This window comes from Lactuca virosa, chromosome 9 (genome assembly GCF_052849685.1).
Source record: "Lactuca virosa cultivar CGN04683 chromosome 9, Lactuca_virosa_CGN04683_v6, whole genome shotgun sequence".
In the NCBI taxonomy this organism is placed as follows: Eukaryota; Viridiplantae; Streptophyta; class Magnoliopsida; order Asterales; family Asteraceae; genus Lactuca; species Lactuca virosa.
In genome coordinates, this window is record NC_136434.1 from 101388507 (window position 1) to 101532685 (window position 144179).

The following is a 144179-nucleotide window of genomic DNA, read 5'->3' on the forward strand; positions in this document are numbered from 1 at the left end:
ATTAGTGTGTTAATGAGGGTGTTTATATAGCAATAATGTAAGAAGGAATCATCAATTTTTATCGGGTTAAGTTGTTGTTTGCGGGTTCAAGGGGTCCCTTCCGGAAGGGGAAGTATTCAAGAAATCATTGTGTGTTTATTTTACATTTAATTTTTGTTATGAATTACATATATTTATGTATGTTTTTCAATTCATTGGGTATATATTAATCTTTGAATGTCGGGATTTATAGGAGGCGAAGGCTTTAGCCGTTGAATCAGACCTGGAAATTGTTTTTGGTGGTATGGTTTGAAACATAATCAGTGAATTAATTAAATATTGTTGATTTTTATGTTTGTTTTGAGGACTAGACATCATTTAATTGAAAAAAAAAAAGAAATAGGGCATGTGGTAGATTATGTGACCCGTGACTTTTACAGCCACTTCATTAACCACTATTACCCTTGACACATTTCCAAAGCTTCATTAAAATTGAAGCTAGACTTGATTGATTCTACAGTTTTGAGAAACATTAGTCTGGGATTAGGTTATTTACTTTTTGGCTTACAAGAGTGAATTAGTGGGAATTTGCAAGTATCGGGTAATAACTTGATTACTATTGTGGGTATTATATGTTATTATAATTTATTAGGTTGTTTAATGGTTTTATGCTTGTGTGGTAGGTGAAGCCAATTGCCTTAAAGACGGAATTAAGCTGCAATAAGTAAGAAATGGAAAAAGAAGAGAGATAAGTTCCAGCATTGGCAGCGAGAGGCCTGTAAAGGAGTAGATACTTCCATCTGGTTACATCTTTATAGTGCACTGCTATTATTGGTGCATTAATGTTATGTATGTTATAACAATATTCAATTTTTTGTTGTTTGTTTTTTTTACAGTTTGTGTTTAGCTTGTTGGCCTTCTCTAAAAAAATTATTACGTTTCTAAAATAAATGATTGGTTTGCATTTAAATTAAAATATGATTTTAGCAAGTGAATTTGGCTTTAGCTTGAAAAACCTATCAAATAATTTAAAAATAGAGTTTACATGCTACTGTAAAAAAAAACTAATCGTCGTGTAGAAACTATCTGCCAAAAGGAACTGACGCACAACCATAAAAAACCAATTGTTGTGTGGAAACTATCTGCCGAAAGAAGCTAGCTTGCGCCGCTGCATCGCGCGGGTGTAATATATATATTTACTATCTTATAAAAGAAATCTAACTATTTCTAAAAATAGATTGAATATAATAATATTATATTTTTAAGACGTCCAAACCGTTAAAGTGATAGTACAAGTAACCAACAATAAAATAATAATATTACTTTTAAACCTTTAAAATCAAATTTACCTTTAGCAAATCGTCCAACTTAAACAGCTATATGTTCCAATACATGATGCATAGTTTGGATTGATTTCCTTTATCTTGATCTGCGCCTTATCCCCTCCCCATATGTCGACCCCTTTCCCTAATTTGCTAACAAAAGTTGAATCATTTGTCCAAATCAAATGCACCAGTTGAACATTTTACGTTTCAAATTAAAATTAAAACCCATAAATTCTAAACTCTCTCAATCGGAGACCATCGCAAGCCAGCTTTGCACTCTCCTCGACCACCACCGCAATGAGAAATGTCTTGCAACATCCTCTCGATCTCTATTCGTCCCCCCCCCCCCCAAAAAAAAAAAAAATCGACGATTTCCCCTTTTTCGTCAGTGATAATTGAATTGATCATACACTACATCATACGGACAACACCTACGCACCACCGCCACCACTGTACTTCTCCTTCTTCTTCGTTCTTCTTTCTCTCTCTTTCTGAAAATCACAACCAAAACACAACCCACCATATGTCTTGTCGCTTCATTTCTCTCCGTCTCTGCTTAGTCGTCACCGTCACTGCCTTCAACCACCAATGACACTACTGAACACCTCCCCTTATTTCTGAGAAACCCTATAAATTATAGAATCTTGGCCCAAAGAGGTCTCTCTCTAAATGTGTATGTTTGTATTTACATGTCCTAAATCTTGATCGCATCTCCGTATTCGTCCATATCTAGGTACGAACAAATCAAATACGATCATCTTTTTTATGTTATGTTGATGTTTTTGGTCTATAATTTCCCTTTTATTTTAAATTCATATCATCCCATATCGAGTTAAAAAAAATCGAATTTGTTTGTATTTTTGTGTAAGCGTCTAAGTTCAACTATGCAATGGGTTTTTTGTCTGTATATTTGTATGTGTTTTGTGCGTATTTGTGTTTATTTGTATGTATTGGTATGTAACAGGAAATCTTTTTTCTTACAGTTTGCGTTTACCTGGTTGAGTGGAAGAGAATCCTTCATAATATAAAGTTAAGTTATTTGTTTTTGTGTCTTTATATCTAAGCTTTACACTCCGAATCTTTAATTTTATTGTAATCTATTGGTTTTCCTTGCTGTTTTCAGGTACTGAACGCAAACAACAACACCTCATCACATATCCATCTACTCGGACACACATGATCTAGGTATGTTTGTTTTTTCATTTGTATGTGTAATATGTATATGTGGATAGTTCTATGTGTGTGTGTATTTTCTTATGCTTATATGTGTGCATTAGTGTCTATTTGTAGGTAAATCATGTGTATATGTGTGCATTTGTACGTGTGTATCTATGTTTAATGATGTTTACATTAATTTTTTTTATATTTTGTCCAACATTTTCTCAAAAGTTTGATTGACTGTGGATGGATTGAAAGGAGATCATGGAAGTGCAGATGTTGAACCTTTTCTGGTGCAATTTTGTTGTTGTAATTTGTACTGTTGTTTGAAGAAGGAAGTGGCTTAGTTCAATAGAAATACATCGATGTGCCTAAATCACTGGACTGATAAACTTTCACTTTCATGTTTAACAAGTTTTGTTTTTTCATTTGCCAATTGTCCGTTGTATGATACTTTGGTTTATATTTTGTTGATACTTTGGCCATTATTGTGTAGTTGAAATATGTTTTTTTTATTTTGATTAAGGCAGTAGAGAGTTTGCAATGTAATTTTGGATGTTAACTTCATGAAAGTTACTTGATATTCATTTGGCATTGATTTGTATTGATTAGTGTTGGGCTATAGTGTCTATATCTTTTTTGATATCTAATCCAGGTTAATATGCAATACTCCCACCTATTTGAAAATTGTAAAATTTCTACCAGAGTTTTGTTTTTAGTAAACATGATGTGTTGTGTTTAGACTATTGTTTTGTGTTTCATGTTAACTTCATATGGATGGTGCATCTTTACGAGGCTTTATGGTTTCTCACATGGTTATTGGTTAAGACTAATTTTCTCGACTAAGCCCTTCAAATTTCAAGGATTTCAACTTTTATTTCACTATGGAAGCTTTAGTTAAACAATTGTTTAGTTTTTTTATGTCAACACATGGTTCATAATTGACATCCATAACATGTTTTCATATGTGTGACAGTGAATCAATTTGATATCTACATATTGCTGATGTTTGAAAACACCATAGGATCAATTTTTATTTTTTATTATTTTGTAAAAAGTTCAAGTAACTATCAGCATTTTTAATACTTTTTCATGTGTGTATACTTTTTTCTTGTGTGTACATGTTCAGATTTACAAATGGCACATGCTTTATTGGTTGGTCAATATTATTTATAAAACAGAACGATTAAGCCTCTTGTTTCGAAACGAGGCTTATAATGGTTCATTATTTTTGATCAATCTCACCATTTCGATTAAGCCCTCAAATTCCAGAGGATATGCAAATTTTATCTAATGCCTACACTACAAATTTCAAAGATGTTGTAGAACAAGAGAAGAAATTAAAAAATAACTCATGGAATCTAAAAGTATTATTAGGAAGTAATAGAAAGTACTCAAAGAACCGAAAAGCTCAATAAGCTATAGTTGGAAAATAAAGATGTGAGACTCATTTCAACAAAAACCTATTAACTAAACAAAAAAAGTCTTCAAATAAACTATACTAGAAAGAACTTTAAAACTGAAAAATAAATATACATTACAATGAAAATATAACAAAATTACACAAAAATGTTTTGATAATTGAGATATAGATAAGCTTCAATAAATCTCTCAAAAATATATTGCTACATAATCTACTTTTCGATTTGGATAATGACTTTTATAGATTTATTATTGTTTAAATAATTAATATAACATATTAATTTTTTTTAACTTTTGGCCAAAAATATGAGTTTTTAAAAATTGTTGAAATTGCCGCCTAATCCTATTACAAGACTATTATCATTTTCGTTATATAGTCTTTAACTTTAAAGTGATATATTTGAAATTTTTATGTTGTGTTTTACTATTTTGTATGGAGGTGAGAAATTTTATAGTTTCGGTTCTTAAACTAATCAATTTTGATTACTTTACTCCTTAAATTTACTAAAAGTTTCACATTCAACCGTCGTATACAAATATATAGCATAAAAGTCCAAAGTTAGTAATAAAATCATAAAGAAGACAAACTTTAATTTTTTTTTACATAATATTGTTTGTGCTAGGAGCACAAAAGTATTAGTGAAGTCTAACGAAAATTTAAAAGGTAATGAAGTTTATGTTGGATTAGGTGTCTAAGCTCATAACTATAATTGGTATGTACTTGAATTGATAGCAGCACAGTCCTTTTGGGTTGCCCTCAACGTAGCAACTGGACAAGGAAATTATGAAAGGAGATATATTAATTTATAAGATTAATGAATTAATATAAATGATTTATTAATATGTTAAAAGATTAATATATTAATTATAAATCATTATGTTTAATTAATAGTTAGCCAGAAATTAATCAGAATTAATTTTGGGGTTAAAAGAATTAATTATAAAGTGCAGGGACTAGTTTGCAATTAACTAATAGTTGAGTGGAAGGTTCCAGAACCCCTTTGGAAGGAGGTGGACGAAATTCTTAGGGGAAACCCTAGAGATTTCGTCCAAGGGGTCCAAATAAGGCCTTTGGATCTTGCTTAGGCCCTAAGCAAAGGATAATTAGGGTTTTTCTCTAAACCTAGATCCCTCAGCTATTTAAGGAGCCTCCTGGCTCACATTTGAGGTCACCGATTTCTTTGGAAGAAACCCTAAGGCCGAAATTGCATACTCTCTCCATCCTCTCTCCTCCAAGTTTCCTTCTTGCTAGTTCTTGGGTGTGCTTCCATTAGAGGCATTACATTTGTGGTGCTAAGCTTCCAAGAAGATCAAGATCAAGATCAAGAGGATTATCAATTGTTTGCTATAACAATTGAAAGGTATGTAACTCCTAAACCCTGGTTTGTTAATTTCGAAATTAGCCTCTCTCCTCTAGGGTTCTTGTTTTGCAATTCAAAGTTATATGTTCAATAGTTAAAACATAGATCCAAAGTAGGTTGCATGTGAACTTAGGAATTGTTTTCTAGTTTATTTGTTTTACCTAATACCCATCAGTGGTATCAGAGCCATTGTTTGTTTTAAATTGAATTGCTATAATTGTTGAATTGCAAATCAGGGTTTATAGCTATTAAACCCTAAAGGCCAAATTTTTGATTTCTAGGGTTTTGGATAAAAGGGTTTTTTCGAAAACCCTAGCCTCCAAAGAACCCTAATCGAAATTAGGGTTAGGGTTTTGAAAACCCTAGCCTCCTCCCTTGTAAATTTCGAAATTGCTAGAAGTTTTAGGGTTTCTTGTTTTGGATAATTGTTACTTAATTATATTAATTGGATAATTATCCTTACCCTATTTTTCGAAATTTAGAGGGATAAGGATTAGGATTAAATTAATTGATTAATTTAATTAGATAATCATTACAAGATTTAATAATTTGATTAATAGTTAATTAAAAGATAAATATTAAATCTAGTTAATTGGTTTATTTAAATTTAAATTTAATAGTTTGAATTTCGAAATTTATATAAACCCTTGAAGTTTTAAAATGTTTTAAAACACACCCTATATATGTATTATGATTAAAAGTTTAATATTATATATGTATAAGAATATGGTCAGTCAAATCGCTAGTATGCCTCATTCACGAAGCTAATCTATAAGGGGGGGTATAAGGAAACTGCCTATAAAATGGTAGTTGAATGGGTGTCCACTCTCACCCACCGCTTCCTTGATTAGTGGAGGGTCGTTAGCAGAACGGATTTGATAGGACAACTACTTCTCATTAAAAGTATAATGACATTAAAGAAAGTACTAGAACATTATTTTTAAAATCCCAACTCTAGTTACTTTAGGAAAAATATGAAAAGTATGCTAATCCATGAAATTGCACATTATGCTTTATTGGTCGTTAGTGGAGCGTGTGTGGTTAACCAGCACACTAAAGGGCACTAATAAAGAGTAGTAATGGGTATCTCATAATTGTCATTTTGATGGAGCGTGTGTGGTTTACCAGCACATCAATAGTTAATGATAAAGACAATGAGGTTACCAAGCATATTTGCATGGTTATTCACATCTTGTTTGTGATCCTCGGCATCCCAGTCACAAATAGAAGAGCATAATCTGAGATTAAAACATGCCATTGAATAGTTTCAATGTATCTCAAAAGAATTAGGAATTTCACTTCGTTTGTTTCGTCTAATGGTGGAATTGGTGAATCGTCATTCACCTACCTTTATGAAATTTACACTTGGATCTCGGCATCCCATTTCTAAGTTGTGAATCTTCATAGTTGGATCCTAACCTTGATATTTTATCTTTGGGTTATTATATTGAGGTATCTTGAAATCTAACTAAAACTTTCTTTCTTTTCAGATGTCTACTCCTGGAAACACTTCTGCTTCATCCTCCTCCAACCAGAACTTCTCTTTGCTCAATATCTGCTCCAAAGTCGTTATGGATGGCTCAAACTATAACGATTGGATGCGCAACATCAAGATGGCTCTTCGTTTTGAGAACAAAGAATATGTTCTTGAAAAGGAGCTCAAAGAGCTTGATGAGTCTGAAGCTACTCCTGAAGATCTTGCTGCCTACAAGAAACATTACGATGATGCTACCAAAGTGGCGTGCATCATGGTGGCAACCATGTCCCCATAACTGCAGAGGTACTATGAGGACTACTGGCCTTTTGAGATGAACAAGGACCTTATAGAAAAGTACCATAAGCGAGCTCGTCAAGAAAAGTTTGAAGTAGTCAAGTCACTCATGGCTTGCAAGATGAAAGAAGGGGGATCGGTTGTGTCACATGTGCAAAGAATGTAATGCTACATAGAGCGTTTGGTCAAGCTCAACATTCACTTTGATGAGGAATTGGCCATTGATATGGTCTTGAACTCACTACCTGATTGTTATGGTCAGTTTATTCTAACTTACCATTTGAACAATATTGAGCAGACCTTGGCCCAATTGCACAACTTGTTGCAGACAGCTGAGGCAGGAATGAAGGGTAAAAGTATACCCTCCACGCCTACAAGTGCCCCTGTGTTGGCTATTGGACAGGGAAAGGGGAAAAAGAGGAAAGGTCCTCCCAAGCAAAACTGGAAGAGCAAGGCTCAAGCTGGGTCGTCTAGTAATGGCCCAAAGGCTAAGCCCAATGGTTCCACTCCCCATGTTTCTGATCCAAAAGAGGCCGTTTGCTTTTACTGCAATCAAAAGGGGCATTGGAAGAGATCTTGCCCACAATATCTGCAAGATATCAAGGATGGCAAAGTGAAGCCATCTTCGGCAGGTATTTACACTATTTCTGCTAATAACTCATTATCTTCTCGTTCATGGGTCCTTGATACATGATGTGGTTTTCATATTTGTTCTAATTTGCAGGGACTAAAGGAAAGTGAGGAGATAGAGCGAGGAAGGATAAACTTGATCATGGGAAACAGAAAGTCTTCACCAGTGACCAAGATCGGAGTTTATCAGCTTCTGCTTAGCAATGATGTTAGATTAGATTTAATAAATTGTTGCTATTCGTCTGAGATGACGAGAAACATTATTTCATTTCATGCATTGTTCAGACAAGGTTTCAAATATTCTTTTAATGATTTGAATGGTTCAATTTCTGTTTATAAGAATGGTGTTTTTATGTTTGAAGCTTTACCTTGTGATGGTGTGTATGAAACAGTGACTTGTGTTGATAGCTTAGGAAATAGTGTACTTAATATTGACTTGTCTAATAGTGTAAACAAGGCATGCTTGTGGCATTGTCGTCTTGGACACATTAACAAGAAACGCATAGCCCAACTCCAAAAGGATGGAGTGTTGGAATCATTTGACCTAAAATCAGATGATATGTGTGAATCTTGTCTTTTGGGAAAGATGACAAAATCACCATTCACAGGGTCTTGTGAAAGAGGTGAAGGTCTGTTGGATCTCATACACACAGATGTGTGTGGGCCCTTCAGATCAACTACAAGAGATGCTAATCGATTCTATGTGACTTTCACTGACGATTATAGCAGATATGGATATATCTACTTGATCAAGCATAAGTCAGAAACTTTTGAAAAGTTCAAAGAGTTTAAGCATGAAGTCGAAAATCAATTGGGCAGAAAGATAAAGATACTTAGATCCGATAGAGGCGGGGAGTATCTTAGTATCGAGTTTAACGACTATCTGAAAGAATGTGGGATAGTCTCACAATTGACTCCTCCTAGGACACCACAGTTAAATGGTGTAGCTGAGAGGCGTAATCGAACCTTGTTAGACATGGTTCGTTCTATGATGAGTCGGGCTTCGCTTCCCATTCACTTTTGGGGGTATGCCTTAGAGACAGCCGCCCACATCCTCAATCTTGTCCCTACAAAGAAGGTTGCCAAAACACCTCACGAAATGTGGACAGGGAAAGTTCCCTCGTTAGCACATATTAAAGTCTGGGGTTGTGAAGCTTTCGTAAGACGAGAGACTCACGACAAGCTAGAAGCTAGAAGTGAGAAATGTGTTTTCATTGGTTACCCAAAGCAGTCTTTTGGATATTTGTTCTACAGGCCTAGTGAGAACGTGGTCTTTGTAGCACGAAGAGGAGTCTTTCTTGAAAGAGAGCTCATATTCAAAGAGGACAGTGGGAGCACTATTGACCTTGAAGAAATTCAAGAGTCAGCCAATGAAGGAACCTTAGATGACACTAGCACTCAACCAGAGGAAACAATTCCTGTTGAACCAATCGATAACTCATTACCTCTTAGAAGATCCACTAGGGTGAGTGTGCCACCTGAGTTGTATGGTTTTCATATTACTTCAGATGGTGACACATTCATAAGTGACAGGACACTGGTAAACTTAGATGAACCAGTCACTTATAAGGAAGCAATGGCAGGCCCAGAGGCTTCCAAGTGGAAAGAGGCAATGGACAGCGAGATTAAGTCCATGTATGACAACCAAGTTTGGAATTTGGTTGATAGTGCACCAGGTCGTAAGACAGTTGGGTGCAAATGGATCTTCAATAAGAAGACAGACATGGATGGAAATGTGCACACATTCAAGGCTCGACTGGTTGCAAAAGGTTTCACTCAAACCCCAGGGGTTGACTATGATGAGACCTTCTCGCCAGTGGCTAAGATTAAATCTATTAGGATATTGCTCGCCATAGCTGCCTTTCATGATTATGAAATCTGGCAGATGGATGTCAAAACTGCTTTCCTTAATGGGAAGTTGGCTGAAGATGTTTACATGAGTCAGCCAGAGGGTTTTGTTGATGCAAAGTTCCCCAATAGAGTGTGCAAGCTTGAGAAATCCATTTATGGATTGAAACAAGCATCTCGCAGTTGGAATCTTTGCTTCCATGAGAAAGTCAAAGAGTTTGGTTTCTCTAGAAGTGAAGATGAGTTCTGTGTGTATATCAAGGCTAGTGGGAGTATAGTAACTTTTCTGGTGTTGTATGTCGATGACATATTACTCATTGGTAACGACGTTCCAACCTTGAAAGAAGTTAAGTCTTGGCTTGGAAAGTGTTTTGCCATGCAAGACCTTGGAGAAGCTGCCTATATTCTTGGGATTAGAATATTGAGAGATAGAAAGAAGAGACTAATTGGACTTAGTCAGAGCACATACTTGGATAAGGTACTAAAGAGGTTTAGTATGGAAAATTCCAAGAAGGGAGAGCTACCTATCCAGAGCAATACCAAATTGAGTAAGACTCAATGCCCGAGTACAGATGTTGAAATAGATGACATGAGTCGTGTACCTTATGCTTTCGCTGTCGGATCGATCATGTACGCTATGACATGTACTCGCCCTGATGTGGCATTTGCTTTGAGCATGGTCAGTCGCTATCAGGGAAACCCAGGTAGAGCTCATTGGATAGCAGTTAAGAATATACTCAAGTATTTGCGAAGGACAAAGGACTGGGTCCTTGTACTTGGTGGCAATGATACTTTGAGAGTAGATGGTTACAGTGATGCCAGCTTTCAGACGGATAGAGATAACTTCCGTTCTCAATCGGGCTGGGTATTTTTACTGAATGGAGGAGTAGTTACTTGGAAAAGTTCCAAGCAAGATACGGTGGCTGATTCTACTTGTGAATCAGAGTACATAGCAGCGAGTGAAGAGTCGAAAGAAGCAGCTTGATTGAGGAACTTCATCGGAGATCTCAGAGTTGTTCCAACCATCCAGGAGCCTATGGAACTGTTCTGCGATAATGAAGGAGCGGTTGCCTTGACAAAGGAACCGAGAGATCATGGTAAAACCAGACATATCGACAGAAAGTACCATTTCATCAGACATAGAGTAGAAGAAGGCCATCTTATAGTAAAGAGGGTGTCATCTGAAGATAACCCAGCAGATCCCCTCACAAAGGGTCTGAGTAGGGCTAAGCATATTCAGCATGCTCGGAGCATAGGACTGAAAGATGATATTAGTTTTAGTAGTTAGATTAGTTTTGTTCTGAAACTTGTAACAAAGTAAATGTAATTGACTTTTGGTGATTAAATAATAAAGTATTATTTATAAGTTTGGTTTCTGCCTTTTGCCAATTGTTTATTATTGTGTTTCATTTTTGCATGTTTTACTTCCCGAATAATAAGATTATTCAAACTCCACAGTCGCTCATACTTTTGGAAGTAAGTAGTGAATCAAGACTGTCATGAACTGGATTGTAGATTGTCTAAAGGATGACATGGCAATAGAATTGCTGCAACATTCATGAGTACTCAGAAATTGAGATTTGAGTATTGGATAAACCCTCGCTCAGAGTATCACTTCATGGAATTCATCACTAGTAATACTGAGACGATAATATCTTATAATTTTGAAACGAAGATATATGAGTTGTGATTTACAAGTCGGTCATGCATTGGTGATACGAAAACGCATCAGTAACTTGATGTTATAAAACGTATTGTCATGCATAATTTGATGAGTAAAAGATATGAGTCAACGTTTATTCGTTCCTTTTGCCCTAACAGGAAAAACGATATTTGTGGGCCCCTCGATGATTTGGTGTTGACTTATGTGCTGGGCCCAGCCAGGACTAAATTGATGTGTTCAATTAGAAGTCCTACATCATCACAAATCAGGAATCGAGAAACATAGATTCTGGACAAAGAGATTGATTACATTCCATGTCTTATGTCTAGGGATATCTAGCAGAACGAAGGATTATATGATCACTTATCTTAGGACACGTAACTGACTGGGTCAGAGTTCGGCAGCAGCTTTTGGAAGCTACAATTTGCTGGTCAAATTTAGAAGGCATACTAGCAATTATAGTTACAGACTTATCCAATTGGGAGACTGTTGGATTAGGTGTCTAAGCCCATAACTATAATTGGTATGTACTTGAATTGATAGCAGCACAGTCCTTTTGGGTTGCCCTCAACCTAGCAACTGGACAAGGAAATTATGAAAGGAGAGATATTAATTTATAAGATTAATGAATTAATATAAATGATTTATTAATATGTTAAAAGATTAATATATTAATTAGAAATCATTATGTTTAATTAATAGTTAGCCAGAAATTAATCAGAATTAATTTTGGGGTTAAAAGAATTAATTATAAAGTGCAGGGACTAGTTTGCAATTAACTAATAGTTGAGTGGAAGGTTCCAAAACCCCCTTGGAAGGAGGTGGACGAAATTCTTAGGGGAAACCCTAGAGATTTCGTCCAAGGGGTCCAAATAAGGCCTTTGGATCTTGCTTAGGCCCTAAGCAAAGGATAACTAGGGTTTTTCTCTAAACCCTAGATCCCTCAGCTATTTAAGGAGCCTCCTGGCTCACATTTGAGGTCACTGATTTCTTTGGAAGAAACCCTAAGGCCGAAATTGCATACTCTCTCCATCCTCTCTCCTCCAAGTTTCTTTCTTGCTAGTTCTTGGGTGTGATTCCATTAGAAGCATTACATTTGTGGTGCTAAGCTTCCAAGAAGATCAAGATCAAGATCAAGAGGATTATCAATTGTTTGCTATAACAATTGAAAGGTATGTAACTCCTAAACCCTAGTTTGTTAATTCGAAATTAGCCTCTCTCCTCTAGGGTTCTTGTTTTGCAATTCAAAGTTATATGTTCAATAGTTAAAACATAGATCCAAAGTAGGTTGCATGTGAACTTAGGAATTGTTTTCTAGTTTATTTGTTTTACCTAATACCCATCAGTTTATACAGTAAATGTGATGTATAAGGAAGTGTTGAACGATGAATAATATATAATCAGTAATGTGTTATTACACATTTTCATATTTTGTGTATTCTTACATAATTCTATTGTTTTTGAACGGCTTAAACATTTCATATTTTATGTCATCTTGACCGATTTCTTTTTATCGGTTATTTGATGTATCATGTAACAAATAACACCATAGTTTGATTATATTGTCTTCGACATGTACTTTCTTTTGGAACATAACATTTTTGTAAAGGAAACATATCACTGAAATAATTTACACGCCCCGCCGCTTTGCGCGGGTACACTGCTACTATATATATATATATATATATATATATATATATATATATATATATATATCCTTACTCATTTGTAAACTTAAGGAAAACTTTATTATCGTATATCAAATTATTGGGTCTAGTTCTAGCAAATAACTAAAAAAACGAAAGAATATCAATTCATGATCATCAAGAAACATGTAACCATATTAGATCTGCAAATAAACACATATAAAGTAAGCTAACTTAACAAAAATTTCAGCAAATCGATGTGGTTTTTACCTCAAGTTACTTGGCAACACCACGAACTTCTTTGTTTTGAAGAAACATTTGAGAAAATGACATTTCAAATTGAGAGTTACCTTCGTATGATTTGAGAGATAGTGTGTGCGCGAGAGAGGGGAGGAGTGAAAGGAAAGGGCTATGGTTGTCATCGAAAACTCTATGGAGAGCGCCATCATGGATGGTTACATAGAGATCATATGGTTATGTAATGCTATCGATGGAACGTAGGAGAAAGGACTTCTACAGTTTGGGAGAAGTATTTAGAAGGTTAAGAAGATGTTAATTAACCAAAAAATGGTGAATTATAAAAGTTATGATTTAATTCAAAGGCTGGAAAACTACATCACAATTAAATGATTCGTTACAGCTATATATAAATATAATTTACAAGTTATCATGGTCTAATACTCAAAATAAAGATAAAAACTAACGAAAATAAAATATCAATAAATATTATTTTTTTAAATTAACACTTACTTGATTTAGATTTGAGCAAATTACAAAATTAGTCCATGTGCTTTGGTTAAATTCACTGTTTTGGTACATATTTGAAAAAAACTGATATTCTAATTCCATGTACAGCATTATCATTGTGATGTCTCAAACCTTTCATTGAAGTTGTAAATTCATTTAAAACCTTAAAACAAGCTTTACACTTCAAAATCGTTATATATTCGCATCATTTGATTCATTTTCAAATTAAAACCATTGTTTTGAAGTATGAATTTGTTACAAACCCACCTTATTTCATTCCAATGGTGAATCACCATTAGAACTGCCCATTACAATCATAACTTCAAAGGAAAACATGGATTTACAACTAGAATCAATTTATGAACTACTATTCACATAAATTAACATGAATATAATGATTTTGGCTTCATTAACACTTCTAGAACAAAAGGACATACTTCAATGAAAAACGTACTACTTTTTCGTCAAACTAGGATTCCAACACCCAAGTTTATTGTTTAAAGTCAGATCAACCATTTATAGGGTCAAGTGGTGATTGTTTGATGTTCTAAAACGAATTTATAGCATCAAAACATGTACAAATCCACACGTAAAATTAGAATGTCATATTTGGTGATTACACCAAATCCTAACTCAAACTCTATAAGAAACTGAGACAGAGTTATACTTTTCCAAGCTCTACAACACTTTCTAGATTCAATCTTTCACTTGTTGTGTAGTTAACCCCTTTAAATTATGTTATTATCTCAAGTCATTATTCCTCATTATATACGTCTCTCTCTCTCTCTCTCTTATTCATTTGGTATGGGGTAAAGAAGAAAGAACTAGCTTATATATATATATATATATATATATATATATATATATATATATATATATATATATATATATATATGGGTGAACATTTGGACCAGACCGGACCGGCTCTTGGATCAGACTGGTTACGGAGAATATTGTGGACCGTGGACCGGACCGGATGACTTGTTTCCGGGTCCGTGTCCGTGTCCGGGTTTTCCGGTTCTTCGACCCGTTTGGACCGGTAACAATTTAACACAAACATACATATATTGTCATCTAAATTTAACATGTTTACCAACTAACATATATATCAAGTTTACCAACAAAAGTTAACAATCTTATGTTCTTAACACAAACATACAAAAGTAATTACCGTAACACCAAAAATCATAGTATAAACTTTAACATTAATCCAACTAACAAACGATATAATCTAATCTTCCATTGCCCTCCTAACTTTGATATTTTGATATCCTGAAAAGCTGAAATATTTCAGCTTTGATATCCTAAGTTTGATTGATTGTAACTCATTGAATATAATATCAAAAACGATGAAATTATAGTCTAAAATCATCTACAAACTCTAAATTACACGTTGAAAAAAAACCGCATGTCAATCCGACTAAAAACGAATGAGATATGTTTGTTTAAATAATTTTACAGAATACACAATTTTAATTTTGTTGCTGAAAAGCTGAAATATTTCAGCTTTGATATCCCAACTTTGATTGATTGTAACTCATTTAATATAACATCAAAACAACAAAATTATAGTTTAAAATCATCTACAAACTCTAAATTACACGTTGGAAAAAAGTGCATGTCAATCCAACTTAAAACGAATGAGATATGCTTGTTTAAACAATTTTACCGAATACAAAAATGTAATTTATTGCTTAAGAACTAAAATATTTCAGCTTTAATATCCCAACTTTGATTGATTGTAACTGATTGAATATAACACCAAAAACAACAAAATTATAGTATAAAATCATCTACAAACTCTAAATTACACGTTGAAAAAAACCACATATCAATCCGACTTAAAACGAATGAGATATGCTTGTTTAAAAATTTAACTTTTTTTTATTAATAAGCCGGTCCAACCGGTTTTTACCCAGAACCGGCCAAACCGGACCTGTAAAAAAACCGGACCGGACCGCCCTCAAATCCTAGAACCGAGAACCGGACGGGGGGTCCAAAAAACGGTCCGGTCCGGTCCGTTCCACATGTCCAAATGCTCACCTATATATATATATATATATATATATATATATATATATATATATATATATATATATATATATATATATATATATACTTACTCATTTGGAAACTTAAGGAAAACTTTATTATCGTATATCAAATTATTGGGTCTAGTTCTAGCAAATAACTAAAAAAACGAAAGAATATCACACTATCGTGTCTCTCTTTCTCCATCTCCCTCTCTTTCTGTCCATCCATTGTCTTCTTCCATTTCTCTTTATTGTGCAAATAACGTTCATAAATTAACACACACCCATATATACTTAAAAAAAACAAAAACAATCAAATTAATTAAAACTACCGTGAAAATACAAATTAATTGAGCAACCACAAAAGGAAACAAAGAAACAAATTAGTTAAGTAGCGATTTGAAGAAATCAAACATGTAATTCAAAAAAAAGTAACAAGAACAATCAAATTATGAAAATTACCATGAATGAAATAAATACATCCTAATCTCATTGAATAAATCAAAGATGTAAATATCTACAACTGTGAAACCACACAAAATGAATCACATTAAGCTCATTAACAATCTACATTACATGAAATATGTAACGTCCTCAAAATTAAAAAGAGATTTTTCTTTTTCAAAATAAATAAACCGGTTGAACCTTTTCTTCCAAAACCATTAAGTAACATTTGTTTGTTTCAAACCATACATTATCAGAGTTAAGTTTGCAAAACCACATAACCGAATATCTTCGATGCGTATGTACAGTCGCGCCGAGTTCTTCTCACGAACGACCTGTAAAATGTTTAATCCAAAAATGTAAGCATAAAGCTTAATGAGTTCCCTAGTATACCACATATTCCATCATACATACAATGCATCCACATAAGATCTCGACTCTAGCACTGAGCAACCAAATCTCCTAACCATATACATACATCATATACAATAGGCCCAACCCAACTCACATAACGGGCCCCGCCCAACCATACATAACGGGCCCTGCCAAAATGTACATAACGGACCCCATCCAACATAACGAGCCCCGCCTAACATAACCGGCCATGCCCAACCATACATAACGGGCCACGTCCAACTGTGCATAACGGGCCCCGCCTAGGGAGTAAACGGCCCCCGCCCAATCGCCACTGCCAGGAGCCACCTCCTAGTATTCCATACAAGACATAAAGTCGAATGTAGCTAGGGGTCAGATAGACAGTCGACCATATGATCCACCTGAAAGCGAACAATCAGACAAGAACATAACAATCAAGCATTGGTCCAAGAGTTCTCAGGCTATCCAAATTAGACTACATAGGACCCAAGCTATCACTACCACGTAACCATATAACATAAGCACATGCATAACTAACATAATATATTCCCTTGGCAACTAGCCCTACCAGACTAGCATACGAAATCACCGAGTGCTATAAAATAAAAGGAAAATCAAGGGGCTTCCCTAGGCCACTAGCATACTTGTACTCTAACAATATCTCTATCCTACCATGTAAAGGATATACAATGGGATATACGGCATAATGAGAAACTCACTTGAATTGATGAATCGAAGAAGCACAACAACACTCTCATACCTTGCACTACTCAATCCCACGAACCGTCTAATCACCAAAAGAAATGAATCCTCAATTAACAAGACAAATCCTCTAAGTTTGACCCCAAGTCAAACTGGTCAAAAGTCAATGGTCAAAGGTCCACAAAGTCAATGGCCAACCTAGTCAACGTCATGTCGTGGCACGCCACGTGTCATGTTGTGAGAAGGCAAGGATAAAACAGTCGCGACTCCGAGCACCGTTACGTTGTGAGAAGGCAACTGAAGTCTCACGAGGCTAACTATCTGACACATGATTTAGAGTTGGGGGTTGTGGTGTTCGCCCTCAAGATTTGGCGGCATTACCTCTACAAGGTCCGTTGTACCATCTACACGGACCACAAGAGTTTGAGGTACCTCATGGATCAGCCGAATCTAAACATGAGGCAACGTCGGTGGTTAGATGTGGTAAAGGATTATGATTGTGAGATCCTTTATCACCGGGCAAGGCCAATGTGGCGGCTGACGCCCTGAGCCGCAAGGCGGTAGTGGCTCTGATTAGAGATATATGTTTGAGGATGATAGTGATGACTACACTGCTGGAGCAGATTAGAGAGGCGTATGTTGAGGGCCTGAAGGAAGAGCACCAGAAGTGTGAGAGGATTGTAGGCCGAGTGGCCTCATTTGATTATGATATCCGAGGGTTGCTGACCCTGCATGGGAGGGTCTGGGTGCCGTACTGGGGCGGAGTATAGCAGGTTCTAATGGATGAGGCCCATAAGTCGAGGTTCTCCATCCATCCTGGGGCGACGAAGATGTACCCTGATCTTTGCTCTGATTACTGATGGACCTGCATGAAGCGGGACGTAGCGTAGTATGTGGAAAGGTGCTTGACCTGCAGGAAGGTCAAGGATGAGCACCAGAGACCACACGGCAAGATGCAGCGCTAGACATTCCCGTGTGGAAATGGGAGGATATCCCCATGGATTTCATTACCAAGCTTCCCATGACCGCACGTAGAGTAGATTCGATATGGGTCATCGTGGATCGGTTGACCAAGAGCGCTCATTTTATCCCGATCCATGAGAGCATATCGGCCAAGAAGTTGGCCGAGATATATGTGCGTGAGATAGTGGCACGGCATGGGATGCCTGTCTCGGTGGTGTCAGACCGAGATGTCCGTTTCACTTCCAGATTTTGGAAGCGGTTTCACGAGGAGATGGGTACTCGTCTCCACTTCAACACCGCTTTCCACCCTCAGACAAACGGACAGACCGTGAGGACGATACATACTCTCGAGGACATGCTACGCACATGTGTTTTAGATTTCGGTGGCAGTTGGGATACATATCTTCCGTTAGCAGAAATTTTCGTATAAAAACAGTTACCACGCCAGCATAGACCGACCTCCCTTCGAGATGCTTTATGTGAGGAAGTGTATGACCCCAATATGCTGGGGTGAGGTCGGTCAGAGAGTCATGGGGAGTACTGAAGTGGTACTCAAGACTACAGAGCAGATCCAGCAGGTCCGGAGCAGGCTCCAGACTTCTCAGAGTCGGCAGAAGAGCTACGCCGACAAGAGGCATTCAGATTTAGAGTTTCAGGTGGGTGACATGGCCCTCATGAAGGTGTCACCATGGAAGGGTGTCATTCGGTTATGGAAACGAGGCAAGTTGGGCCGCAGGTACATCAATTCGTTTAGGGTTTTGGCCCGGGTGGGTCAGGCTGCTTACCGGTTAGACCTTCCAACAGAGCTCAGCCAGATCCACAGCACCTTCCATGTTTCTCAGTTGAGGAAATGCTTAGTGGATGATTCAGCAGTGGTACCCCCGGAGGACATTCAGGTTGATGACAACATGAACTACATTGAGCGACCTGTAGCTATCCTTGACAGGAAGTCGAAGGATTTGAGGAACAAAAGGGTGGAGTTGGTAAAGGTGCAATGACATCACCACAAGGGCTTTGAGTGGACTTGGGAGCCCGAGGAGGAGATGAGGGAGCACTACCCAGAGTTGTTTTCAGATGCAACAGACTTCGAGGACGAAGTCTAAGACAAGTGGGGAAGAATTGTAACGCCTAGTTCCTGGTATGCATTTAACTTTATTATTTATTCATTTTGGAAGGGCTGATTGACGAGTTGGTGGCCCTAACTCGTCGAGTAGGAGGCAGAATATGCGCGGGTTTTAAGTGAGCTACTCGACGAGTAGGACAGTCTGGATGAAACCCTAATCTTTAGTGCTTGCACCCTATTTAAGCATCATATATGGCCTCCATCCCAGCCTCCATCACCTCCAAACCCTAATCTCGAAACCCTAATCAACCTTGAGTGATCTTGAGCTATTTCCTTGCAATTTTTGTGATTTAAAGCTAGAAGAAGGAAGCAAAGGCTTGGAGTTGCAAAAGGAAGGTTTAAGATCCAGAGCTAAGGACTCATTTCTATCTTGATATAGGTATAAGGCTTATACCTTGGCTTCTATTCACTTAGATCTTCATTTGAGCTTGTATGTTGTCATTTTTGGGCCATTTCCAAGGTCATTCCGAGATTTGAACTCTTGGGGATGAAAGGACTTCAGATCTGGGCACTCTTGAGCTTTAGAAGCTTAAAGTTGCCACCTTTATTCAGCCATGACCCTATTCCACGACTTAGACCTTCATTTTAGCTTGTAATGGGTGTTTTAGCTTCATAACACCATGCATGCACGTAAAGTTAGCAACTTTACATGTAATACTAGTCTAAGGAGTCCATATCTAAAAGTTGGAAACATTAGAATGGATTAGAATCGACTGAATGAATTTGTAATATGGAGGACTCGACGAGTTGTTCTTGGACTCGGCGAGTCGGGTCGCGAACCCTTAACCCTTTTTTGGTTTTGAGTGAAACCATTGAGTTTAGGAGATGACTCAGTGAGTTGGACAAGATTAGGACTCAAAATCTGAAGAACTCGACGAGTCTAAGGAGGGACTCGACGAGTTAAAGTTGTTGTGTCCCAATTATATGACAGGAAGAACTCGACGAGTCTGGGAAGGGACTCAACGAGTTGACTCTGTTGACCACGAGTCCGAGTAGTACATGAACTCACCGAGTTGGGAGATAACTCGACGAGTTGAGGTTGACTGAGAGTTGACCTTGACTTTGACTTTGACCTGGATGTTGACTTTGACCAAGGGTAAAATGGTCATTTTACCCTGAGAAGGAATATCAGATTTTGATTAAGTGTATTATGTAGTTGATAGCCGGGGAGTCGCCGGAGCAGTAGTCAGAGATTCTTCACTCGAGTTTCAGCAGTCAGCCGTACCAGGTGAGTTTTCTCTTGTAGGAACGAGTCTACAGCCACAATGCCGACCCGTTTAGATGTTAGTAGTTCCGGACTATGGTCCGATGCCGGGGCGGTCCCGAGAAGCGTTTATGTATGCTTGATGTCTTTGTGATTCTTGCATGTTATGTGTTATGTGTTCCGGGCTACGGTCCGATGCCGGGGCGAGCCCGATGTATGTTAGTTTATATGTTATTGTTATGAGTTCTGGGCTTCGGTCCAATGCCAGGGGCAAGCCCAATGTGTGTTAGCTTATATGTTATGTGTTATGTGTGTCGGGCTTTGGTCCGATGTCGGGGCAAGCCTGATGAATGTCTATATGCTTATGTTATATGTTATGATATATTATATGTTGTATGCATGCCGGGGCAAGCCCGATGTCAGACGGGGTCCAATGCCAGACGCGGTCTGATGCCGCGAGGGGCCCGATGCTGGGTAAGCCGATGCCGGGTTCGTCCCGATGTAGCTGGGCGGAGTCCCAAAGTTATGTTATATGTTATGTGTATGATATGTGGTAGTTTGTGGAGACTCACTAAGCTTCGTGCTTATAATTTTCAGTTTTGGTTTCAGGTATTTCCACTAGCAAGGGGAAGGGCTCGGGATGATCACATGACACACACCACAATTTCAGCCTGGGATTATTTAGACTCTGATATTATCTCATATGATTTGATACAGTTTTTGACATGATGTTTGAGATACATGATTATTGATTTTTCTTTATGATGATGGATGATTTATGGTTTTACTAACAATTTTAAAAAGAAATTTTTGGTCTGTATTTTTGGGATGTTTCAGTTTTCCTCAAAAATCATGCACTTGACTCCTTTATACCATCCCCTGATACAATTTGGGAAATGAGTGTTACAAAATAAAGGGTAATTTATAAGAATGTGAACCATGTGAACATATATACCCTTTTTTGGGAGCTTTCGTCAAACATATCATGAGTACATCTTAGACTCTACAAAAGGGCAATCTACCAAGAATAATACATTGAACATGTAGATTTTGTTGATCATTACGCAAATGGTAAAGGTCATCACATGAGATTAAGTTTTGTTAATAGCTTATCTTGTCACATTTCATAAGAAAAACAAGGAAATCGATATTAATTTTGTGAGAACATTTGAGATAAATGGGTGATTATTTAATAGAGAAATTACAATTATGCAAGAGGCAATGTTTGATCGTCATACATTTGTAGATCATCAAACAACAAATCCAATCACTAAAAAGCTTTGGAATTGAGATTTTATAAAGATTAAAATATGCTGTTATCAGACAGTATATGATTATAATGACCACATTAGAAGGTGAAGAAGAGTTATTGGATAAAATGGCATAAATAACTGCACTAAGGGCTTGAGATAATCCGCTACCAAATACCACATATCATCCTTTAGTTTTTTCATTACCTACAAGGGAATGTAATTTATGGATGTATTTTTCCACCTCCGATGACATCATAGTGCGGTGATTAATTTTTTTTGTGTGTGTGTGTGTGTGTGGGGGGGGGGGGGGGGGGGAGAAAAAAGACGAAGCCAAGAGAGAGGTGGAGGTTTAATCAGGGAGTGTAAAATGTTTGAGGAGATTGGGTCGCTGGTGGTAGGCGGTAGAGTTTTTGAGTTTGGGTGATATAAAGAAAAAAGAGACAATAAGAAAGAAAAAAAATGGGAGAAGAAAGGGTGGGTCTGAGGTGTTTTTTATCATACTATTGATAGGTAAAAGAACTTCAAAATGATAAAATAACTAATGTAATTTCTATAAATTATAGGGATGTGTTTTGTCTAACTTTTAAAAAGTTAGACAAAAAGTAAGATTCTAACCAAACTTTAGGAAACAATATTTTAAATAAATAAATAAACGAAAATTTAGAAAATACAAAAAAATATTTTTATAAATGTACTATAGTCCATTAAAAAAATATTTTTATAAATGTACTATAGTCCATTTAGGTCGGTGAGGGACTACAAAGAAAATCCAAATTAAAAATAAATATTTGAAACCAAATTTACAAATTAACTCAAAGTACAGGGACCATATGTGTTATATTTTTGTAATAAGATTTCATTATACAATCCAAAAAGCGTGTCTTTCTATACTTTTCTGTCAGAGCCCAGAAAGCCCAATCGCTTGAGCAATCAACGACGGCGTAGTTCTTTCCCGCCAATTTTTTCCTAATCGCAGAGAAAAGTCAGGAGAAAAAGAAAGCAACAACGACAACAGCTTGTTGTTGATGATGACGATGCGAATTGAAATCGGTTCTGAATTCTGCGTGACTCGTATAATCAGTAGTTAACATATTGTAGTTCGCGATTAAACCCTAAAGATGGCCGATGCTAGGGTTTCCAATGGACCTGCCGGGGCTTTGCAAGCAGGCATCATCACCAAAATCCGATTAGAGAACTTCATGTGTCATACTCATATGGAAATTGATATTGGCGACCGTGTTAATTTCATCACCGGACAAAACGGAAGTCAGTCTATCTTTGTCTCTGTTACTCTTTCAATATCATCTGCTGTCTGTTAAATTTTTTTCACATTTGAGTGGTCTTTTTTGTCTTATAGGTGGAAAGAGTGCGATACTTACGGCATTGTGTATTGCTTTTGGATGTCGAGCAAAAAGTACAGACAGGGCAACGACATTGAAGGAGTTTATAAAGACTGGTTGCAGGTTTGTAAGTCATTGGTGTAGTTGGTGAAAGTTTGTTTCTCATTTATGTGATATCTTTAGTTTGTTTCAGAAATCCAGATATTGTAAGCTTTGTGAAAGCTAATTTTGTCCTCTCTATCGTCACTCTTTGCTTTTCTGCTGTTGCATATATCATATGGATCTAAACCTTAGACATGGGGCTAGTTTTCTTTATTCACACGATCTATGTTTTGATACTATATACTTGTTTCCAGCTACGCCCTTGTTCATTTGGAAATAAAAAATCAGGGAGAGGATGCTTTTAAGCATGGCATTTATGGAGATGTTATAATATTAGAGCGCAGGATTACTGAATCAACCAGTACTAGCGTCCTTAAAGATCAACAAGGTTTTGGGTTTACTTTCTCCTTTCTCTCTATGATTTTGAATTTTATGTCCATACTTAAAAATTCATATGCTGGAAACAAAATCCATCTTTTGATTCTTATCTTTTACTCAATGATATGTAACAGGGAAAAAAGTAGCTACCCGAAAAGAAGACATCCGTGAGCTTGTGGAACATTTTAACGTGAGTATCTCTGCCTAAATGGCTAAATCTCACATAGTCACATGTTACTTTTATTATATATACCCCATATTTTAATCTTATGTACATCTCATATTAAGATCCATTAAACCTCATACATGTTCTAAACATCATGCATTTGCATGTGCAGATTGATGTTGAGAATCCTTGTGTGGTGATGAGCCAGGACAAGAGCAGAGAGTTTTTGCATTCAGGGAATGACAAAGATAAATTCAAGGTCTTTTTTTCATTGACATGCATATAATATCTGGATGTAAAATCTTTATATGGTTCTTTTTTTGACATATTGTTTTTCAGTTCTTTTTCAAGGCTACACTTTTAAGTCAAGTGGATGATCTACTGAAAAGTGTTAAAGACAATCTTGACAAGGCAAATAGCGAGGTTGTTGAATTGGAAAGGTCAATAGCACCTATAGAAAAGGAATTGAATGAGTTACAAGGAAAGATTAAAAGCATGGAACATATTGAAGAAATTTCACAGAAGGTTCAATTGTTGACCAAAAAATGTGCATGGTCACTGGTATATGACATAGATAAACAAATCCAAGAAGAAACTGCAAGGATTAAAAAATTTGAAGAGAGAATACCTCAGTGTCAAGCCCGAATTGATCAACAAATTGTAAGTAAGAAGAGAGTTCATATACTTTCTTTATGAATTTTGATTTATGGGTACTTCTTAAAAACTTATATTGATGTATTTGGTAGGCAAAAGTAGCAGACTTGCAGGATTGTTTAGACAAAAAGAAAGCTCAAAGTGCAGTTATGATGGAAAGTACTTCAAAAGCTAGGAAAAGGAAGAGTGAATTAGAGCAGAAACTATCTTTGGTATGTTTTAAAAAACTGAGGGTTTGTTTCTTTTTTTTTCCCCATTAAGTTCTGTATAGATAAATTGGCTGAATTGGTAATGATGTCTGTTTGGATAAAGTGTTGTATACATAAAGACTTTTTTTGGACTAAATGAGCTGTCTGAATCTGAGTAAATGACTATTTATCTTTATGTTAAGAAATGAAGATAATATATCAAATGACTATCTATTCAAAAACTGTTATAAATCACTGTTTATTTTCCAAAAAATTGAGTTTTTATACTAATAAAAATATCAATTACAAGGCTACCAAGGAGAGGATTGAGCTAGAGCAAGAATATGGCAGAAGAAGGAACAATGTTGCTAAAATGGCTAAACGGATCAAGTTACTTGAGCAACAAATCAATGATGTCAGTGAACAACATATGAAAGACACACAGGTTTTAATGTCTACATCATCTTCACTTGTATAAATATTTAGCAATTTAGCATAAACATGGGTATCTAATATCATATCTGGATTTTGTAGGCTGAAGAACATGAGATGGAGAATAAACTGAAGGAGCTTCAAGAGGAGATCAATGTTGCTGAGTCAGATTGCCTAAGGTTTTGTTTGTTTCATGGTTCTTGTGTAACATAGGAGTATATTTATTAATAATATTTTCTTTATGCTTTGTTAATTTTATCAACTTTCAGATTGAAGAATATCGAGGATGATTTATCAGAAAGATTAGCGATTGCAAGAGATGAACTTAAAGAGATCACTTCTGAGGTATGGAATTGCTTTCATTTATTTCTTTACCAAATTATTTATTTATTTATTTTCTTTCAGATTGATGAGTATGAAAAGAAGATAAGTGATAGTCAACGCCGAATTCGTGACCTACGCCTGAATCAGACAAACAAGGTCTTGTAATTTCTTAATTTAACTAAAAATAACAACTCACATATCTTCATGTTTTATTAAAAATTGTAGCTTTTGATGTATTTCTTTTTCAACAGGTGACAGCTTTTGGAGGATACAAAGTTACCAGTCTTTTAAAAGTTATTGAGAGGAATCACCACAAGTTCAAAAAGCCTCCCATTGGTCCTTTAGGAGCACATGTGGTCAGTACTAAATAAATAAATAATTAGTTATCTTATCACCCCTATTTTTCTTATATCTTTATATGATGATTTAATTTATGATCACAGGCATTAGTCCATGGTGACAAATGGGCTGTTGCTGTTGAAAATGCTGTTGGAAAATTACTGAATGCTTTCATAGTAACAGATCATAAAGATTCTCTTTTATTAAGATCATGTGCTAGAGAAGCAAACTACCACCACCTTCAGATCATTATATATGATTTTTCTATACCAAGGTATGTATGTTTCTTTATTAAATTAGAGAAAATTCAGAGAGTAGCAACATAATTTACTCGATTATGTTAACATCTGAAAATTAAACTTTGAATGTAGATTACAAATTCCAAATCACATGCTTCCTCAAACAAATCATCCAACTGCTATTTCAGTAATGCAATCCGATAGTCCAACAGTAGTCAATGTCTTGGTGGATGTGGTAAATAATAATGACTTTCACTTTCACTTTCACATTTTTCTTATTTTTGATTTATATTTAATGAAAAAAAATAAAATAAATGTTGGTGTGGTTTATGTAGGGTGGGGCTGAGAGACAAGTGCTTGTAAGAGACTATGATATGGGAAAAACGGTTGCTTTTGATCAAAGGATTCCAAATTTGAAGGAGGTTTATACGTTAGAGGGTCAGAGGATGTAAGATTAATATAATTTTTAAATTTCTTTTTTTATTTAATTAATTGATACAGAATACTGAAAGTAAAGAAGTATTGGTTTCTTTTTTCTAGGTTTTCTCGTGGTTCAGCACAGACGATTTTGCCCCCGAATAAGAATGCAAGGAGTGGGCGTCTTTGTAGTTCATATGATGATCAAATTAAAATTTATGAAAGAGAAGCAATTCACATGCAAGAAGAAGCTAAACAAATTCGGGGAAAGAAAAGGACTTTTGAAGAACGGGTTAAGAATCTTCACGATGAATTACAAAATGCAAAAGTAAGATGCTTTTTAGGGTAAACTACATTTTTGTCCAACAAGTTCTCTTGCAAATTTTGTCCTTATGAAGTTTCCTAGCAATGTTTATATAACAAGATATGTTAAATTGTTAATAATATATAAGTAAGAACAATATGTTTTAGAAAAGCAAGATATATTTATATATGTTGTAGCACATGATTCATTTGACATTCAAAATAGGAAAAGTTAAAAAAATCATATGCACATTTAAAATGTTATAGACCTCAATTACAGATCTGGTTCATGTGGTATACTGTTTCTTTTCATAAGTTTGGTCCAAGGGCAAAATGGTCATTCTAAATTTTGTTACAGCTAGGCTAAGACAAAGGGACCAAAGTCGTTAGGAAATTTCAAAATAAAGACCAATTTTGCAGAAGAACTTTTTTGGGACCAAAATTGCAAAGATAAGCTATACTAAGGGACCAAACATGTTAATATTTATATCTTAGTAATTATGTTTTTCATGATACATTTTTTTTTTTAATCTTGATTTAGAGACAACGCATGAGCTCAGAGAAGCGTGTAATGAGCAAGAATTTTGGACTTAAAGATTTGAAGAATTCACTTGCTGCAGAAGCAGAAGCAGCAGCTTCATCCGTATCTAATGTTGATGAGCTCCATCAAGAAGTTTCGGTTTGTTTTCTAAATTAAATTTCTATTTTACCCCTGTAAAACATTCATGTTCTCAAATGTTTTAAATTAATTAAACTAATTTCCAGAAATTACAAAATGATAAAAACCAATTTGAGATGTCACTTGAGAAGATTCAGGAGAGATTGCAGGAAGCCGAAGCCAAAGCAAATGAACTGAAAGTATCATTCGAAGAGCTTTGTGGTATGCTTTTTATTTTTATTTTTATAACAATTATATAAAAATTACATTTTTATTACCCTTTTTTCTATACAGAATCGGCAAAAGCTGACATCAGCGCTCTGGACAAAGCAACGGGTGAGTTGACTCAGATTGAGGAGGATTTACGTGCTGCTGAAGCGGTAATTCACTTTTCTGATTTGATATTTTTGCCCTAATTTATTTATTATTATTTGTACTAAATATTGTTTTGTATAGGAAAAACGTCATTATGAAGGGCTTATGCAGCAGAAGGTCCATAAAGGAATTGAAACTGCAAAACAAAATTATAAGGCTTTGGAAAGCGAGCGAAAGGTGTCTACTTTTATAAACATATATGAACTTTTTTTTTCTGTAGAAAACTTATTCAACAATCATCTGATAATGGTTATAATAATAAACATAAAAATACAGGCGAGTTATGAGAAAGCTTCAATCATATGCCCTGAGAGTGAAATTGAGAGTTTAGGAGGATGTGATGACACAACTTCTGATCAACTCCAAGCCCATCTCACAAGGCTTAAACAGAGGCTTCAACAAGAAAGCCAAAGACATCAGGAATCTATTGATGAGCTTCGAATGATGCATGATAAAAAACAAAGAAAGATTATCAAACAACAGAAAACTTACAAAGCTTTTAGAGACAAACTTTCTGTAACCCTTTTCCCCTTCAATTCAATTCAATTCAATTCTTTTATTTTATATATAATATGAAATTATTTCATTATTTCATTATCATTATTCAGGCTATTCATACAGCTCTTGACAAACGATGGAGCAAGTTTCAGAGGAATGCCACTCTTCTAAAGAGACAGCTGACGTGGCAGTATGTTCTTCCTACTTTTATCTGTTAAAATTTCTAGAGAATTACTTGATTTGTTTTCTCACTAATATCTGTGGTTTAGATTTAATGGGCATCTGAGAAAGAAGGGGATCAGTGGGCTCATTAAAGTTAGCTATGAGGAGCAGAAGCTTTCAATAGAGGCAAGTAACTTCACGATATAATTCATGAGTAAAATACAATTCCGGTCCTTGAATCTAGCTGATTTTTGCAATTTTGGTCCTAAAAAGTTTTCTCTTGCACTTTTGGTCCCTCCTTATTTGAGGATTTTGTTACCATTTTGGTCTATGCTTCTGACTATATTACCCCTATCTATTTTTATAAATAACAAATATTTATTAGAGAGGATGAGTTTACATGGGAACAAAATTGCAAGAGAAAACATTTTAGGACCAATATTACAAAATTCAGATAATATTGTAAATATACCTAAACCCTAATTTATTTGGTTGGTTATTACTTTATTATTGTTCAGGTTAAGATGCCCCAAGATGCAACTAGCAGCAACGTTCGCGACACTAGAGGCCTTTCAGGTTTCCTTTTTATTTCATTTGACATTCTTAAATCTTTTTTTTTTTTAATTTTAATTTATAAAAGTATGTTTATAATAACAGGAGGAGAGCGATCATTCTCAACACTATGTTTTGCACTTGCACTTCATGAGATGACAGAAGCTCCATTTCGAGCTATGGATGAGTTTGATGTCTTTATGGTAAAATTACCTCTTTTTAACCACATTAAAAAAACACAATCACTGGTTTGGTTTGGTTTTAAGTTTTAAGTTTTAAGTTTTAATAATTTTTATATTGATATTGCAGGATGCTGTGAGTAGGAAAATAAGCTTGGACACAATTGTGGATTTTGCTTTGGCACAAGGATCCCAGTGGATATTTATTACACCCCATGATATAAGGTAAATCATTTCTTTATTTACTTACAAAAGAAATGTTTTTAACAATTTAGGACAAGTTCACATTTTATTTTATTTAATTTAATTACTTGATTTATTTGCAGCATGGTAAAACATGATGAGAGGATAAAGAAGCAACAAATGACAGCTCCTCGCTCATAAACAAAGCTTTGGTTTCGTTTGCTTTTTGTTAATGCATTAATTGTTTGCTTTTGTTAACTCACATCACATCTATCTATTCTATCTTTGTTCCAGTTTTTATAACTGAATCTTACCTTTTTTTTTTTTTTTTTTTTGTGTATGAATGTAGATATTGGCTCTACTTAATTTTTACACTGTTATTATGGGTTGGTTAGTATAAAATGTAACACGATCCCTATCTATGTTACATGTGTGTTTATTATGCTTGTGAATTGTTTTGTTTACTTAGGCATCTCATATAACGCTAAACATTTAAAAAGTAGTTGATATAAAACTGATTATTCGACACAAAAGACACTGTTTTTCATTTTTTTTTGACAAAAATAAATAAATTAATTCGACTATGTATTTTTCAATTTTGTTCAATGTTGACATTTTCATTTCCATTTAAATAAAAGTGACACGATGTTAAAGAAATTATTTGACTTGTTCAACTTGTATTCTTAGTCTCCTGTGTATTTAGGGGTTAGTTAATTAGCTAGTGATTTATTTCTAGCTGTATATATACCCATGTTACTTTGACATATTAAGCATAGAAGAAAATACAGAGCACTTCTATTTCTATACCATTCAATGACATAACTCACTAAATTTTCATTTTTTATTTTATTTAGACACTACATTTTCCAGTTTTGTTTCTTAAAAAAAAACTGTTTTTCATTGTTTTTTGACATTGTATTTTCCAACTTAACATGACAAACCGGGTACCCTAAGAGCCGAGAGGGTCTTGGTGAAGTTTTTCAAGTTGAACAAAATTTGAAAATACAATGTTCCATTTAGAACAAAAATAATACAATGCCACAGTGAAAAAAAATAAAAACATAATGTGCCATTTTATCTTTTTATAATCTATTAGTTCATTGTATGATTAGAATTTATCAAAAATTTTAACCAACTGAACATCTAATTATTGAAACTTCAAGGGACAAGCAAATCGAAACATTATCTCTTGTGACATGTTATATTAAAACTAAACTAGTGTTCTCTTTGATGCGTATAAGCTAGTTTATTGCAATTTATCGTTTGGTAAGGCCACAAAATAGTTTATTGAAAAGCTAACATTTTGATAAGCTATCTAAGATAGTTTATTGATAAGTTAGCTTATAAGTTAAAAACTAAACCGTTTATTAAATTTGTTCCAACTACTTTATTGTAAAAACTAGTAATCAAAAATCATTTTCAATTGATCAACACTTTCATATTTTTATAAATGTAACTTATTTATCAATAAAACATTTATTTCAAATTTCTAAAAATATATCACTTGACACTAATATTCAAATAAATAAAAACAATAGAAATAAAAAATAAATAAAGATATTGATATTGTAATGTTTTTTACATTCAATATTTATCTCATTTTGATTGTTTTGAAATTTAATGATATACTTTTTCATAAATTATATTCGTTTTATTTTGTATATTTAACAAAGTAGATTAATTAGTTAAAAATAATAAAACTTTTATATGCAATATAATTATATTATTAAATATAGGGGCAAAATGTACAAAATAAATAATTGCAACGATATTTTATAGTTTTCTAAGAGTTGATTTGACATTTAAAAGACTCATAATAGTAAAAAAAAGGATATTATATATATATATATATATATATATATATATATATATATATATATATATATATATATATATATACTAGTCGTTTACCCGCACCAAACGACGGGTGCGAATAGTTTTTTCAAATATTAGTTTCTTGAGACGATTAGTTCTTTTGTGCAAATAGTTTATTACATCAAAACAATTATCAATAAAAGTCATGATAGCAGAAACAAAATCAATAAGAATTAAAAATGAAAATATTAGATTCTTTACAAATGTATATGAGTACATGATTGATTGTACATTATTAATCGTGCAACACTTCTTTATACACCACATTTGATGTATAGACTTCACTGTCGTTGAATTGTTCGTCAGGGTTCACTAATACTTTTGTATTAACACATTATATGAAGTAAACTAACTAATATAAAGGAGTTTTTTTAAAAAAAATACCAATTTTTTCAGTTTTTGAAAAATGTTCACTTACTACCGAATGCCTCATTTTATATTTTATCATCAAATTTCGGAGTTCTTTTTTGTTTTTTTTTTCAAAGAAATATCACTATTTATGTCTGAAATGTCCAGTTTGAAGTGTTTAATGACACAACTTTTCCATCAAATGTCTGATTTTCGTCAATTAGATTCTATTTGTCGAGCGTTAGATAGTTTTCATTAAACGGATAATTCCCTTTAGACGAATAGCTTTGTTTTAGAAACATGTCATATTACAAAAATACGTAGTGTATCAGTCAATTGTTTTTGTAAGGTATAAGGTTTCGTGTTTCGCATTTATGGTTTAGTGCTTAGGACTTAGAGTTTAAAATTTAGCGTTTAGTAAAAAAGAATTATATCCGATCCAATATAAATTTAGCTTTGTACCAAAATAAATATCCAATCCAATATAAATAACTTTTGTTGATTCGTAAAAAAATATAAAAAAAATAGATAAAAAAATCTTTATGCATATTAGATAGAAATTTTCCATAAAAGATGGAAATACTACAAATAACAACTTTAAAACGTAATTTGTTTATCTTTTTAATAATATCCTATTATTATTTAATAAGTTTTATTAATTTGAACTTTAAAAAAATTTCAATCACAGTCATTAAATTTGAACTTTAAAAAACAAATATTAATGCAATTCAAAACTTATTACAAAAAGAGGCAAATACAAACACTAAATCAACACAAAATTAGTTTATTTATATATACATAAAAGCTTAAAAAGTTGGCCTACAATATACTTTTTTCTCTTTCATAATCCGACACTCGACTTTTTCCTCTTTAAAATTTGACACCGATCTTTCATTCTGCTTCTTTTCTCTACGCATCTCAATCTCTTTTCTTCTTCTTATCTTCTATTTTTGCCATTGCCGCCCTCCTCGTCCAGTAGTATTTCTTTGGGAAAATTTCATTCATATCCTTATAAACTTTAAATATTACATCAATATCCTTATATATTTTAAAATTACGTATACGTCATTTTAAAACTATAATAGTTATATATATATATATATATATATATATATATATATATATCCAAACTCATACTTTAATTAAAATTAATCTAATATAATATTAAAAAACTTAACTAAAATTCAAATTTATATATAATATTACCAAAATACCCTTACTAAAATTCCTATTAAATGCTACAGATCTAATTTCTATATATCATCACTATTAACAAAAGATAAACATCCATTGCTATCCCGATTGATTGTTGAGTTAAAAGATATTTTAATCATAAATATTCATACATTTACAATTTTCCAAGAATCCATAGAGGCAAATTAAGAGAAAATTACATTTCTTAACGTACAAGCTTAGATACAAATTATGAAGTTTTTTTGGAACTTCAGTGGAATAAAAATCATGTAACCAGGAACTTAAAAATCCAACATCTTCCATCTACCAAACTGCCATCAAATCTTCACGTCTCAACAAATCGCACGCAATGCAAACATACAAATACAAAAATTGGACATTATCTCAACACAATAATAGATGAATAAATAATGTTTTCAAACACAAATATTAAAATATGAGCATTTGTTAAAGAATTTGTGTTGATCGAAGGAGACTTGACCCTTCATTCATGGTCCATGGATATATCGGCATATATAGACTCTATGATCACGACGTTTCCTTGTATTTAAGAGGGGTATTTTAGTAACATCATATATAATTTTTAATTTTAGATAATTATATTAGTTTAATTTTAACTAAAATATGAATTTGGATATATGTGTAAATATAATAGTTTTAGAATGATATATACGTAATTTTAAAATTTATAAGGACATTGACATAATATTTAAGTTTTAGAAGGATATGAATGAAATTTTCCCTACTTCTTTCGCTTTTGCTTATTTCTTCTTTCTTTCTTCCTCTTCCGGATCCCACCGCCTCATCTCTCTTCCTCCACTCAGAGTGTCGTTCTAACTCGTCTTTCGATCTTTCTTCTTCGCACCAATTCTCCGTCTCCTTCCATCTTTCTCCCTTTAATCCTTGTTCGTCTTCTTCTCTCAAAAATCTATTTGTGTCTTGGAGTCCCAAAGGCGGAGTGAGATCGAAGAGAGAGAGAGAGAGAGAGAGAGAGAGAGCGAGTGAGAGAGAGACATCGTAAATAAAGTTTGGGGGTATTTGTTCTTGTGGATGGTGGTGACGGTATAAGAAAGGCTACAAACTAAGAGGTTTGATTTTTCTCATAAAGGTTATTTGTTTTCTGTTCGCTTTTTCTAAATCTCATCTCGGCGCTGTTGGTGGTGGTGATATGGATAAATCATGTTCTGTATCCTTATTCCTTCCCTATTATTTTTACAGATTCCCCAGTTCAATTATGAAGTTCTTCAAGGTAAGGCTTTGCTAAAAGTAAGTTAATTCATCATACCATTCATTACTTATGTTTGTTGCGAGTTCTACCTGTCAATGATATATTTCAACCTATGAGAGCTTCTTTGGCTTCGTATAGTTCTTCAACCAATATCGCCTTAATGGCACCTGTCATCTTCAAATTGGTTAGCGTAGTTGTGGCTTCAAAGAGAAAAGAAGTAAATTCGAAGCGATGGTCCATTTCTCAAACCCAGTTTTGAACTCTTATTGTTTTGTTAAGTTTTAATCTTTTTTTTTCAGGTGACTTTCAGTTGTTCGACGTCTACACCACAGACGATTTGCGATTTGCAGGTAAGCAGACTTTCATTTCGGATTTTAACGAAGCTATTGTTCGATTTCAATATAATTTGGATTTTGTTTTTTTCATTCTTTATAGTGAAATTTGAAAGTGAGTTTGATGATGCACACCAAGTGCTCGATGAAATGTTACAACCAAATGTTAATGTTTCCTACATCTGTTGTACTCTGTGAATGCAAGGATTTCCAAGCACTATGATCTTGTCGATCTATTACTGTGTCCCTGGTAAATATGTGGAATTGAGATAAAGCATTGGTGGTTTTCAGGTAATTTTATATCATTTTTTTTACTGAATCTTTACACTTTTATTCACTCCATTTATTGATAATTATCTGCTTTTGTATTATTGACAGTGCTGATTGGAGATGTGTTGTTGACAACCTTTTAACCAAAAAGAGGTGCTGCAAAGGCTTCAACAATTAAACTATATACTCAATCATCAACTACACATGATTCTCTCCAAACGAATCCTTTTGAATGAGGGTAAAACGGTAATTAGTTTGCTATTTTATAAATACATCAAATTTTATTTCTTTTTAACTACAATGTATAAGCCACTAACAATGATGTGTTCTTGATTTTTAAGGTTTTTTTTTATTATTTTTTTTTGTTGATGCTTCCTGTTACACGTCGACAACACTGTCCTGTAAAGCAATCACAAACTTATCTGGTATTCTAAAATCAAGAAAAAGACCAACTTGAGTTGTTTCTTATTGATAGTGTTTTTGTTTTATGACAGACCTTATTCATTCTCCCCTTGGGCAATTACCACTAACCATTGAAGACCGTATGCAAACATTCTCAAGATACAGGAACAAGAAAACAAAGAGGAATTTTGGCAGAAAAATCAAGGTATTATATATTACGTTATCACATATTTTAGATTCTTAATGCACATTTCTTGACGGGTTACCAAGATTATTTTTAGAAAAACTTTGCATCTTTAACATTATTTTTTTTTCTTTCTAGTATGCTTGCACAAAGGCTTTGGGGGACAGTCCGCATACAAGGATTTTGCTAAGAGGTAAAAGGAAAATAAAATAATTATTAATCCCAATAATTATTTTGTGAAAGTGAAATGATTAGGTACTTGACTGGCAAATCCCTTAACAGAAGTATTCCAGCATGGATCAATAGTGGAGATACTGCATAGTATGTTTTCTGTTTTCCTTTTCTCATTTCAGAAATAGTTTTTCATGTGACATAATTTGATGTGGTAGATGCATGATTGTAGACTTGGTTATATACGTACAATCTGTAAATTTGACCTGAAAATGTTCCTCTTAATATGTAATTTTACTCACAAAAGTTATATAATTCATGAACGTTGATATGTGGTTTATTGACAACAGATGGAGCAGTATGATAGAAGACACAATGACTCTAGGAGCCGAAGCCCTGGCGTGGATGGACAATGTGGTATGTGAAATTACTAGGTGTACTATTTGTATTCCAAATAGTAAAAAAAAGTTCTTTTATCACTTAAAAAAATTATTTACTCAAAAAAGAAAAAAATTTTAATTGGCAGAATATCTAAAATAGACTTATGATTAATAAAATATTTATTTATATTTTGTAATTGAATGTTATCAGGGCGTTCGATAAAATCGATGACGATCAACTTTTTTTCTATTGATGAGCTGGTGGGACAGAAAATGAAGAGAATGGTAAAATTGTCCAAATGATGAGAAAACCAACTATAAACCTCTCCATTCCCTAAGATCAAAGTAGGATGCCTTAATATGAGCATTTGAGAAGTACAATGCAATATTTTAGTTTCAGAATTTTTTTTTAAAAAACAAATCTTTTTAGTATTCTAAAGTTTATTGTTATTATTATAGTAATGAACTATTAAGAAGGGGAAGGTCATTGTTATTTTAAGGGGTTTGTTTGTTAATCTCACAGATTTCTTTTTGTAAAGTTTATGTTGAAGGGTGTTGAAACAAAAAAAAGCAGATGTTGTTCTTGGATGTTATTTGTTGGCAGAACATCCACCAGAAGCCATAGATACAAATGACGGTTGCAAATTTAAGGTTTGATAAAATATCCATGAAAATACATTTTTGATGCTTTCATCAAATTTCCACACCTGGACGGAGTGGTGACTTTGAGAGGTAGAGAGATTTTAAGCCTAAGCACTAAGCAGAGACCTTGCTTGGCTCTCTCCTGTTGATTATGCCTGATCTGATATGGTTACTTATCTGCTACAGTTTCAAATAATGAAAAAAGGGTACACAACGCCTTTGGCGCATCTAATTCCATCTAGTTAACATCAAAACATAAAATTAAATTAAATGTCAACGGGAAGATGGATGAAATACAAAATATTTGAATTGCATAAATAGAAAACGATCACCAATGTAGCAATGAAAAATGTTAGAAATATACACAACGTCAATCAAAAATAACAGCACCAACACTAAGCCAATGAGGACAGACAACAATCCTTTGAACCAGCAAAAAACCTACAGGTCACTATTATAAACAACACTTATATAGATTTCAAAAAAACACCAAACAACACCCCAAAATAACAAAGGCATTGAATTATATTATTCATTTGGAAAGGTGAAAAAGATAAAGGCATCCCCAAAGGTGTGATGAAAGCCAACAAAATCCCCAACAATTGTAATTCTTTTTTCGATCAATTTATAGTTTTAATTGTTGATTTTTGTATATTTAGTACCAAAAAGTTTTCTGTTGTGAAATTTAGTCCTTTTTTGGGTTCATGATTATTCTGGTCTCCATGTTGTCTATGTCAATAGCCTTGTTTTTTTTTTAATAATGACCATTTTCCCTTGAAAAGTTGAAACAAATTATACACAGTAACAAAATTATAATTTATCTTATCCTTTAACTTTGATATAAATTTTGAAAAAAAAAATGACAAATTTTACAAAAATTATAAAACTTAATTAAAGTATAAGAGAATATTACCAATGCTGGTCCTATCGAACCGTTCTTTTTCAGTTTTTGTCCAAGGTTATAATGGTCAAGATTAAAATTGACAGTTAGACTATTTCCTACGTAAATTTTAGTCATAACTATTTTTAAGTATAAAAAACTACTTATTTTTGCAAGTCAAGTTGCCTAGTCATGATAAAACAAATTCCTAAAAGTAGGCAAAAGAAAAAATCTAGTCAATGAAGTAACTCACTCAGCTTCATTTCGATCTTTGACAGGAAAGCTGTAATATCCTGATGTCAAGGTACTTCTAATTTCAATCCTTTAATTATGTTGAATTTTGGTCCCTTTGTTCAAGAAAGTATGCAATGGAACCCTAATGACATTATTGTAATTTTGAGGACTTCAGAGTACGCCATGCGTACATGGTGTACGCTGAGCGTACTAGAGCGCGCCCTAGTACGCTGGGCGTACATCAGTGTATGTTGGGTGTCCATCAGTGTACGCTGGGCGTACTTGCCAAATTGGGAAACCCTAGTTTTTAGGGTTTGGCTAGTATTTAAGCATCCTTAAGTCCCATTCTTTCCCCAATTTTTAGCCTCCATTAGCAAAAATGTGTTCTCTTGTAAACCCTAGCCTCTTTGGATTCCTTGGAAGGTTGAGTGTGGGTTGTTGAGTGTTCCAAAAGAAGAAGAAGGTGGCGGTGAAGCTTGGAAGCTTGAAGTAAAGCTTGGATCTGGAAGTTTTGCACCTTTCTCCATCATTTCAAGGTATAAAGTTCATACCTTGATGGCTAGTTTAATAGATCTTGCTTATGTGTTGTTTTTATGTGTTTTTTGGTCCCAAATGTCTCATCTTGAGCATGACATGTTCTTGATGATTTGAGTTGTCTTTTCAAACCCTAGGAGGGGTCCTAAGTTATAAAAATGAAGTCTCATTGATTAGTTTTGCTCCATGCATCTTGTAGAAGGTCTTAATGGATTAAGACCTTGAGTTAAGCTCTTATTAGGCATGTAAAGTCATAAAGTTGGAAACTTTATGACTCTAGAGTGTATTTTGGCCATGGATCTGAAGTTGGGACATAAGAGCTTAAGCCATTAAGCTTTTAACAAGATTTTTGGGCTTGCGAGGGTACACCCCGCGTACTCGATCAACCACCCCATTGATGGTCAATCTGTGAGGCCTCGTGTATGCCCTGCGTACCTCAGGAGTACGCCCCGCGTACGCACCCTGAGTTGACTCAGTTGACTTACTAGGTTTGACCAGTTGACTATTGAGGGTATTTTGGGATTTTAATGGAATTGGTATTTGGTGGGATTAGGTGCCGGTTAGAGAGCTGAGTTTCGGAGTCAGGGACCTCATCAGCTTCTGTTCAGTCTGTGAGGTGAGTTTTCCTCACTGTACTTTTGGCTCAAAGGCACCAAGGCCGGCCCACTAGATTGTTATCATGGTTTATCGCATGTTGGTATGCTTTAGTGATCTATTAGATTTGTATCCTGTTAGATAAGATGATGCTATGCTTAGTGATCTATATGATCTGATTGATTATCTATTGGCTGATTATATGAATGCTTATCTGTTATGTATATGTCGACATGGTTTATGTGTGGTTGGGTTGAGGCGTACCAGTGTAGACTGAAGGCCAAGAAACCTAAGGCGTCCCGGATAGACTGCAGACCCGAGAGGCGTACCAGTCTGTTCGAAGGCCCGGAGAACATTCTAGATAGGTGGCCCAATGAGGCGTACCAGTCATGCTGAAGGTTCTGTGAGCGTACCAGATAGACTGTAGGCCGGTGGGGCGTTCTCTGTATGCATGTTGTCTGTATTATGCTTATGTTATGTGTTGGTAGTTTGGAGGAAACTCACTAAGCGTTGGCTTACAGTTTGGGTTATGTTTGATGTACTTCAGATGATCGCAAGAAGGTGAAGGCATGACCGTACACATCCTCATGTTTTGACTTGTGATTTTAGGGGACTTCGATGTTGAACATGTTTTGAAAAATATGTTTGTAAACAATTTGTGAAATTGGTTGGTTTTGAAAAAGTTTAAATTTATCATGATTTTTATGAGTGTTACAAGTTGCTATCAGAGCCTTGGTTTGAGTGAATTGGAGGAACACTTGTGTGAATCTAGTCTCAAACTAAGGAAAAGATTTTAAAAATGATTTTCAAATTGTTTTCAAAATTAATAAAAAAAGGATGCAATGTGTACGATCAGCTGGAGCTAGTAAGTAGACCCCAAATTACGACACTGTTATTTGATTTTTGTGATATGTTAGAACAACATGCTAGTGATAGGCTAGGGATCTTCAGGAATTGCATGATAGAATTTCCTGATTATATGATGCCTGATAGCCTTGGGTTCTTCCTTATGTGAAATTGACATCGTTATTGTAGTTTCCTAGTATATGCATCACAGTTATACATAACTAAGATTCTATAGCTTGAGAATGTTTGGTTTGGCTGTATTTCTTGTTCTTGTTTGATGAAGGGCTTGGTGGAAGTTTCATGGATGAGTTGTGTGGGGTCAGCCGACCAATTTCGTGATGTTTAGCCTTCCTCTAGGGAGTGTGGGTTGAGTGTATGCGTATGCTAGTATGTATTTTTAGGGTTGTTGTGATGATCCCCGAGACAAATATGGGTAGGTGTGGAAGGTAGTATGGGCCCGTACTACTGAAAGCACAAGACTCGTACGCGTAACAGGGAAGTCACAACCTAGGGCTTTGTTGGGAGTTGGTCCCATGATGTGATATGCGTGTTATCTGATATCTCCATGGTTTATTTTCAGTATGGTTATGACGAGGCGATTTGAGGCTGGATCCGGATCGGGATCGGGGGTTGGCAGTCAGGGTGGGCCTGCTGTGTCCGAGGACAGGATTGGGGATATTATTTAGGAGGAGGTTGTTGCTCACTTTTGAGCACAAATTCCAGAGATGTTCGGGTCTATCAAGACCGCCAAGGTGGAGTATTTTGATAAGCGTTATGCTACTTTGTCTGAGGCTGCTACTGTTGCATCCGTTGCCGCTGTTGGGGTTGGTGCTAGGAGAGTCTTCCAGTATCGAGACTTTGATAATACGAAGCCCCCGACATTTGATGGAGTTCAGGACCCGATCATAGCCATGAGGTGGCTGTCTGACATTGATGGGTGTTTCTTCACCTGCTCTTGCCCAGCTCAACAGAAGGTCAGGTGCGCTTTGAACCTTTTGAGGTCCGAAGCGAAGGATTGGTGGAGACTTATTATTGGTTCGTATTCTACTGAGCAGAGAGCTGCTGTGTCTTGGGATCAGTTCTCGGAGATGTTCCGTTCTAGATATGTGCCATTGGTGGAGCGTGAGAGGTTGGCCCAAGAGTATTTGGATCGTCGATAAGGGACCGAGTTCGTGACGGAGATCACCAAGATGTTCACGAAGAGGACCATGTTTTGTTTTGAGTTTGCTGCTTCTGAGCAGGCTCACATGACCCGTTACTTGAGCATGCTCAAGACGGATATCAGGCAGTTTGTATCCACTCAGCGTTATGGTTCCTTTTTGGAGTTGCAGGAGGCCGCCAGGCGGCATGAGATTGAGATGGAGCTCTAGACGAGGGAGCAGAGACCGGCCCCAACGCAGTTGCAGCCTACACCGAGGCGGTTTTGGGCCGCTGATTCTAGATCTGGAGGGCAGAGGGGCTGCACTTATGGGAAGTGCGACACGGTTCATGAGGGGTCCTGTCGATTAGGAGGCGTATGCCACAAATGTGGCAATGAGGGGCACTATGCGAGGGATTTCCGCCAGCCGGCCCCAACTCTGAGTTCTAGGATTTTCTATCATTGTGATCAGGTTGTCCATGTGAAGGTCAACTGCCCATTGCTCGCCGCCAAGTCGATGCATGCCCTGACGCCAGACACTTTGAGGATCATCGATGAGCGCCAGTGGAGGGCGGAGCCCTCGAGGGCTCGGGGTCGTGCTTTTCAACTCACTGTCGAGGAGGCCAGAGCAGCTCCAGATGTTGTGATAGGTATGTTTCTATTTATTATTTTGTTGATAATGTTTTATGTTATGCTTATATGTATGCCCCTGATAGGTACGTTCCTAGTGAACTCTTTGTCTGCTCTTGTGTTGTTTGACTCAGGTGCGAGTCGGTCTTTTGTATATCGATCTTTCAGTAGAGATTTTGATATGCCTATTGGGGAGTTAGAGTGTCCGTTGCGGGTTTCTATCGCCAACGAACACGAGGTTTCTGCATCTACGATATATTAGGGTTGTGTGATAGAGATCTTCGGGGTGCCTTATCCGATTAATCTGATCCCGATTCCCATGGGGGATGTGTGCATGATAGTGGGTATGGACTGGCTGAGCAGTTTTGGTGCCATGATTGATTGTGAGGGCCAGTGAGTGGTAGTTCAAACCCAAAGTGGGGGAGAACTGGTTATTTATGGAGAGGGCACCTGGGTTGGTTCAGGGTTTTATTCGGCAGCCATGGCTCGTTAGTATATTTAGTACGGGTGTGCAGGTTATTTGGCTCGTGATAGGAAGGACCCCCATTGGTTAGATACCTTAAATAGGGCTCCAAACCACGAAAATAAGGTTTTTACTCTACGGCGGTATGCCCAACGTACCTAAAGTTACGCCCAACGTAACGCCCCAAAAACTCGACTTCCTCAGCCTAGTACGCCCAACATACTCCTAGTGTACGCCCAACGTACTACCAGACTCTCTAGCTTAACTTCAAATAACCATAACTTCTTCGTTCCAACTCCGTTTTCGGCGTTCTTTATATACACGGAAATGTATTGATGAGCCCCACAATCCTATATAACTAATTTTAACTTAAAACATACCAAACTAAAATCTTTATTCCAAAAAAGAAGTTCAAAACATTACTTTTCCAGTTTTACCCTTTGACTCCAAAACACAAACCAGGGGCTTGGATCGCATAACCAATATTATAAACATTCAATAGGATCTAAAACTTATTCCCTTGAAACCCATGTCCTTCACTTGATCCATTTATTGTTCACTACCCCGAAATAAGAAACTTCTCGAAACAGGATGTTACACACTTCCATGTTTCTTTACTTTCCACTGCAACCACAACCCAAGCTTCATCATCTGCACCCACCACTACCCATCCTTCATCATAAAGTGCTTCTTAAACGGGAGGCTTCCGACCACCGAGTCTAGCGACGATCTTACTCTTCACGTTCCTAAACTTCAAAATCTGGCAATGAATTGTGATACCACTGGGAAGTCATGATCGTATTCCTCCTCTTCCTTCATCAACAACTGCCAAAACACAAGATAACAGGCACCAACACTCTCTAATTTTCAGGCGGTGATGAGGTAGACCTAGATGCAATCTTTGATCAAACTCCAACAGAGGATGTAGATCCAGATGTCGGTATCCGGTGGGACGACTTTAAACCCAAAAGAAACTTGATTTGGGTTAATTTTTGGATGAAATCAGAAGAAGATGATGGAATTAGAACTTCACATCTGCTTTGTTCTCTGCCACCAAGGATAAAGAATTTATCCATCGCTTTGGTTATATTAGGTTATAATACGAAGTTGTGATAACAACTGTAGGTTTGATTTGAAGCTATTTCTACAATAATTTGTTTATGAACTGTAAATTGTTTGTTTTTACAATTGAAGAATTTGGGGGTAGTTGGTTGTTCGATCTACTTCATTGATTATCATTGGCTCATATATCGGGATTCAGGGATTTGCTTACATGAGAAACAAACGATCCTTAACAAGTGGGTCCTTGACCCCCATCGTTTTTGAGATCTTTGATTTTTTTAGCAAGCCCGATCATTCTTAGCATATCTAATAATTATAGTTTTGAGATCTTTGAGTTTTTTATGCATATAGATGAGCACATGAATTGTTCCACTTGATTTTCTTTTCCACCGATAAATCGATTTGATACAAAGAGGAACTATGGAAGATGAGAGAGAGAGAGAGAGAGAGAGAGAGAGAAGTAGACCTCTTTTTTAATTATTAAAATAAATAAATAACTATTAGATTTTTTAAAAAATGAAAGAAAAATGAAAAATAAATACCCCAAGGGTATTACCGTCATTTCACTCTACCGAGGGACCAAATCCGCAACGAAACTAGCTCAAAAGAACCACGAAGCCAAAAAAGTCGAGGTTTGGACTAGGCATGAGCAAAAGGACCGAACCGGCCGGAACCGGCCCGACCCAGACCCGGACCCGACATGGAACCGGCTTCGGCCAAAATCAAGAACCGAACCGGCCGACGGTTCTACCGGTTCCGGGTCTGGTTTTTGCTGGGTTTTCGATTTTGGAACCGGTTTTCGACAAATAGCAACATATTTTGGGGTTACGGTTTCGGTTTATGCCCGGTTATTGAATGTGATTATAAGCTCGAAGATCAATAACATGAATGCAAAACTGTTATGTTTTTTATATACATATACTGATATACATTGAGTATATACATATACATGGATAAATATTATTGTATTTTGTTTGTTTTTGTTAAATATCCGATTCCAAATGATTTATGTATAAAATATTAGCATGGAACTTGTCAAAAACTTACAACATGTAAAAGGCGGCTAACCTAAGTTTTTGTTTTAAAGTAGGTAGCCTTTAAAAGGAAATATAAAATTTTTTAAAAAAAAAAAAACTTTGTATTGTTTCAAAGTATTAATGGAAATCTTATACTTACTTTGAGTTTGAGATAAACAAATAAGGTGAAAAAGGTGGAGGAGTAATAAGAAGATTAAGGTGTTGTTTGTTTTTTTGAACCTAAAATGTCTGAAGTCTGCGGACCACATCTGCAAGCCTCTGCGGCAGAAGAGATGGACAAAATGTCTGCAGTCTGCAATAAGAAGACTGTTTGTTTTTAACGTCTGCAGATGTTGAAATAAATTGATTTTTCAAACTTAATTTCATGTCATAAACAATAAAAATGCATTTTCAGCAAAAAAAAGAAAAAAAGAAAGTGGCCTATGTTTTTTTTTTTAGGTTAAAATGAGGTCTGAAGACCTTTGAAGACAGTGGCCCATGTCTGCGCCAGGAAGACCTCGCGCATACGTTTTTTTATCTGCGCACTTCCAAAAAACAAACACTCTGCGCGGCGCAGACAAAAGTGGTTGCCCAGATCTTCACAAAAAAAAAAAACAAACAACCTCTAACTGTTCTAATATACATATACTTGGAGTCGCCGTGCAGTGCTTATTGAGTTGTTTCCGTGGCTTTTCTTTTACGATTGTTTTTTTTTACGTCCAGTCCAACATAGAAGATAGAAGTCCAAACGACATAAAGGTTTGGGGTTTTTTTTAAAGACTATCCGGTCCGGTTCCCGGTTTTGGGCCGGTTCCAATGACCGGTTTTTACCGGGTCCCGATTCCAAAAATTGCCGAGATTATGGTATCGGTCCCGACCCGACCGGTTCCATCGGGTTCCGGTTCCGGCAGGTTCCCCGATCCATATGCTCATCCCTAGTTTGGACTAAACCTCACAAAAATGCATACCGCAGGAACCATTTTTGCAGTTTTGTCTAGAAAATATATCAGAAGGGCATTACAATCATTTCAGTTTACCGGAGGATCAAAACCATAAACAAACTACCTTAAAAGAACAATGAAGCCAAAAAAAAATTCAAGATTTATATATTAAACTTCAGAAAAAATACGCACCACAGGACATTTTTACAGTTTTGTCTTTTTAGTTAACATGAGAGACCAAATAAACGAAGCGGTAAATTTCTGTATATAAAATAATCCATTTCGAAAGAGTTGGCAAATGGTTTTTCATTTTACACACCAATCTACACTAAGCCTAGGACACACCAATCTAATACCTATCTACTAATATCCACTGTACAAAAATCAATGCACCTTTGTTTTAAGAAAAAAGCCACGCGCCTTTTTGGCTTATAAGAAGCTACGCATCTTTTAAACTTTTTTTTTTTTTTTTTTTTTTTTTTTTTTTTTTTTTTTTTTGCAAACTAACATAGATACATCAAACCTTTAATCTAAACATTTAAATTTTATGATATTTATTATTAAACCTTACCGTTAAATTAATTTTATTTACTATAATTTTAATAATAAAGTATTTTCCAGTGACTTTTATTTAATTTATAATATATTAAAGCAAAATATTTCCTATTGCTTTTTTTTTCTTCTTTATTTACAAATTAACCCTTAGATACATCAAACTTTTAATTTAAACCTTTAAATTTTATGATATTTATTATTAAACCTAGGTGTTAAATTAATTTTATTTACTACAAACTTAATAATAAAGTATTTTCCAATGATTGTTATTTAATTTATATTATATTAAAGCGAAATACAAATAAAATATTTTGTAATATCAACTAAGTTTTAATTAATGTCATTTAACATCTATAACATTTATATTTTTAAACATAAAGTTGTAACTAAAATATAAAGGTAAACAAACAAAACATACATCCGAACGTTAATAAATTGTTTGACAAAAATAAATTTATTGTTTTTTATTTGATAAACGAATGTACATATGTACAAATGCATTACTTTTTTGAGGTAATTTTTTTTTATCAACGGACATGGAAAAAAATTATGGGTTTATATATATTTTTTATAATTAATGATATTAGGTTTATGAAAATAAAATAAAAAAGTCTAAAAATATGTCAAACAACTTTTGACTTTTTTTTATAACTTATTTTCTAAAAAAGTCACGATATTTTTTTTTGCTATTAAGTTACACAACTTTTGACTTTTTTTAGTCTAATTATTAAAGATATGTCATACAATATATTTATTGATTTTCTTTAAAAATATAATTTTTTTCCCATGCAACATTAAACCTTTTCGTTTTTTATAGATGTTTGTGGTTTACTTCTAACAAAAAATAAAATGTATTGAATTTTTAAAGTGGAATATATATATATATATATATATATATATATATATATATATATATATATATATATATATATATATATTAAGTTTGTGGGTTTAAGTCTAAAAATCAGGTTTAAAAAATTGATGAAGATAAGGTTGAAAAATTTAATGAATTTTTTTTTATAAAAACAGTATTATTGTTATCTTTTTTTTATCTTATTAAAAAGTAAGTTTAAAATTAATAAATTAATAAAGTTAGTAATAAAAATTTATTAAATAATAAAGATAATAATGATTAGGTTATTATGAAATATATGTATAAAAGTTAATCTAATGATTATTGATGTGATTATTATAGGATAATGATATAAAAATAGAGGTATAAAATAGTGTATGATAGTAGACTGATGTTGTCTCTAGTACCCGATCCATAGAGGTATAGAATAGTGTATGATAGTAGACTGGTGATGTGATTATTATAAGATAATGATATAAAAATAGAGGTATAGAATAGTGTATGATAGTAGACTGATGATGTGATTATTATAGGATAATGATATAAAAATAAAGGTATAAAATAGTGTAGGATAGTAGAGTGTGTTGTCTCTAGTACCCGATCCATAAATCCAGGAAAACTTGATCATATGATAATTCACAGAAATCATGTGTCCCAAGAAAATAATATACAAAAAATATTAAATAAAGAATATTGGGACCCACATAAAACGGCCGTTGCCCGTTGGCTGCAAACTCGATTCAAAAATCCATAAATCGAGAAGAAAAAAGCAGCTCAAATCCCTCTACACAGATTCAAGAAAAAAGCCACCAACTGATTCACACAAAAATTAGCACACAAGTTCTAAAGATCTTTGAATCAGATGTGAAGCGGAGAAGAAGGAACAAGTTTCCAATGTCGTCGTGTTCTGTGGAGAATCAAAACCCTAACCATTCTTCCCCGTTAAATTGGTCCAACCTTTGGTTGAAGAACAAGAAAGCTCTTGATCATGTCTCTTCAACTATCCGCCGTCGTTCATTCTACAGAAAACCCCCACCACCACCCACTCCCCAATCACCACCGCCGCCGCCGCCACAACAACAACCACATGAAGTGACCGTTGTTCCTCCTTCTCCCCATTTTCAACAAACCGATAACAACGAAACCCTACTTCCTGATTCCCCCGATGTAGTCCCCTCTCATGATTTCATTTCCCTCCTTTCTGATGAAACACTCCTGCAAATTCTCTCCAAACTCCCTGACAAATCTCAAAGGAATTCGAGTTCATTGGTCTCCAAATCGTGGTTCAATCTCCAAGGTAGTTTGGTAAGGTCAGTTAGGGTTTTCGATTGGAGTTTCCTTACATCTGGTCGTATGCTCACGAGATTCCCTAACCTCATTGACATTGATTTACTTCACGGAAGCGTAATTTCTAGCAGCCATACAAAAAGCTGTGGTCTCTCTTTAGGCCCTGAATTTGGCCCCTTTTGCATCGATTCCGATGTCTTTTCACCAAACAACCATACTTTCCGACCTGTTAACGAAGTAGATTCTGTGTTGAAATCTCTAGCTACTGCATACCCCAATCTTCAACGACTTGTACTCCTAAATTCTTCCGAGATTGGGTTACTAAATCTCGCAGAAGGGTGTCCGAATTTGCAAGAAATGGTTTTGCATCATTGCCATGATCAGATTTTACGTGGGATTGCTGGGTTTACAAATCTGCAGATACTGAAGTTGATTGGAACCATTGACGGATTCTATTCCTCTTTGGTTTCAGACATAGGGTTAACAATTCTTGCTCAAGGGTGTAGAAGGTTAGTGAAACTTGAACTCAGAGGATGCGAGGGGAGTTATGATGGAATCAGAGCAATCGGACAATGTTGTCAAATGCTAGAAGAACTCACCTTCTGTGATCATCGAATGGATAATGGGTGGTTGTCAGCTCTTTCCTACTGTGAAAATTTGAAAACTTTAAGCTTAGTTTCATGTAAAACCATCGATCAAAGCCCTGGACTTGATGAACACTTGGGAGCTTGTAGATTGCTTGACAGATTACAATTGGAAAAGTGCAGATTATGTGAAAAGGAAAGTCTGCGAGCACTTTTTCTTGTGTGTCGATCTGTTAAAGAAATGGTTGTAAAAGATTGCTGGGGTTTGACAGATGGCATTTTTCTCAATGCCAATTTGTGCAGGTAGTTTCTTGTTTTCTTGATTTCTTAATTTCACTACTTATCTTCTCATAAAAAAAACAACTTTTTTTTGTGCTATTTGATGTTGATACAAATTATGATTGTGTGTTGATAGGAGGGTTAAATTTCTGTGGATAGAAGGATGCTCAAGGGTAACAACAGAAGGTTTAGAATCTGTTGTCCTTTCTTTGAAGGAGCTTGAAAGCTTGAAGGTGATATCGTGTAAAAATATGAAAGATGATGAAGTGAGTCATGTGCTTTCTATGTTGTTTTATAGTCTTAAAGACTTGAAATGGATGCCTGATAACAGATCGGTTCTCTCAACAAGTCTTGTGGGGTCCGGAATGGGTAAACGAGGGGGTAAGTTCTTTAAAAAGTTGCAAATTTAAACATGTGAACAACTCTTTCAAGACTTTTGTTGATTGTAAAGATAATGTAGCACTTGCACTTGTTGTGTATTAATGTGTATTAATTACTAACTTGATAGAATTCTTGTTGTATGAAAGAATGTCAATGCTTTATGCAATCACTACCTTTTGGGTTTTTTTTTTTTTTTCTGTATTTAAAGTGACTAAATGGATGATGACTCTTGTATATATGAAGTATGTTTTCTTTTTCTTGAACTGAATAAACTATCTGGATGAAACTAATGATGAGTTTTATCCTATGTTTATGGATGATAAATAAAGTATGTTTCTTTCCTCATGTTTCCTTCGGTACCTTCCTTAAAAAAACTGGAGAATATGGCGTTAAGAAGGAGCTTTGATGGTAGGGGTATTTTTGTAAATGGTGATGGATGGATGAGTAAAGCTCTCATTTCTAACTTAACACACAAAGTAACGACATGTATCTATTAAATCATCAAGTGAAAAACAAACTCCTTAGGCCCCAAATGTGTTGGAGATGGGCAAAAGAATTAGGACCTCAAGGGTCTTGAACTCTTGATACTCTTTTTATATATTTACAGTATTAGTAATATTTAGAGATTGACAATTTCAACTCATTCAAATCAATGGATAATATTAGTGGCTTTTAAATTTAATGAAAAAAACATATGAAACAGGTGGAAAATGGGGGCATAACGTGTTTTCAAATGCTTATAACTACAAATCATCTTATTTAAAGAAAATAAATTATTATTAAAAAATATGATTTTTAATAAGATTCATGTGTTATAAAGACAAAATACATAAAACATGATAATCAAAACTTGTTATAATTCATCAATATTTTAATTGTTATTTATTATTGTATGTAAAGGTAGACCATGATATATTAACCAATATGGTTAAAATGTAATTTAAAATAACTAGCATCGTATTAGAAAAACTAGCTAGCAGCTAGAAGTAACTTTTATTTTTATTTATATAGAAATATTTGATAAAAGGTAGACCATGATATATTAACCAATATAGTTAAAATGTAATTCAAAATAACTAGCATCGTATTAGAAAAACTAGCTAGCAGCTAGAAGTAATTTTTATTTTTATTTATATAGAAATATTTGATAAAAATAGTTGTTATCTTTTAAATATATAAAACTATTTACAAACAAAAAGTTTCCAAAAACTACTCCCAAGTAATTTTGAATTCGAAGGTTTTTGTATAAAATAAAAAATAATACCTCCCACTGCCAAATAATTTTTTTTTCGAGCTTTTCATTAAAAACTAAAAAATCCTAACAAGTTTTTAAAAACTCCTTTCCAAATACGCCCGTAATAATAAAAAAGTATTTTAGTCTTTTCTTCATGCAAAATGCAAAAAACTGGGGAAAGAACAAATGCGAATACCATTTGTAGAGTGTCACAATCGTCGAATTGAAGGGAAAGCTTCGCTTTTTGTGCAAATCTCATTCATTTGTTCATCATCTTCTTGATTTTCAGTGTTCGCCGTTTGATTCTCTGCAGCTGCACGGATATAGAGGGACGATGAAGAAGGATAAATCAGTAGTAATAGAGAACCCTAGCGGAAGTGGTGTAGCTAAATCATCTTCTTCGAACAGGTTATTTGTACGAGAAGAAGAAGAATCAGAGAGAAAACAAACTACTTACGACTTCCCCTTGCCAATTGTTACTCGTAATGGTTCCTCCAAATACGATTTCGTCAAGGTTTGATTCGTTCACGTTGATCCGATTTCTCCGTCCTGATAAGATACGTTTTGAGTTTCAATTTCGGACCTTGTAATTTTCAAATGAAAACCGATACGAATGTTCTTGCAAATTTGGACCCTGATCAGTACTTGTTATAAATTAAAAGGTGGCTGGATACGAAATTACTCCATTGCTTAATCTTTCCAGTAAAAACAACGAAATAGGTGTTTGGAATGAAAACGGTCCCAAATGAAATCAACTTGAAATTCGAAGAGTAAACATATCTGATATCTCACAGTTTGAGTTAAAATGTAGCATTTGCGAATGAATAAGTACTATATCAACGTCCTGGGTTATGCACATGATTTTATTATTGGCTGAGTTTTGTTTCATTGATTTCAGGTGAAAGTATGGTTGGGTGATAATGCTGATCACTACTATGTCCTCTCAAGATTTTTGCTTAGCAGAATGTTGACTGTTACTAAGGTTCGGCCTTCAATCCATGGTTTCTTACAAGGTTCAATCCACTAGTTGTTATATCTTTAGAAGTCTTTATGCATCAAGAAACCTTTCATTTGCATGTCTAATCAGAAAATTGTTCACCATTTCATCTTGATTAATGATAATCAAGAATGATAGGTCCAATAGAAAAAGCTAAAATAAACTTTCAATGTCCTAGAAATAGAGAAAAGAAGAATTACCTGTGGATGAAAAAAAAGCATGCACCTACCACCAGTGTTTATACTTATGTTATATTTTAAGATAACCTTAAATTTAAGATTATCATGCTTTATTTTCAGATTCCCAATCATACTGCTCTCAAAATTGCACTTGAACTGAAGAAGTTGCTGGTAGACAATAGCCTTCTTGATGTGTATGTCATCATATTCCATCTTTTGATTGCTATCTTTTGTTGCTTCAAATATCTCATTTAAGTTGTTCTGCAGCTCCCAATCTGATCTGGAAACTAATTTGTTTAAGGTAATATATCTGCAAGATCCATGTTTTTCCTATATTATGCTACTTTATCCATTGACTGAATTACAAAGTTCTGATTGACCTAAAACTTCTGCATGAAACTTCATTGCTTATCTCTATTTCCAGCTCATGAAATGGCGTGGCTATGGGCAAGAGTATATAAGTCGTTACAGGATGATGACAAGGTAAAATGAAAGAGTATGAAATAAATAGACTTGGTGATTGTTTATAATTTTTTGATTATAATTACATCCTCCATAGATTTCACCATCAAAGGGTACCACTGGTCATTCTTGTATGTGGGACAGCATGTGTTGGAAAGTCTACAATTGCTACCCAACTTGCACAAAGGTTAAACTTGCCAAACGTATTACAGGTGAACCCTTTTACATAATGTTTTCTTTGACAAACTTATGTGCATAAAAGATACATAAACTCCATTCGGATTGACATTCATTATTCATGAATCTTTGATATATGACAGACTGATATGGTCTATGAATTGCTAAGGACTTCAACAGAGTAAGTAAACTATCCATACTTACTTTTTCCTTCCATAATCTGCATGATACATATAACTTATGCTCTTTTTATTACTTATTACCTCAGTGCACCATTGGCATCTTCACCTTTATTGGCACGTGACTTTAGCTCCTCTGATGAGTTAATAACTGAGTTTTGCAGAGAATGTAGAATAGTCCGAAAAGGTAAATTTATAGATACAGATAATAAGTGGTTGTTTGTAGCATTATGGAAACATGTCCTTATATAAGTTCATGTTTTGACTTTTGACATAGGTTTGGCTGGTGATTTAAAGAAAGCAATGAAAGATGGAAAGCCAATCATTATTGAGGTATTTCATATGAACACAAAGATTCACCTTTTTGGGTTATGCAACAGAAAATAAAATGTTTATGGTTGTAGGGAATGCATGTGGATCCAAGCATATACCTAATCGATGATGGAAATACCAACAAGAATGCTGAAAAGATGAATAAGGGTCCTGAAAGTGTTCCTGAGAATATTACTATAAGTTAGCTCTTAATTTGATCTCCTGCATTATTTTTATAGTTTTTTTTCTTAATTCTAATTGGTTATTTGGCTATTCAGTTAACAGTATGAAAGATCAAGTGTTGGAAAGAAAGGCTATTCATAAGAGAGAAAAATCTGGAGCCCCAGAGCCAGTTGTAATTCCTATTGTCCTAAAGATGGCTGAGTTTGATCATAAGGTGAAAACATGTTAACTTTTTATGAAATGTACCTTTGATGCATTTTTTTAGTTTTTATTCTTGACTTCCTATCATCTACAGGCATTACTAGAAGAGTGGATATCTACACGTAAATTCAGCAGATATCCAATCAAGGTAGAATGTTTCTTTTTCTTTTAACTTATTTGTAATTATATAAGGATGTGTCTTTTTCACTTTGAGTTGTATATTAACTTAGATAGTTAAAAGTTATTTTTTTTGTGGACTTTTTCAGGATAAAGACAAACTGATTAGCAACCTAAATACCATTCAAGATTATTTGTGCTCTTTCACATCACAAGTACACTAGCATCACTTGTTTTTTCTCTTAAACTAACGACACCTTTTTTTGGTCAACTTTTCATATTTTTATTCATGTTAACAGGGCTCAGAAGTAGCCAACATATCCGCAACAACTTTCCCTCAAACACTTGACTGGCTCCATAATCATCTTCTTCAGGTAAACATCAGTTTCCATTCATGTTTCTTATCAATTAATTCTTAATGTTATGTTTCTCCAGCGTATTGAACAAGGTATATCCTCCGCCTCTAAAGAAAATGTTGGTCAACATGATGAAACTTAGATTCGGGATTTCATCTCCAAAGTCAATGTTACAATAAAGACTCAAACTTTGTCAAGACTCATCTCATTTACAATAATACAAAATGGTGACAATTGTACATTTATATTCATATTCATATAGCAAATATATGGTTCTCAAAAGTGCCACTTGGGTCTCGTTTCTTCTTCTTTTTCTGTCAAATCTCTGTACTGATACCATTCTCCTCCCACTTTACCAACCGGAAGTGGGGCCCGGACAAAAATCTCAACAGGTTTAGGAACATGAACATCTAATGAAATCTCCATCTCCTTTTCTTCAACTAAAGTTGACCCCACTTCTTTGACCCTTTGACCAAGACCAATGGGTTCAACTGTTATCCACCCAAGACCCGAGATCGCCACATCACACGCAGGTCTACACATGACCCAAATCATAACATAAAAGATAGCCTTTTAATGGCATAAAAATATAAAATTCAACAGATGTTATAATAACAGTCAAAATAGTTAAATACATAATCATATATCATACCTTTGTGTGTCATCGAATCTTATTTGTAACTGGCGAATAGTTTCGAGTCCTGTCCAAGTTGCTACTTGTTCTCCACTTGGTGGTGTTAAAGCAACTCCTACTTCTTTCTACACATGTTATACAAGCTTCTTCAATTTTTAACATAATGTTTAGCATAATACATATGTTTAAGTCGAACTATACCTTGTAGAATTGTTCTGCTTTATTTGTGGGTAGAATATGAAGCTTTAAGGCTTTGGGTCCATAAAATGTTAAACATGTTTCCGGAAGGACCTAAAGAATAGAAATATAACATTAAAAAAAAAAAAAGAAGTAAAATGATTGTGGAACTTGGTTATGTAAAGATAGTGAAGATTAGAAAGTCAAAATACCTTCAAAATATCGATTCGAACAAGGCCTCCCCAAAATATGGAAAAGCCAGTTAAGTCATTGAACTCCATTTTCTCACTTACCCATTGATCCAAGACTACCTGTTTCTGTTAAATCCAAGAAATAGCAACATACTTTCACTTTCAGTGTTATATAGTTTCAAAACATAAGTAAATGAAAGTACATTGCTATTACAAGAAAGGAAAACATACTGTAAATGATTGACCTCTGAGTCGACTCCTGGGAGCAAGAGCAGGTAGATCTTGTGAATGAACCACTGCAGCTTGCCTATGATGGAGATGAACTCCAGGTGTGTCATATAATTTCTGAATCAATTATCCAACAATTTCAACTTTTACAAAAATGGCCCTTCTTCATTTATAATATACTAAAAGTTGAAACAAAATGACATGCATACCCCTCCTCCAAGGAAAGCGTTAATTGGAATTGGGCCAACTGTGGTTCCAGGAACAGCAGATTGTATTGGTTTATATTTTCTTGCCATTGCAGCAACTGGATCTTTATTTGAAAGCATCTCTGTGTATGTTAAATTGGTCATTAACATAAATATAACTGCAACATTCTTTTTTTTTTTTATCAAACTCCAAAAATTAACTTACTCAATAATGCATTGATAAATGCAGATTTCCCCACATTAGCTGCTCCCTGAAGAAACACAGAAAATTGTCACTTTTTTTAGTAAAAAAAGCTAGCATTTTGTTTTGGCAGTTTAAGAACTTAATTTTGTGGGTCCCTTGTACTGAATAACTAACCAGAATGTACACATCCCGCCCCTGCAAAAATAAAAAAGTGTATTATGTATCTTTTTTCAACATCATTTATCCAAACAACACTTTGATAAAAAGAAAAAAAAAGGAAAGTGGATCTTACCTTCTTCTCCTTCTGGATTTCAGAGATAACTCCAGCAAGTCCAACCAATGACTTTGAACTTGTCATATGGACACTTAAAACACTACAACAAAAAAAAAAAAAAAAAAAAAAAAAAAACAATATATGAATGTTTCTTTTTCACTTAATGCAGAAGGAATGCAAAATCAGAAAATTGAGGCTTCCCCCATGAAAACAGGGCCTTACTTAAGCTTCTTTTTCATGGTGGCTTCCACAACCCAATCACCAACACAATTAAAATCCGTCCCTTTTGGAAGAAGATCAACCTTCATCAACATTGTTAACAAACATAATACAAAAAAATTAGCAACAAGAATCAACCAAGAAACGGAGAAAAGAGAAAGAATATTCACCTTAGTCACAACTAATATAATCGGATTTGCTCCAGCAAGATCACGTACATGAGCCAAAAAGCTGCCATTGAAATCCACTATATCAACCTAAAAAACAATCAACCATTCACCATTAAAGCTATTTACAGATTATGATTCTACAATTGAAATCCATGATAAGCCTCACCAGTTTTACAATCAAAGCCTTTTCATGGCGTAAATGGCGTAACTTTTCTCTAAGCTCCTCCGCAGTAACAAACTGTTTTCCACCGGCGTAACCTCCATTTCCGCCCACCGCGGTGACCATATGTCCATGAGATAACAACCGACACCTCCCACAAAGAATTGTTCTAAGCTGACGATGTTTCTTCTTCTGCAATTACGCTAAACAAATCAGTTATATGAAACAAACAATTGTCCGAACACAAGTACCCAAATTTCAATTCTTATACCAATTCATAGGTTTCCGGGTCAACATAACCCGGGGCATCCGATTCTGAAATCTGCAACGGAGCTCCACACCCGTAACAGCTGTAAGTTGATGTCGAAGTAGGTTTCAATGAACCATTGATTTTCTCTTTCTTCTTCTTCTTCTTTTTCTCAAGAACGAGAGCTGAAGCTGCTAAGTGTTGTTGTCGTTCAAGGAAGATATCGCCTCGGGTCGGGGCGGCAGCTCCGGTTCCTTGTGATTCAGGTGCTGAGACTGATAATTGGGTTTGAGTTGGTGGTGGATTTTGTTGTTGGGACTGTGAATTAATGGCTTTGCAAATGATTATGGTTCGACTCGAATTGCAGAATTTAAGGGTTTTGAAATGGTGAGGAAGGAGGAATGTGGAGAAGGAGGTGAGGGAGAGGGTTTTAGGAATCATTATCGGAATCAGAAGTGTTGGGGGTGGGTTTTTTCGAGCTAAAAACGTTTTTGAGAATCTTGTTGGCTTTTATGGCCCCTTTACTTTTATTTATTTACGTTTTCGCCCCTTCACTTTAGTCCTATCAATAGTGTTGCTCGAATATTAATCTATTTGGCTTGTTATTTCTCAAATCGAAAAATACATTGTTATGAAAAAACTATTTAATTAAATAAAAAGCTTCATGTGTATAGCTTATAATTTTACAAGCAAAATGAAAAGATTCATGGTGAAAGAGTTTCCACAATAGCTTGTTTGACTTTGACAAGCTTATTGATCCAAAAAAAACTCTCAATAAGCTTTTATTATGGATGTTTTTAGTATTGTGAAGTTTATAAGATATATTGAAAAATAACAACGCACTTAAAAATGATTGAGAGAAAAATTAAATAAGGGCATATATGTAAAAACTATAAGGTTGAAAAAAAATAATAATGGGAAATTTTCTTTTCATTTACATTTTATATTGAGTTGTGTTGTTCAGAAGCTATGTTATGCAATCAAAACATCCTAAGTGTTTATTAACGGTGTCACACCGTAATAAGTTAATAAACTGAAATGAAATAATTTATTTAAAAATGTTTATTAGTTGTATTTAGATTGTGTTTGACTCACTACTTGAAAAAAATAGTTTTTAACGGAAAATCTACTTTTGGTTTGATAATGCTATGAAGTATGAAGATGGGGAAGTATGCAAAGAAGACAATGTGGCATACGGTGGAGAGGGAGAACACTCCCTCTCCCCTATGCAATGTCCCGCACTTACACCTCCTTTGTGGGAGAATTGAATGACAACCAACATCTATCTTCTCTCCTCTATTTTTAAATGCTATATTTTTAAAAGTTGGATTCAAATGAATAAAGGTCAAATGAATTCCATATGAATCCACTGAAAAATAGTATTTTGGTACAAACTGATCATGTCCGGTTTGAAAAAAATGGTATGTACTATATAGACAACTATATTTAGGTACAAACTAGTTTATAAGTTAGATGACAAATATAAAATGATATAAAAGAACGTTTAGAATAATTAAAAACTAAAAGACAACTATATTTAGGTTTAACACATTCTCTTTGTACTATATATCATATTTGCAATATTATTATGAATTTCTCATTTCTAATGGCTCCACTCTCGAGCGTTAAACAATTTTGTTCATCTTAATCAATGAAAGAAAGAATCAAATTTATTGAAAAACACTCAATTTTGTTTCTTCGCGGTAAATCTTGATCATAAAAGTTGAATTTTATTAAAATGTATTAATAACTTTTATTTCAAACATTAATTTACATTTTTTTTCCTATAAACATATGTTGCGTATACTTATCTTATTACTAAAGTTTTTAATAAAAAAATATAGAAAACCAATTATTATATTTATATTTATAACATATACTTATCTTATTACTAAAGTTTTTAATAAAAAAATATAGAAAACCAATTATTATATTTATATTTATAAAATATAGTGTCGCACCTAAAAAAAAAAAGTTTAGATCATTTTATAGTAACTATCTCAAATATATTATAAAGTCTATCTCAATTTTTTTTTTTATAAAACTAGCTTATAAGCCATCATCATGAGTACCTTAGTTGTCTCACGAATTCACAAAACAGAGCATAAAACACAACATAAACCATTTTGTACAATCTAAACATTCAAAGTAACTTATTACCAGTAACAAAACCCCAATAAGCTAATAAACACTTTAAATAAGCAAATTTCAAACACTCCCTTGCTAGATAAAATCATGTCCACATTTAGCTCATTAAGTAAAAAAAAAAAAAAGAACAATTTAGTCATTAAACCCCAACCAAAAACATAAGATGCTAGCCATCAATCCAAGGGTAAAAACTAAAATGAAGTTCATACTTATACTCCCTCCTATCAAATAAAAATCATAAAATCATAAAAATAACCATATTTAATCATATGTGTAGAAGCAAAACCAACTTCATACTTATAATGCCCGATATCATAGAGGTTGCATCTCCAAATTGGTATGATGTTCATGTCCATTCACAGCTGATGATGATGATGATGACTCTTGATTATTATCATCAGCAGAATTCATCTGCTGAACAGGAGGAGCATTAACAAGAGTCATTGGCATCACAAAGTTATCAGAAAGCCTTCCCTTCATCTCCCTATGTTCTTGACACAACGCACACCAATGCATACAACAATGCACCAAACACGGATCACATGGTGAATTCTGCAAATTCAAATAAACTAAATACATTAATTACATCACAGCTTCAAATAACTACATTACAACAAGGGCATTCATGTCTTTTTTTACCTTAAGATGGTATTTCTTCTGCAACATTTGTCGAACAATCCCAGTGTATATACCACACATCCACCAACTAAACAGCAGCCCTTCACAAATGAGAAATGATGTTCTAGGGTCAATAACTCCATGCAATGCTGCTGTTGTTGCAGCAAGTGCAAGACCTCCTTCAATGAAAATTGCATGAAGAACACATGGAGTTGTTGTAGAGCCATAGTCATCTCTTAGGGTTTCATAATTGCGCCCAAAAAGAACACATGGACAAAAAAGTCCTGTCCAACCTGAACATATGGTAATATAAAAGGGAAATCAGATGAGATTTATATATGCTGTGTAGTGTGGTGTAGAAATTTGGTTTAAGAGAAAAGCTTACAGCTTTCTGGATCTTCTGCACAAGCAAATATACCAGTTGTCCATTGCTCAACAGCAGGAGGCTCAAAGCTCTCAGGTAATGGTTGTCCACATTCATTGCACTTGCGCACATTTAACTGTAAATTAAGTGAGATTAAAAGGATGTAAGGAATTTGTAGAAAGAAATATGTCATATCGTAACAAAAGAACTAAAGAATTATCCTGAATTAAGTTGATTTAGATAAGAAAGATCTAAACCACGTTGCCACACAAAAAAAGCCCTAAATTTTGAATTTTCTGAAGAGGTTTACTTTTGAAGTAGTGTGAAAGTTAAATTTCAAGGATTAGAATGCATCCAGATCTCGAAACATGCTTCAGAATTTCTAAGAACTAATATAACTTATACAAGTAATTGAAATTGGTTGATTGTATTCTTCCGAACAAAGGGCTTTTTAAGCTAACAAGTGAGTACGTTCACATCAAGCAATGTCCATAGCTCCATACCACGTAATCACACTCATCGTCCTTAAAATCCGAAAAACCCTAAAGTTAATTGATTAAACGTTGAACGCTAACCGGATCGGTCAACTGACTACAATTGGTACACAAACATGCCGTGATCAAACCTGAGGGACTTCAATAGGCTGATTGAGCTCTCCCGGATTAACCTCGACAGGCGCTTGATCTTTGTTCAACTTTACATACCGCGATGGATTATCTCCATCCGCCATCTGATCTGAAACAACGAGTGATCAAATTATAGAAAAATGAAAAGACGAAATTCTAAAGTAATCAAGCGAGTTGAATACAAAGACATCGACCGGAGCTCCGGCGGCTTGTCCATACCCTTGACTGAATTCAGCAACTAGTCAAAGACAAAATCTGTGATACGAATGCAGATGATCTTCGGTCCGGAAGTAAACGGATATTGGAGGAAGATTTAACAAGGAAACAGGTCTCTGACTTCTACGGAAATCCAAGCGAGTTGCAATCTACTGCTTGTAGAGCACCCCCAGTTTAGAGTTAATTACATAATGAGTCCCTGCACTATATTTCAATATGCGGTATTAGTTCATTTGACTTTTTCTATTTTTAGTTTTATTTGTTCTCCGGTTATTTTAAGAAAAGAAAATTTTGAATGAGAGAAAGAAAGAAAGAAAATGTTTATATTTTCATTTGTTGGAAATACTTTACTCGGACCCACTCAGGTTCGACTTGGCCCATAGAACTGTTTTGTAATTGCCATTAAGGAGAGGTTTATGGAAGTTTCGTAATTGTCATCGAAGGTCTTCTTATGCTTATTTAAAACAACTTATGCTTATTTGTAAAAGTGTATTAGTTTTATCAGGTGTCAAAACGAAGTTTTAGAAATAGTGTTTTGATTAGTTTATCCGGTATTAAAACGTAATAAGTTGATTAGTTATTTTTTAGTGTTTTGTAATTTCTTCTTATAGATGTAAAATGTCAAATAAGGGTCGGATATATAGAGACATATATTTACAATAGGGTTAATATGGTAAATTGGTTTAAATGAGTCATAAGCTATTTTAGATAAGTTAGTATCCATTAACATATCAAAAACTCATTATTTAAGTCAATCAACACTTTTAGTTTTAATCTATTCAAACACTAAAAACTACTTATTAGCAGTGTCAAACCATTATAAGCTAATAAACACATTAAATAAACAATCCCAATAATCTTATAATTCTTTTTCTCCTTTTACGTTTTATCCTCATAGATGGTAGAATTTGAGATTTTAGTTTCAGATTGTTGTTAATTTCTTCTTCAATAGTTCAAACTCATCAATAGAGGTGAGCCTTTTTTTCGGTTTCGTTTCGTTTACTCCCAAACTCTTTTGCTTGAGAGCTTGAGAAATTGTGGTTTTTAATTGAGGTTTAAAAATTAAAATTGTTATTGAATTATTCCTTATAGTTAAAGCAAATAACACCGAAGTTGATAGTTTCTTAGTGTCGTATCATAAATGATTAGTCTTAATATTCTTTTAAACTATTTAATCATATCATTAACTTCTATATGCTTATTTACTTTTTTGAGCTATTTAACCATGAAATACGGTAAAAATATTTATATACGATCAATTACCTTTTTATGTCATTTTTGTGGGATTTTAGGATCCCAATCCCAATTTTACATTTCTAGTCTTGCAAACTTGAAAACGATTATACGTAGGATCTTAATCTTGACAACTTTGGTTGGACAAAATTTATTTACTTTAAAAAGAAAAACTAAAATAAAAGATTGGATCGAATACAATGAATATACATAAATCTCTTTATCCAATAATAAAGAGTTCATACTTTTCAAACTATAAGGCCTTCTGGTATAGATAGCACGAGAGTGCTCGTGGTCTAGGTGGCCACGAACCACGACCGTGCACACCACCCCGGTGGTTCGTGGTGGGTCGTGGTCGTGACTCTCCGTGCTCCCGACAACGAACCCAAACGGCCAATAGTTTAATTTCTTGCATTTAAATCTCGTTTGACCACTTTCTTCCTTCCCTAACGGCTCCTTTTCTATTTCTTCAACATTCTCCTATAAATACTACCACTCGTCTTCTTATTTTCATACAATTCTTCTCCCCTTTAGATACATTTTTGTTGTTTGATCCTTCAAAAACTATGCCTCCCAAAAATAAGAAATGGTCAGAAGAGGAAGAAGAGAAATTAGCACAAGCATGGGTGACAGTTTCTGAAGACAACGCTGGTAAAACTTCCGATTCTTTTTGGATAAATGTTGAAAGTGTTTTCCATGGTTTAATGGGTTGTGCAATTCGAAATGTTGATGAAATATGCTTGAAGTGGCGCGATATAAGGCCCAAATGTTCTGAGTTCAATGGAATTTACAATTTTGTTGTAAACAACATACACGAAGCTGGTATCGATCCGGTTAATGTGGTCATTGAGCAATATGAAAACACAAATCATCAACGTTTTAGACATGTCAAAGCTTGGCAAAAATTGAATAATTCTCCAAAATGGAACACAAATTAGAAGTTTGGTATTTTTAGCCTTTTAATTCTTAATGTTATTTTTATTGTTTTTTATTTTAGTTAATGTAATTTTTAGTTTTAAAGTTATTTTTATTTTTTTCGTTTTACTTAATGTAGTTTTTAATTAATGTAATTTAGTATTTTAAATTAATGAAAATTAGTATTTAAAAAAACAATTATATGAATTTTTATGTATTTTTGAATTAAATTTAATTAAAAAAAATGATGTGGAGTGGTGTGTTAGTGGTAGGTATCTCATGTTAGTGGTAGGAGAATGTGGTGTTGATGCGGCACCCACCACATATGTGGTATGTGGTGGGTATAACGGATGGCCTAATAAGCTCAAGCTTTACTTCACTTTTTTCTAGAAGATTTTCCAACGCACTCTTCACGGACCAAAAGGTTGGAATAGTTTATTTATTTTTTAAACATTAACAATACCATGATACTGAAAATATATGGATTGCAAAGTATTGCATAGTAAATATGTGTCTATATTTGATCTTATAAAAGTGAACAATCCTTGTTACTTTGTTGAAAATTATCTACGTGTGATGTATTTGACTATTTATAGTTAAAAAAAATATAAAGCTTACATGTTTGAAATTATTTTAATGAAGAGTGGGATTATAAACATTTAAACTCTCATAATTAATCATATTTCGATTTCCTCCTTACTGTATGTGCAGGGCCGGCCCAGGTACCTGGGCGGCTTGGGCCTTGGCCCAGGGCATCAAAGTTATTGGGGGCATAAGTCTGAGCCCAACTATTATGCATATATGTAAAAATTTCGGCCATTCTTTTTAATCAGTAGATCCGTATTACGCTCGATGGGAGTGAGGGCGGCAAAAAGTAAATTGGGCGCGCGGTAGAACAGAAGACGAGGAGACAAGTCGAAAATTCTGATCCATTGGAAACGGATTGACACACCATTATTTACGCCCCTAGCCAGACGGTTGGAGATTTCATAGATGCAATGGACGTTAACTTGTGTGTTTGTGATTTCTGATTTTTCTTTATCAGTATGAATCGAAATCAGTATCTCTAATCTCCACTTCCGTAATCATCTGTAATTTGTTAGGCTGTAATCTTCATCTAATTATCTAAGCTTTTAGTCTCTCACTCGCAAAGGCACAATATCACCTTCTATTCTCCCTCATGTGATTTTTGTGTGCGGGTTGTTCTTATTATAATAAAGATTTTAGAGTTAATTTAGAGTCTAGCTTCCCATCCTGAGTTATTGTGTGGTTGAGCGAAACTAAGTCCAAATGTGTTTTCCAGCTTTTTTAGACATTGGCATCTTTTTGTTTTTTTTATATCAAAAACACATTTGTATTCGAGTGAAAGATGTATCTTCCGCCACTTTTTGTATTCAAGTGAAACACATTTGTAGTCACTACATGAGCTACGTTGTAGCAAAAAAAATTAACTTCATATTTGTTTAGTTGTATTTACAGTTTTAGTTATCAATTGTTTAGCATTAATATGCTTGTCTTTAGACATTTTTTGGTTGAACGCTAGAGTGTTTAGTTTTTTTTCAAGATCTTAATCCTTTGATTGCTTAGCACTAACTTAGTAACTTATAACTGTTTAGTTCTTAATCCGATTGAAGGATTTAACTTGTAATTGTTTGGTTATTTTGGGAATTGTTCATCTAGACTTCAAGGAAGTAAATAGAGGATTTGAAATTCTATACAAACCAACAATACTTATTCATTGTGTGTGGGATTATACACATCATAAATTCTTCATATCAAGTTTGCATCTGTATATTTGAGAGAAATGATGCACACTAGAAGACGATGCTAAAGATAATGAGTTTCATATGGAGTACACTAAAATTTTGATTTGACAATAGAGTTGGTGTTTACAACTCTAGATGTTAATTTTTCAAACTCTAGAGTATAATCACAAGAATGTTATAATCACAAGAATGCAAACACTTCTATGATTAACATATCACCGGTATTTTGTAGTTTAACTTTATAAAAACGGTATTTTGTAGTATAATATATCACTGGTATTTTGTATTTTGTAGTTCAACTTTATAAAAACGGGGCATAATTATGCAATTTCGCCCGGGGCATGAAAAACCTTAGGACCGGCCCTGTGTATGTGTACACAAAAAATCATACAAGAAAACTTACATGAAGACCAAATTCAAAGCCAATAAGAAGTGACTATTGAGTCAAACTTCAAGTGGTGCATTTGAGAGCTACTCGAATGGAAACAAAAAATGACTATTCTTTGAACCACTTGATGTTGATGTGTCACATCATTGTTATTAATAAGGAAATTCAAACCACATTCAACCTATTTCAAATGGTAGCGAATCAAATTATAAGATCCTTGGTGAATGTATGTCAAACAATCATTTAAAGAAAAATATGGATTACATTTGGAAAGTTTTTCTTGCACCAAAACCTGATTATAAAACCTTAATTTTGAGTTATTTCATTTATTGGCATACAAAGTGGTAGTTTGAAAACAATTATTTAAAGAAGACAAATCATTTCTTAGGAATTTGTTTCTTTGTATTTTGGTTGATGTCTTTCCTAGTCAATGAGAACTTAGGGTATCTCGTTAATGTTTCTAGCATAGATCGTGACATTTATATCAATTTAATGTTAGGTATTCTTAGTTGTATTTTTTTTATACAGCTGAATTTTTATTGAAAAAAGTTAGCAAAACACTAACGAAAAATCATTATAAAGGAATAGCCAAAATTGGGTTTGAAAACCATGGAAACCTACTAACACTTATTTTCCTATTCTTATAAACAAATCAATTGTATGGATAATCAACCAAACTCTCGGTTAACGTATTACGTCTAACATTATTACCACCAAAAAGAATTTCATTACTAAAATTCCACATAAGCCACAACATAGTCGTGACAATTGATTCCAACGTTAGATGTTTCATAATATACATCCTTATTGAGTCTAATCAGAGGATAACATCTTCAATCGTAGTAAAAAACAGGATAGTAATATCGCACCACCTACCCACAAACTTCAAAAGATTCGAAGCCACTTGACATTTAATAAAAACATGGACAATATCCTCTAAATCTGAATTGCAAGAAGCACAAATCACTTATGAATATTAAAACCTTTCGTGTCCAAATTCAATCTTGTTGGAAGCCTATTGAGACGACACCACCGATAAAAAATATTCGCTTTTCGGGGAAGGTACTTAATCCAACGAGTGGAGATCACACCATCAAGAAGAGAATTGTCGTCGATGATTTTCGTAGCTTCCGACACCGTAAAATAATCAAACCACCAACATCCCACACCTATCTATCTCTAGTCACGGAAGGATTGAAGTCGAGGATCATATCCAACAATTGATTCATATGTGAAAAATTAGACCCTCCGAGAATGGGTCGAGTCCAATTCCACCTCCAATCGGTTCCATTCCATCGTTGGAAGATATTACAGCCTTTAATAACTTCCAAAAGAAACAATCTAGGAAAACGATCCCCTATCCAATGATCATTCCAAAAAATAGTAGAAGCTCAGTCACATACATGTCTATGAATAGAATTCTGATAGATAATAGTTGAATCATGGAGTTGATTGATTATTCTCTCAATCCTAGACCAAACACCTTTCTTTAACCGCAAATTGTCAACCCATCCCAAACCACCATCTTGGCCATGAAAGACTTAAAAAACGTTACACCACAAAGCTTCATGGTTATTGAGAAAACGCCATTTCCATTTAAGGAGTAAGGCTTTATTAAATGCCTCTAAAGAACCAATATCTAATCCGTGTTTCTCTTTATTTGCCAAAATTGCGTTCCATTTGATCCAATGTAGTTTTCGTTCACCTTCTTCCTTCTCCCAAAAAAAATCGGCCCTCGGTCTTTCCAAATAAGTATTTACAACACTTGGAAGTTGGAATACGAAACATTGACATATAACAAATACCTAAAGACCCCAACATAGATTTCAAGAGCATATAACGACCACCAATGGAGAGCATTCTAATTTTCCAAAAAGAAAGTTTCTTGTGAAACTTATCTATAATAGGCTTCAATCCTGAGAACCGAGACATGCAAGCACTAACTAGAAGCCCTAAACATGTAATAGGGAGCTTAGCAGCCTTGCAACCGGTTAAATTAGCAAATTGGTTAATCCTAACTTCTGAAACACAAACGCCAAAAAGGTTGGATTTTTGGAGATTAATTTGGAGCCTTGAACCCATAAAGAAGCATTAATGGCAATCAGATTAATAATGTTATCCTTATTCCAATCACCGAAACATAACGCATCCTAGTTGTATGTCATAGTTTGTTAACTAGTTGTTGCATATTCTTTAGTTTCATGATAATTTTATTTTCCATATTTGTTGATGTGAATTACTTTCTTAAATTTTAAGCATTATATCATGATTATAGATATGCTTTTACTATGTTGACTTTGCATGATTAATGATGTTTATAGTATTATGATATAACGTAGTGACCTTTTACTCCATAATATACTATAAGTCATAATTTAACTTATTTAATCATTTATGAAGTAAGTTCTATATATAGATGTATATTAATTATTCTTGCATATATGTCTGTTATAGAACTACATGTTCAAACCTGGTTTCTACATCAAAGAACATTGTTGCGGAACTTTAACAAGTGTATTAAACCAAATATGGAAAACTTTGAAATATGGAGCAATAAAATCCAGTATGTATTGGAAGAGCAAGAGTATCACAAGGTTCTTACTAAAATCATGGAGAAACTTGAGGAAGGAACACAACTCAACATAAGGGAAATGTGACTTGCTTTAGCTAACAAGTTTGGTGGAACATCTATTACTAAATTGAATGCTAATATAATGTCGGCTAATTAACTACACTCGTAATAATTCTCACACACATACTCTTTTTTTTCGTACAATTAGGTTACATTAAATGACATATATATATATATATATATATATATATATATATATATATATATATATATATATATATATATATATATATATATATATATATATATATATATATATATATATATATAGGGGAGTTGACCTAAATGACTTAGAAACCAATGTCGGCCCAATGACCCTTATGAGAAAAGATCAAAACTACAATGTCAACGTGTTCTCCAAGATAAGAGTTTGGAACCAGCGCCATGCTCTAAAATTAATAACAAACATTTTGGAGAAACTTATCTTAATTGATAATTGTTCTTCAAACTGAGTTTCAGATCATTCTTCCTTCCACAATCTTTTATATCCTAAAACCTCATGTCTCTATAAAGTTTGGCATCCGCATAGAAAACTCTTTTGACGTGTTCCACATTGTGGAGCTCCAACAGTAACTCATCAGACTTTTCATTTAGACTCCACAACTCAACAACTCTTGCCCAACCGTTTAATTTTGATTTTCAAGAAATGGGCGATTGGTGATAATCGAGTGTGCTCCCTCTACCTTCAGTCTTCAATCTTAATCTCCAATCTTATATCTAATTTGGGCCCTTGAACTATGTTTAGTCTTATTTTTTTTTAAAAATGTGGTTATAAATTACATTGCCCATAAAAATTTTGGCCTTCTTGAAAAGATAGGCCTTAGACGGTCGTTCATCTTGCTCACCATATAGACTGAGTCTTCTTATAAATCAGGCAGTGAAGTAGTATAATTAATAATTTTTAATATCTTCTTATGTTTCATATGATATATAAATTGTTTGAGCTTTATATATTAGTATTTGCTTTCAACTTTATTACCTTTTATAAACACTTTTGGGATCAATTTCACGTATAAAATGTCATCTATGTAAAACAATTATTAACCCTTAAGTGGACACTGTATCATCATACTTCTGTACCTAATTTTTAGAATTTGGGTATTGTACATAAAACCTAAAAACCAGTTTGATTGTCAGTGATTCTCATCTTTAAAAAATTGATTCATCATACATAAAATATATGTTAAAGTGATTTGTACGAGACTTATATGATATCTATAATTATATTATACTTTATATAGCTGAATACTTTTTTAAAATGGAATGTGTAATGGAAAATTGATAAAATATTTAGTGATCTAGTATAATTAAATAATTATAGTTTACAAAATAAATGATAATAGTTGGTAGTTGCAAGTTGCAACATTTTTCATACTAAGAGGGGTTAAAGATAACCGAGCACCCAAACAGGTGTACTCCTCGACATTGATACTTATTTTACGCCCCCTTTCATTTGATTGCATCGCCCTAAAATTTATCATGATGAAACCCTAGACAGAATCCCAATTCGTCACCATAAACCCCGTCAGCTCTCCCTCACCCTACTCGATCTTCTACTAAGTAATCAATTAGGGTTTCATACATTCTTTGCTTACCTGCAATCCCAGTCATGGACGCCCAAAGAGCCTTGCTAGATGAGCTCATGGGTTCAGGTTTATATTTTCTATATGTTCTTGCACAATCCTTGTCATTCTCGTGTTTATGTTTTCGGTTTTATTTGGTTTTAATTTTGGGATTTTGGATTTGGATTAAGCTTAAGTCCATCGCAATTGGTGCATGTTAGGACCTGAAATTTTGAAACCCTAATTATCTGAATTGATGTGATGGCTTATGTTTTTTTGGTTATCGGTGGTGTATTTTAGCTCGCAATTTGACTGAAGAAGAGAGAAGGGGACACAAGGAGATCTCTTGGGATGATAAGGAAGTATGTGGCTTCTACATGGTGAAATTTTGTCCTCACGATCTGTTCGTGAACACTCGAAGTGATCTAGGTGGGTTTTGCATTAACCTCCTCTATTATATTCAACTAGCTTCTCTATGTTAATGTTCCGAAAGATTGAAAAATAAAATTTGTCTGTTTAACAACTCTCCTTTTTGTCCCTTTCAAGCTTCAAAAAGGTGTACTTATATTAAAATATAAGAATTTCAATGGAAAACTCAAAACAGTAATAGATAAAGCAAGCCACAACAATAGTTACCTTGAAATTGGGACTAACCACTTGGAAAATTTAACTTAACATGTTACTTTAGGCAGAATTTTATGAATGGCTATTGAAAGAGTTATGGATTCTTTATCATGAAGTTCAACATGATGATTCTTTTTTCTGTATTATTTCTTTTCTCAGGTCCATGCCCTAAAATCCATGATCCGAAGTTGAAAGAAAGGTAACAAATTGAACTCTGAAACATATGTTATAAACTGTAATAGACTGTTATTCAAATCTAATTTCTTTTTTCTTTTTTGCTTTATAGCTTTGAGAGTTCTCCAAGGCATGATTCTTATGTGCCAAGATTTGAAGCAGAACTTGCTCATTTCTGTGAAAAATTGGTAAGAAATCTTTCACATAGATTTGATATGATACTTCTTGTTACATAATATGGTAAGATTTTTATATTTTCTTGCAACAATTTCAGGTGATGGACTTAGATAGGAGAGTTAGACGTGGACGTGAGAGACTTGCTCAAGAGGTTGAAGTTCCTCCTCCTCCACCAATTCCAGCTGAGAAATCCGAACAACTATCTGTTCTAGAAGAAAAAATCAAGAACCTTCTAGAATCAGTGGAGGCACTTGGGGAAGCTGGCAAGGTAGATGAAGCCGAAGCACTCATGAGAAAGGTACTAAAAGTAAAAGGGTTCTTCTTGGTTTCTAAAAAAACTTATTTTGATTTTTGATTCTTGAATCTTGATTCCCATTTTGTACAGGTGGATCTGCTTAACATTGAGAAAACAGCATTGACCCTTCAACCACAGAATGAAAAAGTTCTAATGCTTGCACAAGAAAAAAAAATGGCTCTTTGTGAAACATGTGGTTCCTTTTTGATAGCAAATGATGCTCTTGAAAGAACCCAATCCCATGTCACTGGAAAACAGCATATCGGTTATGGATTGGTCAGAGATTTCCTTTCTGAATACAAAGTAAGCAAATTTCAAGATTCAAAATCTTGTTTTCTTCTTTTTTATAAAATTCATTGTGAATGTGATTACAGGAGGCAAAGGAGAAGGCAAGGGAAGAGGAAAGATTGGCAAGGGAGAAAGAAGCAGAAGAAAGAAGGAAACAAAGAGAAAAAGAAATTGAAGGTAAACACAGAAGTGGATCTGCTGACAGGGACAAGAATCGTTACAGTGACAGGTCATCACGTGATCGAAACCGAGGATCTCGGGATTCTGGAAGAACATCGGATCGTAGGGCCCACAACAACAGTTACAGAAATGGTGGTGGTGGTGGGGACAGGAGAGGGGATAGATACAGGGACAGAAGCAGGTCTCGTTCCCCTAGACATGGTGGAAGAAGGAGGTCATCCAGAAGTCCGTATTAGTGAGAGAGAAAGATTGTAGAAAAATCAAAAATGTCAAAGTCAGAAGAGGTAGACTTTTTTTTTTAAAAAAAAAATTCTATATAACTACCCGTAATAGAAATTCTATGAATGCTTGTGTTTTGGAGTCTTAAAAAGTTATAATGTGTTTTGGTTTTTGTTCATGGGAGAAGTGAAGTGAAGAGAACCTGTTTTTTGTTCTCACAGCTTTGTTGAGATATAACTAAAGGAGAAAAAGAGTCTAAGGGAGGTATTTTACTTTAAATTGTTGTTGCATAATAATAATAATCTGTTTTCATAATCTTTGGTTGGTGACTAATTGTTTTAAAGGGGTAGTTTATACAAATAGAACCACAAAGATTTGGTGAAAGAAATCATCATGATGGTTTTCCCATGGTTTGAGGTAACCACCCACAATTAAATCTTGAATCTTTACAATATCAGCATGTTGTGAGGTTTATGAATGATATGCATGCAGCCTCTGAATCTGAATCTGAAGTTGCTTTTTGTATGTGTTGAATGATTCTTTTACAAAAAAGGTGTTGAAGAAGCTCATAGAGGTAACCAAAGCTTGAAACTTGAAACTGTAACGTTTTGTTTTTGCAGGAAAGTTGGATCACATTTGTGATCAGTTTAATACTTTGCTATTAAACTGTTTTGATTATTTGGGATAGTATTAAGGTTGAAAATTTACAAGAGTTTTATGTTTTTAGAATGTATTTGAGATATTTCAAACATTTTTTTCAATATAAACTTTGTACAAACACCAAATTTTTCTTTATTTTCATAAATTGAGTTTCATGTTCTTCAATCTTTGACACTTTTATGGTAAGTGTGAAGTTTTAGTTTTAACTTGTTAAATAAGTTGGGTTTTAATTAAAACATGATCAGAATAATGAAATGTAACGTGATAGGAGATGTCAATGATCTTTATGTAGTGTGATATGAGATATCATTTTGATACATAGGGGAAGGTGATTGTGCAATGTGCACATACATACAAAGGTCTAGGGTTGTAGGAAAGTCTTTTGAATTGGTTCTAAATAGATTGGGTTGGCGAGTTCGACTAATGATTTTAAGGTGTTCATCAAGTCGAGAAAGAGATTTGTTGGCCTCCTTATTCAACATGAAGTCTTTCTTATTTATCAATCATTTATATGCTCGGTATTCCTAATTTTGTTAGGAATTGTCCCACTGCAAGTTTTTCCGTAAGGCTCTAGATCTACATGACACTCCAGGGAGAGACAAATTTTAAGCATATATTTTACTTTTGTCGGATTGGCTATAACGATCATACATGGAACCCTAAAGTTTCGGACATTGGCCTTGCAAAGCCTTTTGGTTCAAACACAAGTTAATTGAACATTTGAATTTTAGCACTCTATATTTTGACGATGCTAATCTAGTTTGAGAAAACAATTACTTACATTGTTCCGATAATTGTTAAAACAATACCTTTTGTCATTCACTTGAACTATTCCATAATTAATACCTCTCTAAATGGCCCGAAAGTTGCTTCATGTGATTGGTGGTGTAGTTGTGCTAGAAGGTTAATTTTTCAAGGTTTGTATTTCCAACTACCGGTGGATTGGGTGGGTGATGTGGTGTTGGTTGTGGTTGGTGTTGATGACGGTGGTGTTGTGGTGTTGATCAGTAGTGTTGTGCATTTTATTTAATAATCAAACTATAAATAATAATTATAAAAAAAAAAAAAAAAAAAAAAAGATAAAATAAGAAAAGGACAAAATAAATGAAATTTTGTCATTCCATAAGCATTTAACGGTCAGACGTAAGCTAACTAACTGTAAGTTTTTTAAACCACATAAATGAGCTATGTCAAAGAAGCATTATTTTCATAGGTATTTGTAGGCATCATGTGCAACACAATTACAAATACACAAAGTACCTCGTTATTGTACTTTTGTTGAGTGTAATGTTGAAGTTAGCGATTTATCTTCTATACACAATCACAAATCATGATGTTGATATAGAATTTAGAATTTTTCATAATCACACGGTTTCACCATGGCTCCAAATCAAAAGTCGCCAAGTCGAAAACGCAAAGTCCAAATCTGAAAGGCAAAAGACTAGTACCTATATACAACCTTAGAAGGTTTTCATCCTTTGATAATAGACTTCAAAAATCGATTAGGTTATTTATCCTCTTTTAAGTTCTTGTCAAGAATGAGTCCTAATTGGGCAGCCCTAGTAAATCTTGTCTCATAAAAAATAAAAATAGGAGAAATATGCAAATTTGGTCCTTGTTTCGTTTTTTGAGGTTTTGGTCTATGTTCAAAAATGGCAAATTTGATCCCTACTAGTAGGTTTCATTATGGTTTTGGTCCCTAGAGGTAACCCCCATCCGTTAATCAACCTATGTGCCTCTCATGTGAATGTATTTTAGTCATTTTACATCTCATCTCTCCTTAATCTATTACTTTCATCTGTGAAGAACCTTAATTCGTGACAAACATCTATCTTGCCTCTGTCTTTCCTATCATTCAAACTCACAATTAGGGATGTGCTTCGGGCCGGACCCGAACCCGAATAAACCGAAACCCGAATTAGATGAAAAGTGGGAACCGAAACCCGGACCGATTATACTAATACGAGACCGGTTCGGTTCGGGTAATGCGGGTTTCGGTTCGGTTATTAACCCGAAAGGACCGAAATAACCCAAATAAACATTTACATTATGTTTTCGAACCGAATAACCCAAATAAACCGAAATGACCCGAATAACCCAAATAAACCGAAATGACCCGAATAACCCAAATAAACCGAAATGACCCGAATAACCAAAATAAGGAAATTCTATATCTAGTTCAAGAAAAAAAATATTAATTTAATATTTTTTTTCTTGAACTAAATATAGAATTTCTTTATTTGGGTTAATCGGGTCATTTCGGTTTATTTGGGTTATTCGGGTCATTTCAGTTTATTTGGGTTATTCAGTTCAAGTGACTATTCACTTTCCGGGTCGGTATTTTTGGCCAGATTAAACCTTTATTCGGGTAACCCGGACCGAATAACCCGAAACCCGAATTGGGCAAAAATAGATACCCGAGAACCGACCTAAATAACTTATTTGGTCCTAATTCGGGTCGGCTCGGTCCGGGTTTCGATTTCGGTTCGGATATTCGGTCCAAACGCATATCCCTACTCACAATCATCAACAAGTTCACGATCTTCAAGCTCTCACTCTCTTCTCACCAATGACATCCTCATCTAATCAAATGTACTTCAAATAACTTTCTTATTTGTTTCAGACATGATAGTTATGATGATGATTACACACACATTGTTCATATTAAGATTGGACGATTTTACAAAACACCCAAAGATTTAAACCTTTGGGAAAAAAAACAAACTACATTTAAACGTCAAAAAAAAAAAAAAAAAAAAAGCTTAAAACTTGAACCTTTTTTCAAAACCATAAACCTTCAAACCTATCGTGAACCTTCAAAACATTGAACCCTATCAAGAATTGCCATCTCATGCTTCACTCTATGACCAAGGATTTTGCCGCAAAAGATTAATCATCGCCACAAGGAGCTCCAAATCTTTAGCTCTAGAGACCAAGAGATAAAGTTGTGTGATTTACCTTCTTGTGTAGTACCACTAGTACGGGAACCAATTAAGCTATTGAAGCATCTCACCCTTTTCATAACACCTTGCCATTATATCGTCACATTACTCCATAACAAGTTTATGTTTTTCGAAGCCCTTTCATAGATCGTATTTTATTTCACCGATAAACTGGGACTCAATTCTCTATTTTCTCGCCATTGATTGTTAGCTAGAAAAGATAGGTTTTTTTGAAGCTTAAGTAATATTTGAATATGTTTTTTTTATGTGTGGATTATGGTTGTTTATAAGGACAAGCTCATTACCCATTATTAGTTATTACACTAAAAAGACCCTTTGGTTGTTTCATATGCGTAGATAATAATTATAGTTTAAACACTAGTTTTACTTGTTTAGGAAATGAAGACCATAATTACATATATATCTAGAGCCTAGTAGAAATAATATCTTAAGGAACTATTTATATACCCTTTTATATATGCTTATAAAAAGTCGTACATTAGCCATACATATCTAGTATATCACATAATACTATGAATCTATTTCACAATTTCTTTATCATTTAGATTCGTAATGGCCAACATCCACCTTACCAATGAAGAATACATGCACTAGATTGCATCCTATTCTTCAGAGGAGATCAGGAAACATAATGAAAGAAAGTCACTCTTTAATGTTGAAAAGACTTAATCATCAGTCGATGAAGAAACTAGGACGATTTTGTTATCTCCATCCATAGCGACCACGAGGAACATGGTTCCTAAGTATCCCAATACTTACTTATTTTCTTGATGATGATGATTGGGATGTATAGAACCCGTGTGTTGATCCTTAAATACTCGAACTTGGAATAGTTGGTATCTTCAATTTTGACGACCCTAATACGCCATTGAAATTCATAAAGGCATATATATGACCACAAACATGTTTTTGCATGATTTGGTGGTCTTATAATGAAAACATTCATCAGTGCATTTAAATCCCAACTCTATATTCAAATCTTCTTTATCGTTAGACATTTAACGAATCGAGACATGTGAAGTATGCTCATAGCACAATGGCATTTTATGAATGATAGCTGGTTCTAGGTTAATCGATAAAGGAGGCATACACCAGAAAACATTGAAATCTTCATTACCTTTGTTTGCTTCATTCTCCACATCATAATCATTCATTCGAATATATTTATCCACTAAATCACCAACAATGTTCTCCTTGTATGATATATCTTTACAATAATCATAATTTTCTCTGCATAAGGATGGAGATGGGTATGCTTTAGAATCATTAAGCGAAAAGATACGGGCTCCATTTGCAGTCCTTGATGCACCAATATCACATGTAGGTTCCTCATTGAGAACATTCTTATATTTACATTGGACATTGGTTAACATAATCCAAAGGCCTAATATGAGAAATCATCATAGTTGGGACTTGATTGCTACCGGTTGTTGATCCCTTGAACTCTATGCACCAAAATCTACAGCATACAACATAGTTGTATGTGAATACACATAACGAACAGTATCTAAATAGTCATTTACCTCATCATCTAGACAACAGTGCCACCCATGTGGGATGTGGCACTCTTTTATATTTATATGATAATATTATCAACACACGTAATTTTATAGCCACCAAATTAATCAACCCATAATAGGTTACATCCAAAGGCAAATTCTAAGCGTGATTATTGCTAACATTTGTTGGACATATACTCCCAAACAACATTAACATTCTCTCACACCCCTCCGTTGTAATGAGCGCTAAAAGGAACTACTTTAATATTACCATTTTGTTAATTTATTATTGATTTAAATAAATAGGAAGATAAACATAATAGAATAAACTGATAGTAGGATTTTGAAATACGTATCTATCTATAAAGACAGCTAAATTGCGAAATTAAAACATATTGCGAATCATTTGCGATGGATGATATGATTTATTTATTTTTATTTTTTAAAAATTTAGTACACGACAATTTTACTTCAAATTACCAAATGACCATATATTTCTTAAAGAACCAAACAACCATGTTTTTTCTTAGAAATACCAAAAGACAATATTTAAAGTTACAAACGATAATATCACAAAAAAAAAAAAAAAAAAAAAAAAAAAAAAAAAAAAAACATTAAATAATTTATCAAGCAATGTTTAAGAGCCATTTTCATCGACCAAAATGTCTACATAGTTGACAGTAGGAACGGATTGTCCGACAACATGAGTAGATGTTATGAATAATTACCTATGGGCAAGTAGAATCCTTTAGATAACACATCATCCATATTTGCAACACCAAAAAAATTTCAACACCTTCTCATAGCCCTAATGTTGAAATAAGGGAAATGACGATATACATGTCTACCAGACAATTGAGCACTACATGCAGAAACTTGATTAAAACCCGTTGGTATATTATTGCACGCCTGTTTTATGTGTTCAATCTGGTAAAATCATAATTCTCTTTAATCGATATAAAAATGTCTCTGCAAATAGTTATATCGAATTCACAACTACTCTCATCTATAAATACAACTCAAAAATTCAAACATCTCATACATTACCTCATATCATCATTCAAGGCTCACTCTTCGCATCTTACAAACAAGATTGGCTGTAGGAACATCAAGACTTTCCAAATCATTTTTCATCACATCCTTCAACTCATCCCTCGGTGTTGATAAACAAGTATGAAACGTTGCCAAAATCGGCGGAATCGGCATCGACAATGCCGACAACACATTGCTCAGATACTCAATATCCACCGACAGCTGTTGGGCCCCACGTTCTGTTATATACTGAATACCCCTCAGTTGCTCCATAAACAAACCCGCAGCACCTTCTGCCACCTATTTCATCATCATCATCATCATCATCAGTACTTAATTATTTATTATGACTATGACTATGATTATGATTATGATTACCTTAAACATCCATTCTGTTGCGAAGAATTGTGCTTCTTCAGCATTGGCATCGTTGTTTGAAATGGTTTCGGCTAGTGGTTCGAGTTGTTGGGGTAAAGTGAGAAGGTATTCACCTACTGTTGTTATGTATGATTGGGCGTATGCACTGAAGCTTGGAAGGTGAAAGGTGGTTTGTTCCTCTACAGATGACCATATGGGTAGATTTGATACACCATTCAATTGCTTTCTTACTTTGGATATAAGGACATCGTATACAAGCTCGTTTACTGTGTCCACAAATGCAGATACTCTTTGAGATGCAATTGGAAGCGCGTGGAACCGTGGATCTTTCGACTGGTTTAAAAGACCAAGATAATCAGAATTACATAGTCCATGTGGTTTCGATTTGTTGCAGTTTTGCGTAATTACAAAAATGGTCCCTATGCTTTTTGGTTTTTACAGAGTTAAGTGAAAAATTACATCATTTTTATTTCTACTCCTTATTTCAAGGTTTCGTATCGATTTTGGTCTTTATTTCAAGGTTCCAGGGACCAAAATTGAAATGAAACATTAATACAAGGAACAAAACTTAAAAAAAAAAACAGTTTTGGACTAAACACGGTAAAAAATAAAAAATTTTACCCTATGATAGTTGTCCTTTTAGAATAAAATAAACTACATAATAATCTACAAAACAGTTTAATAATAAAATTTGGGTTTTACGCAGAAAAGTCCCATTATTTTGGGAATTTTTTTGATAAAGTCCTAAATCTTTTTTTTGAACAGAAAAGTCTCAATTATTTAACATTTTGCCCAAATTAACGAAAGTGTTCTTTTTTTATTTTAACAGGAAATGACAGATTATGTGATTTTCCCAAAATAATGGGACTTTTCTGTTTAAAAAAAAAAGATTTAGGACTTTATCAAAAAATTTCCCAGAATAATGGGACTTTTCTGAGTAAATTACATAGTTCTTCAGGGTTTGGGTCCAAGGGAAAAATCGTCATTTTAAATTTTTACAACACAGGGACCAAAAACTACAACAATATGAACCCACACGGACGAAATTTGTAACAAAAACGGAATTTTGGACTAAACCTATCAGTTTGAGTATACCACAGGGACCAAATTCGTAACTTTAACAGAAAAGATAAAAAAAAGAAAGTTACCTGCTCCAAAAGATTAAAAAGCTTGCGGGCTTTTTCCGGAGCATCAAACAGCCGCAAAGCCGCCATATCCAAAGCAGCCCTTCCAGCCATGGACAAGTCTCCACCTCCATCAACTGTTTCATGTGATGAATTCGGGTCAATACTTGACCCGAATACAGCAGATGACAAATTTGTGTTGAATCTAGCAAGTGTGGCCCGCAAGGAAGCTTCAAAAACAGATGACCTGTTCGACAAGCAATCTGCAACTGTGAGTATTTGCAATGCCCCCTGGACATAAGACCATTCGTCCTCACTTGACATCTCAAACTTCCTCCCTTTTTCTATTCCTGTTTCCTTAGGAGCAACAACATCGACCCCACATACGATTCTTAAAGTTTTAAGGATGTCTTGTAGGGTTGAAATGAACTGCAGCATGACATCATCAAGGGCAAGAATGAGCTCATCAGCTTCAGATCCACCTGTAAAGCTGATGCATCGGTCAACGGAAGCTTCTAGAAGAACAATCACTTGTGGGACTGATTCTTCCATTCTTCTGACTGTTTCACTCAGTTCAATTCCTTGTGCTCCAACACCACGAGTGACAGCTCCTCTTAAGTCGATCCCTGTGATTTCGGATGACAGAGTAACACGCTCCATTTGTCCATACCTACATAACCAAGAATTGTAAAATTACGGAAATACCCCTCGGTTAATTGTGTAGGTGGTGTACCTTTGTTTGTATGATTCGTAAGGGAGGTAGATTGCTTTAAGGGTGTCTCGTAAAACGTTAAGATCGGATTCTCCAAAAAGGTGTTGGATGTTTCTTGCAAAACTTCCTGTCATGTTGTGGAGATCGATTAATGTGTCTAAATGTTTTGTTTGTATTTTGACACCTTTTGGCATGTCCCCTGATAAGATATCCAGTACACCTGAAATTGTAACATGCTGCTGTTATATATGTGGTCAAAGATGTGGTCAAATCAAAGATGTAATGGAGGTTAAGATTATAATAACCTTTGGCTAATGCTCTGGTTTCTGGAACTACATCTCCAGTTGCAAGGTTGATGCGTGAAACAAAGCTACCACCCACAGCCACCATTGCTTCTATTAAAAGCTTGGGGACAAGAGTCTTGTAATCTTCAGGAAAAGCACGCATAGACCTGAAAAAAATGTAGTGTAATAAGTTGTTTAAATGAGAATGTGAGTCAAATCTTTTTAGTAAAGGTTTACCATTTCCATTCTTCTTCAAGATAAAGTAATAATTTATCATAGAAACTTGGTAGCCAATTGGGAAATGAGACTGTAGGTGGAGATTGATAATCATGAGAAGTTGAAATGCTTTCCACTTGGTTTCTTTCGGTTCTTGTTTTAGTATGTTGTTGCTTCATTTCATAATCTTCCCATAGTTGTCTTATGGGTTTTAGATGGACTTTGGTGTAGTGAGACTCCAAGGACTTGTATCTTCCAATTCGAATGAGGATTTCCCTCATTTCTTGTGCAACTTTATCCTAAACAAAGAAAAGATAAATAAATATTGGTGAATTGAGAAAGATCGTTCTTCAAAATTTACCTTGCGATTGGTTATTGCATCTGTTAGACGAGGTTGAACCATGGAGTCCAGTCTATCTTCTAACACTTCAAGTTGCTTTCTAATATTGGCAAATTCAGCAACCTGAAAGGGAAAAGGTGGATAAATTATTGTGATATTATGATGTTATCTATAAGGAGTTTTTCTTTTACATAAATGATACATGAGAAGTCGGTTGACTTTTACCTCCCCAACAGCAGTCAAACAATGCCTCATGTTGGCTAAGGTTTCTGCTGCACGAGGAAGATCTTTACTTGCAAAAACATCCTCAACAGTGGAGCTTAATTGAGTTAGCCCCGCAGCATCCTATATATAAGCCATAATATATAAAGATCCAATATGTTTGAAGTATAAAAGGGCATAGTATTAAGAAAAAGATAACACAAATTATGGTAAACTAAGCAGAAGAACTAAAGGAATCAAGTATATTTCCACCTGAAGTGTTTCATAGGCTGCTTCCATTCTCCGCTTGACTGTATCAACTTTAGCAAGGGTAGCTATTGATTCTGCTGATGAACCCTCCGCCTATATATACAAATGAAGAATAACATGCAGGGTTAAGTTTATAGACACACTATTTCGCAGTTTCCCTTCATACTATTTGTATCCACTTACTATTCTAGCCAAGAGATTTGAAATATGCACAATTTGGCTATATCTAAAACTGAACTTTCACACATTGCTTCCTGTTCCTATTGCTTCAATCAATTACAGTATAGTGGTGATGATCATGAGGATCATGCCAAATGTCTATAGCAGGACAAAGTAGAATGAAGAAATGATGTTTACCTAATGATATTTTGATTCTAAAACTACGGGATGGACAATTCGTAGGACATTTAGAAAGTATACAAACATGAATACTCCACAAAAATGAGTTTGATTTTAAAATATAATTGAACTCCATTAATACATCTCTCAAACGTCAAATTCCAAGATAAAACCCCAATCTAGCAGCAAAAGTGGATCAGCATTGCAGAACTAGCATATATCTATGGAATTACTGTGCGAAACAGTCGCACAATAGAACAAAGCTACATTCTCTGATAGATTGTCAAACCTTAATAGCAATTAACAATTACGAGTGCGTATCTTGTGATCGACAACAAGATCTTACTTTTTTGAGCTTGAGGAGGATCGATCCGACGGATTGACGGAGGGAGAGAGCATCGTCGCGGAGGCGGATGACGTCACGGGTAGCGCGAGGGACACGGAGGATGGCGGCGGAGCTCTGTTCCTCGAGTGACGCGGCGATCTCCTCGGACACCATCTGTAGCTTCATCTCGAGATCCACTAGGTGCTTGTCTAAGGGATCCTGAGGATGCCGTGACTGGCAAGCATTGTTTATCCATTTCTTGGCATCGAATTTCTCGTCGGAGAACGATCCCAGATCTATCATCATCTTCTCCGGCCACTGGAAATGTTTCAGTCGGTGAACTATGAACTAACTATATTTGATGATATTTGCACCATGATCGTTTTAGTTTTGGATATGTTGCGGTATTGTCCTCCAAATTTTATTTTTCATCACGTTTTGGTCCCCAAGAAAAAAATATATACATAATGAGTTAACTTTGTTTTAAGAGTAAACAAAAATGGTCTCTTTTGTTTGGTGTTTTTTTAGGTATAGTAAGTAAATCTTTCAACTTGCAAAAATAGTTATTTTAAGAGGGTTTGATTGTGGTTTAAGTCACTTGTCAAGCTTGCTTTTTTTTTTTCCTTACATCTTTCTTTCAGTTAATTTAATAGTTTCATTTGATTAAATAATATTAGATCTCGCCGCCATCCCAACCCAAACCTTGAAATAAAGGGACGACAACTCACTCTATATTGCTTGTCTCTGGGATTCATCCGTCTTCGACCAGAACCCCACCACTGGCTTCTCTCTCTCTCTCTCTCTCTCTCTCTCTCTCTCTCTCTCTCCCTCTCCCTCTCCCTCTTTCTCTCTCTCTCTCTCTCTCTCACACACACACATACTCACAAGACTTCACTTATTCTCTATGTGTCTCTATCCCTCCCCCCCCCCCCCTCTTTGATTTCTTAGGGTGTGTTCGGCACGGAGCGTTTGAGAGCTTCTAGCTTCTAGCGTTTGACAAAACTCTCAGTTTTGAACAGAAAGCCTTGTTTGGCACTACAAGCTTCTAGCGTTTAGTTAAAACAAAACGCTACAAATCCCAAAGCTACTTCATGTAGCGTTTAACAAAACGCTACAAGCTACAAGCTACCCGCTACCAGCTAGTTTTGCCGAACACGCCCTTAGTCTACTGATCCACAAATTATAGAATCAGAAAAGAATAATAAGGTGAACGGCAATGGTGGTGAATGAAAAATGATAGTGTATGATAATGGAGGCGATGTTCCGGTTTTTGGTTATCATGTTTTTGATATTGGTTTTTTATTATATTTAGGGTTACGACTTGAAATCGGGGGGTTTCAAATGAATGTTTAGGGGTTACAAACTTGTACGCCCAACGTACTCCACTATTAAGTCACTTTTTGACATTAAGCACTTAATGCTTATCCCAAAGGTCCAAACCACAAATCTGAGTTCTAATCAATGTCTAGACCCATAAAGTCACTGACTTGGTGACTTTGCATGCCCCAAACGAACCCAAACTTAAAATATAACATTCTACTTCCATGAAAATGGCACTAACTCATGCATGGATGGATCTCAACCTCAAAAATGACAACTTTATGACTCAAGGACCCAAATAACACCAAGAGTGGCAACTCCAAGCTTCAAAAATGAGGTAGACTCATAAGATCTCATCAACGGGACCAAAAGGGTCCATAAAGCCAAACCAAAAGAGATCTAAGCTAATAAGCATCAAGTTCAAGACTTTATACCTCAAATGAGTGCCAAAAGATGGTAAGGTTCTGGATCTATAAGCCTTCACTCCTTCAATGAAGCTTCAAGAATGGACACCTTCCTTCAAAGCACCAAAATACTCTTCCAAATGGCCTTCTAAGCTCCAAAATCACACAAGATGGGCTTAGGGTTCGAATGTAGGGTAAAGGGGACAAGGACGCTGGTGAATTGAGGGTTTCAAGTCCATAAGGATGCTTATATAGTGGCCAACCCCTAAAATTAGGGTTTTCATTAATCATTGCGTACACCCCGCGTACGCATCCAGGACCCCGATCACACCCTTCATCACTTGTACGCTAAGCGTACCTCGTTGTATGCCCCACGTACAACTCAAGGATCAAAATGGGACAATTTAAATATACAAGGTCAAAAGAGGAACTTACCGAGATTCAAGCGTTACAATAAAGTCACTGACTTTGTGACTTTGCATGCCCCAAAAGAACCCAACTTCAAAATATAACACTCTAATTTCATAAAATGGCCATAACTTATGCACGAATGGATCTAAACCTTAAAGGTGACAACTTTATGCATCTAGAACCTCAGAAACACCAAGAGTGGCAACTGAAAGCTCCTGGAGTGGTATCAAACCACTAAATCCCATTCATGGGCCAAAAAGGGACAAAAAGTCGTACTTAATAGATCTAAGCCATCATTGATCAAGTTCATAGCTTTTTACCTCAAATAAGCTGGAAATGAAGTAAAAGGTAGAGATCCACAAGCTCCTCCTTGATCCACCACCTTGCACCAAGCTTCTACTTATTGAATATGGAGTAAAACACACCAAAATGGACACAATGAGCTCAAAATACAAGGAAGAGGCTTAGGGTTTCGAATATGGGCTAAAAGGTATGAGGAGGCTGAGAAATGAGGGTTTCAAAAGTCATAAGGATGATTATGTAGTGTCCACACATGAAAATTAGGGTTTTCATTAAGCCATGTGTACGCCCCGCGTACGCATCCGGAACCCCGTCCAAGTCTTCACATGAGTACACTAAGCGTACCATTTAGTACGCCTCGCGTACTCGCTTTACAGCTTGTACATTAAGCGTACCTTTTGGTTGATCGAGGTCGTTGTCTCGGTCAAAAATAAACCTCACACACACACTAGATAGCTAGGGTAAGTAAGGGTCGTATCCACGAGGAGTTTGTGGTCAAACTTTGTGTGAAAATAGTCAACAAGAGTATATTATTAGCAATTGTCACGAAAAAAAGATTAAAGCAATGATCAAATAAAAAACTTGGAAATTTATTAATTAAAACAAAAATCTCAATGAGAAAACTAGAGTACTCCCGGTTCAGTTATAAACAGTTTAGATTCACACACTTTCTTCCCTAAATCCTAATTCAATTACTTAGATGCAATTGGGGTTTATTAACTTGCAACACATAGTTTTGGGCACACTAGATGTTCATTCAACTAGTTGTCTTACTTCTTTATGTCTAAATGGATTAGGAACAATTAGTGAACTATCAATAAAATGTCTTACAACTACATATGACCGCATTAAGATTCAATATCATAAGTTGGAATAATATATGTTGATTCAATCACTTGTCTTTATTCCTAACCTAATTGAACTTGGAACAAATGATGAATTGACAATAGACTATCTTAATTATGACATCAAACAATTCATACAACCCAATTTCAATTATCATTACCAAAAGATCATCACATGAAGCATAAAACAACAATTGAAATTAACTAGAATCAAGTAATAATTAAGTGTGTTCATCAAAAAGTCCTAAACATCCCCGGAAGTAACCCTAATAATTTAGCCTTCCATTGAGTTCATAAAAACACTAACTTGAATGAAATAAATGAAATACATAATAGAACTCATAATCAAACTTAGAATCATCAAACAAAATGTATCCTATTAATTATCAAAATACGAAACAAATAAACCTTGGGGAAGAAGAAATAATTCTGGAAAATAAAGAATTAATGAAGATTAACCAATGAAAGGATCTTCACTTATAGCTTGATGATGAATTGAATCGAATCTTGCTTTGAATCCGGATTGAAATGGAATGAATCTGTGTTTTCCAATGTTTCCAAGGGTTTAGAAGCCTTCAAAACGCAGGAAAAAACTCTGAAAGTCGGAGGTGGTAACCCTAAAAACGAATGCATAAGTCCATATTTATATTATTTGACAGAAAAGAGTGAAATCAGGCGATGTGGGACATTGAACGTCCTAGGAGACGTCTTAGACGTCGGGTATAACGCCGAAGCGTTCTTTGTATGTCCTTACATGCCTTCTTCCGTCCTTTAAATACACCAAAAAATGGCCAAAAACGTTTGACGTCTTAGGGGACGTCTTAGACGCGTTCTAGGACGTCCTGCCTTGATTTCTAAACTTCCCGAAACACGCCGTTCCAACACGAGACGCCCCTAAAACGCCTGGACGTCCTAGGGGACGTCTTAGACACCATGTACGACATCGACGGGCCCTTCTCTTTCTTTTTCTGCTCCGAAATTTGACCAAATGCTGACCGTTTGACTTGGACGTCCTAGGGAACGTCTTAGACGCCTGGAGGCGTCCTTCATATTCCTTGCAAGTTTTGGTGGTCAAAACGACACAACTAGTAGAAACACAAAACACGAAAGTTGTAGCAAATCTTGTCTAGTTTCCAGAACTTCTTTACTCATGTCAATCGGAGCTCCAGAACTTGAGATATGACCAAAACATTGAGGCATGGTCAATTTTCCCAGCAACGTTTCTTCATTCCTTTAGCAATTCGTTTTACTTGCAGGTTCCGCCCACTTTTAGTACAATATATTGACCTGCATATGAAGTTCAACAACTCATCAAAGTAGTGCCATTCTTGGACAATTAGAGATCAATTCAACAGATTTATGACAATTTAGTACATTCATAAAATAGACTTATCAGTGGTACGCCCTACGTACAACTCAAGGACTAAAATACACAAATAATCTCGAGAAGGGAAAAAGAGAAACTTACCAGGATTCAAGTGTTACACTTTATCTAAGAGACTCAACAGTTTGAGGTGAGTTTCCTTAGTGTCTTTAGCGGGACGAAGGCACCAATGTCAGGTCATGGTTTATTATGAATAGGATGCTAGTTGTCTGTGTGACTCTACATGTATGTTTTATGATATGTTTATCGGGCGGTGCCTGATGATTATATTGTATGCTATTTATCTTTGTGATTTATATGTTTGTATGTATATCAGACGGGGCTTGATGACTGACAGATCTGTTTCGAGTGGGGCTCGAAGTCGGGCGGGGCCCATTATATGCTTGTTATGCATGGTGTGTGGTATTTTGGGGAACTCACTAAGCTTTGTGCTTATAGTTTTTAGTTTATGTTTTAGGTACTTCTGGTTCGAAGGGGAAGAGCCTGAGATGATTGCAGTGTGCATACCACACTGTTCTGCATTTTATATTACTATGATGTACTGGGTTGTTTATTGATACACTCTGATTACTATGGTTTTTATGATGTTGCTTTGGACGATGGTTTTATTAATTTAAAAATTGAAATTTTTAGTCTTAATTTTTGGGACGTTACAAGTTGGTATCGGAGCCTTAGTTTGAGGGATTCGGGCATACGCTCGGGTGTGTCTGAACTCAAACTGAGTGTTTGGTAGAATTTTTCAAAAGAAATGTTTTTTTTAAAAATGATTTTCTAATAAAAGAAAAAGGGTGTGGTGCATGCAATCGACCGAGCTCAAGTAAGTTTTCCCAAAATACCCATACATGTTTTATGATATGCTTTGATGTGTGAATCTGTGAATCATATGCTAGTTGGGACTAAGGATCTGCTCAGGATTTGCATGATAGAATGCTAGGAGAGATGCCTTTATATTCCTACTGTATGAGCTTGTAGATTTTCATGCTAGTACTGATCAGTCAATGATAGGATGGCCTGTTTAGGTTATGCTTGATTTCGATTACTCAACGCTCGAATGCTGCTTGCTTTGTGCTTTTTAGGAGTTCTCATTAACTCCGGCTAACTAGTAAGCGAATATGCTAAGTTACATATTATTGAGACTAAATAATTTTAGAAGGTTAGGTTTTAACTCTATTACACAGCTCTTATTTGAGTCCAACAGTTGTAGTGTGAGACCTTTCATTCGAAGAATTATCTGGTGTCTGTGATATATAATTGTATTCGTGAGCTAGTTAGAGGGAGTTAGTGGGAGTTCCTTATGCAACTGATGACGGAGAGTGGTGTGGTGGTTGCCCTAGGAGATGCTAGGAAGCGATTTAGTGTTGAGAGCCTTGTCTTGTTGAGGGTTGTATGTATAGATAAGGAGTGACTTGGAGGATTCACAACAATCCTCGAGGAAAGTACGGATAGATGTGGAAGGTAGTATGGGCCCGCACTACTGGAAGTTGAGGATCCGTACTCGAGCCATGGAGAGATGTGATGATACTAGGAAGCTTGTAGAGTGTGAGACTCCTTGATATTTATTTATGCATGTTCTAATGGTTTGAATGGTCTATGTTCAGTATGGTGACCCTTCAAGGAATACCGATTAGTGGTTCTGGTGCTGGTGAGGGTTCAGGCTTGGGTTCTGGAGCCGGACAGTTGGATGATCAGACGCGGGAGTTCATTTCGTCTGAGATTACCCGCAACATACTTAAGCAGACTCCTATGATCTTTGGTACGGTCAAGGAGGGCATTCTATAGATTTTGGATGAGCGTTTGATCACTTTTCGGTCTGAGATGGTGGCATTGATGGGAGCTCGCACGTTGAACTTCCGTGAGTTCCGAGCATGTAGGGATCCGAAGTACTTCGGGAAGAAGAACTCGATTGCGAGCAGACGATGGTTAGCGGATGTCGCTAATGCCTTCCGCACTAGCAGTTGCCCCGATGGGGTAAAGGTCAGACTTGCTTCCTGTCTTCTGAAAGACAAAGCTCGAGATTTGTGGGAGGAGGTTGGGAGCTCCGTGGGTGATGCATTGGTTGATACGATGAAATGGGATGATTTTGTGACTAGATTTCAAGCCGAGTTTGCACTAGTGAATGAGGTGCAACAGTTGGCGAGGGAGTTCTAGGACCTTCGCCAGACTATCGAGACGGTGGTCGAGATCACCACTATGTTCCGTGAGAGGGCGTTTTTGGCTCCACAATATGTGGAGGATGAGGAGATGTAAAAGGTGAGATACCATGAGATGTTGAGGAGTGATATTCGACAGTTCGTGAGTCGATCCAGTTGCAAGACACTGGAGGATATGATTGCGAGATCCAGAGAGAGGGAGATTAATCTAGAGATGGAGAGGAAGAGGAAGCCGGATCAGGCTCAGGGTTCAGGGGGTTCGTGCAAGAAGCCCAATGTATTTGATTCAAGATCGAGAGGCCAACAGGGCCGGAGCCGCTATGGCAAGTACGACAAGACACACGATGGGGCGTGCAGGGTGGGTGGTTCTGAATGCTTCAAGTGTGGCCAGACGGGTCATATTAGCAGGGATTGCACTGCTACTACTACCACCACCACCCCAGTATATGATCTGATTTTCTTCCATTGCAATCAGAGGGCCACAAGAAGGCCCATTGTCCAAGTTTGGCAATATCAGGACCAGTGGTAGCACCCGCTCCAGCGACTCTATGGATTACTGATGGTCGCCAGGGCAAGGTGGATGCGCCTGTTGCGAGGAGCAGGGCTTTTCATCTTATAGCCGAGGAGGCTCGCGCAACACCTGATGTGGTGACGGGTATGTATCTTCTCCCTATCTCTTTATCTATATTGATTTGTCTGCTTATATTTGTGTGTTTTATTTTAGGATAATTCCTCGTGAACTGTATCTCTGCATTGATATTGTTTGATTCGGGGGCTACCCGATCTTTTGTATCGCTTGCACTTAGCAAGAGGTTTGTTAGAGCTTCGTGGGAGCTGAATTGTCCTTTATAGGTTGATATTGCAGATGATCGATCTGTCCGGGTATCGAGGGTTCATCGGGGTTGTGTTCTCGAGATGTTTAATGAGCAGTATCTGATTGATTTGGTTCCCATTCCTTTGCCGGGGAACAAGGTTATTGTAGGGATGGACTGGTTGAGCCCCAATGGGACGGTGATAGATTGCGAGCATCAGTTGGTACGCATTCGGACCCCAAGTAGGGGAGAGTTAGTGGTTCAAGGGGAGAGTGCTCAGCGTGGGCCGATGCTATGTTCAGCAGCTAGGGTCAGATGCTATCTTCAGCAGGGTTGTTCTAGATATGTTGCTTATGTTATGGATACCCGAGATAAGGGTAAGACAGTTGTGGATGATGTGCCAATTGTTTGGGAATACCTGAATGTGTTCCCGGAGGATTTTCTTAGAGTGCCTCCAGAGAGGCAGGTGGAGTTTAGTATTAACATGGTTCCGGGTGCGGCTCTGATAGTTAAAGCACCATATTAGTTAGCTCCTCCAGAGATGCATGAGTTGTCTACACAACTGCAGGATCTGTTAGACAAAGGGTTCATTCGACTGAGCAATTCGCCATGGGGAGCACTGATCCTATTTTTGAAGAAGAAGGATAGGTCACATCAGATGTATATTAACTACGGGGAGTTGAATAACCTAACGGTGAAGAACCGTTATCCACTCCCGATTATTGATGACTTGTTTGACCAACTTCACGGTGCATCTTCGTTTTCAAAAATTGATCTACGTTCGGGTTATCATCAAATGAGGGTCATAGAGGAGGATTTACAGAAGACAACCTTTCGGACTCGTTATGGTTATTACAAGTTCATGGTGATGCCCTTCGGGATCACCAATGCTCCAACCACGTTCATGGACCTCATGAACCGCGTATGCAGGCGATGTTGAATTGGTCTGTGATTGTATTCATTGATGACATCCTGGTCTATTCTAAGACCCAGAAATTGCATGAGGAGCATTTGAGGGAGGTGTTGGAGACCTTGAAGACGGAGTTACTTTATGCGAAGTTCTCCAAGTGTGAGTTCTGGTTGCGCGAGGTGCAGTTTCTGGGGTGCCTTGTCAACTAGAGTGGTATTCTGGTCGATCTGGCCAAGGTCGAGGACGTGATGGGATAGGAGGTTCCGAAGTCTCCATCTGAGATTCGGAGTTTCCTTGGGTTGGTAGTTTACTATCGGAGGTTCATTCAGGATTTCTCCAAGATAGCAATTCCTCTGACTCGGCTAAAGAATATTGTCACTTTTCACTGGGGGCCTGAGCAACATGCAACTTTTGAGACCATGAGGCAGAGACTGTGTGAGGCGCTGATTTTGACCTTGCCAGAGGGTGTTGAGGATTTCGTAGTTTATTGTGATGAGTCGATCACGGGTTTGTATGCAGTACTGATGCAGAGGGGTTGCGTGATTGTTTACGCTTCGAGGCAGATGAAGCCTCATGAGGCGAATTATCCGACGTACGATTTAGAGCTGGGGGTTGTAGTTTTCGCCCTCAATATTTGGTGACATTACCTCTATGGGGTCCGTTGTACTATTTACACAGATCACAAGAGCCTGAGGTATTTGATGGATCAACTGAATCTGAACATGAGACAACGTTGGTGGTTGGATGTGGTGAAGGATTACGATTATAAGATCCTTTACCATATGGGGAAAGCCAATGTGGTGGCCGATGCTCTCAATCGCAAGGCGTTCGCGGCTCTAATCAAGGATATTTGTATGAGGATGATAGTGATTACTCCACTCTTAGAGAAGATTCTAGAGGCTCGGGATGAGGCTATGGAGGAAAAGCACTGAAAGAGTGAGTGCATAGTGGGTCAGGATGGTTCCTTCGATTATGATAGTCAGGGATTATTGACTCTCCATCGGAGAGCGTGGGTTCCTTATTGGGGTGGTTCGCGTCAAGTTCTGATGGGGGAGGCGTACAAATTGAGATTCTCCATTCACCCCAGGGCGAAGAAGATGTTAAAGATCTTTGTCCTGATTATTGGTGGCCCTGTATGAAGCGGGATGTAGCTTGGTATGTGGAGAGGTGATTGACTTGCAGGAAAGTCAAGACTGAGCATCAGCGGCCTCATGACAAGATGCAGCCATTAGAGATTCCCGTTTGGAAATGGGAGGAGATCAACATGGATTTCATTACGAAGTTGCACGCAGAGTGGATTTGATTTGGGTAATCGTGGATCTATTGACCAAGCAGAGAAGTTGGCCGACATATACATCAGGGAGGTGGTGGCACGGCATGTGGTGCCAGTTTCTGTGGTTTATGACAGGGGGGTCTGGTTTACTTCCAGATTTTAGAAGAGGTTCCATGAGGAGTTGGGTACTCGTTTGCATTTCAGCACGACTTTCCACTCGCAGACTGATGGTCAGAGCGAGCAGACTATTCAAACCTTAGAGGATATGCTTCGGGCATGTGTATTGGATTTCGGTGGGAGTTGGGATACGTATCTCCCTTTAGAGGAGTTTTCATATAACAATAGTTATCACGCCAGCATTGATCGGCCTCCTTTTGAGATGCTCTATGGGAGGAAATCCAAAACCCCGATATGTTGGGGTGATGTCGGTCAGCGAGTCATGGGGAGTACCAAAGTGGTACTCAAGACTACCGAGTTGATTCAACGGGTTTGGGGTAGACTCCAGACAACTCAGAGTCGGCATAAGAGCTATGCCGACAAGTGCCGACCAGACCTACAGTTCCAGGTTGGGGATATGGTACTCCTGAAAGTGTCACCTTGGAAATGTGTCATCCGATTCAGTAATAGGGCAAGTTGGGCCCCAGGTATATCGGTCCTTTTAGGGTTTTGGCCCGGGTGGGCCGGGTTGCTTATCGCTTGGAGCTTCCTGAGGAGCTTAAATCAGATCCATAGCACGTTCGACGTCTCTGAGTTGCGGAAATGTTTAGTGGATGATTCCACGGTGGTTCCATTGGAGGATATTCAGGTGGATGATCGCCTGAATTATATCGAGAGACTGGTGGCGATTCTTGACAGAAAGATGAAAACCTTGAGGAACAAGGTTGTTGAGTTGGTAAAAGTTCAGTGGAAGCATCACAAAGGTTCAGAATAGACGTGGGAGTTGGAGGACGAGATGAAGGAGCATTACCCCAAGTTATTTTTGGCGACGGACTTTGAGGACGATGTCCGATTCAAGTGGGGGAGAATTGTAACATTTCAATTATTGGTATGTTTCCTTTTTAACCCTTTATGAAAAAACGTTTCATTTTGGTCCCTAACTCAGTACGCGGGGCGTACCCTATGGTTACGCTGAGCGTATTGGCTCTTCGATGGACCGCGGATGCACCCACGTACGCTGGGCGTACGTGGGAGAATGCGGGGGGTACTCCGGCCAGCTAAAAACCCTAATCTTTAGGGTTTTATCCCTATATAATCTCATTATGTCCCATGAGCTTTGCCTCTTTTCAGCCTCCATACCTCCTAAACCCTAAGATTGAATCCCTAGCCTCCCATATTGTGTTCTTGAGCTTTGGAAGTAACTTTGGTGTGTTTTGTGTGCATTAAAGAAGGTGGTGCTTGGTGACCAAGCTTTGGTTGGACTTGAGGTTGTAGATCCAGAATCTTCATCAAGTTTGCTAGCTCCAGAAGGTATAAAGTTCTTATCTTGGAACCTCTTTGTGTTAGAATGAGATTAGGGCTTGTTTTTTTAGCTTATTATGGTCTTTTGGGTTCCCTTTGGGAGTTTGAGTCACTCCATGAGATAAGATGCTAGATCTTAACACCCCCTGATGTTCTTTGTGTAAAAAGGTGCTATATTGATGAATGATATTGGTCCATGCATGAGTTAGAGTCCTTATTATGGGTCTTAATGGACAAAATCAGGTTTTGGGTCCCATTAAGACATGCAAGATGATAAAGTTGCCAACTTTATGCATTAATACCTTGAAATGAAGTAGACCTGAGGTTTTAACGTTAAGAGATTAAGTGGTTAAGACAAGGTTGGTAAAAGGGACTCTGTCGGTACGCAGGGCGTAATCCCTGGTACGCTGAACCTACTGGGTCAGCCACCCGTTTTCGAGTCAACAATCGTACGTTGCGCGTACGAGGAGTACGCCGAGCGTACTCGGTGAAGTGTGCTTTCGACGTTTGGGCCTTTTGACTCGGGATTATTTTGGGCTTTTAGGGTTTGGGCCTTGTTGGGCCATTGGACTTATGACTTTGGGTCATGGTTAGAGCATGGGCTTTCTTGGAATTAGGTCCATGATGATTTTGGGCCAAATTAGGAAGTTGGGTCATATTGGGCCTTGGGATGTCATTTAGGAATTTGGGCCTTTTGGGTAAGTGGGTTGGGCATTGTCTTTAGGCCAAGAAAGAAAAGGGTAAAATGGTCTTTTACCCTAAATGTTGGTCAAGTAATTTAGAATCTTGATTATGGGTTGAGATCCAATTATTAATTAGATATTATTTGATGATGTAGTGCGGGGAATTTCCGGATCAGCAGATCGAGACTTTATCTGAGCGACTTAGCAGCTTGAGGTGAGTTTCCTCACTGTGTTTAGCGGGTCGAAGGCACCAATGTCGATCCATGGTTTATTATGACTATGATGCTAGTTGTATGTATGACTATGCATGTATGTTTTATGATATGTTTACCGGGCGGGCCCGATGCCGGGCAGGGCCTGATAATTATATTGTATGTTATTTATCTTTGTGATTTTTATGCATGTGTTTATATGTGTGTATATATACCGAGCAGGGCCCAATGTCAAGCGGGGCCTGATGACTGAAAGATCTGTTCCGAGTGGGGCTCGATTCCGGGCGGGGCCCATTATATGTTTGTTATGTATGGTGTGTGATATTTTGGGGAACTCACCATGTAACATTCCGTTTAAAATAGAGTAATTAAATAATAAACCCTGAACCCTGATAAGTAATTATTATTATTATTATATATTATTATAGCCCAAAATCAAATAATAATTAGCGGGGTGTTGGTTTCAGGGAGTCAAATGACATGATTTGGAGTTTCGGAGGTTAAAGTGATATTTTCGGGACTTATCTTGTAAAGATTTTCAGAAATCAGGGTGTGTTTGGTAAGTATTGGACTTGATTTGTAAAGGATTTCAGAAGGCGGGGTTTAAACGGTAAATTACGGATTCGTTTTGAAAAGAATAATAGAAGGAGGGACCATTTATGTTATTATGGGATAAAGCTTAAGGGATCGGGGTATATAAACTCGTCACCCTACCGGGAACCCTAACCCTAAAGGAATACAACAACCGCCACCCTCCCTTCTTCTATTCCGGCGCCAACATCACCGTGTTGAGGCCGCAAGCCACCGAGCCAAGTGTCGTTGTCGCCGTTTCTGATGTGGCTGAGGACGAAGACCAGTGGTGGACATCGTTCAGTCGGACGTGAAGAGGGACGAGTCACAGCCGCCTTGCCGCTGTGGTTGCTGCCGATCGAAGGCGCGTCCATCGCCGAACATTAAGTATATCGGTGTTCCTGGCCGGTTAGCTTATTCTTCTCCCGTTTCTTCTCCGATTGCGACTACTGGCGTCCGACACTGCCGTCATTTCCCTACGGTGGCCTCCTGCAGAGTTTTTGGTTGTCGTCAGTGTTCGTGGAGAGCTCAGTCGGCGGAAAGGGGTGCGTGTTTTGGTTACATTCTGTGTTCATGATGGTGGTACCGATTGCAAGTTATAAATCGATGTTGTATAAAATGAATGTATTGAACCAGGAAAAACCTATATTTTCCTAAAAGAGAGAAGTAGTCTTAAATGCCCAAGACTGTGATTTGTAAGTAAATATGTCATTCTTAAAACAATGATGCATAGTTTTATTAGTAAACAAAACTATAAGAAGTTTGTATTTTCTGAAATGATTTCCCTTTTTACAGTGTTGACAAAGGCATAATAATGAGTTGTATTTTCTTGTATAAACATAATGTTATAGTTGAAATGGTTACCCTTGGTATGATGTAGTATGCAGACATATAAATAAAACATATTTCTACTTATAAAATATATTGTATCCCATGAGGGTAAAGTTGTGATGTGTGATGTTTTGCATGTTAACGACTTCATATGATAGTTATAGCAATAGTAAGATAAGTATAGTAAAAGATTGATGTTTTTCACACGAGTTTAACCGTGTGTTTACTTGTATTCTCCCCCTAAGAGTGTTTAAAAAGCATTTACAAAACATTTAAAACTGTTGTGATAGGGGTATGAACTCACTTGGTAGAAGTGACGGGTTGAAGAAAATGATGCTTTTACTCGGACAACACTTCGACCGGAAAGAAGTCGATTTCTCGGAAATCTCGGGGCTTCGAACTTCCTTCAGAGCTTGGATATGAAACCGGGGCGTAGGGGTGGTCTCGGGATGCTAAACACAGAGCAAAAGTAGGAGATGGAATAGAATTGAGCAGCAAAACTCGGAACCCTCGACCTATTATTTATAGGGTCCATTTTCGGAGTTCACGTCGTGAGCATGGAGTGGCTCACGTCGTGAGCTCGATCTTATCCGCTCCCGTAGACTTGACGTATGATAGCCCGAGCCTGGCACCCATCAGTCACTAGCTCACGTCGTGAGCTTCAGTCTCACGTCGTGAGTTTCTGACAGTGTGGGGTTTCGTGCCCCGAACTTCAAAAATTTATATCTCTCGCATACAAGCTCCGATTTCGACGTTCTTTATATCCACGAGTAGGTGAGATTATGCTCTACAACTTTCGTTTAGACTCCGTCGGCAAATTTTGACTTTATATTTAATATTGTATTTTTAACAGGCCGGGACTGGAAAAGTCCGTTAAAAATCCATAACTCCTTCATCCGACGTCCGATTTCGTCTGTCTTTTTACCGTTGCATTACTATTGTTGGGGTCTTCGATTCTCGTTTAGGTTGCGTTGGCTAAAAGTCGCTCGATCTCTATTTCGTGTTTTACGCTTAATAGTGTTTTGCCAGTTTTTTTGCGGATTTTCGATTGATTATAACTTCTTCGTTATAACTCGGATTTTTAGTGTTCTTTATATTTTTGGAAACCTGGATACGATATCTACCACTTAGTACATTCACATTGAGATTTTTGAACATTTCATTTTTGACGTTATTCCTATTATATTAAGATAGGTTACAATACTTGACTTTGGATCGTTATATTGACTTGAAATATCGGGTTGTTACATCATCCCCCCGATAGAGGGAATTTCGTCCCGAAATTATTTACAAAGTAAGTGTCTATGGACGAGGGAAGAGATGCGGGTACTTTTGTTGCATCTGATCTTCTCGCTCCCAAGTGAATTCAGGTCCCCGCTTAGCATTCCAACGAACCTTCACTATTGGTATGCGACTTTGCTTTGTTCGTTTGATTTCCCTATCCATGATTTCGACGGGTTCTTCCACAAAGTTAAGATTTTTGTTCAATTCGATTTCTTCGAGGGGAATTACAAGGGTTTCATCAGATAGACACTTCTTTAGGTTAGAAACGTGAAACACAGGATGTACGTTGTTAAGTTCGAGTGGTAGTTGGAGTCTATAAGCTACTGGACCAATCCTGGCAGTAACTTTGAAAGGTCCAATGTACCTTGGATTTAGTTTTCCACGCTTCCCAAAGCGTATCATTCCCTTCCAGGGTGAGACCTTCAGTAGGACGCGGTCACCAACCTGAAATTCCAAGGGTTTTCGTCTCTTGTCGGCGTAGCTCCTTTGTCTATCTCTTGAGGCTTTCAGTCGTTCACGGATTTGGACGATCTTTTCAGTCGTCTCTCTAATGATTTCTGGACTAGGGAGAGTGCTATCAGGGACTAGGCCTCTCGCCAACTGTGTGTCACCCACTTCCGCCCAGCACAGAGGTGATATGCACTTGCGGCTATAGAGGGCTTCAAAAGGAGCAGTCTTGATGCTAGTGTGATAACTGTTGTTATACGAGAATTCAACTAACGGTAAGTGGATGTCCCATGCTTTACCGAAGTCTATTACACAAGCCCGTAACATTCTTCTAGGGTTTGGATAGTCCTCTCACTCTGTCCGTCAGTTTGTGGGTGATAGGCTGTACTCATATCTAGCCTAGTTCCCAAGGCTTTCTGCAGTGATTGCCAGAATCGTGATGTGAATCTGCTATCTCTGTCCGAGATAATAGATTTTGGCACTCCGTGAAGTCGCACGATTTCCCGGACGTAAGTCCTTGTCAGTCTTTCCATCTTATCGGTCTCCTTGATTGGCAAGAAGTGGGCAGACTTGGTTAACCTGTCGACGATCACCCAAATGGTATCGTGACAACCTTGCGTCTTGGGTAGTTTGGTTATGAAATCCATGTCAATCTGCTCCCACTTCCACTCAGGTATTTCGGGTTGCTGGAGTAGACCTGAGGGTTTTTGGTGTTCTACCTTGATCTTGGCACAAGTTAAGCACTTGCCAATGTAGGTAGCAATCTCTGCTTTCATGTTTGGCCACCAATAGAGTTGCTTGAGATCCAGATACATCTTATCTGAACCTGGGTGTACGAAGTATCGAGTCTTGTGAGCTTCATTCATGACCACCTCTCTAAATCCACCAAATTTCAGTGTCCAGATTCGATTCATGAGATAACGAACTCCGTCACTCTTGATTTCTAGATTCTTGTCAATTCCTCTAAGTGCTTCACCTGTCATGTTTTCTGATTTCAAGGCTTCCAGTTGGGCTTCCTTGATTTGCATTGACAGGCGTGAATGGATTGTCATGGTTAGCGCTTTCACTCTTCAACCAGAGTACTCCTTCCGACTTAGGGCATCCGCCACCACATTGGCTTTACCCGGATGATAACGAATTTCACATTCGTAGTCGTTGAGTAGTTCGACCCAACGTCGTTGTCTCATATTTAGCTCCTTCTGGTCGAATATGTGTTGAAGGCTCTTGTGGTCCGTGAAGATGGTGCACTTTGTCCCGTATAGGTAGTGCCTCCAAATCTTCAGGGCGAACACTAATGCCCCAAGCTCTAGGTCATGAGTGGTGTAGTTGACCTCGTGTGTTTTTAGTTGTCGTGAGGCGTAAGCAATAACCTTTCCTCGTTGCATCAGCACACAACCCAGCCCTTGATTGGACGCATCGCAGTATACTACGAAGTCTTTTGTCCCGTCCGTGAGAGACAAAATGGGTGCGCTGCATAGGGCTTACTTTAGGGTTTGAAATGTAGCATCCTGTTTTTCTCCCCAGTTGAAAGCTACTCCCTTTTGCGTCAGGGAGGTAAGGGGTTTTGCGATGCTGGAGAAATTCTATATGAACCTGCGGTAATAGCCAGCAAGTCCTAGGAATTGGCGAATTTCGGTTGGCGTCTTCGGTGCTGACCAATTTTTGATCGCCTTGATTTTGGAGGGGTCCACGAGAATTCCCTCTTTGCTGACCACGTGACCTAGGAAGTCCACCTTCCTAATCCAAAATTCGCACTTTGAGAACTTTGCATAAAGCTTCTATGCTCGTAGTGTCTCCAAGACTTGTCTCAAGTGCTGACCATGTTCTTCTTTACTCCTTGAATAAATGAGTATGTCATCTATGAATACGATCACAAATTTGTCCAGGAACGAACAACATACCCTATTCATTAAGTCCATGAACACGGTGGGTGCATTGGTTAGTCCGAAAGGCATCACTACAAATTTGTAGTGACCGTATCTTGTTCGGAACGCCGTCTTAGGAATATCGCTTTCTAGGACTCGTAGTTGGTGATATCCCGATCTCAGATCGATCTTTGAAAAGTAATTTGCCCCTTGGAGTTGATCGAACAAATCGTCTATTCGTGGCAGGGGATACTGGTTCTTGATGGTGAGTTTGTTTAGCTCTCTGTAGTCGATGCACATTCTAAACGATCCGTCCTTCTTCTTCACGAACAACATTGGTGCTCCCCAAGGTGAGAAGCTTGGTCTGATGAATCCTTTGCTGAGCAGTTCGTTCAGTTGACTGGATAATTCTTGCATCTCTGCTGGGGCTAAACGATACGGTGCTTTGGCTAGAGGGGTGGCTCCAGGAATTAAGTCGATTCTAAATTCGACTTGTCTTGCAGGAGGTACTCCTGGAAGATCTTCGGGGAAGACATCGGGAAAATCACAGACGTCAGGCACGCTCTTGATGTCTTCTACTCCTCGCTTTACATCAACGATGTGTGCCAAAAACGCATGGAATTCCTTGCATAAATATTTTTGAGCTTTGACACAAGAGATGATACGAAGATGTGTACTGGGTTTATCGCCATAAATAACGAGGGTTTCTCCATTTGGCAGATTAAGGCGAACGGCCTTTTCGTAACATAAAATGTTCACACGATGAGAACTCAGCCAATCCATGCCTATGATAACGTCGAAACTTTTTATTGAAACCTGTCACACCCTCAAACCAAGGATGACGGAAACGTCCGGGGGTGGAGGACTTCATGTATAATATCACAACAACGAGTATAATAGTGCTCAAAGTAAATACAACCATCATAAATATAATTCAAAAAAGTTACACCATAGTATGTGTTCGAAATGAATGGAAAACCTTATCATGAATGACTAATTTCTGTTTGTGATGATAAACTAACAAGAAATACATTCAACATTTACAAACTTATTGTTATGCACTTTGCTCAACATACTACAAAGTGTTGTTAATATTGTAAGCTATGTAACTAGTTTTTAACCTTTCTGCACTGTTTTACGAAAATCATAGAAAAATCATACGAAGTCAAAATCTAAGTTCGTAAACTCTGAGAGTTTACAAAATGTGTCTAGTTTATTCATAATTTTTATTATGACTTTTAGAAGTCTCTAACTTGTGTGAAAATGTTCATATTCACAGACTGGTCCGATTTCATTTCTAAAATGATAGGCAGTTTTGTAAAAATCACCATATATTGTAGAAACATCTTATGGAGATGTGCAAGTAGTCATTTTAAAGGTATGAACCTGAACTATTTTCATATTAAACAGTTTTGAAATATATTAAGTTTAAGATGGTCAAAACAGTCTGTGAATGGAACTAAACTTTCCTGTTGAAAGCTGGTGTTTGAGTTTAGTTAAGTTTTTTGGTATTTTAACTTGTATTCCCCCCCCCCCCTAAAACCTGAAGAAAACATGAAAATGTGGGCGTATGAACTCACCTTGAGTGATCTCTTAGGATGGATGACAAAGAGAATAAGTTTCCAAGTCAAGAACACTTGGGAGAAGCATGAAGATTCGAAGATCTAAGAACAAATATGTCGATATTTGTGTGAGAAATCCATGACTTGAGTGAAAGAGTGTAATATAATCAAGTGAAAGATGAAATTTACTTACCAAAAGTGAAGGAGAATGCTCAAGAACAGCCTTGAATTTTGAGTTTAGAGGAAGTGAGTGAGAGAGAGAAATGGGTTTGCTCTTTGGTGAAGGAGTGAATAATATGGGAGTAGTGGTGAAGATCTTCAGCCCTTGAATCAAGATCTTTGCTGGATAAAGAGGGTGAAAGGATAAATAGTTGACTAGGTGGGGAGGAATAGTGACTGAGGATGGTAATAAAGTGGGTATGGGAGGTTGCTTGTGTCATAACTTTATGGCAAAGTCAACACTCCACCTTAAAATCTAACCCAATAGATTTTATTCTTGGACAAGGATTTCCCCCAAAATATGATTAATTTATGAATATTTAGGGTCTCTTATGTCAAAATACGAGTTTGGGTGAAAATCCCGCGTTAAAATCACGAAAAACGAGCTTAAAACGAAGTTGGGGTCGAAAACCGGGAAAAAGGGTGAAAATCCGAAATCAGGCCGAAGGTTCGGTCCTTTGGTGCTTAGAACCGAGAGGAGGGTTCACTTGTTGGATGAGAACCAAGAGAAGGGTTCGGTCCGAGACAGGAAGACCCGAAGCCGAAACTGGAGTTGGAAGCGAACCCGGATTTGATAGAAGCGAACTGTTGGTTCGGTCCGAAAAGGGACCTTCGGTTGTACAGGTTCCGGGCCCGAACTGGACCTTCGGGTTCGGTTCTTGGCAGGTTCGGTTCTTTAAGCTAGTTTCGGTCCTTAAGGAGTAGCTTCGGTTCTAAAGAGAGGTTTCGGTTCTTAAGAGGTTTCGGTCCTTTAGGGCTGTTTTTCCGTTTATCTTTCCGTTTCGAGTTGTTTTTGACTAAATTAAGGGTCGGGATGCCCCGAGTGATTATAAAAAGTTGAGAGAGATTTTGAGAGAGATTTAGGAGAGATTTCACATACTTGGAGAGATTTGGGAGAGATTTCACATACTTGGAGAGATTTAGATAGAGTGAGAGAGATTGAGAGAGGCTTTGTTTGCGACCTTTGCGAGTGTTTTAACTTCGAAATGCAAGGTTTGTAAACCCTGTTTTGCCTTGTTATGAGTGTTATACGCCCCCGAAGGGTATGTATTAATGTTTTATTGAGTTGTTCCATCAGTTACACTCATTAGGGTTTAGATTTTCTGAACACAGGAAGACTTAAAGCGATACTTGCATTACGATGGTGTGTTGTACAATAGTAAGCACGATGTAAACCCTAATATAAAAGGGTTAATTGAGTTGACCGGTTTGACTTGTTGACTTTATTTGACTTGACATGACCAGAAATTAACGGTTGTCACATCATCCCCCCGTTAGAATGAATTTCGTCCCGAAATTAGCACTTTGACCGGGACTTCGAGAGTTGGGGAAAGATGCGGGTATTTTTGTTTCATTTGGTCTTCGCGTTCTCGGGTGAACTCGGGTCCTCGTTTTACGTTCCAACGGACCTTCACAACAGGGATGCGACCTTGATTTCGTTCTTTTGATCTCTCGATCCATGATTTCTACCGGTTCTTCCACGAAGTGGAGACTCTCGTTGATTTCAATCTCGACAAGAGGGATAACAAGAGTCTCGTCGGAGAAGCACTTCTTTAATTTTGACATGTGGAAGGTCGGGTGTACAATATTAAGTTCTCGTGGTAGACGAAGTTTGGATGTCACTGGGCCAATCCTGGCAAGGATTTTGAATGGCCCGGTGTACTCTGGATTTAGTTTCCCACGTTTACCGAAACATATCATTCCCTTCAATGGTGGGACCTTTAGTAGAACTCGGTTACCAGACCGTAATCCCGAGGGTTAGCATCGCTTATCTGTGCAGCTCTTTTGTCACTCTCGAGATGCTTTCAGTCTTTCTCAGGTTTGTACGATCTTTTCTGTAGTCCCTCTTATGATTTCAGGGCCAATGAGGGTGCTGTTAGGGACTCGCCCCTTTGTTAGTTGTGTACCTCCCCTTTCAGTCCAGTGCATCGGTGATCTGCACTTACGGCTATAGAGAGCTTTGAATGGAGTGACCTTGATGCTAGTGTGATAACTGTTTTTGTACGAGAATTCAACATGTATTAAATAGGTAACCCAAACTTTACCAAAATCAACCACACAAGCTCTTAGCATTTCTTCCAGGGTTTGAACCGTTCCTTTTGCTCTGCCTGTCGGTTTGTAGGTGGTAGGCTGTACTCATATCCGGCCTAGTTCCCAGAGACTTTTGTATTGATTGCCAAATTTGCGAAGTGAATCTACTATCTCTATCGGAGGTGATGGACATTAACATAACATGCAGTCGTACAATCTCTTTGATGTACGTTCTAGTCAATTTCTCCATCTTGTCGGTTTCTTCGATTGGTAGGAAGTGCGTGGTAACTTGGTTATGAATTCCATGGTTATCTGTTTCCACTTCCTTTCGGGTATCACTGGTTGTTGTAGGAAACTCGAAGGCTTCTGTGATTCTACCCTGACCTTGGCACAAGTTAGATACTCGTCCACATATGTAGCGAGGTCAGCTTTCCTATTCGGCCACCGATATCGCTTTTTGAGGTCCAGATTCATCTTTTCTGAGCCTGGATGAACGGAGTAACGAGTTTTGTGTGCTTCGTTTGTAACGACGCCTTTGAATCCACTAACTTTGATATCCAGAACCGATTCATGGGATAACGTGTCCTGCCGCTCTTGCTTTCTAGGTTCTTATGATCGGTGAAGATTGTACATTTCATGTCGTAGAGATAGTGCCTCCATATCTCTAGGGCGAATACTACTGCTCCTAGTTCGAGGTCATGCGTGACCTAGCCGACCCCGTACGTCCTTATCCGTCTTGAGGCATAAGTAATGACTTCTCCTCGGAGCGCTGCATAGGGCCTTCTTCAGTGTTTGGAGGGTGGTTTCTTGCTTTCTAGGTTCTTATGATCGGTGAAGATTGTACATTTCGTGTCGTAGAGATAGTGCCTCCAGATCTCTAGGGCGAATACTACTGCTCCTAGTTCGAGGTCATGCATGACCTAGCCGACCCCGTACGTCCTTATCCATTTTGAGGCATAAGTAATGACTTCTCCTCGGAGCGCTGCATAGGGCCTGCTTCAGTGTTTGGAGGGCGGTTTCTTGCTTTCTCGTTTGCCGTTTTGATCGGTAGGGAGCATATGGGTTGGGTTTACACAACTAGACTCATTCAAATGGTAAAACGTCCACTCGCACTCCTGGGTAGCCTTGTCCCAAAGTTCATGGTAGGACTCGTACCTGGTCCATCTATCATTAACTCGCGCATATAGGTCGTATGTAATTAAGGTTGGTAAGACAGTCGGATGGGTGACTCTGCCCCAAGTCCACAACCAGACACGGAACAGGAAATAGGGCGGAAGCACACATCCAATGTGCGTAGAATCTTAATTATATATTGACCTCGCGTATACACTTAGTAGTGATAGGCTAACCTTATTCGTCCCAAGCCTCCGTGCTTGATCTTGACTTGTTATGCGAGTGATATTCTCGAAGGGTTTACTAGGATTAATTTGAAAAGGTTTGGAAGGTGTTATGCTCTTCCAATGAGTGCTTCGGGGTTTCGCAACGAGGGATGACCCGGAGGTCCGTGTCAGATTTGTGTTTATGAGAGACGAGGGTTTCGATATTCAGCGAGTTAGGTGAAGGGTCTTTTCGTAGCACATTCAACTGGGAAGGTAAGGATTGAACCAATCCAAACCGAATGATGACAACAGATCTTTTTAGTAAAACATGCGTTAAGTTGTATTCGTACGAAATATTCGTTAGGGAGATGGAGCATCATGTGCTTCTTGTTAGCATGTCATGTATTTGTCGGTGTTATTATTATCGCAGATGATTCGCATTGCTGCTACTAGTACTGATAGTAAGAGTGTTTTGTTAACTAGTGATGATACTTCATATTATGATCCTTAACAGGTTTATCTATGATCTACCTATGTATATAAGTGTTTTGATTCGATTGAACGATAGTGTATTTTAACTGCTTTTTGAAAGGTGAGAATCTTAGCAAACATACCACATACCTTACAAACATATGATACTTAAACGTTCTTGTTTTTGAAATATCCCCAAAAGTCCTAGTAAGGTTCCTTGTTGCTCCTGCTGGTTCGGTTGTCACACTCCTTCTGTTCCTCCGTCATTCCTCTCAGTCGGACAATCTCTCTTGAAGTGTCCCGTTTCACCGCATAGGTGGCATACTGGACTTACACTGGTATTGGTGATTGAAGCAATGAGTTGGGCCTGAGTCCTGCAGAAGCGGGCAGTATGCCCGTTCCTGTCGCAGTTTTTACAGTGCAATACCCGACAAACCCCTTTATGATGGTAGTTACACTTGCTACACTTTGGTAGTGTTCCCATATATTGTCTGACCGGTGCTTGAGTGTCCGACGTTGTGGCTAATGTCAAGGCATGTGTCGTGACTGTTGTTGTAATTGAAGGGGCAGCCACAAATCGTTGTCTTTTAGCGCGTTTTTGAGATAGTTTGCGCTTCTTTTTGTCCCAAAACTCTCGTTTCTTACTCTTAGGTTTGTGGCCTGAGGTGCCTTCGTTGGTAGACACCCGCTGGTGTTCTTGACTGTTACTGCAGTTAGTATTTACGACGCCGCCTTCGTCTCCGTTGGCGTTGTTAGCATTGAGTTGCGCCATGACGGATGTCACGGCTGCCGTGACCGCAGCTTGAAAAGTAGCAGAGTCTATCTACAGGATTTGTTCCTTGCTTGCTGGCTGGTTACCTCCTTGTGAAGACATAACTTTGTTTCATGGTGAGAAACGATTTCGTGAGTGGGGATGATTATCCCTAGTTATCCTTATCATTTATATACATGTAAATTTCACACTTTACTGAACTATTCTCGATGTTTCTGCTAACATTCCTGAGAGGGAGTTATAGTAGTGGGTAAAAGTAGGTTTTGTACGACTGTTAAGTTTTACCCATCCTAGGATTATCTTTGCCCAAACACACTTAGCTGAGGAGTTATGATGGGATCCGGTGCATTAGTACTGGTATGATCGCCCCTATAGGTCCACGGAAAAAGGCACCTTTCAACCATGAGGTTTAAAAAAGTGAGATGTTAATGAGTCTTGAATAAGGGTTTATACGTCGGGAGTTATCTCACTAAGTTTATCTTAGTTCTGAGTGTATCGTGTTCTAGTTTTTGTGGTGTTCTGAAAATAATTCATAACGAGAGTCTATATATAATAAACTTATGAATTCTTAGTAGTATTGCTCCCAATGAAATAATACGCATGCCCATTTCATTTGTATGATTCTAGTATATTTAGTTTTTAGAGAAAGGTTTTGAGCCTGATGCAGGTCTACACTACATCATTGCAAGGAAAAGTTTGGACCGCAAATAAATCTCTCGACTAGTGTAATCACTAACTCGCAGGGTCGGGCCTACACATGGAGGAGGGTTGCACCAACGCATACTCATAGACCTAATCTACAAGGTCTTGTGAGTAAAATGAACTCTGCTCACGATAATACGTCCCCGATGGTGCTTGAAACGAATCCGATGCGTCATGTAGTTCTGCCAACCTATGCTTGGCTGCGACCACTCTCTCTTCGAGTGTCGAGTGTCTATCCTGACGCTATCTTGCCTTCGCCCGTGTGGCGACAAGGTCCTTAATGAGTTGGTCGCTGAAATAGTAGTCTCTTTCCAAGTCTCGAGTTTGTGAGATGGTAGCGTCTGTAGCAGCACGCAGTTCCCTAATTCGATATTCGTGATCTGCTGGGTCATCACCGGGAGGGCTCTGTTAACTGGTCCCCCATGGTTGAGGTCATCGCAACCTCGTTGGTCTCCAAATGGCGATTGCTGTTGCTGATGGCGACTCCACCCCTCGATCAATGCTGCCCAATGGGGCACAAGTTCGATGTAGTCGAAACGGTTCGCGAGAGTTCTTGCTATACAAGGAGAGTTGTCGACCTCTGGCTCCACTTCCGACTCTTTTCCTAAACACTCACTAACTCTCCGGGTTCGGAAAGTAGGGGTCTCATGGTAAGTAAAATCTTGCCATGATGTCCGTGCGAGAATAGGAGTAAGGTAAGAGGCATATAGTAATCATATTCCTAGAAATACTTATAGGGGTTTGATCCTCCTTAGTTACTTCTATAATGACACGGTGCATACCCATTACATATAACAAAAGATATGATAGACCTTCGAATAAGTGATCATACTCCAAAACCACAACCAAACAAGGAACAGGAAGTAAAGCAATGATCACCGATTCTAAGTCTATGATATCTAAGTTATATATAACCTTAGCGTATCCACTTAGCGATTGTAGATCTACTAGCAAGAATCTGTTTAGTTTTCACATAAGTTTTAGTACCACAAAATACTCCTATAGTATTTTAAATGTTATGTTTGGTTCTTAACGATTTTCTTGTATGGGTGTTGGTAATTTGATAGACTTGTTGTCCACTATGACTATCCCCCAGCACATACTAGTCACTTCTCGGACGAATATAGTTGATCAGGCTATATTCCTCCCAGACTTGATTGCACATCCAAGGGCATATTCACATTGCACAACTCCTCTATTTTTAACTTTTGTGTTTTCCTTAGACGTGACACTATACTGGTATGCATGTATGTACTTATACTTTTAACAAGAAACTATTTATTTCTAAAAGTATAGTTATTTGAAAATGTTTAATCAGAGACTTTAGTCCCAATGCATTTATAGTTTGTATATCTTATGTGGTTCGATATACTTAGTTCACTATAAACAATACTCTGATACCAATCTGTCACACCCCCAAACCAAGGATGGCGGAAACGTCCGAGGGTGGAGGACTTCATGTATAGTATCACAACAACGAGTATAATAGTGCTCAAAGTAAATACAACCATCATAAATATAATTGAAAAAAGTTACACCATAGTATGTGTTCGAAATGAATGGAAAACCTTATCATGAATGACTAATTTCTGTTTATGATGATAAACTAACAAGAAATACATTCAACATTTAGAAACCTATTGTTATGCACTTTGCTCAACATACTACAAAGTGTTGTTAATATTGTAAGCTATGTAACTAGTTTTTAACCTTTCTGCACTGTTTTACGAAAATCATAGAAAAATCATACGAAGTCGAAAACTAAGTCCGTAAACTCTGAGAGTTTATAAAATGTGTCTAGTTTATTCATAATTTTTATTATGACTTTTAGAAGTCTCTAACTTGTGTGAAAATGTTCATATTCACAGACTGGTCCGATTTCATTTCTGAAATGATAGGCAGTTTTGTAAAAATCACCATAAATTGTAAAAACATCGTATGGAGATGTGCAAGTAGTCATTTTAAAGGTATGAACCTGAACTATTTTCAAATTAAACAATTTTGAAAGATATTAAGTTTAAGATGGTCAAAACAGTCTGTGAATGGAACTAAACTTTCTTGTTGAAAGCTGGTGTTTGAGTTTAGTTAAGTTTTTTGGTATTTTAACTTGTATTCCCCCCCCCCTAAAACTTGAAGAAAACATGAAAATTTGGGGGTATGAACTCACCTTGAGTGATGTCTTAGGATGGATGACGAAGAGAAGAAGTTTCCAAGTCAAGAACACTTGGGAGAAGCTTGAAGATTCGAAGATCTAAGAACAAATATGTCGATGTTTGTGTGGGAAATCCATGACTTGAGTGAAAGTGTGTAAGATAATCAAGTGAAAGATGAAATTTACTTACCAAAAGTGAAGGAGAATGCTCAAGAACAACCTTGAATTTCGAGTTTAGAGGAAGTGAGTGAGAGAGAGAAATGGGTTTGCTCTTTGGTGAAGGAGTGAATAATGTGGGAGTAGTGGTGAAGATCTTCAGCCCTTGAATCAAGATCTTTGCTGGAAAAAGAGGGTGAAAGGAAAAATAGTTGACTAGGTGGTGAGGAATAGTGACTGAGGATGGTCATAAAGTGGGTATGGGAGGTTGCTTGTGTCATAACTTTATGGCAAAGTCAACACTCCACCTTAAAATCTAACCCAATGGATTTTATTATTGGATAAGGATTTCCCCCAAAATATGATTAATTTATGAATAGTTAGGGTCTCTTATGTCAAAATACGAGTTTGGGTGAAAATCCCGCGTTAAAATCACGAAAAACGAGTTTGGGTGAAGGAGTGAATAATGTGGGAGTAGTGGTGAAGATCTTCAGCCCTTGAATCAAGATCTTTGCTGGAAAAAGAGGGTGAAAGGAAAAATAGTTGACTAGGTGGTGAGGAATAGTGACTGAGGATGGTCATAAAGTGGGTATGGGAGGTTGCTTGTGTCATAACTTTATGGCAAAGTCAACACTCCACCTTAAAATCTAACCCAATAGATTTTATTCTTGGATAAGGATTTCCCCCAAAATATAATTAATTTATGAATATTTAGGGTCTCTTATGTCAAAGTACGAGTTTGGGTGAAAATCCCGCGTTAAAATCACGAAAAACGAGCTTAAAACGAAGTTGGGGTCGAAAACCGGGAAAAATGGTGAAAATCCGAAATCAGGCCGAAGGTTCGGTCCTTGGGTGCTTAGAACCGAGAGGAGGGTTCGATTGTTGGATGAGAACCGAGAGAAGGGTTCGGTCCGAGACAGGAAGACCCGCAGCCGAAACTGGAGTTGGAAGCGAACTCGGATTTGATAGAAGCGAACTGCTGGTTCGGTCCGAAAAGGGACCTTCGGTTGTACAGGGTTCGGGCCCGAACTGGACCTTCGGGTTCGGTTCTTGGCAGGTTCGGTTCTTTAAGCTAGTTTCGGTCCTTAAGGAGTAGCTTCGGTTCCTAAGAGGTTTCGGTCCTTTAGGGCTGTTTTTCTATATATCTTTCCGTTTCAAATTGTTTTTGACTAAATTAAGGGTCGGGATGCCCCGAGTGATTATAAAAAGTTGAGAGAGATTTTGAGAGAGATTTAGGAGAGATTTCACATACTTGGAGAGATTTGGGAGAGATTTCACATACTTGGAGAGATTTGGGAGAGATTTAGATAGAGTGAGAGAGATTGAGAGAGGCTTTGTTTGCGACCTTTGCGAGTGTTTTAACTTCGAAATGCAAGGTTTGTAAACCCTGTTTTGCCTTGTTATGAGTGTTATACGCCCCCGAAGGGTATGTATTAATGTTTTATTGAGTTGTTCCATCAGTTACACTCATTGGGGTTTAGATTTTCTGAACACAAGAAGACTTAAAGTGATACTTGCATTACGATGGTGTGTTATACAATAGTAAGCACGATGTAAACCCTAATATACAAGGGTTAATTGAGTTGACCAGTTTGACTTGTTGACTTTATTTGACCGGAAATTGACGGTTGTCACAAAACCGGCATAAGGTTGATTGGAAAAGAATTGTTGTTTAGCGTGAGAGTACAGTTTAAGTATATTTCTTTAGTGCCTTCTGTCTTTCCGTTAGCCATTTCTACTATGAATGTTTCGCTTAATGACTGTGGTGTTTGTTTAAGTAGACTTTTAAAATCGTGGCTCACGAAACTCCTCTCCGCTCCACTATCAAATAGAATGCATGCATAAGAGTTACCGAGGAGAAACGTACCCGTAACCACCGTGGGATCGGCAATGGCTTCCTCTTGGCCCATTGCGAAGACTCTGCCCCCTCCACCAGCATTCTTGTTGTTTGCTTTCGGACAGTCCCTTCGGAAGTGCCCCGTAGCTCCACATTCGTAACAAGTACGGCCTACTCCGACATTTGTGGCTGGAGCGGCCGGTTAGATCGGTTCCTTGCAGAAATGGACAGTGTGTCCCTTCCTGTTGCACCTAGTGCAATGCATTTCACGGCAGGGTCCGTGATGATGGAAGTTGCATCTATTGCACTTCGGTAGGTTGCCGATGTACGACTTTGTTGGTGTTGAGGCGGTCGGGACAGTAACAGCATGAGCTTTCACCATTTGTTGTTTCTTAGGGTTTTCCTGTGTGGTTTTCCCCTTTCTCTTGTTCCAGGGTTTCCTTCGGTCCTCTACCCCCTTCGGTGGCTTAGAAGCAGCGGTAATAGTACCCTGTTTAACACCATGATCAATCAATCGTTGAGCCAAGCGCTTCGCGCTGTCAAACGTGATTGGGTTAGAAGCCAGGACATGCCCCTGGATCTGGGGTGATAATCCCCAAATGTACCTCTCCACCTTCTTCGGTTCCGGGTTTACCATTCCTAGGCACAAGGCTGACAAATCACTGAACCTGGTTGTGTAAGTGGCTAGGTCCGATCCAGTCATCCTTAGGTTCCACAACTCCTGCTCTAACTTTTGGATTTCGCCCCTCGAGCAATATTCTTCCAGCATCAAGATTTTGAGATCTTCCCAGCTCATGGCATTAGCAACTGGGAGAGATAGGGCTTTCACATGGCCCTTCCACCAGGTGAGGGCTCGATCAGAGAAAGTGCAAGCAGCGAACTTGACTTTGCTTATTTATGGGCATGCACATATCTCGAAGACAGCTTCGGTCTTCTCGAACCATTGCATAAGTGCAATGACTCCTCCTACCCCGTTGAATGTCTTTGGCTTTGCATTTGAAAATTCTTTGTATGTACATTCCATGGTATGACCATGGCCAGTGCCACGATTCAAGTGGTTGGTACTGCTTCCAGCTCCACCAGCGCCGTTAGAGTTTATTTGGGTAAGAGAAGCTGCTACTGCTGCAGTGATAGCAGCCTATATCATGACGGGATCATATTGTGGAGGTGGTGGTGGTGGTGTTGGTGTTGCATTGTTGACGCGTCTGCCAGATCTGCGAGGAGGCATCTTGCTGCCAAAGAATTAACAATGAAAGACAATAAGTCTTTGATGATTGAAAGTCGAGTGTTAAAAAGTTTAACTATTTTAGATTCTTTATGTATTCAGATTCGACTTAACAGTGATTTGCGTTCGATTCATAGTAGTAGTTTATGTAATAACAGATAAACTTATGAATTTGAGTGATATCCAAGGAATTAACACACAAAGCAAATACTTTAATAGATATCCATAGTGTGAATACATTGTAATGTTGGGAAAATTTGACCTTATCTACCGGTCTACAGTATCGAAAGTTAATAAAACTAAAACATTTAGCCGAGGTCCTAGTCTATAACAAAATTTGGAGTTGTGCAAGCACTACTTGCGATGCGTACTGCGCTTAGAGCTAGACTCTGCTTCTGAGTGTTTGGCTCCCATTAGTCGCCTCTCAAGGAGGACTTGTAGCTCCCTCATTTCTCTTATGTCAGCGAGGGTTGCATCCATTTGGCCCTGGAGTGTCCCGGTGTGGATTCGGGTCTCATCATGTAGTTCGTCTAAGCGACATATAACGGAAGTGTTGCTTTGTGCCGTTGCATTGATTTCCCGGATTCGGGTCATTGAGATCCTTGACTGGTCGATTTGGTTAGCTATTTTATCCACGATGACAGGGAGTGCCCTGTCAGCTGAACCTCCATTTCTTACGTCGTAGAAGTCTCGGCACATCCCCTATGGAGGGCGCACTCCTTGTTGTCGGCTCCATTGGTGAATGAGGTTTCCCCACATGGGGGTTGGTCCTTGAAAACCTCTCCTGATTGCAGGAGGTCGGACGGCTGGTGGGGGATTGTACACTTCGGGCTCTGTATCGGTCCCCTCTGACTCTTCTTCTTCTTCCATCCGTTCCTCTTCTTCTTCCTCTTCATCCACTATTTCCTCGGGATCCTCTTCTGGATCATCTTCCACCAACCTCCGTTACCTTGGTTCGGGTAGTAGGGGTCACTTGGCAAGTGAAATCCGGCCATTGTATATGTACGAGAACAGGGATATGAGAATTGTCTAAATACTAAAGCGTGTAAATTTAAACATGTAGGTTAAGCTATTGTATTTACAAAATACCCCTACAGTGTTCTACATGTTATGTTTGGTTCTACAGTTTATAAGTTTGGTAAGTTTTAAACTTGTTGCCCACTGCAGCTATTCCCTGGCATACGTTAGTCGGCTCTCGGATAAATATAGTTGATCAGGCTATATTTATCCCAGTCCCGATTACATATTCCAAGGCATACCTGTAGTGCACGACTCATCTATAATACTTCTATATTGTTTTCCATATGATACAATTATTGTTATGTAATGTATGCATGTATACTTTTAATAAAACTATATTTTTAAAAGTATGTCTCTTTATCAGAGTGTTTTTGCCCAGTTGTGTTTATAGTTGTATATCGAAAATAAACGGTTTTGATATACTTAGTTCACTATAAACAATGCTCTGATACCAATCTGTCACACCCCCAAACCTGAACGGCGGAAACGTTCGGGGGCGGAGGACGTCATGTACAGTATCATAACAGTTGAATAGTAAAAAAAGTACACACCACCATAATATATATTTGAAAAGTTTACATGATTGTTGTATTACATGTTTCAAAAGTCAAATACAATATGATGTTCCAAAAGATGTTACTAACGCCAAAGCATTAGTCCCCAAAAGCAGTTGCTAACCTGGTTTAGCGATTCCCTGAGAATACAAGTTATTTCAAAGAAAAAGTGTCCACATTTAAGTTGGTGAGCTCATAAGTAGTTATTTGAGTAAATGCATGCCATTCGAAAGTTTGCGTTTGTTTTCCAGAAAATTTGATATTTTCTTATAATATGAGTTATAAATCGATGTTGTATAAAATGAATGTATTGAACCAGGAAAAACCTATATTTTCCTAAAAGAGAGAAGTAGTCTCAAATGCCCAAGACTGTGATTTGTAAGTAAATATGTCATACTTAAAACAATGATGCATAGTTTTATTAGTAAACAAAACTATAAGAAGTTTGTATTTTCTGAAATGATTTCCCTTTTTACAGTGTTGACAAAGGCATAATAATGAGTTGTATTTTCTTGTATAAACATAATGTTATAGTTGAAATGGTTACCCTTGGTATGATGAAGTATGCAGACATATAAATAAAACATATTTCTATTTATAAAACATATTGTATCCCATGAGGGTAAAGTTGTGATGTGTGATATTTTGCATGTTAACGACTTCATATGATAGTTATAACAATAGTAAGATAACTATAGTAAAAGATTGATGTTTTTCACACGAGTTTAACCGTGTGTTTACTTGTATTATCCCCCTAGGAGTGTTTAAAAAGCATTTAAAAAACATTTAAAAGTGTTGTGATAGGGGTATGAACTCACTTGGTAGAAGTGACGGGTTGAAGAAAATGATGCTTTTACTCGGACAGCACTTCGACCGGAAAGAAGTCAACTTCTCGGAAATCTCGGGGCTTCGAACTTCCGTCAGAGCTTGGACGTTTCCGCCGTCTAGTTCGGGGTGTGACAGGTTGGTATCAGAGCATTGTTTATAGTGAACTAGCATATCTAACCATACATGATATGCAACTATAAATACAATGGGACTAAAACACTCTGAATAAAGTGCATACCTTAAAACTTTAACATTAAAAGTCTCTAAGGGAAACGGAACATTGTGATTAAACCCGCGCAGTTATGTAGTCATATTGGGGGTAAGTATAGCATGATCAACTATATTTATTCAAAATATGACCGACATGTGTTTGGGGGTAATTACGGCGGGAAGTTAACTTAGGAACTCACCACCTATTCTAAACTCCTCAGGAATTCAAACATAAATAATTAAAATACTATAAGAGTATTTTTGGAAATACTATATGCATACGTGACTAGAATTTTTACGACGTCTTACACCCCTCGTGCAGACTTCATGGCTGGATTTCATCACCCTGGAGATCCCCATTTCCCCAATCAGGGAAATGGTGGATGGTTAGAACCCGAGGAAGAACCCGAAGAAGAATCGGAAGAGGAGCCTGAAGAGGGACCGGCAGAACCAGTAGCCGACTCGGACGAGGAAGAGGCGGAGGGCAGCGACTCCGATGACTCGGACACAGGATCCGAAGTCATCAACCCTCCGTACATGGCCAGGGTGCCCCCACACCAGATGGGTCCCAACGAACCTACGCCCCCATGGGCACATGACATTTGGAGATGGAGCCGCCAGCAGGGGGTGCAGCCCCCGTTTGGTATGGACCGGAAGTTTTACGATCTAAGTCACGGTGGACCCGACGATCGAGCCTTGCCAGTGATAGTGAGGAGGACTCACGATATAGGCGAGCAGGCGCAGGTGACCACTGGCCAAATGGTGGCCATGAGAGCCGCAATGGAGCGTACGGAGAGGATGACGCACGAGGTAGTCAGAGACTACCAGATGCATCAGGAAGCGATGGAATCCCGACTTCAGGACGCCGAGCGCCATCTGGCTAGGCTGCAAGGTGCCTCCACCTCATCATCAGCACCACCGGATCCACCCCGTCGCGACTAGCACCTGTTCATGTGCTCCTGTTACGATTACCATCTGTTTTACCTTATGTACTATCGACCTTATGTTTAAGTGATCACACTACTCATAGGGTCGTCATGCTGTCGGATTTTATATTTCTCCATGTACTGTATGCCTTCTGGCAAATTTTCATGTATTAAAACAACTAGTATTAATGAAAATGCTTTATGTCTTTATCATGATGTTGTTATCTGCTATGTGTCTTATTCCCTTGTTTTATGTTAATGCATGAAATTACTTAAATACACACTCGATACGCCTAGTCTATGGAATATTAAAACTCGCAAAACAATAAGCACTCAACATCTTTCTGTTCTTTGACATAAAGATGCCTCAAAGACCTAACCGTGGAAACAACGCAACACCAACCCCGCCGGAGATAAACTCGGTTGCATTCCAAGCAGCAGTGTCCGCTGCGGTCACTACAGCACTTGCGCAAATTCGCAATGGAAACAACGGAGAAGGCAACGACCAGGGAGCCGGAAGCACGAATCAAGGGACAAACCATGCGAACCTGCACCTACAAGGATTTCACCAACGCCAATCCTTGAACCTTTAATGGAACAGGAGGCGTGATAGCCCTGAAGCGTTGGATTGAGAAAGTGGAATCCTTTTTTGAAATCTGCGGGTGTCCAGATGGATGCAAGGTCAAGTTTACGGCCTGCACATTCACTGATCAAGCTCTCTCCTCGTGGAATGGCCACATAGAGGCCATGACACTCCCGGTGGCGAACGCGTTACCATGGGAAGAGCTCAAAGAAATGATGCTGGCTGAATACTGTCTAAGAGGCGAAATCCAGAAGATGGAACAAGAACTGTGGAACCTCACGGTTCAAAACTACGATATCGACGCATACATATCCAGGTTTAGTGAGCTATCTCTTCTGTGTCCCGAAATGATTACCTCAGAAGGGAAAAAGATTGAGAGATTTATCTGGAGATTAACTGTGCCTATCCAAGGGAATGTCATTGCAGCAAACCCTAAGACGTTTAATAGCGCCAAGAGACTGGCCAAGAAATTGTATGGCCATGGCAACAAGAAGGGTACCATAACAGTAGAAGCGGAGGTTAAGAAAGAAGGTGAGAGCAAAAAAGGGAAAAACAACAAGAGAAAGGGAAAACAAAACATGGAATCATCTAAGAAACAACAGACGGTGACTGTTCATGCTGCAACTCAAGCTACCACCACACCACATGCTCCAGCCTCATCCACGCCAAATGCCCCAAAGTAGTATTCAGGAAATCTCCCCAAATGTAACAAATGCAACTTCCACCATCATGGGGAATGCACAGAGATGATTTGCACAAGGTACAACCGGAAGGGCCATACAACAAAGTATTGAAGGGCTCAGCTTCAACAAAACTAGATGTGAAACAACAACAACAACAACAACAACAACAACAACAATAACAACAACACCAATGCTGGGGCCAGTTATACCTGTTACAGATGTGGGAAAACCGGTCATTTCAGGCGTAATTGCCCCAACACAAACAATCAAGGGCACGAGCAGCAGGGAGAGTGCTGACAATGGGTCAGGGTGAAGCAGTGCAGGACCCAGCTGTTGTCATCGGTACGTTCCTACTTAACAAGTCATACGCATGCATTCTATTTGATAGTGGGGCAGAACGGAGTTTTGTGAGTAATAAGTTCAAACATTTGCTAAAACAACAACCCCAGAAGCTCAATGAAACCTTCACGGTGGAAATGGCTAATGGGAAAACAGAATCAGCTAAGGAAATCTATGTAGGTTGCACAATAACATTAAACAACCACACTTTCCAAATAGATTTGATGTCTGTAAATATAAGGAGTTTTGATGTGATAATTGGCATGGATTGGTTAAGCCCCCATCATGCCGATATTATGTGTCACGAGAAGGCCGTTCGCCTTCATCTTCCCAACCACGAAACCCTAATAATCTATGGAGATAAACCCGGCACAAACCTTCGCCTTATCTCGTGTATCAAGGCACAAAAGTGTCTACAAAAGAAGAACTACGCATTCCTTGCTCATGTGGTAGATAAAACCAAAGAGGAAGCAAACATTCAAAACATTCCAGTGGCATGTGACTTCCCGGATGTGTTTCCAGAAGATCTTCCGGGAATACCCCCAGAACAACAAGTCAAATTCCGAATCGACCTAGTGCCTGGAGCCACTCCAATCGCCAAATCACCCTATAGATTGGCTCCTGTTGAAATGCAAGAATTGTCAAGCCAACTAAGCGAACTCTTGAATAAAGGATTCATAAGACCAAGCTTCTCTCCATGGGGAGCTCCAGTTCTTTTCGTTAAAAAGAAAGACGGATCCTTCAGGATGTGCATTGACTATAGGGAATTAAATAAGCTTACCATCAAAAACCGGTATCCACTTCCCCGAATCGATGATCTATTTGACCAGCTTCAAGGGGCTAGTTACTTTTCAAAGATAGACCTGATATCCGGTTATCATCAACTCAAATTACGAGATGAGGACATTCCTAAGACTGCTTTCCGAACTCGTTACGGCCATTACGAATTCGTCGTGATGACCTTCAGTCAAACAAATGCCCCCGCTGCATTTATGGACCTCATGAATCGAGTATGCCGCCCATTTCCTGACAATTTCGTAATCATTTTCATCGATGATATTCTCATATACTCTCGAAGCGAAGAAGATCATAGCCAACATATCCGACAAATCTTAAAGACCCTGCGGGCTGAAAACTTGTATGCGAAACTCTCCAAGTGCGAGTTTTGGCTCCGCAGTGTAAATTTCTTGGGTCATGTTGTCAGCAAGGAACGAATTCATGTAGATCCATCCAAGGTCAAAGCCATTGAAGACTGGGCAATTCTGACAACGCCAACAGAAATTCGCCAATTCTTGGGTCTTGCAGGCTACTACCGAAGGTTCATTCAGAACTTCTCCAAGGTAGCCAAACCCCTCACCACATTGACGCAAAAAGGAATACCCTTCAACTAGACCGAGAAGCAAGAGATTTCTTTCCAAACCTTGAAGCAAGCCCTCTGTAGTGCTCCAGTGCTATCCTTACCGGAGGGAACCGAAGACTTCGTAGTTTACTGTGATGCTTCGAATCAAGGTTTAGGTTGTGTCCTTATGCAACACGGGAAGGTAATTGCATATGCATCCAGACAACTAAAAACTCATGAAGTGAATTATACAACGCATGATCTCGAACTGGGGGCGGTTGTATTTGCCTTGAAAATTTGGAGGCACTACCTATATGGTACCAAGTGCACCATCTTTACAGACCACAAAAGCCTCCAGCACATTCTAAATCAAAAAGAACTGAATATGAGGCAGCGGAGATGGGTTGAACTGTTAAATGATTATGAGTGTGAGATCAAATATCATCCAGGCAAGGCTAACATGGTAGCCGATGCCCTGAGCCGAAAGGAGTATTCCAGTCGTCGCGTGAAGGCTCTATCAATCATCATCTAGTCTCATCTAGTCACACTGATCAAGGAAGCCCAATTGGACGCTTTGAAGCCGGAGAATGTCGTTAGTGAATAACTGCGCGGAATGGATAAGGAACTTGAAGTTAAAGAAGACGGAACTCACTACTTCATTAATAGAATCTGGGTTCCCAAAGTTGGGGGATTCAGAGAGGTAGTCATGCATGAAGCCCACAAGACGCGGTATTCTATTCATCCGGGGTCAGACAATATGTATCTGGATATCAAGCAACATTATTGGTGGCCTAATATGAAGGCAGAGATAACCACTTACGTGGGCAAGTGTCTTACTTGCGCCAAGGTGAAAGTGGAATACCAAAAGCCCTCGGGATTATTGCAACAGCCAGCGATACCCGAGTGGAAATGGGAAAGGATAACCATGGACTTCGTGAAAAAATTACCAAAGACTGCAGACGGATTGGATGCTATATGGGTAATTGTCGATAGACTAACAAAATCCGCTCATTTCCTGTCAATAGAAGAATCCTACGAGATGGAGAAGCTGACCCGAATCTACATCAAGGAGATCGTGAGACTCCATGGAGTGCCAGTGTCTATTATCTCGGATCGAGATATCAGATTCACTTCAAGATTCTGGCAATCTCTTCAGAAGGCAATGGGAACACAACTTGATATGAGCACTGCATATCACCCACAGACGGATGGTCAGAGCGAGCGTACCATCCAGACACTTGAGGATAGGCTCCGAGCTTGCGTGATTGAATTCAGCAAGTCATGGAATGCCCACTTGCCTCTGATCGAATTCTCATACAACAACAGTTACCACACGAGCATCAAGGTTGCTCCTTACGAGGCTCTCTACGGGCGTAAATGCAGATCGCCCATATGCTGGGCTGAGGTGGGTGACACCCAACTAGCAAAAGGGCAATCTCCAGCCAGTACTCTAACAGGACCATAAATTATTCGAGAGACGACGGAGAAGATTATCCAAATCAAAGCTCGACTTCAAGCATCGCGAGACCGACAGAAGAGCTATGCTGACAAGCGGCGGAAGCCGTTAGAATTTCAAGTCGGGGATTGCGTGTTATTAAAGGTCTCTCCTTGGAAGGGAATGATTCGCTTTGGGAAACGGGGAAAACTGAACCCGCGATACATTGGACCGTTCGAGATTCTTGCCCGGATTGGTCCAGTGGCTTACAAGCTGCAGCTACCCGCCGAGCTCAACAACGTACACCCCGTGTTTCACGTCTCAAATCTGAAAAAGTGCCTATCAGATGAAACTCTTGTAATTCCTATAGAAGAGATCGAGATCAACGAGAATCTCCTATTCGTCGAAGAATTAGTTGAGATATTGGATAGGGAAGTAAAACATACAAAGCAAATCCGCATTCCGATTGTGAAGGTTCGATGAAACACCAAGCGTGGACCGGAATTCACATGGGAACACGAAGATCAAATGAAGCAGAAGTACCCTCACTTATTTTCCCTTTCATAATTATAGTTTTCGAAAGAATTTTGGGACGAAATTCCCTCTAACGGGGGGATGATGTCACAACTAGCATTTAGCTAGGAAAATTCTATTCTTATGAAATTATTCAACTATTGTAAAGCATGTACTCTAAGTGAATATCAATCAATGCCCATTTAAATACATCTTTTATGTTCAATTAAGGGTTGAAAACCCTAGAGATCCAAGTTCAAGTTCTTTATGGACTCGGATTTCCTTATTGGGCCTAATAGACCAATAAGCATTAAATTCAACTACATTGGGCTTGGAAACCCTATTTGGATTCTAAATGGACCCAATTCATAAATCTATAACATTTTGGACCATTTGGGCCTAGAATGATTCATTCTAACCCTAATGGGCCTTATTGGGCCGTAACAACTCCAATCACCCTAAAGAGCCATAAAACTACCTAATGGACTCTTATTGGGCCGTGAACTACCCGTAAAAGCCCAATGGGCCGAAAACCTCTCTATGGGCTTCATAATTTCGAGTAAGGACCAAGATAAGGCCCAAGCTTCCACATAATTGCCCCATTTCGGCCCTTATGTAAATAAAAAAAAGGAAATGGCTAATTTCCCAAGCCATGACACATAATTATTGTTTAGAGGACAACAATGCATAATACACAACATATAACTAGGAACTTCTCATGTTTCCATGCAAACTCCCCTCACCCTCTCTCTCTTTATCTCTCGGCCGAGAAGAGCACACACACACACACACTTCACTTGTAAAATTTCTCTCAAATAAACTCTCAAACACTCTCAAGAGTAACTCCTCCTTCATCCCTCAAAATTTCGAGATTTAGGGTGTTTACAAGAGGATTTTCACCACAATCACCATCCTTGGTAAGTTATTATCAAACACAAACATCTCCTTTCAATTTAACTCCTTCTTACATAACTTCATTCCATGATCACACTCTTAGAAATTTCATAAGCTCGAAAACTACTTCAAGGTGTTGCTAGGACTAAAAATCTCTTCATTTCTTCTTCAAAACTGAAGCATCAAAGCAAAGGTGAGTTCATACCCCCTTGTTTTCGGTTTTTATATGATTTTTGGGGGAGAATACAAGTAAAATGTGTAGATCTATGTATTTTATGCATGTCATGTGTGATTTCTTAGTTTATTTTGTAAAAATGTGTTAGATCTCAACACATCTCGACATCTTAAGCAACATTGAGTAAAGATCCATGAACTAAGACACCTCATACATCATATTATCAAGTTAAAAGTGTTTACATGTTTAAGATATGAAAATCTAAAGCAAAAATCTTGGTAAGGGTCATATTTGTCAAGAAAACAAAAGATAAGGGCAAAAAGTGACATTTACGGTTTTATAAGGATCAAATAGGTCATACTTATATAAAAATGGGTTTTTATGATAACCCTACTTTTCAAAGGGCCAAAAGTGTAAATTTTAGCCTAATGGGCTTAATATTTGGGCCTCACGGTTTTGGGCCTAATTTTGCGAAAAATAAGAGTTTTGGAGTTAAAAATGTCATTTGATCAAAGTTTGAGCCATGAATGTAAATAAACTGAAATTAGGGGTGAAAATAACATTTATTTCTAAATTGGGCTAAAAATGCAAAGTTTTTGGAAATTGGGCCAAAAATGTAAAATTCACGAAAATGGGTCAAAAATGTAGTTTTCTATAAAAATGGGCTGAAAACGCCAATACATGTAATTTTGGGTCAAATTTGTCAATTATTAAACATTTGGGCCGAAAATATAGAATTTTATAAATTAATGGGCTAAAATGTTATTTTTAACTAAAATAGACCAAAAATGACATTTTTTGTGAAATAAGCCTTTAAATGTCTCAAATTAGTTTTAAGAAGTTTAAAGCGCAAGTTTTATTAAAATTAAGTTCAAAATTGTAGAATTACGACATAACAAACTATACTATAACGAACAAACGAAATACAACAATGGTGCGCTTATTGGGTCTAGTCATTGCTATACATGTTTATTGGGCCTTCGTGGTCCAATTACATGTTTATTGGGCCGAATGTATTCATCACATGTCTATTGGGCCTAAGTGACCCAACTACATGCTAAATGGGCCTAATTTAGCATTTACATGCTATTGGGCCTTAGTGGCCCATTTGCATGCTAATTTGGCCCGTAAATAACTTACACGTCTAATGGGCCATTGTGCCTTTTCTTCATGTTTGTTGGGCCTTATATTTTCATTTCTTACATCATCTAGCGTTCGAACTTCTAAATACATATAACATTATACAAATTCATGTGAAGACAAATGGGATCTAGTGAGACGTGTCGGTTGACACCACCGAGTGTATGGTCGTAGCTTGTAGTTATAATCAGAGTCTCCTGGAGGGAGAGCGAGAGTTTGTGTATAGATCTATACGGGGGTGACTCCCCCACACCTGAGCTGTTCGCTACAGTTAGACTAGTCCAGTCTAGGGTGACAAAACCTTGAACGAAAATCCGGCATTTGGAAAAATGCCAAGACAGGCAAATCAGTCACTATCATGTATGGTTATAACGACTCATATAGAGATCCATTCCCATTAAGACATTACGGAAAATTAAAAACTCGTAAGTCATAATGATACAAAACATTTCTACAGTGCAAGGACCGTGACATTTTTATAAATCAGAAAATATCGGATTTTCTGGGGAAATATTATTATTCAAATACTACCTACATACAACAGAAAGAATACAAAGAAATTTGAACTGTATTTCTATATGATACTACTATGAAATTCACACATGCATTTATACTCGATTTTCACATCATTTTTCGGACATTTTATAGAAAATATCGGATTTTCTGGGTTTACAAAAGATACAAAGACTTTTATTCAAAACTGCTTATGAGCTCACCAACATTATATATGTTGACCGTTTTCAAAATAACTTGTATTCTCAGGTAATCGTTAAGATGAAGAATCGTCGACTGTATTTTGGGATTTCTTTAATGCATATGTCAATTTTCGTACAACTTATGTCTTTGGATTATGTAATGTAAAACAATGTACTTGATGTGAACAATGCCAATTGTTATATGTAATGTTGGTGACGGTTGTGTTATGTTTCATGTATATTCATTGTGATGATATTTCAATTGATAGTCACACGATCCCCTGGACGTTTCCGCCGTCTGGTTCGGGGTGTGACAGGTTGGTATCAGAGCATTGTTTATAGTGAACTAGCATATCTAACCATACATGATATGCAACTATAAATACAATGGAACTAAAACACTCTGAATAAAGTGCATACCTTAAAACTTTAACATTAAAAGTCTCTAAGGGAAACGGAACATTGTGATTAAACCCGCGCAGTTATGTAGTCATATTGGGGGTAAGTATAGCATGATCAACTATATTTATTCAAAATATAACCGACATGTGTTTGGGGGTAATTACGGCGGGAAGTTAACTTAGGAACTCACCACCTATTCTAAACTCCTCAGGAATTCAAACATAAATAATTAAAATACTATAAGAGTATTTTTGGAAATACTATATGCATACGTGACTAGAATTTTTACGACGTCTTACACCCCTCGTGCAGACTTCATGGCTGGATTTCATCACCCTGGAGATCCCCATTTCCCCAATCAGGGAAATGGTGGATGGTAGAACCTGAGGAAGAACCCGAAGAAGAACCGGAAGAGGAGCCTGAAGAGGGACCGGCAGAACCAGTAGCCGACTCGGACGAGGAAGAGGCGGAGGGCAGCGACTCCGATGACTCGGACACAGGATCCGAAGTCATCAACCCTCCGTACATGGCCAGGGTGCCCCCACACCAGATGGGCCCCAACGAACCTACGCCCCCATGGGCACATGACATTTGGAGATGCAGCCAGCAGGGGGTGCAGCCCCCGTTTGGTATGGACCGGAACTTTTACGATCTGAGTCACGGTGGACCCGCCGATCGAGCCTTGCCAGTGATAGTGAGGAGGACTCGCGATATCGGCGAGAAGGCGTAGGCGACCACTGGCCAAATCGTGGCCAGAAGAGCCACAATGGAGCGTACGGAGAGGATGACGCACGAGGTAGTCAGAGACTACCAGATGCATCAGGAAGCGATGGAATCCCGACTTCAGGACGTCGAGCGCCATCTGGCTAGGCTGCAAAGCGCCTCCACCTCATCATCAGCACCCCCGGATCCACCCCCCCCCCCCCGGCGACTAGCACCTGTTCATGTGCTCCTGTTACGATTACCATTTCTCTGTTTTACCTTATGTACTATCGACCTTATGTTTAAGTGATCACACTACTCATAGGGTCGTCATGCTGCCGGATTTTATATTTCTCCATGTACTGTATGCCTTCTAGCAAATTTTCATGTATTAAAACAACTAGTATTAATGAAAATGCTTTATGTCTTTATCATGGTGTTGTTATCTGCTATGTGTCTTATTTCCTTGTTTTATGTTAATGCATGAAATTACTTAAATACACACTTGATACGCCTAGTCTATGGAATATTAAAACTCGCAAAACAATAAGCACTCAACATCTTTTCGTTCTTTAACAGAAAGATGCCTCAAAGACCCAACCGTGGAAACAACGCAACACCAACCCCGCCGGAGATAAACTCGGTTGCATTCCAAGCAGCAGTGTCCGCTGCGGTCACTGCAGCGCTTGCGCAAATTCGCAATGGAAACAACGGAGAAGGCAACGGACAGGGAGCCGGAAGCACGAATCAAGGGACAAACCACGGAACCACGCGAACCTGCATCTACAAGGATTTCACCAACGCCAAACCTCGAACCTTTAATGGAACTGTGCGAGGTGAGTCTCCTCACCATACCAATGGGTCGAAGGCACTAAGGCTGGCCCATTCAGTTAGTTGTAGTGTTTATTGTAGATTCACTACTGATATGTCTGGTATGCATGTACTGTTGGATTAGTGTCTAAGCCCGTAACCATATTTGGTAAGTACTTGACTCGGTTGTGCATGGTCCTTTTGGGTTGCGTTCACCAAAGCAACTTGACTGGAGAAATAATAGAGAAAGAGGTTATTATGGTTTATTAATATATTATAAGAATAATATATTAAAAGATAAATCATATTATTTAATTAATATTAGTCATAAATTAATTAAGAATTAATTTGGTGACTAAAAGAGATTAATTGAATAAAGGGACTTAAACTGTCAAATGTGTGATAGTTGGATTTTGGGCTGGGAAACCTAATGGAACAAAGGGATGAATGAAATTATGATGGGAGCCCATCATATTTTCGTCCATGGCCTTATTCCAGAAGGTTCCATGGGCTTCTTAATGTCTAAGCTGTCCATTAGGGTTTTGGAGGAAACCCTAGCTGTTCACAGTATAAATAAGGACCCTAGGCTACAGAATTCGTCCACTTGCTTCTAAGAGAACCCTAAGGCCAAATTTTGTAGACTCCTCCCTCTCTCTCTTGCCTCTCCACTTGCTCTTGGTGTTTGTGAGCCATTAGAGGTACTACACTTGTGGTACTTGCTTTCAAGGATAAGGAGATTCAAGATTTGGGTTGTTATTACTACATAACAACAAGAGGTATGTAATCCATCTCATCTTATGAATTTTAAAATTCATAGAAGCATGCTAGGGTTCTTCATGTGTTCATAATATTGTGTATCTAATAGTGAAAACATAGATCCAATTTCTAGGGTTGCATGCACACATAGGATTGTTTGTATAAAACCCATCAGTGGTATCAGAGCATATGGTTTTTTGTTTTCAATTAGAATTATACAATTGTATGAATTTGACACTTTAGGGTTTATGGCCAATAAACCCTAGGAGGCAAGGATTTCGAAATTAGGGTTCTTGAACCCTGATTTTCGAAATTTGATAAGGGTTTTTCAAACCCTTTCCTTAGCCCCCAAGATTTCGAAATCTAGGGTTTGCAAACCCTAGGCTTTTCGAAATTTGCCTCCTCCCCAAGATAAGATCCTAAATTTTAGGGATTTGGATAATCTCATATCTTGTAATTATCTTTTAATGGTTTAAACATGATAATTAAAGATTTTGAATTATCCCATCCCATATTTTCGAATTTTAGGGGATTTAAGGGATTAGGTTAAATTAATTGTTTAATTTAAAAGATAATCCTTCAAGATGTGATAATTAAAATTAATTGTTTAATTTTGGATAATTATTAAATCAAGAGTTTTAATATTTAATTTTTTAATATTTAAAAAGTTTTAAATTTCGAAAATTTTAAAATTGAAATTAAAACCCTAGTATTTTGAAATGTTTAAAATACACCCTATACTATTATAATATTACAAGATTAATATATATATATATATATATATATATATATATATATATATATATATATATATATATATATAACTAAAATGCTAGTCTTACCGTTAGTAGGCCTCATTCACGAAGCCGATCTATAAGGGGGGTATAAGGTTATGGCCTATAAAATGGCCGTTTAATGGGTGTCCACTCTCACCCACCGCTTCCTTGATTGGTGGAGGGTCGTTAGCCGAACGGGTAGGATAGGGCAAACCCTTCCTCATTAAGAAGTATAATGAATTATAAAAGTAACTAAATGTTTTATAACAATTCCCAATCTTAGTTACTTTAGGAAAAGTGAATTGGTGCAATTCCATGAAATTACACTTTGCACCATTGCTAAGACGTTAGTGGAGCGCGTGTGGTTAACCGACACACTAATTGGATTCTAAGCATGGGTGGAAAAGGGTGACTCAATGTTTGTCATAGTTCGATGGAGCGTGTGTGGCTAACCGGCACATCGAATAGGTGACTGTAACAATGAGGGCACCATGTACATTTGCATGGTTATTCACACCCGCTTTGTGATCCTCGGCATCCTAGTCACAAACTAGAGGGGCACATCGAGATTTAAACATGTCATTGAAAAGTTCAATGAATCTCAAAGAATCTAGGAGTTTTCAATACATTTAAAACTTAATCTCTTTTCGTTTTTCATGGTGGAGAATTAGTGAATCGTCATTCACTTACCTTCAAATTATTTGCATGTTAGATTACGGCATCCCTCTTCTAATTTGTAAATAATGTTGTTGGATCCTAGCCCTAATTTTTCATTTGGGTGTTTAATTGGGGATTCGTTTCTAATCAAACTTTTTTCTTTTCAGATGTCGAACACGAACAACAACAAGGCTTCCGGCTCGAGTTCCTCCGGCTCATTCTCACTCATGAACTTGTGTGGGAGGGTGATATTTGACGGAAACAATTTCAACGATTGGATCCGCAACATAAGAATGGTCACTCGTTACGAGGACAAAGAGTATGTCCTTGACAAGGAGCTAAAGGAGATCGACATGAACACTGCCACTCCCGAAGAGATCGCTGCCTTTGAGGCCCACGAGCGTGATGCTACGAAAGTCCATTGCATCATGCTAGCGACCATGACTTCTGAACTCGAAAATTCCTATGAGGACATGTATCCCTACGAGATGCATCAAGACTTGCTGGACCGGTACCACCAAAGTGCGAGGCAAGAGAGTTATGAGATCATCACGTCGATGATCACTGCCCGAATGGGTAGCGGAGAGTCCCTTACCGCTCATCTGCAAAAGATGCAGAGATATGTCGATCGCCTGCTGAAGTTAAATGTTAACTTCGATGAAGAGCTGGCAATTGACATCATCCTTCACTCCTGGCCTCCCAGCTACAACCAGTTCCGCATGACCTACCATATGAATAAGGAAGAGGTCACCTTGAGCAAGCTTCAAGGCTTGTTAAGGACTGTTGAGAGCAATCTCAAGGACAAGTCCGTTGCACCGACTCCCACTCCCACTGCTGCACCTGTCTTGGAAATAGGTCAAGGGAAGGGCAAGAAGAGGAAGGCTCCCTCAAAGAGCCACCACAAAGGAAAGTCCCAAGATGGTACCTCTTCTAGTGGAACCAAAGTTGGTTCTGCTAAGCCCAACTCTAACCCGAAGGAGGCAGAGTGCCACCACTGCCACAAGATAGGGCATTGGAAGAGAAGCTGCCCGGAATATCTGCAAGCCCTCAAGGATGGTAAGATCAAGCCATCTTACGCAGGTATTTACACAATCAAATCTAATGATTCATCACATTCCATTTCTTGGGTACTTGATACAGGATGTGGTTTTCACATTTGTTCTGATTTGCAGGGCCTAAGAAGAGATAGGGATGTGGAGCATGGGAGGATAAATCTAATCATGGGAAACAGAAGATCGTCCCCTGTCAGCAAGATTGGAGTGTATTCTCTAGTGCTTAGTAATGGATTAGGATTAGATTTAAATAATTGTTGCTATTCGCCAAATATGGCAAGAAACATCATTTCATTTCATGGTTTGTTTAGACAAGGATTTAGATATTCATTTGATAATGAGAAAGGTTCTATTTATGCTTATCTAAATGGTGTTTTATATTTTGAAGCATTGCCTTGTAATGGAATATATGAAACTGTGATGGTTGTAGATAACTTAGGAAATGATGTGTTGTGTGTGGATTCTTCCAATAGTATGGATAAAGCATGCTTGTGGCATTGTCGTCTTGGACATGTCAACAAGACATCATGTATGGTTGGCATCATGGGGAGTTCTTCAGCAGCTGATGACAGGGTGAGGTTGGGAACCTAGGGAAGCCTAGGATATGCTCCAATGAGTTAGTGGGGCGGTTCGGTGAAGTTGGGAACCTAGGGGGAGCCTAGGAGTTGCTTTGGTGGGTGTTGTGTTGCTGTTTAGCGGATATTTGGTGCACCAATGGATTAGGTGATTTAGAGGATTCAAGATGATTGCTGAGGAAAGTATGGATATGTGTGGAAGGTAGCATGGGCCCGTACTACTGAAAGCACAGGATCCATACTCGAATCGGTGAGAGTCTTGGAGAATCTAAAAAGCTTATGGGAAGGAGAATTCTTGGTTATGCTCTAATAGTGAGGATAGATGCTTTGCCAGATGAGGATGAGCACACATGAGGAAGGACCAGGGTTTAGTCTCGGCTCCGGTGGTGACCCAGTTAGTGGAAGGACTGCCAGGGTTTTGAGTTCGCCTTGGATCTCTTGTATCAGGCGGCAAATATTGATTGTGCGATCTATTGCACTTTCGGGATTGGAGACTATGTCTTGGGGGTAGTTAGTAGCCCGGTTTAGAGCAGAGGTTGCTCCAGCTATTTCAGTTCAGCCGTTGACGATTGAGCTGGTGAGTGGGTCAGGGTGCGAGACCCTGAATGATATGGGTCCCAGAGCCAAGAGCGAGAGATTGATTTGGAGCACATTGGGAAGAGGGGACCAGATCAGGTGCATATATTGGAGGGTCCTGGAAAGGGACCCAAGAGTTCGGGTCAACTTTTGAGAAGCCAGCATGCAAGGTTGTAGAACTCGCTACTCGGTACCAGCTCGGCCGACAGGGGAGTAGCGAGTACTCGGGAGTACTCAGCGAGTACTCAGATTCGGTAATTCATGTAGAAATATTTTTAGGAAAATTATATATGTCAAAATCATAAGTTAAAATCATAATTTGATTGAAATATATAACAAAAATTAGATACATGTGAATACATAAAAAACTAAAATACACATAATTGTCTCAATTCGTGAATACTTATTGAAAATTTAAGATATATATGTAGTAATAATCACATGCGTGTGTTAAATAATAAATCATTAAGTGTATTATACATATTAATCTTAAAATTCTTCATTTTTTTTCTCTTTTTATGACAATTTTGACCCTTTGACCGAGTTTGACCGATTTTGACCGAGTTGGCCGAGTTTGACCGAGTAGGCCCGAGTAAGACCGAGTAATACCGAATAGGCCCGAGTTAGAGAGATGTTGACCGATTTTTGAACGAGTTTGACCGATATTTTACCGAATTTGACTTAATCCGAGTTTTTTTTGGTGAGTTCACATTACTCGCCTCGGTGGAGGGCCGATTCCGAGTAATCGGCCGAGTAAGTCGAGTTTTGCAACACTGCCAACAGGGCCGGATTCAGTGCACTACTTGCGGGAAACTGCACGAGGGAGATTTCGTTTCAAGGGTTTTAGTAAGTGTATCTCTGGGTTTGTTTCCCTGCTTGTGTTTGGGTTATACCTTCAAACATTGTCATATGTCATTTGCATACCGTGAGTTATGGGGTGGTTAGTGAAAGGTCGTTTCCCTTTTGCTGGTTTGGAGCGTCCAATGTTATCTGGGTCTATGGCCGAGATCGGTTCAGAGACGTGATGCGGAAGGTCTACCGTTAGGAATGGTGACTCAGCCATTGTGCTTGGGTCGGCTTTTGGAAGCGCCAAGGGAAGTGGTCTACTGCGGAGGCTTTGGTCTAGGCATTGGTTATTGGATTCCAAGATATAAGTGTGGCATCATTTCAAGGCGTCTGAGATTATTAGTTTCGCTAGGATTCGGGAAGTGTTCATCTGATCTTTAGGATTTGTGTGTTCTTTGGGGTTTGGACCAGGAATAGAACACTAGCACGGGTAAGCAACATGTTGTCAACAATTTGGTTATTAAAGAGTAAAAAGGATTGGGAATCCTTCAAATCTCATGTATTGCGAAGACCTAGTCGAATCTAAGTGGGGGAGAATAGCGCAGATATTCAGGACAGGAGCAGGTATGAGGCGGGGATGAGTTTCTCATCCCCCATCGAGGAAAATGCCAGCCCAAGTGGCTATTTGGTTTGAGGGTTGTGTGAGTTTGGGGTTCGGTAAAACTCCCCAGCATGTGAATCGCGTCTTCTTGGGGCTTGATAACAGAATTTAGGAAAGCAGGTTGGGGTTCCAGTCATGAATTGAGTTCAGTTCGGGTGTTCGGTCGAGTGCATGCTCGACTCTGTATGCGTTTCGAATTGATAGATTAGGGGTAAGGCATTTGGTTACGGTTGTGTTAGGATGAAAGTGTTGTAAGACTACGGGGGAGCCGTAGCATTCACTAATGGTCAGTTGGGGTGAAAGTGTTGTAAGACTACGGGGGAGTCGTAGCATTCACTAATGGTCAGTTGGGGTGAAAGTGTTGTAAGACTACGGGGGAGACGTAGCATTCACTAATGGTCAGTTAGGATGAAAGTGTTGTAAGACTACGGGGGAGTCGTAGCATTCACTGGTCAGTAGGGTGAAAGTGTTGTAAGACTACGGGGGAGCTGTAGCATTCACTAGTAGTCAGATAGTATGGAGAATGTTGTAAGACTACGGGGGAGCCGTAGCATTCACAAGCGGTTAGATAGTGCGGGAAGTGCAGAAAGACTTCAGGGTAGCTGTGGCATTCATAGATTCGTTTGGATGACTTAGGCCAGGGTGGGCCAGTTCGCAAGGTTGTGAGTAGGTCACAACATAATTGGAATCAGGAAACGGTAGGTCGAAGGAGACCGGATATGATGCAAGACTACAATTATTCTGGTAGCATTCACCTTTTTGCGTCGATTCAGTGGCGACAGGTTGTCAGCCTATCATGATCGGATGGATCAAAGGATTGAAGGAGCCATGAGTAGCGGTATAGATAGGGCAGTTATTGTCAGACGAGGTATCCTTCGGAGATCATGTGGGACTGCTGTGCGTGTGTTTCAGGCTCAGCAATCGGGTAGGTGTCCGGTGTTCCGGACAGTTGGCAGACAAGTGGGACCAGGGAGGTCCCGGTTGTTCTTCAGGAAAGCACTTATGTGGCAGCAAGATGAGTTGGAGTGGTTTCAGTGATTTGGGGTCCGTGTGTGGAGTTGCCTATCATTCGGGGCATATACTAAGTTGTTTACAATTGAACTAAATAATATCAGAAGTTGAGTAGCCAGTTGGGAAATAAGTGCAGTGAACTCGACAATGATTCGGTGTGGGCGGTCTGTCAGGGAGACAGACCATCTCGAGACTTCAGATTTCGGATTGAGTAAATGTGATCATATTGCAAGGAATTAGTTTATCTTCAGGTTTCAGAACCATGCAAGGGTTGGTTATGGTTGCCTTGGAAAGGCTGGGGGATTCTTGTATTTGTGGCTGTGTTGCTCAAGTCATTTGGTGTGTCAGGATTGGTAAAGAATGATTTCGAGGATGAAATCCAATTTAAGTGGGGAAGATTTGTAACATTCCGTTTAAAATAGAGTAATTAAATAATAAACCCGGAACCCCGAGAAGTAATTTTTATTATTATTTTATATTATTATAGCCCCAAACCAAATAATAATTAGCGGAATGTTGGTTTCGGGGAGTCAAATGACATGATTTGGAGTTTCGAGGGTTAAATTGATATTTTCGGGACTTATCTTGTAAAGATTTTCAGAAATCAGGGTGTGTTTGGTAAGTATTGGACTTTATTTAGCCGGAATTCATGGAAAAGCCACCACCACCACCGTGAGGTGGTGGCTGCCACCATGTACCACCGCTGGCCACCACAAGGTTGGTTGTGTGTGTGTGTTTACCTTGTGTGTGTGTTTACTTTAGGTTAAAGCATTGTAAAATTGTAATTAGTGACTAGTATAATCAAGAAAACTCATAACCACCACCGTGAGGTGGTGGCTGCCGCCTCTTTCCGCCACCAGCCGCCGTGTTGAGTGGCAGTGTGCTTTTGTTTGTGTTTAGATTGCTTTTGGGATGCTTGGATATAAATGGACTAGAACCATAACCACCACCGTAAGCCGCCGTGAGCCGCCGTCGACCACCACTACCCGAGGTGGTAGTGGGTGGTGCCCGACTTATGAAACCCTAGTGGGCCTAATGAAACCCTAATTGATCTAAAGACTTAGGTTTTGGGCCTAATTGGGTTGGGATTGGGTTGGAAACCCTAATTAGGGTTTAGAAAACCCTAATTTTGGATATATGGGTTTTGGACTTGTCGGGACCCGCATTTTGGATGACCGGATGGGGATTATGTATTAAGCCCGACCACACTATATGATTGACCTAGTAGATTGATGGACTTAATGGATTAAGTCCTTAAGGGGTTAAGTAAGAAACACTTAACCCTAATCGTCATTTTATGTGAAAAACCCTAATTGGGTTTGGGTTCTTATTGGGCTTTAGGATAAGACCCATTAGAGAGGCTTGGGCCCAATTTGGTAAATTGGGTCATAAGTGAGCCATCCGAATGCCAAGTGTTTGGACTAGAATAAATGGTTGGGCCTTAAGATAAGTCCTTTTAGAGGTTTGGGCCCAATTTGGAAAATTGGGCCATATGTTAGTCCTTGGTTGAATATTAGGCTTTTGGGCTTTCAGAGTGTGTGTTTGGACTTTAGTTTTGGACCAAGTTAGGTTAAGGGTAAAATAGTCTTTTTACCCCAAGCATGGACTTATGGTTATGTATTGGAACCCAGTTATTAATTGGGTGTTTGTTTTGATGTTGACAGTTCGGGAATCTGTCAACCAGCAGCTAAAGTTTTATCCGCGGGACTTCAGTAGTGCGAGGTGAGTCTCCTCACCATACCAATGGGTCGAAGGCACCAAGTCTGGCCCATTCATTTAGTTGTAGTGTTTATTGTAGATTCACTACTGATATGTCTGGTATGCATGTATATGTGGTATGCTAGTGATTATGTGGTATGCTATTGACTATGTAGTATGTGGTATGGTAGTTGTGTTTGTGATACTTGCATGGAAGACCATGGGGGAGCCCATGGCACCCGGATGTAAGACGATGTGGAGAGCCCATGGCTTTCCTATTAAAGACCATGGAGGAGCCCATGACACTTGGATGTAAGACCATGTGGAGAGCCCATGGCTTTCCTATTGAAGACCATGGGGGGAGCCCATGACACTTAGGTGTAAGACCATGTGGGGAGCCCATGACATCCTGGAGTAAGACCCTGGAGGGAGCCCACGACATCTATATATGTTTATATGCATGGCTATGTGATTGATACGATCTATGTGATTGATACGGTTTATGTGATTGATACGGTTTATGTAGCAGTTATAGCTAGTATGTATTATGTGGATTGTGTGGGGTATGCTCTGGGGAACTCACTAAGCTTCGTTTCTCAGTTTTGTTTATTGTTTCAGGTATCATCGGTTTGGAAAGGAAGGGCTCGAATTGATCGCAGTGCACACACCCATGTTTTCCACATTGAATGATTTTGGGATGAACTCTGATAAATGTTTTAATTAACGATGTTTTGGATGTTTGGAATAAATGATATCTATGTTTTGACTATATTAAAAATGAAATTTTGTACCCTTGATTTTGGGGTCGACACCAAGCTTTGTGCTTACGGTTTTCAGTTTATGTTTCAGGTACTTCTGGTTCGAAGGGAAAGAGCCCGAGATGATTGTAGTGCGCACACCATACTGTTCCGCATTTTATGTTACTCTGATATACTGGGTTGTTTATTGATACACTCCGATTTACTATGGTTTTTATTATGTTTGCTTTGGATAATGGTTTTATTAATTTAAAAATCGAAATTTTTAGTCTTAATTTTTGGGACGTTACAGTTTAAAATTATAGTTTCATTATGTAGTTTTAGAAAAAAAAAATATTTGTATTAAGTTGTATGCCAAGATCGATCGAAGTAGGCTAATACCGCACCATGCAGTGGTGACTTGTCACCGTGGTGGTATAGTGAACACGAAATTGACCGGGGTGTTTGACTGCGGTAAGGGTGCCGCACAAGAGGATATTGACGCACCTTATTTTTTATTTTTATTTTCTTTTTTAATTATTATTAAATTATATATATATATATATATATATATATATATATATATATATTTAAAATTTATAAATAATATGTATTAAAATTCATGGTTTTTAATCCCCTATAAATAAAATATAACATTGATATATTTTTATACATATTTAAATATTAAAAAAATAAGGGGGTGAGAGGTAATGAGAGATGACCATTCCTATCAGTTTTGTGGGATGAAGGGAGGGTGGCGAGAAATGATGTAGCGCTGACAAAACAGACCAAAAATATTGTAACGTGTGATATGACACCTATCGGTCTAAAAAAGTAAGTGCTCCACAACTTGATGTTGACTTACTTATATTAATAACTTTTGTTGATTTTATTATTATTATAATTATGTTTATGTTAAATGTTAATAATTTGTAAAGCTTAACAATCAAGGTTCTAAATAACGTTAGACGTAATTTGACGGCAATGTCAAGCCTTAAGCTTTTACGAGCCGTGACGAGTCATGTTGTTTGTAAGACGTGACTTAAGGTATGACTTAAGGCGATAGTTTTGTATATAATTAATATCTTTATATATATTTCTACTATAATTCATTTTTATATACATATATGACTTAAGACGATATTTTGTTAAAACGTGGCGGCATGTAAGCCTTGAAGCCATAATACATCATGCCGGAGCCATGATGAACTTTTTAGAACTTTGCTAACAACTAATAGTAAATATTATATATTAAAAAAAATTCAAAAAGGTTTGATTTACTAACAATTAGCATTTTGGTAGACAATCGGTCTGAAAAAATACCGAAATAACCATCACCAACGCTGAAAACAATTTTTTTTTGTTCCCATTTAGATAAATTTCTAGGTCTGCCTCTACATAAACATCCACTCTTTAGTTTATGATATACCTTTATAATTAATATATTTGATTTTTAACTGCAAACAGAAGATATGTAGCAGTGCTAGACCAAAATAAGTCGAATACAACATTTTTTCTTACATCGAGATTTCAACAATGTGTATTTCGTTCATTGTTAAATCTAGATGTGACTATTTCCACCCATTGACTTATAATGAGTTGATTTTGGTTATGTTTTATCTCGTGAATGCAAAATGAGTTAAATAATCAGAAAAACCAAACTAAAACGGAAACTAGTCGACAAGGTTGAGCACGTTAGATGGGTTACAAGTCGTTCAAAGTTAATTTTTATTGCATACAACCTCCTAAATCATTTTATTGAAAAATTTAAATTATTATAGTAATCACATAATGAACTAGTTATTTATAATAAAAATAAATAAATTGTAAATAAGTATTTGCCGGTTTACCCAATGCCCTAAAAATACCTGCTTTAAACCAAACCTGTTTCAATCCATATGTATTCGGAATATTGCCCGTTAATGCTTTTCCGTAACGTTTTTACAAAAGAAAATCACCTATATATATCGATTTAAAATGAAAAACTGTATATACTCATTTAGCAAATTCAATCATTTCTGATTGATTGAAAGTTTGAAATTCTTTTTTAATTCGATAGAGATTGCATGAGAGAAAAAAACCAAGAGATTGAAGTTACTTCGAAGCTTCCTTCTGAGCTATCACATTATCCATGTTGTATGCTTGATTTTTATCAGAGAAAAATATTGAAAAAAAATAATAAACTAATAAAACTAGAATGTTAGGAAAGTCCACGTGTTGTGTAGCGATTGATTAACCATTCTTGATGATAGAATTCATAGAACTGTTTTGCATGACTTGTGTATATATGGGAAAACTCTGTTGGTGACATTCTAGATGCTATAATACTTTGCGAGTTGCATTAATATTTTTAGAGAGATTTTTTTTCTGGTTTAAGTATATGATTATCAAATCGAACTTCATAAAGTTAATCACTTAAATGTTATATGCTATGATTATACAAAAATAGTAGTTATAGACAAGGTATTCAGCATACTAAGAGAAAAATATCAGAGATTAATTTATATAGCTTTTATGCTTTTCAATTTTATTAAAAACATTTATAAAATAAATACTATAACCACCTAACCAAAGGTTAAGCAACTATGTTGCGAAAGATTTGTCACGGATTGAATATTTAGCAAAGAACTTTACGATGGTTTAGATGGCGTAGAGATGGACTATCCGTATCTGCAACGGATGGTCATCGCTTATTGGTTGCTCCTTTAATTGTTATTTCAAATTATTAAATTGCAGAAAATCCAATTTTTTTTTGTAATGCATAAAATTTAATACATAAGCAATTTTAGTCTAGTATAATAAATGAAGATTCATTTTGTCACATGTCAACCTCTCATGAGTTTGACACTTATCATTTTGTGATATTTTTGACACTTATCATTTTGTCACATGTCAACCTCTCATGAGTTTGACACAAATTTATCGAAACATAAATCAATTACATAAATGCAATACAAAATTCAAGAAATATTAATAGGGTGGGTTGCCTTGCACATATTTTATTAAAATATCATACATGAATTGTTAAAGAGGAACTTTAGGCAACCCCAAAGTGTAGGGATAAATTTGATGGAAACATACGATAAACCCCTAATGTGTTAGACATAATTTTAAGCGTATGACCTTTAAGATTCATATTCACACTAAAAGAATTCTCGGCACATTGGAGGTTTGTCGAATGTTTTCATATTCACACATAATTATGACTCTTCACACGAACATATGTATGTGTTGATAGCGTAAAAGTTCGATAAACAAAAAAAAATATTGAATGTTTACGGTGTGCAAAAAGATGGAACGAAAACAACAAGGTTTGAACATCGAAAAATAAAAATTGTTTAGGTTTGTGGCTGATCTGTTGCTAATTTGTAAGAACTAGCGACTCGTTAGCGGTCCATCCATCAAATTTGTGGTTTAGTCGCTAATTTCAACAAAATTATCGACGAATCAGACATGAATTTGAATTCTTATGTTTTTTGCTTGTTTGTTTTGATTATTAATTTTGTTTTTGTTGTTATTTATAAAAATAGTAATTATAATAACTAATAGTTAGTATTAATATAAATATTAATATCAATAATAATACACATCTACATATTTATACATATACCAAAGAGTTTCTAGTCTATCGGTATCAGGTATTGTCATCTATCTTTAAAATCGAATATTCAAATCAGGTCTACGACATAGGTTAATTTAGAAGAAGATTAGAATTCACATTAAAAAAACTATATATATATATATATATATATATATATATATATATATATATATATATATATATATATATATAGAGAGAGAGAGAGAGAGAGGAGGGTTCGATTGACAAAAAAAGGTTGAGAATAAGAGAATTATTCTCAGCCAATTATTTAACATAAAAGACATGGTGACAAACTTGTAAATATGATAATAACTTTCAATCTCAAATATGTAACTGTAGAGAATTAGATAACAACTCAAATTCATTCCTAATCGATCGTTCATCATCCAGATTTCTCCTCCAACCTTCAACAATCATCCAGATTTCTTCAATTAATCTCTCATCAACGTCATCCAGTATCAATCAATCATCGATCCTCGTCAATAACACGTTTATCAACACCATTCAACAGTGACAACAAAAATTCGTTTTTGGTTCTTTTAATCCAACATTCAATTCTGCTTGAATACGAGCATATCTTCAACATCTACGATTAATTATACTCCCAACGTCATTAGATCAACATCATCGATAATCAACAAAAAATCCACTTCATATCATTCATTCAACATCGATCATCAAATAAAACTTCGAAATTAAGGTTAGAAAAAGATCAAATCGTTTTTTTTAATTTCATATAATTCTCTATCAATCTAGTATTTGGTAAGATTTAAATAGTCAAAGTATCATTTTTTAACATTTTTAAAAAAGTTAACTTGTATGCACTCCAACTTTTTGATGAAATGCATAAACTAAATTACCACGTTATATTCACATATGAATATGTTTTCTCACCTGAATCAGTATATGATTATTAAAACACAAAACAAATATGCAAATTTGTAGATTATTCATATGTGAAGAACATATAAAAATTATATATATTTGTAAAAACACCTTGTAATATTCATATGTAAATATATTGTGTAATATTCACATATGAATATACCAACTATTATTCATAAGTGAATATACTATCTAATATTCACAAGTGAATATACTATGTAATATTCACATGTGATATACCATGTAATAGTATGTAATATTTATATATGAAAATATCATCTAATATTCATAAGTGAATATACCATCTAATATTCACAATTGAATATACTATGTAATATTCACAAGTGAATGCATCATCTAATATTTAAATATGAATACACTATGTTTATTATATGCTATATTCATATATGAATGATACTTAAACTGTAAAAAAAAATTAATCATACTTTTTATTCATAAGTAAATAACGAATATACTGTAGTAAAAATATGATGCATTTTTATCCACTTATGAATAACAATAGTTGAAACTATAAAAAAAAATTATTTTATCTTAAAACTATATCAATATAGATGTCTATTTATAGAGAATATGTGAAACTATGTTTTTGTATATATTAAGGTAATGATTAACATAGTTTAATATAACATGTTTTGTTGGAAAACACACGTTTATTCCTTTTCTCATTTTCACCGGTACAATGGAGGCTTTTACGACAAAAATAAACGAGTGGCTGAGAATGACTCCCTCTTTCTCAACCTTTTTTATTTTCTCAATTAAACTTACCTCATATATATATATTATAATAAACAAAACCTAACTTGGCTACGTGTCCCCCTAATACAATCCTATTTTTACCACGTGACATTGTTCTAAAACCTTATAATTTTTCTTAACGCCTAAATCAAATAAATTCTGTTTTTAATCCTAATAATCGAAATTATAAAATATCTTATCCTTATTAAAATTGAAATTACTATTATATATATATATATATATATATATATATATATATATATATATATATACTAATTACCAAAATTGGTATGTGAGAGGATTCACTATTCATTCCACGTAAGCATCAAAATGATTTCAGGCGTAAGCAGCAAAAGGATTTCATACTTTCAGTTCTTTTTTCATTTTCCTCCCTTTACTTTTATTTGTTTTTATATTTTGGACCCTAAACTAATTTTGATGTAATAATTTTTATCCTTATAATTTTAAATTTTATATATATTTATATTCTTTCTCCTTAATTAATTTTTATTTAACAGTTTCAACCCTTATAATTTTAAACCCTTATAATTTTAAAGTTAAATTATTAGTATTTTATACATTATAATTTGGTCCCTTACTATATTTTAAAGTTACATTTTGGCCCCTTATATAATTTTTTAATAATTTTTTTTTATTAATTTCTTAAAGATACACTTTCAAGTCAATTGTTTGTATCCATGTTTTATTTTGATATTTTTGTGCTCCACTTTATATGATTTAATCGTCTTCGTTGTATATACGGTGTCAAACTGCGTTTTTAAACATACCGGAGCTTCCGCAACAACACACGGATGGTCCAAACCATAGTTCTTATTTAATTACCATTTGTGTTATCCTTTAAGACATTTTCTAAAATGATATTAGTTTAATTCGATTTATCATTATGTATTTAAATTTTATTTAACAATAACTCTTTATAAATATATAGTTTATTTACCAATAACCAATTCATAAACTCAGGGCCGGTCCAAAGGTACATGGGGCCCGAGGCGAGAAGAAAAAAAATAGCCCCATAAAGACAAAAAATAATAAAGATTAAAAAAAATATCACTTATTCTTCACTATAAACGCGTTCAATTAGCAATAACAAGCAAACCAAATTGTTTATCTTTTGAGCTAGATTGAGTTTAAACCAACTTTGGACCTTAAAAATCATTTAGGTAATATATATATATATATATATATATATATATATATATATATATATATATATATATATATATATATATATACTGCATAGCTTAGAAACTTTGGGCCCATTGCAGACGTGGGCCCTGGGCGGTCGCCCGGGTTGCCCACCGACTGGACCGACCCTGCATAAACTTATATCTCATTAAACTTATACTATACGATATTACGAAACAAACTGCATTTCTAATTTACTTTGTATGTTACAAAGTAAATTGATGTTTACGATTCCATCTTGGTGAAAAAAGTTTGTACTATTTTGTTTATATGATTCCATATTAGGTGTGAAACCCATGTATTACTTTGAGTTTATTTAAAAGAAAAAACTAAATACAAAATTCTAAACATTTGAGAAGTTTTAATTTATAAGAAAAGTGAGAAAATATTGAATTAATAAAACTAAAATGTTTTTTTCTTTTTTAAATTTAAACAAATAATTTAGATAAATAAATAAAGAAAATTAATGAATCTTTAATTTAGTAATTTTGAAATTAGAAGAAAATTTCATTAATGAAATTAATATGTATTTATTATTGCATTTAAATACTATTTGTAATTTAATAAAAGGAAAAAACTATAAAATGACATGTGAAATAAAAATTAATTTAAAATAACCACAAAATTACCAAGAATACATAATTATATATGTTAAATAATATATACACTTTGAAAACATACTTATATAAGTTATAAACACTTATATATTGAAAACTATGCATATAACTTAATACACAAGTCAAATAAATAAAAATATTTGATTTAATAATAGAAATAAATTTGTTATATTGTGTTTTAGAAAATTGGAATCTAAAACACTTAGACCGAAAACCTTCGCAAGCCTCACTTTCCTCGGACCGAAAACGGGTTCTCGACCGCAAACATCCCTCGGACCGCAATCCCTTTCTCGGCCGAAATCCCTAGCACCGAAATCATCTCCTTTTCTCGCGTAGAGTTCTAGGCCGAAATCTCGCAATCCGCCTACCTTTTCCTTCATACTTAAGCAACAAAATGAATCATTTTAGACACTTTCAGTAAGCATTCTCACCTCATTTCTCTCCCAAATTTCGAACCATTTCATTTCCAACACTCACAGTGAACAAAAACTTCCAAATAATTTCAAGTTTTAGTAAGTATCATATATTATTTAGTGTTAATATAACACTTTATTAATCATTCATGTCACTAATTTTAAATACAATATTGTGTGTATAATATTATTAGGATACGTTTGTTAAAACGTGTTTTAACCCGAGAATCATCACAAACACATCGTAACCAACCAAGAACACGCAACCGATGTGAGTTCATACCCCTACGTTTTCATAATTTTTCACTGTTTTAGAGGGGAATACAAGTGTAACACAAGAAATTTGTGTTATATAATTAAGGTTCAACAAGCTTAGAATTGATAATATTGTTCCATTTCCTGTTCCTTGTTTGGTTGTGGGCTTGGGGTAGAATTATTTATTCGACTGCTTATTTAATCATAATTATATAAATATTATATTTATATAAGTATAAAACTATTTAAAACTTGTTAAACAAAAATATATTTTTGCAAACTATTTTAATACCATTTGGGTATAAATATTGAATTTCACGGAACAACCGTATCACAGATTTTATGACTTAAACTTGCCGAATTATTAACAATACAAAGATTTTCGTTTCAGTAAAACACAAACATATAAACTATAATAGGTATAGTTTATGGAACTTACATATTACTTTTCAAAGTTCAGAATACAATACGGAAAACAAACATATAAACTATAGTAGGTATAGTTTATGGATCATATGCACAACTTTACATGTTCAGAATACATTATGGAAAACAAACATATAAACTATAATAAATGTAGTTTATGAAATATACTTACAGTTTATCCATTACAAAGTAACTTTTCAGTGTTTTACACGTAATCGTCAATATAGCCTTTGTGAGACACACTTCACGTACTTATCTAAGTACCAACCAAGTCCTGAAATTATAACCAGAGTCTCCTGAAGGGAGAGCGTGACACTTGTGTATAGATCTATACGAGATTGACAACCCCGCACCTTAACTGTTAGCTACAGTTAGGCCGGCAGGCCTGGAGTGACAAATGTCGTACCGACTGCGACGCCTGAAGAACGTCGTGTTCAGGCCATCTTAGGTCATCAAGCATGGTTGTGATAACTCACAATTTGGTATTGAACAATACGATTAGTGTAAGAATAAGTAAACAACTTCACATAGTTTTATTAAATAATAAAACTATAATACAGTAGTTTACAAGTACATATGGTAAACCCAGGCACTTACAATTACACAGTTTTTATACAAGTACAAATCCAAAATACTATTCCAGTACAGAGAAAACATACTTTTTATGGTTTTATGTGAGTTAAAACTACATTATACTATTTCAGAGTACAATAACATTTACACGTTTTGATCTTAGGGCATTAAGACTACAACATATTACAACAGAAAATATAGGATTTTATGGGAAAACATGTTTAAATTTTCAAGGAACAAATGACAGATTTAAATTACAAACATGCTTACGAACTCACCAACTTAATTGTTGACACTTTTGTCAAAACTACTTGTATTCTCAGGAAATCAGTAAACAAGTATCCACAGGTTTTGAGAAGACGGAGCTTCATAGACTCATGTCTTTTAAGTTTTGATATACATTTCGGTGTCAAGTATACATTGATTTGAACACGAATGTAAAACTATACTTTATCAATGTAATGGTTGTTGTACTTTGATTACTATTATGCAATTGTTGTGATAGTGTACATGACGTCGTCCACCCTCGAACGTTTCCGCCGTTCTAGTTTGGGGGTGTGACAGATTGGTATCAGAGCATTGTTTATAGTAAACTAAGTATATCAAACCATAAAATATATACAACAATAAATACAATGGGGCTGAAACGCCCTGAATAAAAGTATATACTTTTAAAATCTAAGTATTTTATAAGAAGTATACTAACATACATACATACAAGAAACAATATCACAGTGAGAACTACATAAAAGTATTTACATGTTGGACACTGTAGTTAAACCTGGACAGTTATGTAATCATATCTGGGATAAATATAGCCTGCTCAACTATATTTATTTGAGATACGACCAACATGTGTTTGGGAGTGATCGTGGTGTTGCAACAAGTCTAAAACTTACCAAATCTATATACCAGAAGAACTCTAGAACCAAACATAAAGTTAAAATACTATAGAAGTATTTTATGGCACTATAACACCGAAATAACAATATTCAAGAAGGTCATTCTTACTAGAAACAAACATGTGAAAACAAAGGACTCTTACTGGTAGATCTATAATTACTAATTGTATGCGTAAGAGTTATATAATTAAAATTTTATAGACTTAGAATTTGTGATTTATCTTTACTTCCTGTTCCTTGTTTGGTTGTGGACTTAAAGTAGAATCACTTATTCGAAGGTCTATTTAGTTTTGATTATATATAATTTGTATACACTATGTGATTATAGGGGGACCCAGTATGACTATACCAATTCCTTAGAAGTGTTGCTATAAATTTCATAAATTGAAATTGCGATTGTTTACTTATATTAGTAAAGTTCTATTGTAAATCGCAGAATACTATGAAAGTCAGAATATGATACGTTTAGAACTAAGATATATCTTGTTCAATATCACCTGACTCGTGACTACTATAGAGGACTTATCAATATTTCCTCTCTAAATCTTATAGAAAAAGATGCCGCCACGTAAATCAAATAGACGTTTCAACAACAATCCACCAATTCCACCACCACCACCACCTCCACAGTATGACCCTGCTGTCTTCCAAGTAGCAGTAACAACCGTCGTGGCTGCCGCCATGACGCAAATTAATGCCAGTGGTGTCACACCCCCAAACCAGAACGACGGAAACGTTCGGGGGCGAAGGACGTCATGTACAGTATCACAACAATTGTATAATAGGAATCAAAGCAGACACAACCATTACATTGATAAGGTAAAGTATTTACATCTGTTCAATACATAGTTTGTATGACATCAAAATGTATAGCAACAGTATTAAAAGACATGACTCTAAAAGCTCCGTCTTCTCAAAATCTGCGAGTGTACCTGTCTTATCGGTTCCCTGAGAATACAATTGATTTTGAAAGTGTATCAACATTTAAGTTGGTGAGTTCATAAGTATGTTTTAATGAAGGAAAACTTGTCTTTGTACTATGAAAATGTTAGTATGTTTCTCCAGAAAATCCAATATTTTATATAGTGAATGTAATGTAGTCATGTATGTTCCTTAAAAATGTATATTGTAGTGGTGTACTTAGCACTAGAAAATAGTGTATTGTAACTGTATTTGTATGTAAAACCCTTGTATAAATGTCTGGATGCCACCAGTTGTAGTGTAAAGTAGTGTATCATAGAGTACTGTAATCCTATTAAATAAAACAAAATTACTGAAGTAGTGTTAATCCCGTAAACATGTGTGTTAGTTATACTGTTGTGAGTTTCATATAATCATGCTTGATATGACCTAGTGACCTCTACGACGTTCTTCAGGCGTCTGAAAGTTATGACATTTGTCACCCCAGGCCTGCCGGCCTAACTGTAGCTAACAGTCGAGGTACGGGATTGTCAGTCCCGTATAGATCTATACACAAATCTCACGCTCTCCCTCCAGGAGACTCTGGTTATATTGTATAAAATTTAGTTCCGTATCCTGGTGGATACTAGTGAAGTAGTGCCTCACAACCCTGTATTAACTAGTTTACGTGTAGTGTTGTAGTGTTCTCTTGTATTAAAAATTATATGTATTGTCTTGTATTAATGTACTTTGTAGTGTAAAATAATTATACTTAAATAATTATTTTAATAGTGTATACTTGTATCAATGTATTAGAGTAGTGTTCCCCAAACTATACCTATTATAGTTTTGATTTTATGTTCTTGTTCCGTGTATTGTACTTAGCAATATAGTGTAGTGAATCTCAAACTATACTGATTATAGTTTAACTGTAATGTTCTGTAGTGTAATGTAAACATTTGCAATTTATTTGTATAAAAACAATTTACCCTTATGCTCGACATATTACAAAAGGGTTAAAAATATATGAAATACTCTTAGGAAATGTAGCGAATACTCGGTTTGAAACAATTGCAAAGGTTTTAAAACCATTTGAAAACGTTTGGATAAACACAAAAGTTGTAACATCCGGATTCCCGGGTATCTTATTTTAAGTATTTATCTTGAGTTTTAGGGAGGGACTCGGCAAGTAGGCGCACAGACTCGCCGAGTA

The 144179-nt window shown here is 36.8% G+C and overlaps 7 protein-coding genes and 1 long non-coding RNA gene across 38 annotated transcripts; 5 read left to right on the top strand and 3 right to left on the bottom strand.

Moving 5' to 3' along the window:
- Positions 1 to 22543: 22543 nt before the first annotated feature.
- LOC145137445 (structural maintenance of chromosomes protein 6B-like) lies at positions 22544 to 29563 on the top strand. Its single transcript, XM_079071577.1, has 27 exons — positions 22544 to 22913; positions 23005 to 23110; positions 23344 to 23477; positions 23602 to 23657; positions 23806 to 23892; positions 23973 to 24293; positions 24380 to 24499; positions 24786 to 24920; positions 25010 to 25086; positions 25177 to 25252; positions 25313 to 25387; positions 25483 to 25587; positions 25675 to 25844; positions 25942 to 26044; positions 26145 to 26257; positions 26350 to 26554; positions 27071 to 27208; positions 27295 to 27409; positions 27482 to 27567; positions 27644 to 27739; positions 27839 to 28078; positions 28171 to 28250; positions 28330 to 28408; positions 28741 to 28798; positions 28880 to 28977; positions 29084 to 29178; positions 29280 to 29563. Exons 1-27 carry the CDS (start codon positions 22766 to 22768, stop codon positions 29335 to 29337), a joined length of 3174 nt encoding a protein of 1057 aa, XP_078927703.1. The 5' UTR covers positions 22544 to 22765; the 3' UTR covers positions 29338 to 29563.
- Positions 29564 to 33291: 3728 nt separating this feature from the next.
- LOC145137681 (uncharacterized) lies at positions 33292 to 38378 on the top strand. Of its 18 annotated transcripts, none has more exons than XR_013721179.1 (13): positions 33292 to 33661; positions 33772 to 33819; positions 33920 to 33998; positions 34081 to 34131; positions 34217 to 34404; positions 34492 to 34629; positions 34725 to 34990; positions 35108 to 35290; positions 35491 to 35557; positions 35732 to 36171; positions 37321 to 37346; positions 37700 to 37812; positions 38364 to 38378. It is a non-coding gene; the product is annotated as an uncharacterized LOC145137681 (long non-coding RNA). The 18 variants fall into 18 exon arrangements; XR_013721180.1 differs by having other exon boundaries at positions 33772 to 33802; XR_013721173.1 differs by having other exon boundaries at positions 33292 to 33641.
- An 8213-nt stretch (positions 38379 to 46591) lies between these two features.
- LOC145141162 (F-box protein At5g07670-like) lies at positions 46592 to 48630 on the top strand. Its single transcript, XM_079074491.1, has 2 exons — positions 46592 to 48082; positions 48195 to 48630. Exons 1-2 carry the CDS (start codon positions 46803 to 46805, stop codon positions 48466 to 48468), a joined length of 1554 nt encoding a protein of 517 aa, XP_078930617.1. The 5' UTR covers positions 46592 to 46802; the 3' UTR covers positions 48469 to 48630.
- Positions 48631 to 49815: 1185 nt separating this feature from the next.
- On the top strand, positions 49816 to 53081 carry LOC145136916 (P-loop NTPase domain-containing protein LPA1 homolog 2-like). Of its 2 annotated transcripts, none has more exons than XM_079071024.1 (15): positions 49816 to 50187; positions 50572 to 50655; positions 50970 to 51043; positions 51117 to 51150; positions 51274 to 51332; positions 51424 to 51523; positions 51632 to 51669; positions 51757 to 51854; positions 51945 to 52000; positions 52072 to 52180; positions 52258 to 52376; positions 52458 to 52511; positions 52630 to 52695; positions 52780 to 52854; positions 52916 to 53081. In XM_079071024.1, exons 1-15 carry the CDS (start codon positions 50008 to 50010, stop codon positions 52976 to 52978), a joined length of 1209 nt encoding a protein of 402 aa, XP_078927150.1. In that variant the 5' UTR covers positions 49816 to 50007; the 3' UTR covers positions 52979 to 53081. The 2 variants fall into 2 exon arrangements, with proteins under 2 accessions (XP_078927150.1, XP_078927149.1); XM_079071023.1 differs by having other exon boundaries at positions 49817 to 50187; positions 51409 to 51523.
- Positions 52954 to 55997, bottom strand: NOA1 (P-loop containing nucleoside triphosphate hydrolases superfamily protein). The gene is made up of 13 exons (XM_079071022.1): positions 55551 to 55997; positions 55286 to 55471; positions 55120 to 55206; positions 54953 to 55032; positions 54749 to 54830; positions 54631 to 54651; positions 54478 to 54523; positions 54276 to 54394; positions 54070 to 54183; positions 53860 to 53964; positions 53672 to 53761; positions 53489 to 53595; positions 52954 to 53371 (listed from the first exon to the last, which is right to left on the bottom strand). Exons 1-13 carry the CDS (start codon positions 55965 to 55967, stop codon positions 53113 to 53115), a joined length of 1713 nt encoding a protein of 570 aa, XP_078927148.1. The 5' UTR covers positions 55968 to 55997; the 3' UTR covers positions 52954 to 53112.
- A 1787-nt stretch (positions 55998 to 57784) lies between these two features.
- Positions 57785 to 59616, bottom strand: LOC145140901 (cell number regulator 6-like). Of its 2 annotated transcripts, none has more exons than XM_079074288.1 (5): positions 59502 to 59616; positions 59282 to 59391; positions 58678 to 58792; positions 58314 to 58585; positions 57785 to 58226 (listed from the first exon to the last, which is right to left on the bottom strand). In XM_079074288.1, the coding sequence occupies exons 2-5, from the start codon at positions 59384 to 59386 to the stop codon at positions 57987 to 57989; spliced, it is 732 nt and encodes a 243-aa protein (XP_078930414.1). In that variant the 5' UTR covers positions 59387 to 59391; positions 59502 to 59616; the 3' UTR covers positions 57785 to 57986. The 2 variants fall into 2 exon arrangements, with proteins under 2 accessions (XP_078930414.1, XP_078930415.1); XM_079074289.1 differs by having other exon boundaries at positions 59282 to 59386; positions 59502 to 59613.
- Positions 59617 to 67797: 8181 nt separating this feature from the next.
- Positions 67798 to 70736, top strand: LOC145137151 (LUC7 N terminus domain-containing protein). 10 transcript variants are annotated; one of them, XR_013720898.1, is made up of 10 exons: positions 67798 to 68084; positions 68295 to 68423; positions 68778 to 68817; positions 68905 to 68980; positions 69067 to 69267; positions 69355 to 69567; positions 69639 to 70016; positions 70139 to 70215; positions 70296 to 70368; positions 70444 to 70736. XR_013720898.1 is itself a non-coding variant. In XM_079071292.1 (7 exons), the coding sequence occupies exons 1-7, from the start codon at positions 68042 to 68044 to the stop codon at positions 69966 to 69968; spliced, it is 1032 nt and encodes a 343-aa protein (XP_078927418.1). In that variant the 5' UTR covers positions 67798 to 68041; the 3' UTR covers positions 69969 to 70736. The 10 variants fall into 10 exon arrangements, 1 of the variants encoding a protein (XP_078927418.1); XR_013720900.1 differs by having other exon boundaries at positions 70302 to 70368; XR_013720901.1 differs by having other exon boundaries at positions 70173 to 70215.
- A 5213-nt stretch (positions 70737 to 75949) lies between these two features.
- On the bottom strand, positions 75950 to 80645 carry EYE (conserved oligomeric Golgi complex component-related / COG complex component-like protein). Of its 3 annotated transcripts, none has more exons than XM_079071147.1 (11): positions 80316 to 80645; positions 79634 to 79723; positions 79385 to 79504; positions 79181 to 79282; positions 78841 to 79118; positions 78625 to 78770; positions 78341 to 78539; positions 77632 to 78277; positions 76484 to 76816; positions 76121 to 76405; positions 75950 to 76000 (listed from the first exon to the last, which is right to left on the bottom strand). In XM_079071147.1, the coding sequence occupies exons 1-10, from the start codon at positions 80598 to 80600 to the stop codon at positions 76130 to 76132; spliced, it is 2475 nt and encodes an 824-aa protein (XP_078927273.1). In that variant the 5' UTR covers positions 80601 to 80645; the 3' UTR covers positions 75950 to 76000; positions 76121 to 76129. The 3 variants fall into 3 exon arrangements, with proteins under 3 accessions (XP_078927273.1, XP_078927274.1, XP_078927272.1); XM_079071148.1 differs by having other exon boundaries at positions 75950 to 76042; XM_079071146.1 differs by having other exon boundaries at positions 75950 to 76405.
- Between the last annotated feature and the right edge of the window lie 63534 nt (positions 80646 to 144179).

What these genes read in the sequence shown, in the direction of transcription:
- LOC145137445 (XM_079071577.1), top strand. Translation starts at nt 22,766, where the DNA reads ATGGCCGATGCTAGGGTTTCCAATGGACCTGCCGGGGCTTTGCAAGCA. An exon ending in CATCACCGGACAAAACGGAA is followed by an intron (nt 22,914 to 23,004) that starts GTCAGTCTATCT and finishes TTTGTCTTATAG; the next exon opens with GTGGAAAGAGTGCGATACTT. An exon ending in ATGAGTTTGATGTCTTTATG is followed by an intron (nt 28,978 to 29,083) that starts GTAAAATTACCT and finishes TTGATATTGCAG; the next exon opens with GATGCTGTGAGTAGGAAAAT.
- LOC145141162 (XM_079074491.1), top strand. Translation starts at nt 46,803, where the DNA reads ATGTCGTCGTGTTCTGTGGAGAATCAAAACCCTAACCATTCTTCCCCG. An exon ending in CTCAATGCCAATTTGTGCAG is followed by an intron (nt 48,083 to 48,194) that starts GTAGTTTCTTGT and finishes GTGTGTTGATAG; the next exon opens with GAGGGTTAAATTTCTGTGGA.
- LOC145136916 (XM_079071023.1), top strand. Translation starts at nt 50,008, where the DNA reads ATGAAGAAGGATAAATCAGTAGTAATAGAGAACCCTAGCGGAAGTGGT. An exon ending in TGGAAACTAATTTGTTTAAG is followed by an intron (nt 51,151 to 51,273) that starts GTAATATATCTG and finishes CTCTATTTCCAG; the next exon opens with CTCATGAAATGGCGTGGCTA. An exon ending in CGTTACAGGATGATGACAAG is followed by an intron (nt 51,333 to 51,408) that starts GTAAAATGAAAG and finishes CATCCTCCATAG; the next exon opens with ATTTCACCATCAAAGGGTAC.
- NOA1 (XM_079071022.1), bottom strand. Translation starts at nt 55,967, where the DNA reads ATGATTCCTAAAACCCTCTCCCTCACCTCCTTCTCCACATTCCTCCTT. An exon ending in TCAGAGGTCAATCATTTACA is followed by an intron (nt 53,965 to 54,069) that starts GTATGTTTTCCT and finishes TGGATTTAACAG; the next exon opens with AAACAGGTAGTCTTGGATCA. An exon ending in AAGCAGAACAATTCTACAAG is followed by an intron (nt 53,596 to 53,671) that starts GTATAGTTCGAC and finishes TAACATGTGTAG; the next exon opens with AAAGAAGTAGGAGTTGCTTT.
- LOC145140901 (XM_079074288.1), bottom strand. Translation starts at nt 59,386, where the DNA reads ATGGCGGATGGAGATAATCCATCGCGGTATGTAAAGTTGAACAAAGAT. An exon ending in AGCCTATTGAAGTCCCTCAG is followed by an intron (nt 58,793 to 59,281) that starts GTTTGATCACGG and finishes CTTAATTTACAG; the next exon opens with TTAAATGTGCGCAAGTGCAA. An exon ending in AGAAGAAATACCATCTTAAG is followed by an intron (nt 58,227 to 58,313) that starts GTAAAAAAAGAC and finishes TTGAATTTGCAG; the next exon opens with AATTCACCATGTGATCCGTG.
- LOC145137151 (XM_079071292.1), top strand. Translation starts at nt 68,042, where the DNA reads ATGGACGCCCAAAGAGCCTTGCTAGATGAGCTCATGGGTTCAG. An exon ending in AGATGAGCTCATGGGTTCAG is followed by an intron (nt 68,085 to 68,294) that starts GTTTATATTTTC and finishes GGTGTATTTTAG; the next exon opens with CTCGCAATTTGACTGAAGAA. An exon ending in GATCCGAAGTTGAAAGAAAG is followed by an intron (nt 68,818 to 68,904) that starts GTAACAAATTGA and finishes TTTGCTTTATAG; the next exon opens with CTTTGAGAGTTCTCCAAGGC.
- EYE (XM_079071147.1), bottom strand. Translation starts at nt 80,600, where the DNA reads ATGATGATAGATCTGGGATCGTTCTCCGACGAGAAATTCGATGCCAAG. An exon ending in CTTGAAGAAGAATGGAAATG is followed by an intron (nt 78,771 to 78,840) that starts GTAAACCTTTAC and finishes CATTTTTTTCAG; the next exon opens with GTCTATGCGTGCTTTTCCTG. An exon ending in TTTTTAATCTTTTGGAGCAG is followed by an intron (nt 76,817 to 77,631) that starts GTAACTTTCTTT and finishes CTTTTAAACCAG; the next exon opens with TCGAAAGATCCACGGTTCCA.